The sequence below is a fragment of the Artibeus jamaicensis genome, unplaced genomic scaffold (assembly GCF_021234435.1).
Source record: "Artibeus jamaicensis isolate MK-2021 breed Jamaican fruit bat unplaced genomic scaffold, CSHL_Jam_final contig_548, whole genome shotgun sequence".
NCBI lineage: Eukaryota > Metazoa > Chordata > Mammalia > Chiroptera > Phyllostomidae > Artibeus > Artibeus jamaicensis.
Genome location: NW_026521883.1, coordinates 7373525 through 7515777, shown reverse-complemented (window position 1 = coordinate 7515777; position 142253 = coordinate 7373525). Strand labels below are relative to the sequence as shown.

The window sequence follows — 142253 nt, the reverse complement described above, 5'->3', positions numbered from 1 at the left end:
ATCAATTGTTCATTCCTTTTTATTGCTGGGTAGTATTCCATTGAATGAATGTTACACAATTTTTTTTATACATCTATCTGTTAATGGGCATTTGGGATGCTTCCAATTTTTTTTATTATTATAAATAAAGTTGCTATGAATCTTTGCATACAAATCTTATATTACTTTTGGGTAAATACCTAGAAATGGGAGGCTGGGTTACATAGTAGATAAATGTTTAAATTTTTAAAGAAACTGTTAAACTCTTTTCCAATGTGGTTCTCCCATTTTCATTCCAACCAGCAATGTAAGAGAATTGCAGTTATTCCATATCCTTGCCAACACTTGGTATGATCAGACTCTGGTTTTAGACATTCTCATAAGCATGCATCTATGTATTTTCTTTGGTGAAGTGTTCAAATCATTTGTCCATTTTTTAATTGGGTGATTTCTTTTCTCATCACTGAGTTTTGAGTTCTATAAACATTCTGGTACAAGTCCTTTATCATATCTGATCTGCAAGATCCTTTGCAAGTATCTATGACTTACCTTCTTGTTCTCTTTGTAGTTCATTTCAAGAAGACAAGTTATTATATTAATGAAGTCCAATTTATCATTTTTTTCTTGGATCAATTGTATTTTTTGTGTGTAGTTAGGAAATTTTTGCCTAATTCAAGGTCACAAAGATTTTCTCCTGATTTCTTCTATAGCTTCATAGTATTAAGTTTTACATTTAGGTCTATGATCCATTTTGAGTTAATTTATATGTATGATAGAAGGTATGAATTAAAGTTTTTTCTCTTTCTTTCTTTCTTTTTTCTTTTTGCATATAGATATCTAATTGTCCCTGTACCATCTGTTAAGAAGACTTTTGTTTTCCATTGAATTATCTTGAAACATTTGCAAAAAATCAAAATCAACCATTTACTTTTGGGTCCATTTCTATACTCTCCCTTCTGTTTCATTGATCTCTTTGCCTATGGTGAGGACAATGCCACACTGTCTTGATTATTGTAGCTTTATGATAAGCATTGAAGGCAGGTAGTGTGAGTCTTCCAACTCTGATTTTCATTTTGGCTATTTTAGGTTCTTTTCATTCCCATAAGGATTTTAGAATCAGTCTGTCAATTTCAACAAAAAACACCTGCTAGGATGTTGACTGGGATTGTGCTGAATTTACATGTCAATTTGGGCAGGATTGATTTTTCTGATAGATGAAGATGGCATATCTATCTCTTCATTTATGTGTGCTTTAATTTCCACTTAGTACTGTTTTATAGTTTTCACTGTACAGATCTTGCACATCTTTTGTCAGATATATATATATACACACACACACACACACAAATATATATATGTATTTAAATTTTTTTACTGCTGTTTTAAATAGTACTGTTTTTGTTTTAAATTTTAAATTCTGGTTATTGATACTTTCAGGCAGCAGGAACTAGATTTTCCCTGCCACCTAAAAACAACTGAAAAACCAGACAAAATGTAAGAAGCAATGACTCTCAAGACATTGGAGCAATGGAAATAGCCAGAGTAAAGACTGTGAGGTGGGAAAGGGCTTGGAGAAAAAAACAGGGAGATCAGGAGTAAAGGTGGGGGGTGTGGAAAGGGGCGGAGCTAGGAAGGCAAGGATATAAGAATATGGGTAGGTGGAGGCAGCTTCCTGACCCCACTGCATGGCCAGTCCTCACCTAGGTTTATCAACTCCCTCTACTGCTCAGAAGCCTGCCATGGCTCCCCACTGCCTAGCCACACAACTCCCACCTCATGGTTTTCAAGGATCTCCATAGTCCAACCTCTTTCTCCTCCAACCTGATCTGCCTCCCTCCCACCCCACTGTCTCTGATCAGTTGAACCTTCTCTTCTTCTCCCAGAACTGCTTGGCATCTGCTCTTCCAGGGCCTTCCTTTCATGGGAATGCCCAGAGCCCAGAGACAGATGTGACTAAGCCAGGGCCACACAGCAGGTTATGGGCCAAGTCCAGAGCCCAAGTTTTCCTGGCTTTGTGTTCCAGGGCTTATAAATTTCTAGGTTGGCCATTTTGACCAATATTGCTTGTCTCACAGTGTAACTTGAGGAAAGGGGAAGAGGCAGGGAATATAAGGAAGGTGGAATCCACTACCTGGAAATGACTTCTGCAAAATCCTTGGTGTCTGTCTGGGTGCCTTTAATGCTAAGCACACTGTTCCTCAGGGAGAAACCATTTGCAAGACTGGGATGCAGAGGGAGCAGACAGTGCCCATCTGCCTTTGCTTGTGTCTCTTCATTCTTACTCTAGGGGAGCTGGGGATCCCCATCTGATAAATGGCTGTTGTTCAGGCCCCAGGGCCATGCAGAGGAGCGAGGGCAGAGATGCCGACAGTGGCCTGAGGAGGAGTGAGGGTTAGAAAGGGGAGGCAGAGACCTCAGGAAAAATACAATTACCCGTAGGAGATCTGCATTAGTCTACCAGGGCTACCATAACAAAATACCGCGGACTGGCTTAAACACATAAATTCATTTTCTCACAGTTCTGGAGGCAGGGAGTCCAAGATCAAGATGCCACAGGGTTGGTTTCCTCTGTGGCCTATCTTCTTGGTTTACAGACAACCTCCCTCTTGCTGCCTCTTTATATTTTCTTTTCTCTGTGGGCACACATTCCTTGTATCTCTTTGTGTGTCCAAACTCCCTCTTTTATAAGGATACCAAACAGAATGGATTAGGTCCCATACTAACAGCCTCATTTTAGATTAATCACCTCTTTTAAAGCCCTTTCTCTGAATAGAGTCACATTCTGAGGTACTGGGGTTGGGGCTTCAACAATGAATTTTGGGGAGAGACACAATTTAGCCCATAACAAAACCAAACCCCAATCAAAGCTTAGCCCTGGGCAGGAGTACAAAGACGGAGGACTCCCAAGAAAGAGGCATCAAGAGTTGGGCATTCTGGTACATACAAAGAAAAAAAAAAAATGAAACTAGACCTTTTCTTACAATATATAAAAGAATAAACTAAAAATTGATTAAAATGAATAAACTGAGCTAACCAAAACAGGGACAGACTCATAGATGGAGAACGGATAACAGCTACTGGGGGGAGGTTGAAGGGCGGAGGAATGGAGCAAAACAGAAAAAGGACTCATGGACATGGACAACAGGGTGGTGGCTGCTGAGGGGAGGGGTACAAGGGGGCAAAATGGTAATGGAAAAATATAGTAAAGATTATATATTTAAAAATTAAATTAAAAATGGATTAAAGACAAACGTGAGACTCAAAATCATAAAACTTCTAGAAGAAAACATAGGCAGTAAAACCTCTGACATTTCTGTTAGCAATATTTTTTTTGATATATCTCCTTAAGCAAGGGAAACAAAAGAAAAATAAACAGATGGGACTACATCAAACTAAAATGCTTGCACAGCAAATGAAAACATCAACAAAATGAAAAGACAACTCACTGACTGGAAGAAAACATTTGCCAGTAGTACATCAGATAAAGGATTAATAACCAAAATTTATAAAGAAGTCTTACAATCCAACACCAAAAAACACAAACCATCCAATTAAAAAAATGGGCAGAGGACCTGAATAGATGCTTCTCCAAAGAGAACATATGGATGGTAAATAGATATATGAAAAGGTGCTCCATGTTACTAATCATCAGAGAAATGCAAATTAAAACCACAATGAGATATTACTTCACATCTGTCAGAATGGCTATCATCCATAAGTCAACAAACAAGTGCTGGTGAGGTTGTGGAGAAAAGGGAGCTCTCATGCACTGTTGGTGGGAATGCAGACTGGCGCAGCCACTGTGGACAACAGTATGGAGTTTACTCAAAAAATTAAAAATGGAACAGCCTTATGACCCAGATTCTACTTCTGGGTATATACCTGAAGAAGCACAAAACACTAATTCAAAAGAATACATGCACCCCTATGTTCACTGTAGTATTATTTACAATAGTCAAGATATGGAAGCAACCCAAGTGCCCATCAATAGATAAGTGGATAAAAAATGGATATATATATATATATATATATATATATATATATAAATAATAGAAGAGTACTCAGCCATAAAAAGGAATGGAAGCTTACCATTTGTGACAGCATGGTTGGACCTAAGGGAATTATGTAAAGAGAAATAGACAGAGAGAGACAAATACCATACGATTTTACTTGTATGTGAGATCTAAAAAACAAAATAAGTGAACAAACAAAATAGAAAGAGATTCATACAGAGTTCAGACTGATATTTGCCAGAGGGAAGGAGGAATTGGGAGGCTGGGTAAAAAAAGGTGAAGAAATTAGGAAGTACAAATTTGTAGTCACAAAATAGTCATGGGGATGTAAAGTACAGCACAGAGAATATAGTCACTAACATTGTAATAATGATGTATGGTGTGAGGTGGGTACTTGAAATATTGGGGGGACTACTTTGTAAAGTCTAACCACTGTGCTATATACCTAAAACTAATGCAAAATAACATAGAATGTGAACTGTAATTGAAAAAAGTTTTTAAAAAGATTTTATTTATTTAGTGTTTAGAGAGAAGGGAAAGGAGGGAGAAAGAGAGGGAGAGAAACATTGATGTGAGAGAGAAAGCACATCGATCAGTTGCCTCTTGTATGCACCCTAACCAGGGACCAAACCTGCAACCCAGGTAGGTACCCTGACTGGGAATCCAACAGGTGACCTTTTGCTTTGTGGGATGATGCCCAACCAACTGAGCCACACCAGTCAGGGCTAAATTTTTTTTTTTAATCTAAAAAAGATGGGGTTTGTTTGAGCATTCTGGGAAGGTTTCCTGGAAGGGAGAAACTTGGTTTTGGTCAAAAGAAGGAAGGACATTCCAGGCACAGGGAACAGCATGACAAGAGCCTGGAAACACATGCACGATGTGTTTTGGGAAGACAAGTTATTTAGCTGTCTAATAGAGTCATAGAGGCTAGTTGTTCTTGAGGGTGGGGTGAAGTGTGAAGGGGAGTTTAGTTGTGAAAGGCCTTGGATGGCAGGAGAAGGGCTTGGGCTTGATTCTATGGCAGGAGGGATCCATTGATGATATTTTGAACATAAGAAAGATGATGGTTGTGCCGTGGGCTAGAATCAGGGAAATTGCAGATTACAGTAATGGTTTTCAAATTTGAGTGTATGTCAAAATCATTTGAAGGGCTGGTTAAACCAGATTGCTGGATGCTGCCTCCAGAGTTGCTAATTCAGTGGTCTGAGATGAGGCCCGAGAATCTGCAAAGTTCTCAGGGGATCCTGCTATGCTGGTCTGTGTATTGGAAAACTACTGGGAGCTTTGCTAGGGGACAAGAGTTGGGATGGGGTGGGCATCTTCCTAAGCCTCCCAGGCATTAGTATTGGAAAGTGCCCCCACCCCTGCCAACTGCCATATTTTATAGATGAGGAAACTGAGGCCTGGAAGGTGATAGCCACATCAGGCCACTACATTTCCAGGCCTTGAGCCCAGAATCTGGGGTCTGAGTCACCATGGCATCTGGTGTTCCCAAGAAGAAGGTTCCTTGGACCTCCTTCTGGGTCCACTGGCCAAGACCCTTCCGAGGGCACTACCATTTTGGGTTGGAAAACAGGCCTCCAGTAGCTGGGTCTCCCATAGTTTGTGACAGACAGGACAACGAGATCAAACACAGCTCAAGGACAGATGCCTCTGCTTGTGTCAACCCCACCCCAGCACAGGCCCCATCCAGCATAGCCCATCCCTGTGCTGGCCCATCTCCCCACACTGTGTTGTTTTCAGTAGGGTCACATGTGTGGCCACCAGCCTGGCTTCACTGGCCTGGTTGACTCAGGCTTCAGCTGCTGGCATAGTGACTGGGGACAGCTGGAAATAGAGACAGTGAGAGGAACAGGAGAGGGAGGAAGGGTGCAGCCAGGTTGGGGAAGGAGCACTGGACCAGGGGCCTGCCAACCAGGCATCCCTGGGAGTCTAAACTTGAAGGGCTGTTTATTATAAGAGACTTGCTAAACTTCCCTGGGCTTCACTCATTCAATGAATACTTTCTGTAGACTTGGCTGTGCCAAGTACTAGGGATGTGATAGTGAACAGGACCCATGTGGCAGGACGAGTCCTAGTTAAGTGCGTGATCCCTAAATCCCAGGTTTCCATCCTACTGACCTTGGGCAAGACTCTTAACCTCTCTGTACTTCATTGTCCTCAACTGTAATTTGGAAGTAAAACACCTACCTCATGGGGTTGTGAGGATTAAATGAATGTATACTTCTGAAGTCCTAGGAATAGTGCCTATTAAGCATGATTATTAAGTGCATACATAATAAGCTTCAGTGTTAGCTAGTGTTATTTTTATCTTCACCCTCTTGAAGCTTATATTCTTGGACATCTATTATTTAAAATTTCTTTTCCACTATGAACTGACATATAAGAAAGAACATAAACACTGTGTCCCCATCAGCCTATATAAGAACTAAGTATTATAAATATATTATCTCTGCTCCACTTTAGTCATATCTTGATATCCCATGGCCTGGAAGCCTCTAGACTCTCCTGCCTCCAGCGAGTTCTCCATTGTGCTCACAGTCTCTGAGAGATCCAATAAACACAGATCGAATCCTGCCATTACCCTGCTTGAATCTCCGCCTATAAGATAAACTCAAACACGTGACATCAGCCCCTTCACCTTTAACCCCCACTGACTCTTCCTGTTTGGTCCACCCTACCCAGGACCAAAGTACCCCTTAACATTTCTTAGCACCCTTGCTCTTTGCGTACGACATCCCCTCTGCCTAGGGTCCTGTGTATTTCTTCCTCTCTCTTCTTCACTCCCCCTGGGAGGAGAACCATCCTTTGGTTCCCCCAGGCTCCCTGAGTGGATCGTGTGCGTGTGTCTGTGCCTCCCCTGGGCTGTAAGCTCCTGACAGCAGCCCCGGGGCCAGCTCACTCTCATCTGCTCCCAGTAAAGGAAAGGAGGACAGCACCGCACAGTTGCAGTTGAGTGTTGGGTGTGGTGGGGTAGTCATCCAGTGACTCCAGCCGCATCCTTTCCCGGGGACTCACAGCTCATTAGCTGTAAAACCACTGGGGAGGGACACAAAGGTCATTAAATGGGGTTCTCATTTTAAAGACACTCCAGCAGAGTGTGATTTCCTCCACAGCCGCCCAGCTTCCCCCTGCTCAGGCCCCTTCCTGCTCTTTCCCAAGGCTCATTCCTTGTGAGGACTGGATCTTCCCCAGGGACTGTGATGTAGAAAATGCAGTGACCATGTCATGACTCCAAGAGGTTTGTGGTTTGGGGAAGCCAAGTGCATGCCAAGCCTGGCTCCAGACAGCCTAGGCTCTAGGAGCAAAGAGGAAGTGCCAGGTGCTTTCAGAGCCAGGGCTACCAGCCCGTTTTCATCCTCTCAGATGTATTTGCAAGGCAGATTCTTTTCATAGAGAGAGGGGGGCCTCAGTCTTCATTTAAGTAAGCTGGAAATAAACTGTGTGCTCAGATTCCAGGGAGATGGCTGGGGGCCTAGGGCAGGTGGGAGTGGGAAAAGAGGAACACTTACCTCTAGGGACATTTTGAATTTTGCACTATGTTCATGTCTGACCTATTTTCTTGAAACTATGAAAACATACATTAGATGGTAATCAGAAGAGCTGGGTTCCAGCATTGCAAACATCAATTACCAGCCTGCCCACCTTGGTCTCTCTGAACCTCACTGTAATGACCACCCAGTTCTCAAACTCAGAGAGTAGGCACAAGGGAGATCTTTGTAAACTAGACAGGCTGGGCGCACTTAATTATTATTTACTCTTCACTCAGTTCATCCCAGTAGACAATAACCAAGGCCTCTCTGTTGGCCACAGTGTGTGGGTCTCTGTGCAAATGTGGGTGTGTGTGTCTGGACACATAAGGGTGGGGTGTGGGGTGACTATGAAGTAACTCATTACAGGGTCCTTGTTCCAGGGAGCTCCTGCCATAGCAGGACATGTGGCCAAGGGAACAATTCCTCTGTCACTCTTGAATTCTGCTCAGGGACAAATAGAGGAATGGGAAGTATGGCTGCACAGAGGCAGGCACATGAACTCAAACTGACGCTGGTCCACTGACCCCTCTGCTCAGACTGCTGTTCCCCCAGGATCCTCAGGGCCCACCTCCTCACCCCTGCAATGCTCTGAACAAATGTCATCTTCTCAAGCCAGCCTACCTGACCACCCCATAATGATAAATAGCACCTCTATACCACAACCCCCCAAAGCCACCCCAGCTTTAATTTTAGCCAAAGCCTTTATGTTCAAGGATAGTCATTACCTATACTAAAGCTAATTTAAAATGCTATATATTTTGCTCATTTGTGTTAACAATTTCTTCCATTTCCTTCATTAGAATGAAAGCTCCATGAGGGAAGGGACCATGTCTATTGTGTTTACCATTATGTCCCTAGGTTAGTACCTGGCACAGAGCGTGCACTCACTAAACATTTGTAAATGTGGTGGTGACAGGGAGGGTGTTTGGGGGGTGTGGCAGCAAGGCCATAGCCATGCCTGGGGAGGTAGCCAGAGGCCCGAGGCTGCAGAAGTGGGCTGAAGGGGCCCCAGTGAGGTGGAGTCTGAAGGAGATGTGGAGGCAGGGGCACTGCAGCGGGCACTGGGAGGAAGGAGTGGCCAACAGAAAACCTGAGATACCGTGGGGCTGTTCTGTGTGACATTCCAGCTCAGTGCCCACTCCTTTCCACAGGGACTCTGAGAATCAGAGCCTGCTGGTACAGGGAGGGAGGTTCAGAGGTTGCTTTGTTGGAGTAAGTGATGGTGGACCCATTCATGAGAACCAAAGGCCACCAGGATGTCCCTTGTCTAGGACAATGTGTGTGTGCGTATGGATGTAGGAGGAGGCAGCAGAAGTCCCTGCCATGGTGGTGGCTGAGCAGAAATGTTCTGTGAGTCTTGGAGAACAAATAGCAAGGCCCAGGTAGAAGGCATTTTTAGGCCCAGGGACCAGAGAAGAGGCTGAGCAGGCACTGGGGCCTCTCTGGGAAGGGCCTCGAAGGCCAGGCCAAGGAGCCAGCGTAGAATCCTCAGGGCCCTAGGGAGCACATGAGGATCTGGAGCTGAGAACAGGAAGTGACAAAGCAAGGAAGCTATATTCAGAAAGAATTGCCACTCAGAGGTCTTTACTGGTATGAGCTGCCCGAAGGGGAGGAGGAGACATGGTCTCTGAGTGTTACAGACAGAGGAGGGGGACAGAATGGTCGTTTCACTCTGGTAATTCATTCATTTACTCTTTCACTTCATTAAGTATTCAGTATGTCTTGTACTATGTGCTGGGATCTGGGGATGCAATGAGGAATCAGTCCTGAACTTTGACCCCATTTAAGGGACAGTGCACCCTAGGAGAAAGGTGACAGCTTCAGAGAGGCTGCAGCTGTGCCCAGCTGAGAGACCAGAGAGGGCTCCCTGAAAGAGGAGGCATATGAGCTGGGTGCTGAATGATGGCCAGGGTTTTGAAAGTCAGCTAATCAGGAGGAGAGGGAGCTCTACTCAGGAGCTCCAAACCAGGGGGCTTTCATTCACCCAGCGAGTCTCAGAGAAGGTGGCCAAGGCAGAGGAGGCGACATTTTACAGGTAGAAAATAAAGATCTTGGGACTAAGCCCAGAGAGAGTTAAGTGCCCAGCCCCAGGTCACTGGCTTAAAAACAGCAGAATAGGAACAGGAGCCCAAGGCTGTCCGACTCCCAGCCAAGTGCTCACCCAGCAGGCTCACAGCTGCCACTGGTTATTTGGGGGTTCCACTCCTGCTGTTTACTAGGGTGCTGTGGAGGAGCATCAGCCAGTCCCTAACCCCCAGGATCTTGATCTGCCCCTGCCTGACCCCTGAGAGGATCCAGGATGTGCCCAGTGACCCAGCCAGGCTCCTCCGTGGTTGACTTGAAGGCAGGCTGTGGCCAAGGTGAACAGGGTGCATTAGCCTTCGAGCCCAAGGGCAGGGGGCTGGTCTGGGCTGTGCTGTGTTTGGCTGTGCAGCCTTGGGTGGAGCACTTCATCTCTGTGTGCTTTCAGTCTCCTCCTCCGTCAAATGCGGACCCTGTGCACTCCAGGACCCCTGCCTCCAGTCCGTTGAGACACTGAGGCCGTAACGGGCTTGACCCTCTTACACAGAAAGGTTGCTGTTTTTATTATAAGGGATTGGGGTCACTTGCACCACTAAAATGGTGACAAGGATGCCACCACACTTCACCTACTGCAAGCTAAGCTTCATGGAGCCCTTAGCAGGCCCAGTGCTAAGTGGTTTATGTGCATTAATTCATTGAATGAAGTACAGATTGGAAAACACTGGAGAGAAAATGGTCATCAATAAGTATTTTCTGTAAAGATGCTGATGATAAGATAACTTGCAAAGCAGTGTAACTAAATGATTCACAAGTCTTTGAGAGCAACTGGGAGCTTTGCAGACTGTGTCCTAGCCCCTTGGCACAACTCTGGGCCTTTGCTTCTTTCAGTGGAGTGGCTATCACCCGAGAGCACAGGCAGCCGACCCCACCCTCAGCCTCCCAACCCCTGGATGAGGTGTTTAGGCTCCAAGCCAGGTCAGCCCCAAGATTCCTATTCCGGAGCAGCAGCCCCAGGAGGGCAGCCAACAAGGGGCCCAGCAGCTTATCGCTCCACAGAGACTCTCCAGCGGGCAGACTGTCTCCGCCGCTGCTGAGCCAAGCTGATAAAGAGGACAGACCCTTGTGTTTACTGTGGCTGGGAGAGTGGGGCCTCCTGGGGGTGGCCCCGGCTCCTCTGGGAACAAACTGTCTGTTTGCTGAGATACCATCACATTCCTGCAGCCATGGCCACCCCAGGATGGATGGGGTGGGGGTGGGGTGTGGCGATGGGAGGGGAGGAGGAAACACGACAGCTGCCAGCCCTCTGTTTCCCTGGGGCTGCACTGAGAAGGCCTGCACTGGATCCTCCAAGGAGTTCATGGTTTTCAGGCCTGACGGTTAAGCACATCTTAAAGGTCATTGCTAACCAACATGAGCACTTCACTCTAGAGTTTACAAAGCCTTTATCTTTTTTGCTCTTCCAGAAAACCTTCCATTTAGATAGTGTGGGGTAGTGAAGTTTCACAGAAGGGAGATGCCTAGCAAGGCTTGAGCAGAGGCCAATGACATGGCCAGACATTGAGGCAGGGACTCTGCATGACCCTTAGCTGACCAGCCCTACCTATAGTAATAGTAAACACTTACAGAGTGCTTGCTGTGTGGCGATCACTGTCAAAAGTGTGTTAGATGTATCATTTAATCTTCACAACAGCCCTTCTGAGGTAGGTGCTATCATTTATACCCATTGCACAGATGAAGAAATAGAGGCAGAGACAGGTTAAGTAACTTGCCTAAAAATCACACAGGCAGAAAATGAGAGAGCTGGGATTTGAATCTCAGCAATAAGACTCCAGAAGGTCCAATTGAACCACTGTGCTACGTTGCTAGCTTAAAATTAGGTAATGGTGTGTATATTTCTATCCTGCTCACAACTGCAGAGACAGCTTAGCAAAGGGGAAGAACAGGCTTTGGAATTTGGCTCTGGTTCAACTCCCAGCACTGATGCTAATGAACCCTGAGGCCGAACTTCACCTTTCTGGGCCTCAGCTTCTTCCTCTGGATAGTAGAGTGGCATCTGCCCTGGCAGTGGGTACGAGAGATGTTGTAAGCGAAGAGTCTGGCACAGGTTAGATGTTCATTAATACTTTGCCTGCTGAGTCAGGGGGGTAGCCTGCACAAAACTGAGACTTCAGAAAAGTATTTCTTAAAAGAGAGGCCCAATCACTCAGTTCTGGGAGCACAGAGAAGGGGTGACATCCAGTTGAAGGGACCAGATGGCTTCATAGGAGTCAGCATGAGCAAGTGGTTGGGACTTTGGCTTCAGAGTTGGGCAGACTTGAGTTCAAATTCTAAACCCAGCACTTCTTTGCTGGGTGGCCTTGGGGAATTGCTTAACCACTTAGAGCCTGCAAAATCAGAGCACGAATATAACTTCCTCATAGGGTTGTGAAGAATGGAGGAGATAGTTTTCGGAAAGGAACACCGGGCACACTGATGGGCACACAGTAAGTGCTCAGCAAAGGCTGCTGCTGTTTTTATTCATGGGGGTGGGAGTGGGGTGTCATAGTCCATGGAACCTGTAATTATGTTAGGTTACCTGGCAAGGGTGAATTCGGGTTGCTGATCAGTTGACCCAGAGATGGGAGATTAACCTGGCTTATGTGGGTGGCCCAAAGTAATCAGAAGGATCCTAATAAGTGGAAGAAGGAGCCTGAGAGTTAGTGTCAGAGTGATGTGAGTGAGAAGGACTCTACTCTAGCAGCCATTCCTGACTTTGAAGTTGGATGAAGGGGCCATGAGTTGAGGAATGCAGGCTGCCTCTAGAAGCTGCAAAAGGCAAGGAAGTGGATTCTCCCTAGAGCCTCCAGAAAGGTGTGCAGCCCTGCCAACGCTCTCATTTTAGCCCAGTGACACCCATTTGGGACTTCAGACTTCCAGAACTGTAAGGTAATACAATTTGAATTGTTTTGAGCCACTAAATTTGTGGTAATTTGTTATAGCAGCAAAAAAGGGTATGTGTTGGTCTTTGAGGACTGGCAGGATGACCACAGGCAGAGGTGGGGCCAGGATACACAGGAAGAGGAAACTGTACACCCGAAGGCCCTGAGGCTAGAAAGCAAAAGGTGTTCTAAGGGACCAGTGGGAAACCCTGTGTGGTTCTTTGCAAAAATGGACGTGATTCCCCACCCTTGCCAGTATCCCCTTTACAATGTAACTGGGCAGATCTTCTGATTAAGAGATGGATTCTATTTCCCTATGCCTTGCATATGCCTGTGGCCCTACACTCACTGTTCTTAGGACCCTGCCGCCAGTGTATACCCAAGCCCCGGTGTGACGGGAAGCCTCTAAACACTGCTCCAGTGACCCCTCCTCCCCGGGTTAACATCCCATGGAGTGCCGGCTCAGACCTTGCTTCTAATGAACAGAATGCAACAATAGACATGGGCTGGCAATTCATGACGTTAGGTTATGAAAAGACTTTGTGACTTCTGTCTCTTTCTCTTGCTGGTGATCTTTGAGGGACTTTGACTGCCATGTTGTGAGTGTCCTATGGGAAGTCCACATGGCATGGAAATGATGTCTCTAGTCAACAGCCAGTGAGGACCTGAGACCTGCCAAAGTCACATGAGTCAGCTTTAGAAGCCAGTTGTCCCCCATTGGAGCCTTGAGATGACTGAAGCCCTAGTTAACTGATTCCTTGCTTGTACTCTTGTGAGGGTCCTGGCCCAAAGATACCCAGCTAAATGGCACTTGGGTTCCTGACCTGCAGAAACTGTGAGAAAATAAGTTTGTTGTTTTTAGCTCTCTGATTTGTTACACAGCAATAGATAACTAGTACATGAGCTGACTAGTGTGCTGAATGATTAGTGACATGCGACTCAGTCACTTTCTTTCACCCAGACAACAGCCAGACAACCACCAGACATGTGAGTGAGGCCATCCTAGACCACCCAACCGTAGTTAACCTGTTAGCTGCTTGCAGACATGTGAGCCAAGCCAGGATCTGCTGAGCCCGGTTCAGATCAGCAGAACTTCTGGCTGAACTTAGAATTATCAGAAATAATATAGGTTGCTGTTTTAAGCTACTGAGACTTGGGGTGATTTTTTTTTACCCAGAAATAGCTGATAAAACCTGCATAGCCAGAGGGTTTTATGTGCAGTAGGAACTGAGTCTGGATAGCCGGGTAGGGGCCTGAACATGGAGGGCTTTGATGTCAGATTAAGGCATTAATTTGCTGGCAAGAGGAAGAGGTATCGGAGCTGGAGAATAAGATTATGATCAGAGCTGTGGGTAAGAGTTTTCCTGTGACAGCAGGGAGTGGCGTGAATCAGAGACAGAAGGACCATTTAGGAGCTTGTGGCCATGAGGCAGGTAAGCAGTGATGGAGCCCTAAAATTAGGTAGGAGGTGAAGAAAGGGATAGAGGGAGTAAAGATGGAATCAATGGAACTTGCTCTGGATTGGGTTGGGGGCAGGGCATGGGAGAGTGGAAGCTGACACCTGAGTTTTGATTCTGGGAGGCTAAATGGTTGGTGGTGCTATTTCACAGAGATGAGGAAGTCACAGTGGGTAGAGAGATGCATGGTGTTTGGGACAGACTGAGGGTTAAGTGCTAAAGGGACCTTCTGGGAAGAGGCCCAGGAGACAGTGATTTGAGACTGCAAAGGGAGCTTTATCCCCAGCCTGGAATATCAGTCAGGTCTGGGGAAGGGTAGAGAATAGCACATTCAGACTGGGCATTTGAGAGGGGTGGATACAGGACTACTTACAAAGATGTGCAAAGAGTTTGGACATTACAGGAGGGGTGGTGGACTAGCTTGGGGCTAGCAGTGGTGGGGAACTATCACTCCATAGGCCTGAGGAGCCGCCAGGGGAGGGAGCAGGAACTAGAACCAAGACAGGGTATGGGATGGAGAGGGCTACCTTACAGGTACTGTGGCCTTCAGTAGAAGATGCAGGCATCGGCGGCAATCCAGCAAGGTGAACCCAAGGGAATACATTTCCTGACTGCTCCCTTCCCCTGTTCTGGGAGCACCTTCTGGTGTTTCCCATTGGCCGAATCCAACCTGAAGTCAGAGAGCAAGGTTATCTGTTGATGCAGCCCATACACAGCAGCCTCACAGGACAGAAAGAGGGGTGGAGAAAGGAAGGGACAAATGGACACTGTCTAGCCCCCTAACAGATGACATTTCTCTAGCTTCAGTGACCCTATTCTGGTATATAAGATTTGAGGAGACATCTGCCGGGGAAAGGTTCTTTATTCTTTGGAAGGAGACAGCAGGAAAGATGACTTCATTGTGTATGACTTGATGCCTGGCACTGAAGCAGCCATTTTGCAGCTGTGAGGGAAGCCAGCCTAAGGCAAAACAGATCCATTGAGGAGGATAATCAAAGAGATGAAAAGAACTGGGTCCTTGATGGCTTTGTGGAGCTTCTCTGAGAACCTACCTACCTCTAAGTTATTTTTTTCATGAAGTAATGAAAGTACTTGTTGTTTGAGCCACTTTTGAGTTGGATTACTTGCAGCCCAAAGCCTCCTAATGGACACAGCTGCAATCCACCATCTCCAAGCCCATGTGCAAGCTTTTTGGCTTCCGTAGACTGCCACAGACCAAGCCCTCCTGTTTTCCTCTGCTGACCATGGGCTTGCACTGACTGCATCAAATTCGGTGCAGAGTTTCAGATGCTTTTTCAGTATGTGATGAAAGAATCAGAAGTGGGAGATGGACCCTCAGCTAGGCTGCCCTGTCACTACAGGTAGCTTCTGGTGGTGGCATTGACCAGAGTAAAGACACTCCCATGGAGGCAGGTGACATAAAGTAGTTGTAGGGCACAGGCCTGGTCAGAACTAGCCTCAAGACTAGGTCTACTGCTTCCCAACTGTGTGACTTTGGGCCAGTTAGTTAATCTCTCTGAGCCTTGGGGTTTTATACTGGAGGTGATAAGGTTTAAATTAGATAAAAGAAAGAAGCAAACACACCTTGACACAAATCCCAGCCCTGAGAGGCTGCCCTCTAAGGACGTCATTCCTCTGCGCTGATTCCTTTCCACTGCTGGGACGGATGTGAGGGAGGTTAGGAAGGGCCCACAGGGATATCAGAAAGAGAAACAACCCAGCCAAAGGAAGGATGCGAGCTCCCAGATAGCAGTGATTTGACTCGACACATAGAAGGACCCTCCATGTGTTTGATGTATGAATGTATGGATGAATGAAAGAATATAAAAAAAAAAAAAAGAATGACTAAGAGGGCTAGAGAGATGGAGAAATTTCACTCCAGAGAACAGGCTAGAGAAGGGCTTCATAAAATTCCAATGGTCAATATCCAGGGTGCAGGTGGCAGATTGGTCAGGACTGGCCAATGTGGTAACGAACACCCTCAAGTTCAAGCAGCTTTATAATCATCTTTATTTCTTGTTTATACACTACTTGGTGGGTTATTCAGGGTGCCCTGTCCTCCAAAGTGACTCAAAGATCCAGCTGAAGGAAGCTCCATGGTAACATGCTTCCACAGTAAAGTGGCAGGGAAAAGAGAATGCGGCAAGCCCAACACTGGCTCTTAAATAACCTGTTCAGAAATGATTCACATCACTTCTGTTCATATTTCAGTGGCCAAAGCAAGTCATATGGTCACAGTTGAGTTCAGGGGGGTAGACAGGTACGTAGAATCCTACTATGTTCCCAGAAAAGAGAGGACTGGCCATTTGTCAACAATTCTAGTAACTACCATCAATGGTATAGGCTGGGGGATGGGGGATGGGGTGGAGGGGGAGGCTTGGGTTTAATGCAAGCTTGGGCTTAGCTTATATGTGGTGTGTTTGGCCTATTCAGTATTTTAACTATTTTTTAAATGTTTCCAACATTTATAACATTCAGATATGTCACCTGCAAATCTATCCAAAAAGTTGGATAGCCCAGTTGCCTCATAGGGCTGCCTATTAATCAGGAACAAGTTGGGCAGATAACAGAAAAATGCAAAATAACAGGAGCTTAAATAAGATAGATGCTTCTTCTGTATATAAAAAGTTAGGAGATAAATAGGCAGCCCAGGCCTGAGGTGGTGGATTAAAAAAGTCATCAGGGGTTTAGGCTCCTCACTCTTTCTCCTCTGTTGTCTTCAGTGTATAGCTCCCATTTGCAAAGTTTGCTTCACAGTCCATGATGGCTTCCAGGGCTCCAGCCATCACAGTCATACTCTAGCCCGGGAAGGAAAAGTTGAGGGCATAAAATGCAACCTCCCAGCTGAGTCAACTCTCTTCATGTAGCCTTCCCAGAATTCCTGCACAACTTCTTATATCTTATTGGCCAGAAATAGTCACATGGCTATACAAAGTACGAGGGAGTTTAGGATAGTCATGTGTCTATGCTCGGGCCACACTAGTCCTTTTCCCCAGGATAAAATTTTCCCTTCTAAAAATAATTCACCATACTGTTATTAAAGAGAAAGAGGGAGAACAGAGGTTGCCATAGCCACTAACAGTCTCTGCTAGGAGCTGCAGGCCTGATTTTCTGGAGTGAAGTAGCAGATGCTTTGCTCTGAGTTTACCAATTGGGCCTGAGTTCACCGATTTGCCACAGACCCCACCACTCCCTAATGCTCTCCAGCACTCAGTGTCAGTTACTATTTATCATTGGGCTTGTGTTGCCTTTTTTTTGCCCCTTGGTAGAATTAAGAAGAAAAAAATATATATTTCTATGCCTATGTCTCTATTAAAAATCAAAAAAGTAAAAGATACCAGGAGAGTCATGCATTTCAAGAAAAATTAGTTCTAGCCAAGATGGAGGCATAGGAAGAAACACTTTGCCTCTTTGCACAACCAAAAGAATGATAACAACAAATTTAAAAACAACCAGAACTGCCAGAAAATGAAACTGGGTGGAAGTCCAACAACCAAGGAGTTAAAGAAGAAATATTTACCCAGATTGGTAGGAGGGGCAGAGAAGGGAAGCCGGGACAGAGAGGATGTGCGGCAAGGGTGGGGGGTTGGCAAAGTGGGTGGGCAAGGCAGTGGCTGGAGGATGAGATTTCCCACATTCTTGTGTTTATAGGACAAGAGGAACAACTGGGGAGCAAAACAAACTGCACAACCCAGGGTCCCAGCATGGGGAACTAAAGCCTCGAACACTCTGGCTGCAAAAACCTGTGGGTATTGTGGCAGTGGGAAAAACTCCCAGTCTCACAGGAGAGTCTGTTGAAGAGGCCCAAGGGATCCTAGAACAAGCCTGCCATCTAGGAATCAGCAACTGAAAGGGTACAATCTGCTTGTGAGAAGCAAGTGAAGTGTTTCTAAGTGGGGTGAGAGCCAAGCAAGCTAGCAAGGGGCATTGCTCCCTCTCTGACCCTCCCCCACACACAGCACCACAAAGTAGTGAAGTGGGTTGCCTTCTCCTGGTGACTACCTAAGGCTCTGCTCCTTACAATGTAACTGGTATGCGGAGACAAAGAAATATGGCCCAAATGAAAGAACAGGTCAAAACTCCAGAAAAAACAACTAAGCAACAAGGAGATAGACAATCTATCAGATGCAGAGTTTAAAACACTGGTAATTGGGATGTTAGCAGAAATGACTGAGTACAAATGCAAAATAAAGGAAGAAGTGAAGGCTATGCAAGTGAAATAAAGAAACATACACAGGGAACCAACAGTGAAGGGAAAGAAACAGGGACTCAAATTAATGATTCAGAACAGAAGGAAGAAATAAACATTCACCCAGAATAGAATGAAGAAAAAAGAATTCGAAAAGATGAGGAGAGGCTGAGGAACCTCTGGGACAACATCTGAATCATAGGGGTGCCAGCAGGAGAAGAGAAAGAGCAAGAAATCAAAAACTTATTTGAATAAATAATGAAAGAAAACTTCTCCAGTCTGGCAAAGGAACCTGACATGCAAGTCCAGGAAGCTCAGAGAGTCCCAAAGAAGCTGTATCAGAGAAGAAACACATTAAGACACATCATAATTACATTAGCCAAGATTAAAGAGAAGGAGAGAATCTTAAAAGCAGCAAGAGAAAAGGGGAGAGTTACCTACAAAGGAGTTCCCATAAGACTGTCAGCTGATTTCTCGGAAAAAATCTTATGGGCAAGAAGGGGCTGGAAAGTATTCAAAGTCATGAAAGGCAAGGACCTACATCCAAGATTACTCTATCCAGCAAACCTATAATTTAGAATGGAAGGGCAGATAAAGTGCTCCCCAGATAAGGTCAAGTTAAAGGAGTTCATCATCACCAGTCCCTTATTACATAAAATGTTCAAGGGACTTATCTAAGAAAAAGAAGAAGATCAAAACTATGAACAGTAAAATGACAACAAACTCACAACTATCAACAACTGAACCTAAAAAACAAAAACAAAAACTAAGGAAACTAGAACAGGAACAGAATTACAGGCACAGGGAGGGTTATCAGTGTGGGGAGAGGGAGGAGGGAGAATAGGGGGAAAAGGTACAGGAAATAAAAAACATAATTGGTAGGTACAAAATAGACCGGGGTAGTGGTGGTTAAGAATAGTATGGGAAATGGAGAAGCCAAAGAACTTATATGTACAACCCATGGACATGAACTAAGTGGGTGGGGGGAATGCTGGATGGTGGGAAAGTGCAGGGCAGCGGTGGATAAAGGGAAGAAAAAAATCGGGAAAACTGCAATAGCATAATGAACAAGATATTCTTAAAGAAAGAAAAATGAGAGTAGAAGTATATTTCTTTGGGGAAGAGAAAAATATTCCTAGGTGTGTATCATGCAAACAAGGTGTGTTGAGAAAAAATGCAACTTAACACACCATTATAAAATATCTTTACTCACCACTCTGGTCTGGCAGGCATTTTGCTGGTTGTGCAGCTTCCTGGGAAGACAGTGGGCCTCACATTTCCCTGGTTCTGCATGGCTCTCCCCTCTTCCTGGGAGAACAGTCTCATTTTGTCCAACCTCTCCTATCCCTCATTTGCAATGATCTTGCCCTTCTTTGTATTCAGGGCTTATTTTGAGCAAGTTGAAAACTGCCTTACAAAGTTCAAGATCATTATAACAGGCAAAAATGCAGTGAAATAGCACACCACTGTCAGTTAATTACTAAAAATCCTTTAATAGCTGACATTATTATAAATTATATACCCATTATGACAGGGACAATTGGGCTTTCTGTTTTTCTTGCCCTGCATTGGAACCCCAAACAATGCCGTCTTGTTGGGGAGAGTGCCCTGGATGCACTTGGAGGCAAGAGTGGAGTTTACATAGGCTACCTATGCTGACCACAGCAGCCTGTGGGCCTCTGAGGCCACCCTGTTCCTGGTAGGAGTTGGGTAGTGGCCTGAGGAGACTTCAGAACCAATCCTCTCTCCATTCTGCCCTGACTCCCCACTGCTATGTCTACAGGAGTCTCTCTCCCCTGGACCTCCCAACTCCCTTGCCCCTGTTCCCTGCTCCTATCTCTGATTAGGCCCAGCTCAAAGAGCCCCTCTTTCAGGCAGCCTTCATTGATTCTCCTTCAAGTTCTAGACACAAAGAAGGTTGTTTCTCTTTTGTTTTGTTTTCATTTGTTTTTGAATCAGATGCATAAAGTGTACACATTAAGTGTAAACCTTGATGACTAGTTGACATATGTATATACAAAGTCTTTCCAGAAAAAGTCCAGCCATTGTTAATAAAATGAGACTGTTTTTGAGTGACATCGATGTAACCTGGCAGCCAAGGAGAGTGGACTAGAATACATATGCATGAACAATGATGACTTCACTGTACTAGTCAGTGGGGGTCATAGACACTGTTGAGTGAGCATGTGTACTGTGCGGCCCATCACATTCAAAATGACTGATCAAGTAGAGCAATGAATCTGCATCAGATTTTGCGTTTAGCCTTAATATTCCTCCACAGAAACTATTCAGATGATTCAGAAGGCTACAGCTCCAGGCAACTGGTGACAGTTGGCAGCTTTATCATGACAGTGTGCCGCTCATGCATCACATCTTGTGCAGTTTTTCCGCAAAACATCAAATCACCCAGGTGACTCAGCCCCTCTGCAACCCAGATTGGGCAGCCTGAGACTTCTGGCTTTTCCTGAAACTAAATTCACTTTCAAAAGGGAAGAGATTTCAGACCATCGATGAGATTCAGGAAAATATGATGGGGCAGCTGGTGGCAACTGGCAGAACTGTGTGAGGTCTCAAGGTGCCTACTTTGAAGGGGACTGAGATGTCATTGTCCTGTGTACAACATTTCTTTTATGTTGTATCTTCTTCAATAAATGTCTCTATTTTTCATGGCTGGATACCTTCTGGACAGACTTCGTATTGTGTAATCCTCCCTTCCTAACCAAGATGTAGAACATAGGTCCTCTCTTAACTCAAAAATGTTCCTGTGCGTGAGACTCCCCTTAGAAGTATGTGAAAAATGCAGCCTCTGGCCTAACCCAGAGATGCTGGTTCAGTGGGTCTGGGATGACCCCGGCTGGCAAGCTAACTGCACCCAGATCTTCGGGTTATAGGGCCTGCAGCCTGCTCTTGCTGGGGTAGGTCCTGTGTCTTCTTCATTATTTTCCCCTTAGGTGGGGGCATAACCTTTAGAGGGCATTTGGTCTTTTTTTTTTAAATCCTCACCAAAGGATTTTTTAAAAATTGCTTTTAGAGAGAGAGGAAGGAAGATAAGCATTGATGAGAGAGAGAAGCATCGATTGGTCGCCTTCTGTATGTGCCTAGACTGGGGGTTGGGGATCAGGGACTGGACTGCAACCTAGCCATGTGCTCTGACTGGGACTCAAACCCACAACCTCTCTGATATGGACGATGCGCTAACCAACTGAGCCATACTGGCCAGGGTGCATCTGGTCCCTTTATCTAAAGGTCCAGCAAGATTCTGGGCTGAGTGGCACTCACAGGGGTGGATCCAAGCTGGGTGCAGCCTGAAGCTATGCAATTTGCAAAGCTGTCTTTAAGAAAAGGAATGCTCTTTTGGGTGCAGGGCCTTGGAAGGACTCCCTCCACCCCCACAAATGACCTTTGCCCTACTTTCAATCCACCCCTGGCAGCCCCTGAAAGTTTGTGGTCTCAGCTGTTGTCAGGGTGTGAAGTAGTCTGCTGGACAAGACAGATGATTCCCCACTCACCCCTTCCATCCACAGGAATAGCCCTGGGGATGCTTAGCCTTGCCCCATATTAGAATCACCTGGGGCAGCTTTGAAACGCAATATACCAGGCCCTCAACAGATATTTTGATTAATAATTGGTTTGGAGTAAGAACTGAATTTTAGTATTTTTTAACCTCCCAAGTGATTCTAACACAGTCCAGGCCGAGAACCCCTGAGCAGTCGCCTGACTGAATTTAATCTTTATCTGCTCCAGACTTACCCTGAGAGAAGGCTGGTGAGTGTCCCTTCCACCACCACCTTCCTTCCACTTCTTCTGAAGAGGCAGGACTCCAGGCTGTATGTAGTCAATGTCATTGGCGTCAGTCACATCCCTGCCCACCCCCCAGAGCACTCCCTCTAACCTAGGGACAAATCAATCAATACTATTAGGCTAACTAAGCACCTTACATTATTTCTAATCCTCATTGCAACATTGCATTTTAGCAAGGAGGAAACTGAGCTCAGGAAGCCTTGGCAATTGCTTTCAGAGCCCTTGCGGGTATTGCTGGAGCTGAGATAAAACCCCTAGGTATTACCCTGGCCAGGCTGCTCCTAGAGGCTGTCCCTGTTTATTGAAAGCCAGCCAGGACCGGGGCACAGCCCCAGGGCAAACGTCCATTAGACATGGCAGACATAGTGCCTAAGGCCCACGATAATTTTAGGGGGCCTATGAAATGTTTCAATTTTGTTTGAACCCAAAGAAAAAAATGAATAGTAATGAATGTGTAACAATGCACTCAGCCTGGGTGACATTTATCTTTATGCCAATACACTTGTAAAAAATACTTTTCAATATATGTATATTTTTTAATGGAATAAGGGGCCCATGTAGACAAAAGTGTCTGAGACCATGGAAGTCATGACACAGCCCTACAGACAGTCCCAGGCCCTGGACGGCCATTCCCAGAGGCCGGCTAGTGCCAGTGGGGGTTAGGACCAGAAATGTTTATCACACACCTTCTGTGTGCCTAGCTCTGGCAAGTAAACCAGAGCATGAAGCCTGCCCTAGTCTGGCTTGGAAGAGAAGACCCACGCACAGGAAACCAAGAACAAGACGAGACAGGATGTGCTCTGAAACCGTTGTTGCTTTTACTTACATCTCTTCTTGTTTTTGTCACTTCACTTCTCACTTAGTTGGTTATTGCTCGCAGGTGATTGTACAGTTGCATGTATTTAATTCTTCAGTCAACTAGTCTTTTGTTGGTTTATTCCCTTCTTCAATAAATGTTTACTGTTTTAAGAATACATTTTTATTTTTAAATACTTGATTTAATTTCTTTTGAGTGGGTAATTCAGCCCCTGGTGCAAAACTTCAGAATGTACGGAAGAGTAAATATGAAGAAGGCTGGAGGCAGAAGAGCCATGGCAGAGTCTTTTTACTAACCCTTTGGTCCTATTTAGACTCTGTACCAGGTGTAAGCATTACCTATTAAATAGAATGAATTAAAACAAGCATGCAAGCAAACAAAAAATTCGAACAAAGTGTGGGCTGAATGGCTAATCTCCCTCTCACCTGGCTTCCAGCCTCCTGGTCCCCTCCTCGAGGGAGGGTCATCTCTACCATTTTCCACTGTAGCTTCATAGAGGCATTTTACACAAGCATGTATGCTTTGTAAAAAATGTACACAAATTGGGGCATAATGTACACATTGTTAGCCACATAGTATTTTCATCTCTTGACACTGAGGGCTGCCTCATTTTTTTCCATAGCTGGATGACCTATCATAATTTATTGAACTGGATTCTCTATTGATAAAGGTGGTTTCTAGTTTCTTTCCTTTTATTATAAAGTAACGTTCTGGAGCATAACTCCCACTCTTTAAGTTGTGCATTTCTTAGTGGTATGAAGACACTATTTTCACTCCTGCGCAAACACATCTGTATGGTGTGTGTGTTAAGTAGACCTGCAGCGTTGGCAGGCGTAAGCATTGCTGTAGGGACAAGAAGTTGGTGTGACTTCTAGGGGGAGGCCAGTTTGCTCCTCCTTATCAAATATTTAACCCCCTCTGCCCAAACAATTTCTGGAGCCCCTCCAGGGTCTGGGCTAGGGGTACAGACAGAAGGAGCACGCAAGCTGTGGGCTCTCCAACGCTGATGCGTCATTTCCAGCCCTGGGAAGCAGGGGTGTACAAATGCCAGGACAGTGCAAGGAAGTTGGCCTTGGGCCTGTTCTCAGGGAAAGAGAAACAAAAGTTTGCTCAGGGGAAGAGAAGGAAGGGCATTCCAAGTGGGTGGACCAGCACACGGGAAGGCTGAAGAGCAGGGCTCCCTGCACAAATGACTTTGGCCTGCAGCAGGTGCCCAGTAGAAACATTAGCCCAGCATCAAAATAAGCCACATCCTGGGCATCATCTTTTCAATGAGGGCTCCTGTATCACCCTGAAAGTGGAGGGGAATGAGCTTCTGGGGGGCAGTGGTTGGCGCTGGGGTCAGGTCAGGTCTGGGACTGTGGGCTGATGCTACTCACAGCAACTGTGACATTCTTTAGAAGTCTTTCATCTCTGTTCAAAACTCTTGGAAATTTTGCATTCTATTCTCTGATATAGCTGGGTTAGCTTTAATATTGAAAATGAAATACAGTATAAATATAATATACAAATAAATTTCCCCAACATTTTTGAGTGAAATTAGTTCTCCTGAACAATCTTTTGACTTCAAGAGAACCACCCCCAACCCCCAGTTGCCCCATTTGGGAAGGGTGCAGGTAATCCAGTTTCACGGGAGCGAATCCACCAGCCCTCACCCTGACCTTTGTGCTTATAGCCTCCAGCCCTTCCAACAACCAGCAGACTCCTTGTTCATTCAATCAGTGGATGAATCTGAAAGCTGATAAAGCACAGGGTGTTGCTCTCTCCTGTGGTATTCGCAGGAGCAGAATGACAGCAGCACCTCTAAATGCTTTACATTTTATCTCAGTCAGTACTCACAATGACCCTATGAGGTAGGTACTGTTATTATTAAGCCCGTTTTACAGATAGGGAAACAAACTCAGAAAGGATAGGTAAAGTGACCAAGACCACTGTGTAAGGGGCAGAGCCAGGATTAGGACCCAGGCAGTCTGACACCAGAGCCTGTCTTCTTACCTCCTGCACTGCATGCACTGCTCAGCTGGGCACAAGAAGCCTTAAGTACTGGGATAAGGGGCAAGGAGCCCTGGGAGTCAGCAATCTCTGCTCAATTCGCTGCTACTCCCAAATGACCCTGTGATCTTGGACAAGTCATTCTCCTTTCCTGGACTGAAAATCTACCCAGGCCCCTCTCCCTGACCCATTCTGTCCTGCACTCATGAAAGGCTATATAGATAGTAGAGGGTTAAGTGCAGCCCAGGGGGTGTGACCAGTAGCAATTGGGAGGGAAGTTTCTCTTGGTTTCCTTACACAGCACACCTTCCTTCTTTAGGTCACCTCCCCCGTGAGTTGATGAATCCTACAGTGTGACAGAACTCAACTCATTGAGCTCCCACTTTAGTCAAACAGGTCCATTTTATCACTGAGGAAACTGAGTCTCCTAGAGATTAAGTAGTTTCTAGGGTTAGATTACGGGTTTAGCCTGGTAATGATTGGCTCTGTTTCACTGAACTAATAATAGCTACCATTTCCTCAGCACTTATTAGATGCTAGACGCTGTGCTAAGCATTTTAATCTTCAAAAAACCTTCCAATATTATTATTACCAGTTAAGTCTCAGGCTTCCCCTCTGTAATCTACAACATGGGAATAATAACAGTGCACTATTGGGGGTTATTGTAGGAGGTGAAGGAAGCTGCCCGAGGCCATATAGCTAAGAGATGACGAAGCAGGAGTTGGACCCAGGTCTGTTGGGTTCCACAGAGTAATGGGTAAGAACCCAAGCATAGGCTGCCTGGGGTGGCAATAATAAAACCAGCAGTTGGTAATACATAACAAAACCAGCAGAGAGATTATGGTAATGGGCCCCATAGTTATAGACAGGAACAGGAAAATAATTCTGAGGGAAAGTGTAAAAAGCCAAAAATAAACAAACAGCCTAAAAGTAAGTGAGACTAGAAATTGTTTAAACCAGTATTCTCAACATTGCATGTACTCTGGAGGTTCCCAGAATGATTTCAGGCAATGCAAAGGTAAATATATCCTATTTTATATATTTATTTTAAAGTGATAAATATAACTAGTCCATTTGTGACTTCAGGGATATCACTACTTATGGTAAGGCTAAATAAATACATGTGGTGAGTTGATTTGAAAAATTAAGTACATAAGCATCAATAGCATGTGTATTGTGTATATATTCTCTCACACTCTTGGATATGTAACGGCAGATTAAGCTGGTTCTATCTCCAAATATGTCCAAGATCCGACCACTTCTCCCCAACCCACCATGGCCTTTCCTGGACCACAGCAACAGCCTCAGACCAGGCTCCTGCTCCACCCAGCCCCCAGCAGCCTATTCTTCACAGAGCCGCTAGAGGGAGCCAGTTAAAACAAGGAGGCTCCTGCCCTGCACCAGAACCCAGGGGCTCCTAGCCCGCTCAGAGGACAAGCCCAAGAGCCAAGAATGTCCTGTAAGAACCTAACCTGCCCTTCAGTATGTCTTCCATATCATCACCTCTTTGTTGGTTTTGGAACATGCTAAGCATGCTTCCACCTCAGGACTCTTGCTGTTCTCTGTGACTGGCACATTCTTCCTCCAGATAGTGTCACAGTGGTTCGTTTGCCCACCACCATCAAGACCTTGCTCAAATGTCACCTTCTTGGGGAAGTGTTGCCTGACTCCGTCCTCTGAAGGGCACCTACCCTCTCCTAACATTTCTGTCTCCCCTTCTCTGCTTTATTTTCAGTTTTGGTGCCTTTACCTTCCAAAACACTTTATACCTGATTATTTGGGTTATGGTCTGTCTGTCCTCCCAGCTGTCTTCCTACTGCAGGGTTCCTAACACCCAGAGCACAGCCTACCACCAATAAGAGCTAAATAAGTATGTGTTGAATGAGTGAGTACAAAGTTCTATTTATGCACATGTACATTTTATGAGAGAGAGAGGGTCCATAGCATTCACCAAAGCCTTAGAACGGTTGTCTACCACCCAAGGGGTTCCCAACTCCCCCATTTTGGGTCATCTTGGCCAAGTAGATTTACCTTCCATAGGGGCAGACACTATCGCTTTGGCCAGCTGGGGATTTAGTTATTCTCCATGAGAATTAATGAGTGGGGTCTTGCTTTATTCATCAGTCTCTTATAAAGTGGGTTAGGATGAGTCAGTCTCCCTGCCAGTCCATCTGACTGCAGTGAGAGGAGACCCAGACTCCCTCTATTCATAAGCTGTGGCCCTGGAGCCCACCCATTCCCAACACCAAGAAGCAAGTTCTGCCTCGTATAATTTCTGTTTTGTGCCCTTTATCTTCCCAGCTACTGTGGGAACTTCCCAAGGACAAAGAAGCATGTTTTCTTCTCTAGGACCAGGGGTTAAGAAGATGAATACTTACTTTAAGCAGCCCTGGGTTCAAGTCCCAACTCTGTTGCCTATTGGCTGTGTCACCAGAGATAAATTACTTAACTTTCCTGTTTCCTTCTCTAAAAAATCAAGTCTAGTAAGAATAACTTTTTCATTGGATGGTTGGGGGTATTTGATAAGCTAGTGTGTGTAAGTGTTTGGTACAGGATGATAATGAGTATAGAGCTTGGTGAAGTGGGAGTTTTCAACTTACATACATGACAAATATTTAGAGTGCCCACTATATGACAGGCATAATGCTAGGGACTGGGGAAAAAAAGAATGGGGCAGGTGCTGTCTTGTGTGAATTAGCTTCTTTGAGGGCACAGACGGAAAGCATCAAATGGTCTACTTCTGACTACGCCCTCAGTGCTGCTGTGGGTGCCTGTGCCTGTGAGTTTCAGCATCTCTATCCGCATGGGCTTCCCTTCCAGAGACAGAGTAGAATGACAAGGAATTGTATGGTTGTAAATTATGAGAAGCACTGTAAAGGGGAAGGAAGCACAGGGTGCTTTGGGGGAAAAACTAGAATAAGGGAGTGGGGCAGATTTGAATCTGAGGGGTTGGAGGTACTTCTTTGTGATTTACTTTGTTAGTGATTCGGCTACATACCCCTGGGGAGCAGCAGCTGGAACCCCAGCTTCCACCTCTCCTATACCCCCAGGAACTGGAGCTCCTTTTGTAGTAGGGTGCCCTTAGGCTGTAACTCCCAGGCCCTGCCTTGCTGGGCCCCTGCTGCACACACCCTCTAGTGGTCATAATGCAAGTGGGTGCTAGGCTGGATGGTTCCTGGGAAGCCAAGGACTGTGGACACAATCACCCTAAGGAGCAGTCTTCGCATAAGGCGGATGACTCTGGGTCCTCATGTCCTAATTTTGGTAACCACCTCAAGTATGATTCCCATGCCCATTTCACAGATGAGAACCCCAAGGCTTACAGAACCGAGAAAGGTTAAGTAGGGTTAGTACTAAACTCAGGCCTAGCAGACTCTGGGTTAGGTGCTCTTCAGGCTCATCCAGCTGGTACCTAATGGCACCCTACCCCCGATATTACAGGTAAACAAGGGCCAAAGCCATACTGGGTCCAGGAACAAGGTAGCCTTCCCAGGAAGGTCCCTGCTTGAGTCTCTCCTAGGCTTGAGGCCCTCACACAGGCCAGACGGCCCTCAGAGCAGTTCCCCAGGAACACTGCAGAAAGGGATGCTGTAGTACCTCCAGGAGGTATGGGGGATGGGGGAGAGGAGCCACCGGCTCACATATTTGCCCTGAAGTGTAGGTGATGGACATTTGTGGAAGCTGATCACCCATTTCCTCTCTGCTGTCCTTTTCCCTTTGCTTTCTGTTACTCACACACATCCCTCCCCTGGTCAAACTGGCTTGGTTCAAATTTCACCTCAGCCACTAATTACAAGCTTGTGCAAGTTCCTGAATGTCTTGTGCCTCAGTGTCCTAATCTGTAAACTGTCCTAATCTGTAAACTGCTGATAATAACCATACCTACTCCCGAAGTTGTGTTATATGGAGTCCCAGCCCTTACCCCAAAACACTTTGATTCAGCAGGCCCAAAGGACAAACATTTTGAAAATTACTGCCCTGAAGGGTGGGCTCTGACCCAAACTCCACTTTTCTTTTTCCCCTCCCCTCCCCTCCCCTCCCTCCCCTCCCCTCCCCTCCCCTCCCCTCCCCTCCCCCCTCCCCTCCCCTCCCCTTTTCTCTTAGTGAGAAACATGGATTGGTTGCCTCTCATAGCATCCCAACTGGGGACTGTGCCTGCGACCCAAGCATGTGCCTTGACTGGGAATCCAACCCATGTCCTTTTATTCTGTGTGGCAATGGCCAACCAATTGAGCCACACAGGTCAGGGTTCCACACACCACTTTTTAGCCGTTGGGGTTGAGCACCCATACTGGTTTTAGCATTTAGCACTCTCAACACTATTTTCATTTCAATGGCAAATTGAAAGGATAAGTTCCTGTGACCCAGTTTCTTCATCTGTGAAATAGAGATAATAGTACCTCATCAGGGTTGTTGTGAGAATTAAATGACTAAAATCTTTGTAATGCTCTGAACATTGCCTTGCCCATAGTAGTCACTCAATACTATGAGCTATTATTGTAATCCATGGCCAAACCAGCAAATACCCTGATAAAAAAAATACATTGAGTTTCTCCTTGTATTTTAAGACACAGTAATTCCCCTGAGGGCAAGAAGTGACTGAAAGGGACTTATGGGGTGCCAGTCACATTGTCTTCTGGGTACTGGTTACTCAGGTGTAGTGTTCATTTTGTAAAATTAATCCTGCTGCTCATTTGTGATTTGTGCACAGTACAGATCTCCTAGGATCTGTACAGTTCTGTGGAGAACTCAAGGCAGGCTTCATCCCCATTTTTTAAAGTAATTTTTAAAAAATTATTGATTACAGAGAGAGAGAGAGAGAGAAACATTGACCTGCCGCTCCAACCCACTGATGCATTTATTGTTAGATTCTTGCGTGTGCCCTGATCCCGGTTCTAACCCAACCTTGGCACATCAGGATGAAGCTCTAACCAACTGAGCTACCAGGCCAGGGCATCCTCATTTTCAAACAAGAAACTCAAGCCAAGACAACTATTTTCATTCGGCCAAAGCAGTAGGGGATGAAGGTGGGGAAGCCTCTTAGCCCGGTGCTCCATACTGGAGAGCAGCTGCCTCTCTAGGGAACGCAGCGTGAACAGTACCTGGCTGCAGGTAAAGCTCACCAAAGGGTTCTGAGCCCTTCCTGCAAACACCGCCCTTGCTCCAGCGTACACACAGACGCCCCGCCGAGGACTCGCTGCACAGGACACTCACAAGGCCAGCCCTAAACGTGGGCACACGGAAGGAAGACCCCTAAGCTAGAGCCCCGCGGGAGAAAGGCGCCCAGCCTCGAACCAATGGGAGTAGCGGAATTTCTTTCATTCAATGTGGGGCTGGGCTTCGCTTGCTGCCCGGAAAGGGGCGGGGCGCCGTGCCGGGGGCGGTGCCGCCGCGCGACAGAGAGAGGGCGGTGCCCGCCCCGCGGCTGGGCCAATCGGCGCCGCGCCCGGGGGGGGAGGGGGGACCAGGCCTTTTTTCCCTCCGCGCGGGACCAATCCGTACTTTACAAGCTTGAACTTTTGCCACCCACGGACGAGCGAGCGCGCCCGAGGAGGTACCCCGCCGCGCCGGCTCCAGGGCCTGGAGCGGCCTTAACCCTTCCTGCGCCGGCCGTCCCGCTTCTGTCGCCGCGCGCGTTAGTTCGTCCCTTGACCCTGCGGAATCCCATCCCCATTTCAGTGGTGAAACGTCTCCAGAGAAAGCACGAGCTTTACCCACATCCCTCTCCTTGAAGAAGAGAGTGAATGGAGAAGGGGGAGGAGGAAGCGTCAGCCTTGAGGGGGCCCAGGACCGCTGGCGGCCCGCCTGGCTCCAAGGCTAGGCTGCGGCATGCGAAAGCTCCAGGGTAGGAAACAGTTCCGCCTCTACTCCACCCTCAGCTACTCCCCACCTCGGGCGAACGTGGAGCCCCTGTGTGCGAAGTGTCCCACAGTCCCCCATTGGCCCCAGTAGAGCGACCCCTGACTTTGCACAGAGGATGTGGAGACCTCGGGCCATCACCGAGATCTCGCTGCCCCAACAAACCAGCCCCCCCCCCCCGTTCCCAAGAGACGCAAGCCAGGAAAGCTCACACGCACACCCATTTTTATTAGCCTTTCCTGGGATGGGGGTTTGCATCAAGTTTAAAGTGCAATGTGTATTTGTAAGTTTGTGCTCAGGCCAGAGAGGGGCTAAGCGCCCCGTTTGCATTCTAGTCTCAGTAGGTTCGTGGAGCCCTCGCGCCACCCGCCCATGGTTTTTGTAACCGTGTTTGTTGTGTGTGCGCGCGTGTGTGCTCTCTCCCGTCCCTGCTCGCCGCGCGTCTCGGGGTGTGGGCGCAGTCAGGGTTGGGGCGGGGGCCAGGGCTCGGCCCGCCCCAGGAGCCGGCCCCTCGTAGCCGCGGGCCCTGCAATGGGACGTGTTCTCCTTTAAGAGTTAAGAAACTTGAAACCTTGTTTGCGCAACAATCAGCGCCGCGGAGCCGCCAAAGTGTCTAGACTGGCATATGATGGGAGGCAGCCAATGACTCCGCGGCGCTCCTCCGGGGGCCCTCAGTGTGCGTTTGAGGAGAACAAAAAAGAGAGAGAGCGCCGAGCGGGGGAGCGAGCGAGGGAGCCGAGCCGAGAGAAAGAGCTGCCCGGCGCTGCCTCGCCAGACTTCGCCGGGACCGCGGGGCCACCGGGAGGCACTTTTTGTGGAGGGGGGAGGGGGGCGACCTCTGCAGCACGGCGCCCCGGGCGTCCGAGCGCAGTGTGGGGAGGGCTGCGACCTCTGCTTCGGTGGATTGCATTTTTAATTAAGGATTCCCAAGCAGCTCTTTGGGATTTTTACAGTTTCCACTCATGTGTTGACACCCGCGTTCGGGAGAAACTCGCTCCAAGTGCATCTAGCGCCTAGGACCTGAGACGGAGTTGGCGTTTCTTGCATGCAATTCCAGGGATTTTGGTTTTGTTTGGGGTTTCTTTTTCTTCCTTTTTTTTTTTCTTTTCTCTTTTTGCAGGGAATAAGAAGGAAGCTGAGGGTATCAACAAGCCTGCCATTTGGATCCTGCAGGAAAAGCCCATGTAGTTAGGAGCTTGGGTTTTACAGGCAGGGCTTTCCAGACACATTTGGGGGGGGGGGGTTTCGACGCGAGCGCTTTGTGCTCATGGACCAGCCGCGCAACTTTTGAAGGCTCTCTAGCCCATGCTGGGACTTTCTGGTGGCGCACTGCCCGCGGTTCCCCTCAAGCGCCGGGGCTGGAGTTGCTGAGCAGCCCGGCCGCCGGGTCCATGTAGCCGCTGGCCGGGCTCAGACTGGGGCTCGGCGTGCGCGTGTTCCCCTCCGGCCCACCTCCGCGAGCTCCCTCATGTTGCAGCCCTGTGACGCCCCTTCGACGACAGGCTGTGCGCGGTCTGCACGGCGCCCGGCAGCGGAGCTTCATGTGGGGCTGCGGCCCGCGCAGCCGGCGCCTCGCTGAGGGAACGGACCCCCGGTAACCGGAGACCGCCTCCCCCCCACCCCCGGCGCCAAAGGATATCGTATGTTCAGGTCCAAACGCTCGGGTCTGGTGCGGCGACTTTGGCGAAGTCGTGTGGTCCCCGACCGGGAGGAAGGCGGCGGCAGCGGTGGCGGCGACGAGGATGGGAGCTTGGGCAACCCAGCTGAGCCAGCCCCGCGGGCACGAGAAGGCGGAGGCTGCGGCCGCTCGGAAGTCCGCCCGGTAGCCCCGCGGCGGCCCCGGGACGCGGCGGGACAGCGAGGCGCCCAGGGAGCAGGGAGGCGCCGACGCGCAGGGGGCCCCCCGAGGCCCAAGTCGGAGCTGGAGGCCGGCGCTGGAGGTCCCCCGCTGGACGCGGCGGAGCCGGGAGGCCCGGGCTGGTTGCCCGAAAGTGACTGCGAGACGGTGACTTGTTGTCTGTTCTCGGAGCGGGACGTTGCGGGTGCGCCCCGGGACGCCGGCGACCCCCTGGCCGGGGCGGCCCTGGAGCCGGCGGGTGGAGGGCGGAGTCGCGAAGCCCGTTCGCGGCTGCTGCAGCTGGAGCAGGAACTCAAGACGGTCACGTACTCGCTCCTGAAGCGGCTCAAGGAGCGCTCGCTGGACACGCTGCTGGAAGCAGTGGAGTCCCGCGGCGGCGTGCCGGGAGGGTGCGTGTTGGTGCCGCGCGCAGACCTCTGCCTTGGCGGCCAGCCCGCGCCACCGCAGCTGCTGCTCGGCCGCCTCTTCCGCTGGCCTGACCTGCAGCACGCCGTGGAGCTGAAGCCCCTGTGCGGCTGCCACAGCTTCGCCGCTGCCGCCGACGGCCCCACTGTGTGTTGTAACCCCTACCACTTCAGCCGGCTCTGCGGGCCAGGTGAGCGCGCCGCGCGGGACTTATAGGGCGGGCTCGGGGCCCCCTTCCAGTTTCCTAGCGTGGCCTTTTTACCCCGGACACCTTGGGCTGGCAGAGGTGTGGTGCTCCTTCGGGTACCCCTGATGGGAGCTCCAGTGGAGGCGCCTCACCCTAGTCTTGCCAGGGAGTGGGGATCTGGGCGCACACATCAAATGGCAACTTCATCAAGGCACTGGCAAACTTAAAAGGGTACACCGTGGAGTTTTTCTCTGTGCAGCTTCAGGGGCGGAATGTAGGCTCCAACTACATGGGGGTGCTCAGGCCTGTAGCATTTTCCAGTATGTGCCTATACTTATGCTGTAGTTTGCTATATCCAAGTGCAGATGTAAGTTGTGAAATCGGGTGTAGACAGTTGGTGGTTAGAGTCAAAGTGTGTAAATTGCCCCACTTGTTCTTTTGTGTACTTTGGAGCAAAGCTTTTGCAGGGCAACTCCTCTCAAAGTGGGTACCCCCCTCTTGACCTGATTGCTCCCACCATCTCTTGGGTGTCAAATGCCAGGGTTTTCACTATCATTTTCAGTTCTGTGTCCAGCTTTTGTGTCCAGTTGAGTGGTCCTGGGGGCATCTATGAATAGGTGAGGAAGCCAGGTATTTTATTACATCTGAGAACTACTCCCTGTCTTTGTTTTCTACCTGGGACTTCATGCACCCCCACCCCCCCAGCCCAGTTTACCTGAGGATGTCCTGGGTGCGGGAGCAGAAGTGAGGACAGATGGGGCCAATAACTTGCAAGAACACACATTTTAACCTGTAGTGTCTTAGGTGGCATCGGGGGTTCTCTCAGGGTGTGTGGGTCAGAGAGCTATAGGCTATTGGATGTCGGAGGGCTCTGAGTTTCTCCTTTCTGGTCCCTCTGGAGACAGTAGTTAGTCCCCAACCTAAGTGTCCATAGAGGGTCAGATCACAGGTTTCCTGACTCCCAGTGTGAAGGGGGTGAGGAGGAAGTGGCTGTAGGGGGAAGAAAAAAGTAGGTGCTTCCGTGGTGGTTCGCTGATGGGGCTTGGTGGGGAAAGGTGGTTCTCATCTGGCTGCCCTCTCTGTTGGTCGGTCCAAGCCTGATTCAGGAGCTTTTGGCAGTCTCTGATCTCTGGCCTGCGGCTTTCTGTGGCTTACAGCATCCCCTGGAAGTGGCTTCTTCCCTTCCGATACCTGGTCTCCTCTCCGTCTCTGGGGAACAGGACCTCTCTGTGGTTGCCCTATCAACTGGTCGTTATTGTTTAGTGGGAGATCCTTGGTGGGGCCCACTCTGCTATTTTAGAAAGCCCTGGCAGGTATTTTTTCTCTCATGTCTGCCTGCCAGCATATATTTGTTGAGCACTTACTCTATGCCAGCCACCATGCTGGATGCAGTAGCAGAGAGAATGGAAATATGAGTAGGATCCCTGTCCTCAAGAAATATAATCTTCCAGGGGAGATGGGGTAGAGATGGGGGAAGAGGAGCCAGGTCCGGGGTGTGAACTATCACAGTGCTACGGGGTTAGGTATGTAACAGGGTCACTTCCAGGAGCTCCATAGGTCTAACCTGAAGCAGCCTTGAAGGGTGGGTAAGTGGTGGTGGGTGTTGAGGAGGAGGAAAGACCCAGCTGAGAGTCAAAGAGCCAGGCAAGCTCAGGTATGTGGGTGGGAAGTGGGGGAGTGAAAACGTTGGAGACCACAGACAGGACACACCCTTGCTAAGCATGGATGGGTTGTCCCTCTTCCTTGGATGAGAAGTCATCTTGGATGTTGATTTGAGTTTGGTGGACCTGGGCAGGTATAAGTTGAGGACAAACTGCAGTGGGATGATGCTTAACCACAGACTTGGTCCTAGGCTCTGTTTGGCCAGTAATACAACTTGACTTTGGATGAGTAACCTGCCCTCTTAGTCTCTCTACTGGTCAGCGGCGGTGGCTCTAGGAACATTCTCCACATCTAATTCTAGAGTAAGCATTGTCACTTGACTCCCTTCCTGCTCCCAGAAGGAGGGATTGTTGCAGGGGTTGTATCTATTCTCCTTCCTCTTCTCCAGTCCAAGGGGCTCCTCTTTCTAGCCATCTTGGGGCTGTGGAGAGGACTGATGGCCTGAGAAGAGTTTCCAGTATGAATCAGGTAGACCCTCTTGCTTCATTCCGCTGCCTAATGGCATGGGCTGAGGAGACTGGGACTGAGAACGGGGGAGCCCTTTTCTGCTTACCCCACCCCCACCAGCTGGCCGCCAGTCTGGCTCCCAGAGCTGGGCGGGTGCATAGCTGGAGCTCAGTCGTGCGCGTCCTGATAAGGAGACTGCTCCTTCCAGGGCTCTAGGGGAGAGGGCTGGGGCAGACTGGCAGGCAGACAGACAGCTAGAGAGTAGACTGGAACACCCAGCAGGCCACTGAGGGACAGCCACCTGGCATCAGTCATTTTAGTGCCCCTGAGCCTCACAGGGATCCCCAGTGACTGACTGGAGGCCCTTTCTGAGCACTGAAGACCCTTGCTGCTCAGAGCAAATACCCTGCTGTACCCATACCATGTTTCAGGGCAGTGGGGCCAGCTCCCTCTTTGAGCCTCTTTCCCCATCTGTAAAGTGGTGAGAGCATACAGAGTCCCTGAGGTCTGACGGGCAGATGTCAGGTGACACAGGCCTACCTCCCTAGCTCTGCCTTCTCCCCCACTCTTACCTCAGAAAGTGGGTTTCTCCCTTTGCCCAGTCTGTCTCCACCTCCACACACCCTCACCCCCACCCCGTGGGAGTCAGGCCCCTAGCATCCCTCCCTTTTGTGTGTCTCTCTCAGTCCCAGGAAAAGCCAGTTCACTGAGCTTGGTGCCTATGTGGACGGAAATGTGGAGAAATACTTTAATCACAGTTCTAACCTGTGTTTATAGAGCTCCTTTCTCCTGAAAGTATCCATTAACTTTGGAATAAATCTGCTCTTTGCTTCACCGCTTTTTTTTTCTGTAATTATATTCAGTAAATTACTATTATCCAAATTGCGCCAGGGAAAGAGAGACAGAGTGAGAGAGAGAACTTTTAAATGACTGTAGGAGGCCGCCTAGGAAAACACAGGGTTCCCAGGCCAGGACTATAGGAATTAGAATGGGCTAGAAAGTTTTCCTTTTATTTGGCCTGGCATTATCCCTTTGAAATCAGATCAATTTCAAGTTGGGCTTCCAAGCCCCCGCCCCGCCCCTCTGGCCTGCCTGCTCTGCTCCTCCAAGCTCCTCTGAGCTCCTCCTTGGAGGTGAGGAAGGGGTGATAATGTGCAGTTTGCCTCTTGCTGGCGCCAGCCGGCTGCGCTGTTTATCTGGCTGCCTGGGGAATCTGGGCAATTAGGCTCCGCTGGCCTTAAAGTGCCAGGAGCTCCTTTTTTGTGTTTCTCACCCTGGGGGTTGGGGTTCAGCCTAAAGCTTCTGGGGTTGGAGGGGACAGACACTGGGAGGCCACCTCCCCCCACAGCCACTCCTTGGTAGGGAGGAAACTGGTTGGCCCTGAGGGAAGCCAATGGAGCCTTTCCTAAGCAAGATGCTGGGCTGCAAGGATGGGGTGGAAGGTAGTGTCCCAAACTGATACTTTACCAGCCACTGAGATAGGCTGTGAAGTCTTCTGGTTTGAGAATTAGATACCAAAAGGCCAGGTACCCTCTGGGGCCTAACCAGCGGCAGTCTGGGCCTAGCTGAGCTGAGCATTAGCCTTCTGGTACACGGGGCCCTTGGCTGACGGCTCTCTCACTGCTGGAGGAAGTTGGAGGAGATTCCTAAAGTTGATGCCTGAGGCTGGGTGTCTGAAAGGACTCGGGTTTCTTCTGCTCCCTCTTCCTCTTTTTCTCTCTTCTTTTACCTCTTTCCCATTCTCTCTTTCCCTCCCCCATGCAAATTTCTTTTGTAGGGGCCTGCAGGACTCTGAAAGTTACTATTTTTAAATCAACACAACTTTTGTAAGCACTGAGAGCTTTTAAGAAGGGAATGAACAGAGGACCTGGAAGCAGCTCATACCTTCCTATCAGACCTTTTATCTGCCATACCATGTGTCCCACCTGAGTGCCCACCTTACTCACCTGATTTAATGTCCTGGAACTCCATCCTCCTGGGTCCACTCCCTGGACATGTGGGAGTGGAGTGGAGGTACCAGTTTAAGGTCACTCAGTATTGTTTAGAGCAGCATTATTCCTACTAGCGCAAAAGTGGAAACGACCCAAATGTCCATTAGCTGATGAATGGATAAACAAAATGTGATAGATCCATACAGTGGAATATCATTCAGCCATAAAAAAGAGTGCCATTCTAATTCGTGTTACCACGTAGGTGAACCTTGAAAACATTACACTAAATGGAAGAAGTCAGACATGATATATAAGCCAGAAGGCCATAGAGTATATGGATCCATTTGTGTGAAGTGTCTGGAGTAGGCAGATCCATAGAGAGAAAGGAGATTTGTGGTTGTCTGGGGTTTGGGGTTTGGGGGAGTAAGGGGCTGACTGCTAATGGGGACAGGGTATATTTTGAGGTGATGAAAATGTTCTGTAATTAGATGTTGGTCTCACAACTCTGAATATACTGAAAACCACTAACTTGTATACCTCAGAAGAGTAAATCTTAAAGAGTATGTGAATGATAATTCAATTCTTTAAGCAAAGGTACAGTAACTTGCTATTGGTCCCCAACTGGCCGCCTACTTTGTTTAGTTGAAATAAAGTAACTTCTCTTTCCTACTTTTCTGTGTGGCTTTGGGATGGTCCTATATCTCGCTGGGTCTTAGTTGCCTGATCAGTTACAAGAAGAAATTGGGTTGGGTGAACTCCAAGAAGTTGAGTTAGGCAAACCTCTGACATTCTAAATCCCCCCATTGGGGATGAAGTCTATAGGCCTTTTTACTGTTTTACTTGCCTCGTATGGAAGTTACTGATCAGCTTCCAGTGCCCACAGTTGTTAAACTGTTCTGTGCACAGTTTTGCTGGAGCAAATGGGGGTCTCTCCGGAGAGCTTTGTAGTCCCCTGCTCGCTGGTGTGCCTGGCATTTCAAGTTAGTACATTTGCTTTCTGTGTCATTCATGTCATGAGAGAACCCTGCTGGCTCAGGGGTGGCCATGGGTGGTAGGTGTCACAATTCAAGGCCCAGGTGGTCCCCAGTGTTGATGACAGTGGCTTGACTTCAACTGCTGCTCATTGCTGTTAAGTTTCACTTTGGGGGACAGATTTGTCGGGGAGGGGCAGGTGTTCAGAGCCTCCCTCTTTGGGTGGCCTGGGCCTCAGCCAATCAGGTTTTTGCCAGAGGAACCCTAACGCAGTAATTGTGGTCCTTCTGATAAGTTAGTGGGGCGGTAGAAGGAAGGGAATGAAGCTGGGGGTCAGTAGACCTGGCTTCTGGCTCTGGCTCTGTAACCAGCTCCCTGTCTGGTCCTGGAGGAGTCTCTCACTGCCCATGCCTCAGTCTTCTCTGTACAGTGGGAGCACTGGCCTCCGTTCTCCTTCCCTGTGGAACTTTAGGCCTACCTGTGTTTTGATTCTTGTCCTGAGGAGCTGGTCCTCACTCAAGTCTGATCTCCAGTCCCCTCCAAGTGAGTACTGAGGACCTGTGGATGAGGTGACTCTTACTGAAGGCAAACAGCTCCCCTCTCTGAGTCCTGTTTAAGGTCTCCCATGGATCACCCCTTTGGCCCCTTGGGTCCTCTTTATCCACCCCTGTGCCCACTGCTGCCCCCAACTTTCCCATTGTCCTCATCACTGTTGTCTTTGTCCACAGATACTTACTGAGCACTTTCTGTGCAGATGAGGTGATTCATCTGGGACGAAGGGGTGGGAATGGGGTTGATTACCTGTCTCATTTGGGGGTAGAGCAGAGTCAGGCCTGGACTCACATCCTAGTTCTCTCATCACTGGCTGGGTAAGTCAGCTGGGCAAGTCAGTTTTCTCATCTGCAAAATTGGAACTATGTTGACCATTTTGTCTTTGAGAAAGGTTGAAATAAGATGAAGTGCCCAATGAGCATAATTAACCACTCTGTACCTAAGGTTCAGTGGGGTAAAACACAGTAAATAAAATTGAAAATGCCTGGCATGGAGAGAGGCACAGCATAGGCTTTCTGCAAATGTTTGCTTCTCTCCCAGTAGCTACTCCATTATTAACTTTTCCTTCTCCCTAAATTCTGTCCACAAAAGGTTCCCTGTTTCTAGACCGCAGCGCCTTCACTTTGTCGAAATAATTTCTGGCTGGAAGAGCTGAAGCTGCATAGGGTGTGCGGAGCAAAACAAATGCTCCTGCAGCTAATTGCGCCTTATTATAATTGCAAAAAACACTTATTACCCCTTGTGTCATTACTGATACCTGCCTAATAATAGTTATTACCACTTTACTACCACTGAGGGTTTGTTTTATTTTGTGATTCGATGGTGTTTAGTTTCATTTAGGGAAAATGAAGGGTCATTTCATTCATGCAAATTGTTACTTAGTTTAGCAAATTGTTACTTCCCCTAAAGCAAGAGGCTAAGGAATTCTTCTGAAGACAAAGTATATGTTTTTAAGGAGGAGTATTTTAGGCAAATGAAAGGAAACCAAAAGAAAAATACCGTAGACAATGCGGAGTCACGGAGGGTCTGAGCTGGAAGCGGTAGGGAGCTCACGTCCCACCCTCTCTGCGGAGTGGGGCACTGAAGCCGAGGGCTCACGCTGGCAGGTATGAGGTCTCCTGTGTAGGCACCCGGGTTTGGCTCCTCTGGTCCCAGCCAGTCTTGCGTGCCTGCTCTGCCCAAAGAGTGCTAGTTCTAATGCAGCTTGTTTGGAAGCGAGCTTCTGTGTCTGAGCCTCTGCATTCATACTTAGTTCTGATGAGAGTTGCCAGCTTTAGCAAATAAAAATACGAAATGCCCAGGAAGTTGGAATTTCAGGTAAACTACACATACCTTTCTCGTATAATTATGTTCTTACGATTGCAAGGGACATATACCAAAAGCTTACGCCATATGTGAGTATTTCCAAAAATCAGATTTACCTGAGCATCTGCGATTCTTTTTGTTCATTTGTTTGTTTGTAAGACATTATTTACTTATTTTTAGAGAGAGGGGACGGGAAGGAGGGAGGGAGAGAAACATCGTTGTGAGGGAAATACATCATCGGTTGCCTCCTGCACACCCATAGCAGGGACCCTGCAACCCAGGTATGTGCCCTGACTGGGAACAAATCCGCAGCCCTTGGGTGCTCAGTCCACTGAGCCACATCAGCCAAGGCCTGAGTGTCTGTTATTCCGTCAAGCAACCCTGACTCTGATTTTGCCCTGCACCTACGTTTCTCTTGTTACAATAATAATAGTTATTGTTTGTGGAGATATTTTTCCACAGTACCAAAAACTCTACTAGGCATTTTGTATACATTTATCTTCTTTCACCCTCCTTGAAAACCTGAGGGGTTTATATGATTGTTGTCACCATTCTGGAGCTGAGGAAACAGCTCCAAGAATTGAAGTAACTTGCCCAAGATCACACAGCCAAAGGTGGCAGAGCAGGGACTGACCCCAGGTCTGGACCCCATGCCTGTGGCCTGACTGTTGGGCAGTGATGTTCTAGTGGATTTGGGTAGCAGAGGTGATGGGAGAACAGGAGGGTTTCCTGTGAGCTGGGTTTATTATTGGAGGAAATCAATAATTGAAAGCATGTAGAAGAACCCCCAGGTGTGAACTCTCCCACCCTGATAGTGACGTGCTGTCTCTGTCTTCCAGAATCACCGCCACCCCCCTACTCTCGGCTGTCTCCTTGTGAAGAGTACAAGCCACTGGGTAAGTGTGTCCTCCTTCCGACCCCTGGGAAGGTGTGTCCATCCTGGGCTCCCTTTCAGCCTCACTGCTGAAGGGCTGGAGGGGAGAGAGAAAGCTGGTCTGGTTGCCTTTGAAATGGGGTGAAGTTTTACAAATATACCCTCAGTTGGGCCAAAGCAGACTCAGCTTCTCCAGAGGGCTATTTACATCTTGGAATTCCTCAGCTCATCATTAACCTCTCTGTGACCTTTAAACATGGGCCCGTGGGAGATGAATGGGTTTCAACCTAAGCATGTCATTGGAGGTGGGTTGGTATTTGTCTCTTCTCCTTTCTCTCCCTCCCCCAGTCTTAGGTTGTTCTCCTTTCATGTGTACTAATTGTTATGACAGATATGTTGAGCAAGAAGTCACTATTGAGAGGAGCAGTAGGTATTTTCCCTGGTTAAGCCAAGAAATTTACCTGGGCAGAAACAGCAGCAATTGAAACATTTAGAAAGCATGTGTATTGCTACAGAAAGCCCCTGGCATGGTGTTTAGTCGAGGTGGTTATGTCATTGCAGACAGTTCCCATTCAGAGGTAGAGTATGTTTTCTGTAAACCTTGAGGCTAGGTGAGCAGCTTGTATTCTGTAGTCAGTGTGTATGGCATTAGACACAGAGAAGGCTTGGTTTCCTGGCCGTCTTGTTTCCTCCAGCAGAGAATCCTGGTGGTGGGGCAAGGTAGTTTGGCTTTGATAGAACCAGGAGAGAGAGTGGCTTTGTGACCCATGCAGTTCCCGTGGGACTTAAGCTTTAAAAGTCAGATAGCATGGCAGTGATGCTAACACATTCCATCAAGTGACCACAAGAAGTGGGTTTTGTTTTGTTTTGGTAAAGTTCTCTTCCCAGTACTGTGTGTCAGCATCGTCTGGGAGGTCCCTCCTAAGTGTTGTCAACTCTCAGGCATCCGATCTAGCTTTCCTTCCAGGCCCTCCTCTGGAGTCAGAAGAGCCCACCAGGCCCCTCTAGGAGTTTGACCTCCTCAGTTTAGGAGGACAGGGGCTGTCCCAGGCTGTCCCAGGACAGGATGGTGTGTGAGTCAGTGGCTTAACAATAGCAACGTCCTCATTATTTTTCTGGACATATGGTCATCCCATGGATGCAGGGTCTTTATTTAGTTCCCTGGAGAACTGGAGCGGTCATTTGGTTGGACCCTGTCACTTCATAGAGGGGGACCAGACTGAAGGATGGGGTGGCTGCCCAGCTAATGAACAGCAGGGCTGAGGTGGAAACCCAGAGCAAGCCCCCTGTTCAGCCCGCTGGTTCCCCATCCTTCCCTCACAGGATTGTCTCAGCATTTCCTAAGTCAGCATAATTGTACGAGTCACTTAGACAATCCCTCGTTCCATTAGAGCGGGGGAAATAATCCTCAAATGTTTTTAGCAAAGTAGTACCTCAGTTTGAAAGTCAAGGATCATTGCCCTAAGGAATTGTGGGTCAGCCTGTGATAAAGCAGCAAAAATCTGGACACCTCTTAGCCCTGCAGAGTGACCATTTGGAAGTCAACAGGTGTCCTGGTTATTTTATGAATGGGACAAGTGAGGCCTAGAGAGAGGAAGTGACACTTGCTGGTAGTCACAAAGCTCAGGGGTCTGCAAACAACAGCCTGCCATCTGTTTTTGTGTCATCTGGGAGCTAGGAATGGTTTTTACTTTAGATGGTTTTTACAAAGTCGAAAGAAGAATACTATTTCATGACATGTGAAAATTATATGAAATTCAAATTTCAGTGTTCGTAATAAAGTTCTGCTGGAACATAGCCACTCTCACCTGTTTCTGTATTGTCTGTGGCCGCTTCCACACTATAGTGGCAAAGCTGGATAGTTGCAGCAGAGATTGTATGGCCTGCAAGGCTGAAAATGCTTAATATTGGGCCCTTTGTAGAAAAAGGTGATGACCCCTGGTCTCGCTGGCTAGGGACTTGAATCTGGGGCTCCAACTTCCAGCTGGGATCTGTCCTTAGGGCTTGAGCAGCATGATCAAGGTGCGGGGTATTCTTTTTCTACAACAATGAGAAGATGCTTCAGACTTCAAGGGCCTCCCTAGAAGCACCAGACATGAGGGTTTGGAGAGTGCACTGTAGGGACTTACTGCAATAGCTGAGAAAGGCAGAAGCTGCCCGCTGTTCCCACTCCTGGGAACCTCAAAAAGCTATCTGTGTTGGCTCCACAGTGGTTCACCAAGAAGTAGGTTCAGCCTGTGATGGTGCTTCTTCAAACAAGAAGTGGCAGCAAAACATGGGGTGCTGAACACTTTGGGAACATTTGGTATTAAAAGCAATGATCTTCAGAAGGTCCCCCTGAGGCATTGAGATTTTTTTAAAAGAGATTTTCCGTCTGTCCTTATTTTCCTCCCAACACATTTTACCAGCAGATAACTTTTTCGTGTCCTGAAAAATAGTCCGAGTTATTTTTTGGGTATTATTTTCTTTTCCTTGCATTGTTGCTTTTTCATAAACAAAAAGTCAGTTCACTTCTAAGCCTCTGTGATCACATGAGACCAAAAAACAAAATAAAACCCAGGACACCCAGTCAGCATCTGGCAAGTGGGAAACGAAAAGAAAAAAGAGGCCAAACTGGTTAATGTCTCATCTTCCCACTCTCCAAGCCATGTGGTAAAAGGAAAAAAATAACCCTGCAGGATCGAGTGGAATCCTGGCCAGTGAGGGCCTAGGCTGATGGCTAACAGTTTTTGCCCTAGGAATCCCCAGCTCGGGGTGCCTCTCCTGAGCCTGGTGGGACCAGCTGAGCCAGACCAGGGTTGTGCTGGGTGAGACGATGATGAAGGTGCTGCAGACCTTACAGAACATGCCTCCCAACTCCTGGACAGGCCTGTCCCTTAACAGGGACAGCACCCCATTGCTGGTAGCAGGAGGCACAGGCCCAGGAAAAATTTTCCAAGTCTGCCTGCCCCAGAAGGCATCGGCTTGTCAAGCTAGTAACTCAGTGTCCAAGAAAAAACGTGCAAAAGATTTTCCTTTCCCCATCTAACTGCACTGCAGACAGGGGAAAACAAATAATGCACGCCATATGAAGTACTTAAAACTACTTAAAAAGACTGCCTTAAAAAAAAAAACAGTCCAGGCATTGAAAATTGCTCTGTGAGCAGGTTTGGATGTTAAGGAGTGGAGGAGGGGAGAGAGAGAGAAAAAAGTTAATCTTCCAGCAAATGCTTGAGCCCTTAATTAGAGGGGTGTAGCGGGACAGAGTGAGGATGGCTGGTGACTTGTTAAAACAGAGTTTCCTCAGCTCCAGTGAGAGGAAGGAAGGAAGGAAGGAAGGAAGGAAGCAAGAAGGAACAACTTCAAGAATTTTAATGGTTGTAATTAAGTACAGCAGCCAGCTATGAATTGTTTAGGGGCTTAATTTAACCTTAACCAAGGAGGCTCCAAGTTGCTACTTGCTCAGTCCCCTGAACTTGGGTTATTTCTGTGGTCAAAGCGATTGAAACTTTCAGGTGCCAGGGCTGCAGCAGTCAGCATTTTCCAGAAGAGTTCCAGGGCCGGCTGGCCTCGTCTCATATAATCATGGGACAGGGTTACAGAGTGGCATCAGAAAGTTGGGAGGGACCCGCTGTCCTTTGCAGGCTCTTGCATGCACACACGTGCACGCAGATGCGTGAGAAAGCAGAAGAGGGAGGTGTGCCCCACAGCCGGCTAAGTTCTCTTTCCCTTTCCTCCCACAGATCTGTCTGATTCCACATTGTCTTACACTGAAACAGAGGCCACCAACTCCCTCATCACTGCTCCGGGTGAATTCTCAGGTTGGCATTTGTTTTCTTTGCATGTTGCTGTTGTGTTGAACTTTACAGACGGGGACAGGTGGGAGTGGTGCTTGATGGAAGCCTTTTTTGATATTCCCACTTTTCTTCCCCTTTTCCTCCCACATTTTGGATGTGAAGACTGCTCATGTCTTCATCTCCGGTGTTCCAGGGTTTAAGAACAGAACACTCTCTATGAATCGGACCTGAAGATAACAACTTAAAGTGCCTGTCAATCCATGTTTTAACGAGTTGTCTCTACCTTGTCTCATGGAAATGAGGAAGCCCAGCACAGCTCTTCATTTCTCATTTTAGCAAGGGATCCTCTTCCCCCAGCTGCTGAGAAGCAGCAGATGGATGTGTTAATGTACAGTTCTCTTCATGGGTTTCTTCTTCTGTCCCCACTCTGAGGAAGGACCTATGCAGAGGGTCAGAAGAGAGGGAAATGGAGCAGGTGCAAGAAGTTTTGGGGAGGGTTTGGTAAGCAGGGAGTTTATGAGAGGCCAGTGGTTTCCCTGACTGTCTTTGTGCAGCGGGTGCTGGGCTAGCTTGCAGAGAGAATGCTGGTTTGGAGCTCCCACCCCTTGCAATTGAGTTCGCTGTGGGGACATTCAAGAAATACCTAAATTGAGCTTTCCTTAAGAAATAAGAAGTTGGTGGTGAGGGGGGGGGCATGGAGGGCCAGGAGGGCCAGGGATGCCAAGGCCTGTGGGACCCTTTGGGAACATGGCAGTGGTACCCTGTGAGGGTAGCTGGGCCTCGTGGCCGGGCCCTGTGCTGCATGGTGTGGCAGACAGCCCCTCGGGCTGGAGCTGCTTCCCAAGTGGGCATGGCCGGGTCTCGGCCTGATGACCTCTGTCTGCATCTGAACTGTCTTTCCTGTGCCCTGCGCCCTCACAGTGATAGCAACAACAGTGACCAGAGCTGTGGAGTGTTTACATTGGGCCATGGCCTGTGCTTGGGCCCCTTTGCTTCAGTACGGCAGTAAAGGAACTTGGCCAGCGGCACGTAGTAGCAGAGCCATCTGTCACTGTGCTCCACTGTTCTGCCTCCCATTTGTCTGCAAGGCCTGAGTGTCTCTCTGATAAACTCATCCTGTACAAAGTCCTGGCTGTCATTCCTGCCGTGTTCTCCCTGTGGCTACACAAACCTGGCTTCTCAGGGCTGCCTGGTTATTCCCCATCTGCAGAGCCCTTCCCTCCGCTCTCTGTTCTGTCACAGCCTTGGGAGGTCACACGACCACTGTATTTTGCTATGGATAATGTGCACTTCTTTTTCCCAAAATTTTGAGGGAAAAATAAGTATATAATTATACATAGGTAGCACTAATTTCCATATCTATATGTGTCTTTGATTCTTTTATTTATCCTTATATGTTTTATTTTATATTTTTAAATATTTTATTTATTTATTTTTAGAGAGAGGGGAAGGGAAGGAGAAAGAATGGGAGAGAAACATCACTGTGTGGTTGCCTCTCATGTGTCTCCTGCTGGAGTCCTGGCCCACAACCCAGGCATGTGCCCTGACTGGAAATCGAACCGGCGACCCCCTGCTTCACAGGCCTGTGCTCAATCCACTGAGCTACACCAGCCAGGGCTATCCTTGTATGTTTTAAATTCTTTTATTTATGCTTATACATTAAAAGTATAACTCTAGAAGGCCATAATGATATCTGTATGCAAAATAATACCCTGGAATATGATCATTGGTTTTGTTTCTAAATATAAATAAGTAAAAATTTAATTAAGAAATTAAAATGAAAAATCTTTTTCCTGAAAGTTTGGGCCAAAAAACGTGGGCGCGCACTATACATGGGAGTGCATTATACATGGCAAAAGGTGGTACATCTGTTTCAAAGCTAGAGAAACTAGCCTTGGCTGGCGTGGCTCAGTTGGTTGAGCATCATCCTGCAAAGTGAAAGGTTGCTGGTTCGATTCCGGGTCAGGGCAACCCAGTTGCTGTTTCTTTCCCCCCCTTTTCTCCTTCTCTTAACTTCTAAAAATAAACAAATAATAACTTTTAAAAAGAGTAGAAAATGCTCTAAAACAAAAAGAAATTTGAAAGGTAGATAAACTGGAAGCTGGAGCAGGAAGTGACTTGGCAGGGTCGTGTTAGTGTGGCTTACGGCACAGCTGGTCCTGGGACCTAGGTCTTCTGGAGCCTGCTTGCCTTCTGGTTTCTGGGGGCCCCTCTCATTGGGCCACTTTGTTTTCTTTGCCTTTTGGCCCTACTTGGTTATAGTGCCTTCCCCTGAAAGACTTAACTAGATAAACACAAGGAGTTAACATTTTAATCCTTTCTTTTTCCCCTGTGACTGTAGGGCTGGAAGCCACATATGATTTTGAAGAGGATTAAAAGTATGTCTGAATGCATGATTCTGTGTCCCTGCCAACGCTCAGAGTGTGTTTAATTTAGATGGATCGCATTGGCAGTTGGGTAGATAGGTAATTTTTTTGACATCCCCTTTTCCCCATTGTTAGTGATGGAAACTCCAGTGTGCGGACGTGCCTTATAGTTTCACACTGTGTTTACAAGCATAGTCTTTTGATCTCTGTCATCCCAGAATGGGCCAGGTGTGTGGGTCAGGCAAGAAGGAGCAGACTCCAGACCATCTGCTGGAGGCCCCTCCCTTACCTGGTTCCCAAGAGAGAGCGCCCCCTGGAGGCTAGGAGGTCTCTGAAGACCCTGGGGCCTTTGGGTTTGGCTGCCTTTGGGTTGCCTGCTGTTTGGGATTCCCGCAGTTATCCCAGAGCAATCTTTGGTTCTGGCCACTGAGAAGGACCTTGCTGCTCTCTACTGTGGACTAGTACTGTGTGGTTCTCATGAGAAAATTTGGCATCCAGTGGCTTTGGAATTCTAAGGGGCTGAAGAAACTGGGGGAGAAGTTTGGGATTTCCTGTGGAGAAGAGATTGAATGGGGTGCGCTGGGCTTTTGTCTGAGTTCTAGTGGTCCTAGTAGGCCAGTGAAGTTCCCCACTGTGGTTGTTCAGTCGCTTTCCAGGACAACACGCGTCTCCTCCTGCTCTAGGCTCTTCCAGTTTACTTGTGCTGTGAGAGTCTGACAGCGGACTGGGCGGCACTGCCCCCCCCCCCCCCTCCGGGAGCTCACAGACTTGAGGCTGCAGTGGCTGTCACCCTGGAGAACAGGCTCAGGGAGGCAGGCCCTGTAGGGTGGGGGAAAGGCCCAGAAGGGCGACTGTTTCTGTGGATGATGTAGGCAGTAGTCATCCTGCAAAGACGGAATGTAGGGTGGTGCCCCAGGGCAGGAAGGTGAGGGGCAGAATGTGTTGCACCAGGGCAGGGCATCTTATGTTCAAGGACAGATAATAATGCTGCTGGCAGATAATAACAGTTGGCAGGTATTGACGCTCACTACTTAGTACTTTGCTAAGCGCTGTTCATTCTCCATCTCATTGATTCTGTCACAACCCAGGGACGTAGATGTGATTCTCCTATTTTATAGGTGAGTAAACTGAGGCTCATTGCTGCGCCAGTGCCCAAAGTCACAAATTGCAAGTGGCAGGCAGGCTATGGGAGCCTGAGCAGTGTGACTGCCCAGCTCTCCACCCTGAGGGCCCTGCCTGTCATTCCACAGCAAGGGCTCCCACCCCCTACTGGGAGGCACACCCTGGGGGCAGTGTACAGTGATGGAAAGGAGTCTTGGGCCCTGGCTGGTGTGGCTCAGCTGGTTGGTAAATAGGTAATTCAGTAGACCAAAAGGTCAAGGTTCAATTCCTGGTCAGGGCACATACCCAGGTTGCAGGTTTGATCCCCAGTCAGGGTGAGGACAAGAAGGCAACCAGTCAATGTTTCTCTCTCTCCCTTTCTCCCTCTCTCCTTTTCTCTTTCTCTAAAACCATTTAAAAAAATGTCCTTGGATGAGGATTGAAAAATAAGAAAGGAGCCTGGAGGCAGCCAGTCCCAATTTAAGTACCAAGGATAGGGGTGAGGGGCTGGCTAGTGGCCCTGGGCCACGTGCTCATCCCTGTGACCACCCAGCAAACTCTGTAGACCACCCAGAAACCATTCCAGCCAGCTGTCGGCACTGCCCCAGCCCCCTTGTCTCCCTCTGTCCTGAGAGCCTGCGCCTTCCCACTGTGTTGTGCAGCCCCAGGATGGAGACCACCCTTATTTGTCTTGCACAATGACAGTCCCAGCACCCGGTCTGGGGCTATTTTTATCCAGTCCAAGGTCTCCCCTTCACTTTGCTATCCACTTTAGAAGGAATGGTGGGAATTTTGAAGCTTAGTCACAGCCAGGCAGTCAAAAACGCATCAGTTGGAGGTGGGCAGGTCAGGGCAAGGGGCGGGCACATGGGACTCTCCTGCTTCAGCTTTCTGCTGAGTGGTTGACAGCACTTTCGTCTGATCGCTACATTGCCACCAGATCTAGATCCTGGAGCCTTGACCCTCTGGGGCCTCACTCAGACCCTTGGGTGATTCCTCTGTGACTGTCTAAAGCCCCCTTAGGCCATCCTCTTCCTCTCTGCAACATCTTCACCCCTTTCCTGTTGCCTGGATTTCTGCTCAGTTCCAGGAGGAGAGGAAGGTTAGCTAGTTAAATTCGCACTAAGGTGTAAGTGGTCGGTAAACAGCCCTTCTTGGCAATTTAAAGGCAGAATATGCCATAATTCAAAGAATTACAGGGTGAAAGACCACATGGGAATATCCATCCTGGGGAGGGCTCAGGGAGGAAGGCAGAGTTCTCAAAGCTCTCCGATACTCTAGACTAGAAGAACAGAATGAGCAGGACATAAGGAGCTCTGGGCTCTGTGAAACCAGGAGCAGCCAGGCCAGGCTTGGTGCTGGGTGCCGAGTGAGTTCTGGGTCCTTTAATGAGAACTTGAAGGGGTGGAGCTGCCTTTGAAGCCAGGCCTGCCCGAGTCCGTCCTGGGGGGTGTGGTGCAGTCAGGAACAGGCTTCTTTAGGAACCAGTGACTTCTCTCGGTTTCCTGTTCTAGTGCCTATTGGACGACAGTTCATGTGCTTTATTGTTTTTATTTTTTTTTAATTTTTATTTATTGAATTTACAGAGGAAGGAAGAGAGAGAGAGAAAGAAACATTAATTTTGTTTTCCCACTTATTTATGCATTCATTGGTTGCTTCTTGTATGTGCCCTGACCAGAGGTTGAACCCACAACTTTGGTATATTGGGATGATGCCATAACCCACTGAGCTACCTGGTCAGGGCTCAAGTGCTTTATTAATCACCTACTGTATGCAAGCCATGTTACAAGCTGCTTGTCATGGGGATTGGACTGTCCCCTTTGCTGACCTTGGGTGTGTGTATCAGTTTCTCAGTCCTTGAAACATGCTAGTTTCTTGAGAGCTGTGTCAGAGATGGCGAGCCCCTCGTTTTAAAGAGGAAGGAAGGGAGCTACACAGGATTATGTGGAGAGTTGAGGTCTCAGCTGGATTTCCTCTACCAATCAGACTAAGTTCCTCGAGGGCACAGACCCTTCTCTAGGATTCTTGCATTTTGTAGATCGACTGCTTTGGGAACAGAGGCTCAGAGAGGTTAGAACAGTGGCCAGGGGCCACACAGCAAGCATAAGCAAGTAGAGCCAGTTCATGACCTAGATGACTTCATGCTGCCCACTCACCTGCCACTTTTCAGTGGTCCCTGAACAGGTACGTTTTGGGATTGGTGCTGTGTGATGTTCATCTTCGGTGCCTACAGAAGCTGGGAGAGGAGCATGTTGAGGCAGTATTGCTTCCTGCTGTTCCCTGATTCTATAAGGCCCCAGCATGTCCTCCTCAGATGTGGACATCTAGCAACGTGGGCTGAAGAGCATGAACTACGTACCAGTGGGCCTTGGGTTCAAGTTCCAGCTGTTCCATTTCCTAGTTGTAGGCCTGGAAACATAGATAAAAATTATATCATTTCTGTCCTCAGGGTGCTCACAGACAGGCAAAGACACAAATCATAGTAATGGGAAGTAGTGTAAGAGGCAGTCAGAGGAAGAAGGAATTAGTGATCTACTTTTAGCGTGGTGGGGAGATGTTCCAGGAAGACTCCCTGGAAGAGGTGATATCCAAATTGGATTTTACAGGATGGATAGGAGTCTACCAAAGACACATTCTAGGTCCAAAAAATAGCAGGTGTAAGGCCCAGAGGTGGGAAAATAGCCTGATGTTGAGAAGCCAAAGGAGGTCAGAGGGGTTGGGAAGCAAAGCACCAGGTCTTGGTGGGAGATAAGGCAGGGGGAGGCCAGGGCCTGGTAATACTTATTAAAATTTTTTTGCTATAAGACACAGAGTATACAAATAAGTGTCCAGCTCAGTGCAGCTTCACAAACTGGCCATCCCCCAGACCACATTGCTGCGCGTGCCAGTGCTCCACCCTGACACTTGATAGAGCTCATTGCCCACAGGTCCAGCGCAGCTGCGTGTCTAGTGAGTGGGCACGGGGCTACGGTTTTAGCTAAAAAGAGGGTTTTGCTTGGTTTTGGAGGGCAAGAAGGACATTTTACCTGGAGTTTGGGGCACCTGGTGTCCTGACATAATCAAATGTGAACCTTGACTGGCCCCCATGGGTTCAGAGTTGCCCCTTGGGTGTGGCACACACCTGTCTCCCAAGTCAGGCTCCGGCCTAGGAGTGGTGGACAGGTGTCTGGACTGACTGAGCTCTCAGACCAGGACCGGCTTGCCGTTCCCAGTCCAGAAGTGGCCTCAGACTTTTGCCTCCTCTGGAGATACTGGTGGAGGAGAAGAAGCACTCACCTCTGGTTCCAAAATCAGCAGTATTTGGAACTTATATCAAGACTCTGCCTTGCATTTCTTAGCTTTGACCAACCAAAGGGAAAAAAGAGCCTTCCTCCCTCCATAAAACCTGCCAGGTATTTCACAGAGGGACCCACCCATTCTTCCTGGGCTGGCTGTTTGAAGTGGGAACAGAGGAGTGGTGAAGGCAACTTCAGTAGTCTTGGGAGGAACAGGCAGTGGTGGAGGGCTTCTGGGCAGCCTGGTTGGTCATGAAGCAGTGACCACTCTGGGGTTTACCACAAAGCCAGAGTGGGTTCCAGGCTTGGCTTTGCCCTTTACCCTGCTGTGACCTCAGGTAAACTCCTCACTCTCTAGTCTCAGTTTGCTCAGCTGTATGTTGGGGCCAAAGGAGGGGCCATTGGGTCACTGATTTCAGGGGTCTCTTGATGCTGATGTGTTCCTAGGCAGAGGGTGCCAGCTCTTGAGCCTTGAGGGGTTGTGTGGAGAGCTGATGTCTCCAGCCTGCAGCATCTTAGCTTCTCATCATTGTCCCAAGTAAAACTAAGGCCTGGGATAAGACCATGTGGAGGGAGGGGAATGGTGTCCTGGATTCTCCTGACCCCCTATTTCAGAACACTAAAGCATGAGGGACGAAGTGAGGGTACCCTTGACCGATGATGAGTCCAAGGCCCAGAGGGGGGACAGACTCACCAGAGATCACCAACTTTTACATTCTCTGGGGTATCCGACATAGGACCTCAGGGCCAGTATGTTTCCTGACTGTAGGCTTTGGGGTGACAAGTCAGTGTATTGAACATTTGTCAAGAACCTACTCTGCGCCAGTGTCAGGTGATACAAAGTGGAAGCCTGGACCTTTCCCCGGAGGAGCTAATGGTCTAGAACAGCAAGCAGAACATGGGGAGTGACTCTGTTACCTGCCGCGGACCTGTGGACACAGTTCAGCACCAGCGCAGAAGTAGAAGTAGGGGACTCTGTTGGGTGTGGGATGGCATGTTCAGGGAAAGCTTCAAGAAGAAAGTGATTCCGAGTTGGGTTTTGTGGGTGACTAAGAGTTTGCTGAGAAGACAGTAGGGTGCAGACAGAGGTAGGACAGAAGGAACAGCTCGTGCAGAAGCAGGGAGGTGTGCAGCTGCACCATGCACTCTCCGTTCGCGGCTAGAAGGTTAATATATGAGAGATGGGGCAATAGGGAAAGATGAAGCCAGAGGGGGTATCTTGAATTTGGAGGAATGGGCTGGAACAGAAGGACTGAGGTTACTGGGGCCAAGAGAATTTTGGGATGGACTGGGTTCTGAAGGGGCTCTGGACCTTGTCTGGCATTCAATACAGGGCCTATCCCATGGCCAGAGGTCATTGTGGAATAAGTAGATGACTCCTTGCCTGAGACAAAGAGATCCACAGAGAGAGAACATATAAAGGTAAAGATAGAAAGATCATAACACATATTAGAGACTCATAGCTAACACAGCTCTGTGCCGGGCACTCTGTAAGTGCCGTGCACGTATTTATTCATGGGATCCACCACACAACTCTTAGGAAGTAGCCACTCTAATTAGCCATGTTAAAGGAGAAGTAACTGAAATTCAGAGGAGTTAGTAACTTGCCCAAGCTCACCCACCTAGAATTGGTAGAACTGGGATCAGAAGCCAGTCAGTCCGATCCCTCTTGGATTCGTTCCCCAGTGTCTGGCATGGTGCCCACTCTGTCCCCTGGAAGATACAGGACTCAAATAGTTCTGGCTCCTTGGGGTCTTCTGTGTTCCTGGGTACCCCAGATTCTGTATGAACAATTGCCACCAGGCCACAGCACCTCTGCTCATTGGATGGTTGCTGGATAAATAAATGAATGACTGGTGAGGTGACCTTCTGAGAAAAGGCTGTTGGGCTGAAGGGGGTCCTGTGCCTGTCCTGGGCTGTTTGACTCTGACCTGGAGGCGGACAGCCCCTACACTTCGGGCAGCCTACATCACAGGGTGGTGGGACGATTGGGAGGGGGTGCGGCGGACCCCAGGTTTCCTCAGGAGACCTGAAATTCTAGAAAATGCGCTTGGTTGCATCCAGCCTAATCACAACCATCTGTCTGCCAGGCACCATGGCTCGCCCTCCCCCTGTCCCTGCTGGCTTGCTTTCCCCGGGCGGCGTCTGTAATGATCGGGAGCTGCGCTCGAAAGTTTCCTCGTCAGGGTAAAGCGGCTGTTGCCAAGAGCTCCCTTTTTGATGCAAAAAATATATCCTGAAGGTACTTTGTCAGATGTTGTTATATTAAACATTCTCCCTCCGTGGCCCTTGCCACCAAGGGAAGTGGAGATGCATGGCTTTTCCAGTTGCCCTTGTGGAAAGAATTCCTGGTGTTCACAGGCCTCTCACCACATCCACCCCCCCCTCCAGTCAAGCCTGGCACCCCCAGGTAGAGCGACTCAGGCCTTGGGGGCTGGCACTTCTGCAAAGCAGTGGCCATCCTGGCTTGAGGGAGGGATGCTACCCTTACCCTGGGGTAGAACTTTCTGAGTTTGGAAAAGCAGAGGTCTCAGGTCTGGTGCAGACATCCAAGCCACTGTCCTAAACTGCAAGGTGAATCATTGCTGAGATTTTAATTGATATTTAAAAGCAGATGTGGTAGCTCAGAGATAGAAGCCTGGGGCCCTTTTGACCTCTCAGAGTCTCCAGGGTGGTGCCAGCACTGGACAGAGCTGGGAGAAGGTGGAGAGGCAGGCTCAGCACACAGCCATGGCCTGAGATCAGGAGGGGTTGGGCAGGGCTGGGTTGGTGCCTGTGTGGCTTTGCAGCCTTGGGAAGCAGCTAAGGGGATGGGCTTTGCTGGGCAGATGTGGTCACTGGGGAGTGTTGGGAGAGGGATGGGGCAGAGTATAGCTGTTCTGGCTCATGCTCTGGTTCTTGACTCTTGGGCTGAGTGGGGTGAAATGGGGCATCCAGCAGGCACTTCTGTGCACAGACTGTGCATCAGCCGATCAGAGAGTGTGCCCCAGGAAGGCCCAGTCCATCTCCTCACCAGTCCCCCGATCTCCACTTAACCTCCTCAGCCCTCCTGTCCACTGCTCTGCATCCATCCGCTGCTTTATGTCTGGCTCTGGGAACCCACACTCCGGAGCCCCCATGTTGGGGCCCAGCCTTCCACTCAGTGGCCGTGTGGTCTTCCACCAACCACAGGTCTGCTCTGGGCCTTAGATTTTATGTTCAGGGTCCCTCCTCCACCTGCCCCCAGGGTGGCAGGAGAAGAGGTGACATTATTTCCAAAAAAAAGGACTCTAGCCTGCTCTCAGAGGGCAGATGTTGGGAATGGGGCTTGGGATGCTTGACTCTGAGAGTACTGCTTGGGTCTTCCTCTGCTAGCACCCGTGTAGGGCCTGGTGTGCAGTGGCTGTTGGGTTTGCATTTGTGATCCTTCTTGACCCTCAGCTCTCATCGTCTGTCTCAGTCTCAAGGAGACCCTTATTTGGGGTGGAGGAACCTGCCTCTGGAGCCTCTGCTGCTGTTTGACCTGAGAGCCGAGCTGAGGAGGGCAGAGAGGGCCCAGGCATTTCGGGACACTGACGTACTCTCCTCCTGCCTGCTGTTCTGCTGTGTCTTAGCCGCCAGCCCTCTTCCTCACCAGGCAAAGGCTGGAGACAGCCCCAGGAGCTTCCTCTGGGTCTAAAGGAATGCCACTCCTGGGCCAGGGGACCCAGGTCCCAGTCCCAACTCTCTCTCATCTGCTGGTGATGTTAGATTCTTTCCACTCAGCTGCTCCATCTGTAAAATGGGCCAATTGGTCTAACTTAATTTGTTCATAGCCTTCCTTGCACAGAGTCCCGTGAAGACTTATTTTTATTTATTTATTTTTGAGAGGGAAGGGAGGGAGAAACAAAGAGAGAGAGAAACATCGATGTGAAAAATACTGATTCATTGCCCTTTGTATCCACCCAGAGGGGGAACCAAACCTGTAACCTAGTCATGTGCTCTGGAAATCGAACCTGTGATCTTTCACTTTGCAGAACAACAACCAACCAACTGAGCCACACTGGCCAGGGCTCGTGAAGACTTTTTAAATAGCTAGACCCCGTTCCAGAAGTGGCTGGGGAGGACTGGGCATCAGGATTTTTAAAAATTGCCTAGGTGGCCCTGGCTGGTGTGGCTCAGTGGTTTGAGTACCAGCCTGAGAACCAAAAGGTTGCTGGTTCGATTCCCAGTCAGGGCACATGCCTGGGTTGCGGGCCAGGTCTCTGGTTGGGGGCATGTGAGAAGTAAACGATTCATGTTCTCTCACACATCTTTGTTTCTCTCCCTCTCTTTCTCCCTCCCTTCCCCTCTCTCTAAAAATGAACAAATAAAATCTTTTAAAATTTTCCCAGGTGATTCTAATATGCAGCCAGGCCTAAAAACCTAGGTCTGGATGGACCTAAACGAGACCTAGAGAATCCAACCACCTTTCCCTCAAGGTAGGAGCCTTTCCTATATCCGGGCCTTCAGCCTGTACTCAGTCACTCCTGGGGACAGGCACATAATGGCATCTTAAAGCAGCTTTTTTTGTTGGTGAGCTGCCCCAGCTCCAGTCTCTTTGGCTGCGGTCTGTGTTCTGGGCACTAGCAGTACCGGAGCCAGAGCCCCAGTGAGGTCATGTCAGACCGACCCTCCAAGGGTCATGAAGCACCTACATGTTTGATTCTCAGCACAACCTGGTGAAGTAGGTGTTGTAACTTCCAGGTTTCGGTTGAGAAAACTGAGTCTGGGAAGTGGTTAAAGTGATTTGCTGAAGGACATTCAGCAGCCCTGGCTGGTGTGGCTCAGTGGATTGAGTGCCAGCCTTCAAACCAAAAGGTCACTGCTCAATCCTTGTTCAGGCCACATGCCTGGGTTGCAGGCCAGAGTCCCAGTGGGGGTGAGTGAGAGGCACCTGATCGATGTTTCTCTCCCTCTCTTTCTTCCCCCTTCCCCTCTCTCGCCTTCCGCTGAAGGCCAATGTCTGACTAGCCCAGGTTGTCGTTTTCATCTTCTCAGGAAGGCATGCTCTCAGCCCTCATTCCTTCTCCTCCTGCCCTCCTTGTTTTCCTGCGTCTGAACAGCTTTATTACAAATCGAGCCACTCAGCTCTGCCTCTAGACCTTGGAGTAGTAGGGTATGTATGAAGGGGTTTAGATGACAGGGGATGCTGGGGACTCCAGAGGTCAGGGGTGGCCCTGGCCAGGTAGCTCAGCTGGTGAGAGTGTTGTCCTGATACGCCAAGGTTGCAGGTTCCCCAGCCAGGGCACATACAAGAAGCAACCAATGAACGTTTGAAATAAGTGGAATAACAAATTGATGTTTCTCTCTCTCCCTTCTTCTTTCTCTCTCTCTAAAATAAATAAATAAATAAATAAATAAATAAATAAATAAATAAATAAAGTCGGGGTGAAAAGGCCAGGCTTTTGGGGGCCAGACAAATCTGTGGTCTAAATCACGAAGCCTCCCTTTTGTAGCCTTACTTCACTTTACTTCTGACAAGTGGTATGGCCAGTGAGTACCTCATGGATGCCTTGGAAATCCCATATGCACAGTGCCCAGCATGCATTTAATTTTCAGTGAATGGTAATTAAGTGAATCTGTAACCAAGTTCTTAGCATGAGGGATAGAAAAGGCATGAAGGAGAAGATGCTGAATATCTTCTAAAAGAACTTGGAATCTAGTATAACCCTAGAGAGAGGCAGGGTGCATGCCATTTCCTGGGTGAACAGTGTGGGCTGGCAGCTGAGCTGGGCTGGAAGGAGGAAGAGGGTTTCAGTGGGCTAAGGGGCATCCAGGGGCCCAGGCCCAGGGAACTGCTGGGCAAAAGCAGGGTGATGGGAAGTGGGTTGTGCTAGGAAGGGGAGAAGCCCCAGCAGGGCAATAAGCAGCGAGGCCCATAGGGAGGGCCTGGAAGGCCACCTCGGGGAGAGTTGGACTCCCCTCTGTGTTGGGCCATGGCTGCATGACCAGGAGCACTTCTGATGGAGAGATGGACTGACTGCAGCCTTAGAGAACAGGTTTGTATGGCCCAACAGTGTAGAGTTTTGTTTGTTTAATGTAACGTTTTTATTGATATACAATATGTGTACCGAAAAGCAAAAACATCCCTCAGTGAACATTGTTTCCAAACCAAATGTATTTGTGTAACTACTATCCTGATCAAGAAGCAGATCACCATGTCCAAAGCCCCTCTCAGTTCCCGGTTCCCTTCCCTTACTCCCCGGCACCCACGGGCAGCTAAGCTCTATCTCCACTTGGAATACCAGAGGCTAGTTTTCCTGTTTTTGAACCTGGCACCAATGAAGTAGACACTGTGGCTCTTCTTTTTTTTCTTTTACTTGAGATGTAATTGATATAAAGAACGTCATATTAGTTTCAGGTATGCAACATCACCATTTGACACTGGTATGTATTGCAGAAGGATTACCATGGTGAGTCTAGGTGATTGCCACCACCACACAGAGTTGCAATTTTCGTTTCTTGTGAGGACTCTCAGGATGTACTCCTAATAGCTTTCCCACATACCATACCTCAGTGTTAGCTGTAGGCCCCGTGCTGTGCCCGGCACTCCCAGCACTTACAAGTGCGAGTGTGCAACTTCTGACCACCTCACACACACACCGTCCCCAACCCCACCTCTGGCTCTCCCGTGACTCAGTGTCTGCAGAGCCCGTCCACCTTGTGACGCCTGTGACTGCTCGCTCATTGCTGGGTGATACTCTGGGCACAGCCCGCGTTCCTCCCCCTCTAACGTGTGCAGCCCACTGCTAATGAGCCCTTGGGTGGTCCCCATGTTCTGGCTCCTGCCTGTAAATACTGCAGTACATACTCCTGGGCAAGCCTTTTTGTCAACATAAGGACACCCTTCTTCAGGGTGTATCCCCGGGAGTGGAATTGCTGGGCTCCACGTTAATCGCGTGGTCAGCTTTCTTCCGCACTCTGCCGGACTGTTGTCCACGGCCACGGCGTCCAGTCAGAAACGTTTCTGTGGGCATTTCAGTTCATTCCACCCGTTTTACCGAGACCTTGAGAGGGACTGCGTGTCTGTGGCCCCACATCTCCCCAGTGGCAGAGCTCAGTCCCCACCTGGGGTCTGCGTGCTCGGTCCCCAGAGCCTCCGCCCACGTGGAGGGGGCGCCCTTCCTGCCGCTCAGAGGAATCCAGGCCTTGTACTGCCTCTGCCCTTCACCCCTGAGGCAGGATTTGAGCTCCATATCCTTTTGGAAGGCCCTGGGCAGTGCACTCTGGGAAAAAGAAAAAGGAGAAAAGAGTGAAAGGAAACCAAACATTAGAAAAGAAGTGTGTTTCCAATAAACTGGGCCTTTCACCGGTAGCCAAAACATTGCATTCCTGGGCCCCGGAGCAGCTGGTCGGTTCGCCTCTCTGGGCTGTAAATCTTTCTGGGTGTTGGGTTGGGACTCTCCTCTCACATGGTCCCTGGGACACACAGGCAGCCAGTGTCCTTCGGGGCTCGGGAATCCTGGGCTTGGGGTGGAGTGTCATTTCTTCAGCGGCCTGGCTCAGCCCCAGCAGGGCCTCTGACAACAAGCCACCTCGGCCCCTATGAGGGAGCAGTGTGTGAGTTACCGTAAGAGATTTTCTTCGCTTGCCCACCCCCTCCCTTTCTTGGGTGCTTTGATGGGTTTGAGGTGTTTATGGGCTTGATTCACAACGGAGTTACCAGGGTTTTCCACGGAAATAACTTATTAAAGGGGCCGTGCATACGGCGACATTGAAGTCTGGGGAGGGGTGTGCATCAAAGGCGGCCGGCGGCCCAGCCGGGCAGCGGTCCCCTGGCCTGGCACTCCAGACGAGGCCAGGAGGGGCAGGGAGGGGGCGGCCTGGGCTGCAGGAAAAACACTTGGGCTTAAGAAAATAGTCCCCAGACAAACCCAAATTCAGGTCCATGAGAGAAAAGAGGGGAAAGTGAGAGCCCAGCCTCCCAGGCCAGCCCTCCATCAGAGCCTCCCGCCCAGATGTGGGGATACATGTGGGTGCCTGGCTGACGCACGGTGCCCGGCTTTCTGCTGTCATGCCCAGCCCTCCCTTGGCCCAGGGCTGTTCCTTGGAAGGAAGTGCTAAGTCTGTGGGCTGCCTACTACTTTTTGCAGGGATTGGTTGGGAAGAAGTTAGGGGTAGAGCGATTTTCTGGTGCCCTGCCTTCCTGGTAGCTCCTTTCCTTTGATTTAATCACATCTGGTTTGTCCTTTGGGCTCCCTAAAAGCTTTCCTTGTCCAGGAAGCCAGCAAGGATTGCATAGCCCACAGCGGCTTCTCTCTTCTGACCTTCCAGTACTTTGCATCTCTATACCTCTCCCTTGCAGTAAGCTGACCGCATTGAGTTTTTGTGCTTTCTCCAGCCAGAACGAGTACATGCCTTCTGATCAGGGCCTGGGTCCGCCTCTGCCCCGCAGGGAAACTGGTGGCCCTGGTGCCTGGCATTGCCCACTTCATGCAGGAAGGCATGGATTGGAGCCTGCAACTCAGTTCGGGTTCCTTCACAGTAATCATGACAGCAGCAGTAGAAGTAGTAACAACAACGGCTAAAACTTGAGAGCAAAACATGTAGCAGACACTGTGTTTCTTATTCCTTAAGCTCATTTAGTCCCAATAAGGTAGCTTTTGTTAATTACTTACCCCATTTTTCAGGTGAGAAAACAGGCTCACGGAAAAGTAATATGCCCGGGGTAGCAAGCTAGTGAGTGGCAAAGGTGGTGTTTGAACCCAGATCCTCCTGACTCCAGAACTGATATCATTGGATAGTCCCTTGACCTTTGTGGGTGGGCAGCACCCTCACTTTCTGTCAGTGAGTGCACAGACTGGTTGGAGAACCCAGACAAGTCCTCATGAGGCTGCATAAGGTTTGCTGTTTGTTTTGATTTAAGATACACTCGAGGTACAGCAACACTGTTTTGGAAGTGTAGTCTATGGATTTTGACAGCTGTTTAACCATGATCAACATACAGAACATTTCCATTGCCCCCCACAGTTCTTGGCGCCCATCTGTGGTCAGCCCTCACCCAGCCTTCAGTGGCTCGTAAGCCACTCATCTGATTTCCATCTTTATGGTTTTGCCTTTTCTAGAATATCCTCCAAACGTCATCATACAGCAAGTCACCTTCTTCCTTAACTCTGAATAATGATTTGAGACTTATCTATATTGTTGCGTGGATGGGTGTTTGGGTTTTTTCCAGTGTTTTCGGTTATAAACATTCTGTGCTCAGGTTTTTGTGTGAGCATAAGTTTTGAATCATGTGGATGAATACCTAGGACTAGGATCGCTGGGTGTATGCGTAAGGGAACCCTCACCTTTACAAAGAAGCCTGGCGGGTGGTTTCCCAGGGCGGCCGGACCGTTTTGCTGTCTCACTAGCAGCGGTGTGGGAGTGGTTCCCCACCCTCACCTCGTTGGCTGTGGCCAGTGTGTTTTTGTTTGGGTCACTCGGATAGATCCGTGGTGGTGTTTCATTGTGGTTTTAATTCACATGGTCCTGGTGACTAATGAGGTCAAGCATCTTTTCATGTGTTCTCTGCCAGCTGTACTGTGTATCGTCGGCGAAGTGTCCGTTCAGATCTTCGCACGTTGTTCATGTGGGGGTGAGTTGCTTTCTTGTTGAATTCTGCAAGTTCTTTATATATTTTGGCTCTCAATCCTTTGAAACTGTGTATTTTGTAATTGTTTCCTCCCAGTCTGTTTTTTGTCTTTTCACTTTCATAATGGAGACCTTTGAAAAACAGAACTTTTTCACTTTTCTGAAGTCCAGTTTATCAGTTGTTTCTTTTCATGCTTTTTGTGTTGTATGAAGGATGTTGCCAAACTCAGAGTCACAAAGATTTTCTAGAAATTTTATAGTTTTGGTTTTGTTGAGTTAATTTTTGTGTATGAGATAAGGGTCTGGGGTCTATTTTTTTCTTTTTGTATATGGAGTTACCCTTATTCCATTACCATGTGTTGAAAAGACTACCCTTTGGGGTTATGTTGGCCCCTTTGTCAAAAATTAATCTGTCATATTTGTGTGTTTCTCTTTCTGTGTCATATTCTTGTTTCATGGTCTACGTATCCATTTTTTTTACTAATACTGCACTATCTTGATTTTTTAAAAAGATTTAATTTATATTTAGAGAGAAGGGACAGGAGGGAGGAAGAGTGGGAGAGAAACATCAGTGTGCAGTGGCCTCTCACGCGCCCCCAACTGGGGACCTGGCCGGCAACCCAGGCATGTGCCCCAGGTGGGAATCAACCCAGTGACCTTTCGGTTCCCGGGACGGCACTCCACCCACTGAGCTACACCAGCCGGGCCTGCACTGACTTGATGACTGCAGCTTCACTCTGTTAGCATGAGTTCTCTTTTTCAGAGTTGTTTTGGTTATTCTAGGCATTTTCATTTCCATATTAATTTTGAAATCAGCTGTTCATTTCTAAGAAAAGGTCTGCTGGGATTATTGATTGGGTTTGCATCAAATCTATAGATCAGTTTGGGCAGAATCGACATCTTGACAATATTTTTTCCAATCATTGAATATGGTATAGCTCTGTGCATTTAGGTTTTTTATTTCTCTCATCAGAGAATACAGATCTTGCCCATTATTGAATTTATTCTGATGTAGTACATGCTTCTTGGTACTGTTTTAAGTTGTAAAATATACTGCAATTATTTATTACTAGTATATATAAATGCAATTAATTTTTATATATTGTGGATACATAGGATTTTAATAGTTTTTGTGCTCGGCATTGGGAGCCATATTCCAAAGAAAGAGTTGCAGGGTAGAGAATTGTTTTCTCTGCACTCTCAGAAACATCACCTCTGCCTCATGCCGTTCCCTAAGACAGTCAAGCGTGAATGTATCCTCCTGCCGAGGCAGATGTGACGTTTTGGGTGAGGTGCCTGAGGCTTCAGGTGTCAGTCTCCTGCCTGCACAGTGGAAGGCAGTACAGGGAAGTGGACTTGATGATCTGGGGAGATCCCTTCCGGCCCCGAGTCTGGCATTCGAGGGAACCGCAGGAGTGGAGGGTTACAAGAGAGTGAGTCTTTACCCTAGGGAACGCTCTCCTTATTTCACAGAACTGAGAGGGCACGACACCTGCCTGGGCTTGCCCAGCCCTTGATGAGAGGACAGGACCCCTGATGTGGACTGGGAAAGACAGCACAGCATGGCGACTGGGAGGTGACACCACTGCCACAGCCAGGAGGGAGGGAGGGTGAGGGGTAGGGAGAGAGGGGCCGGAGAGGTGGCCATCAGCCATTGGCGCCGACGGCCAGAAGGCAGCCAGGAGCTGTGACCCTCAGGAGTGGCCAGTTCATATTTGGCCGTTTTCAGAGTATGAAAGCACTGTGCTCAGGCTTTGGCTGACCTTGCCCCTAGTGTGGAGTTTAAAGGCCTTTGTAATAACTCTTTGGTTTGGAACAGGGTCTGGGGCAGGGCTAGGGGAAAACACTGGAACCCATTGGTGCCCATTCCTGCTGCTCTGTCTCTGGGAGGGGAGAGCAGTCTTCTCTCCCTCTAGTCACTGCAGATGGCCCAGGAACCTCTGAAGGGCGTGAGCAAGGAGCAGAGAAGGAAAGGGAAGAGCCTTCTTGGCCAGAATGGCTCCCAGAGCAGGGCTAAAAGCAGGTCTTAGTATTTAGTGCCCTTTAGCTTTGATATTTTATGGCACCTCTGCACCTCCGTGACTTGTTGCCCCATTATACAGATGAAGAAACTGAGACTCAGAGAGGTTTCACATACCTGCCACAGTCACACAGGTAGCAAGTGAAGGAGCTGTGATTCAGACTCGTTTCCTCTCAACTCAAAAGCTGGTGTGATAGGTTGCTGATGAGCACGGGGTTTCCACTGGGGTGACGGGAAAGTTCTGGAACCGGACAGTGGGGATGGCTGCACAACGTTGTGAGTGTACTAATGCCCCTGAGCTGCACACCTAAAAGTGGCTATTTTTATATTATGTGTATTTCACTGTCATTCCAAAGTTGGGGTGCCCTTTATTCCATCTGTGGTACTTCCTGTTGTAGCGGCTCCCTGGCATGGAGAGTGTGGGCGCTTGCAGCTGTGCCTCCTGGTTGGTGGGACTGCCCAGGATCCTGGCAAAAGGGCAGGCAGGGCCTTTGGCCAGTGGATAGCCAGGGCTAGGTTGGCCTTTTGACGTCATCCTCCTCTTTAAGGATAGAGAGAAACTTAGACCCTGGCAGCGTCCCCAAGAGGATGCTGGAACATTGTCCCCGAGCTCTTGATCCACACAAAAGAGGTAGGACCTGGGTGACCAGGGCCTGCTGGCCACCAAAGCCATGCCATAGTCCAGGGCTGGGCTAGAGCCAGAGTGGATGGCCTGGTGCCGCCTGGTTAGCCTCTGGTCTCTGTCCCTCAGCACTGCTGGGAGTTATGACTCTTTCCCCCACAAGAGCCTTCCCCTTTGGGAGGGAAATCAGGGAAGGAAGTCAAAACTAACTGCCCATATTTTTTTCAGAGATGCATAATGAAGGATGTAGGGGGAAATGAAATGAGGTTCTGCAGCCAAAACAAGCAAGCAAATAACTAAATGCATGGGGCAATGAGGCAATCTTGATCATTGTTGAATGAGTGAGAGCTGAGTTCTTAAAAGTAGAGCCTGAGATGCAGATGCGGATTTGGACTTGGATGCTGGACTTGGATGCACGTGGTTTTTTGGGGGGCATGTTCTCAGGAGAAGCAGGACGGGGCAGCAAGGGTGTGGTCTCAGCTGGAGCCCAGCCTCAGCTGGAGCCCCAGGGAGCTCTGGGGAGGGAACTGCACCGCAGACTGGGTCACACCTTGAGGCAAGGGTCAGCCTTTTGTTCCCATGTCAGTTAGTCATTGGCTGTTGGCACACACACAAGCACACACACACACCCCCCATGTGGGAGGGGCTGTAATCACCTGACCCAGGACAAGTCTCCCAATAAAGGGCATCTGTGAACCAGTGGCAGCCAAACCTCTTAGCGGTTGGAGATAGAGGGGACCTGGGTGGGGCATATAACAGCATCCACTACATGGGTCTGTAGTCTTTCATTGTTAAAACTGTGCTTTTTACTTTTAGTGTATGCTTGAAATTTTTCACAATGGGGAAAAAAATCTCCACTGACACAAGGTTCTGTGGAGGAAGGAAGGAAAAGGTAACTTCCACCCCCTGAGTGTTGGCTTTATGCCAAGCAGCACACTGCTGCCTTTCACCCGGGTTATTTCCCCGCCACCGATGGGGAGGTTGAGACTCCGCAAAGTTAGGTGACTGGCCCAGGTCTAGGCTCGCCAGATTCAGCAAATAAAACCGCAGTATGTCCAGTTACATTTGAATTTCAGGTAGACAGCAACAAATTTAAGTATCTCCCATGCAGCATTTGGGAAAGACTTATACTAAGAAGTTCTTCACTGTTTATCTGAAATTCAGATTTTAACTGGGAATCTGGTATTTTACCTGACTGTCCTGCCTACTTAATTGTGAGAGGTGGAGAGCTCATGTTTATACCCAGTGGGGGCTGACACCAAAGCTATGGTTTTCGGCTCTAGAGGGAACAGCACCAGCAGGGATTTTGGAGGCAGTACTTGCCAGGGCCTCCTTAGGGTGCTGCGTGAAAGCAAACTTCACTCGAATTGTCTGCACAGCTTTGAAACCTGCTGCTGCCTAGCCCCACCCCAGACTAGTGAAATTAGAATCTCTACTGGACAACCTCCTTCAGCCCGCAGGGGTTTTCAAAGCTCTGCGGGTGAGTTTAACATGCAGCTGGGGCTCAGGGTCACCGGCCAGGACCCTCAGTTCTCACCGTTCATGGATGTGGGAAGGAGTCCACCAGGGACCAGGAGGGAACCCTTCGGTACCTGGAAAGTACCCAGAGCCTCCGCCCTGGCTTGGGCCCAGGAATGTGCAAGGGAGAAGCAGGGAGCCTTTTTTGTCACTCTCCCCAATGCAGCATCCTCCCGTGGCAGGAGAAAGTTCGGCCTGGCACCAGGCCCTGTCCCAAACTGCCAGCACGCTAGGCTCTTTCATAGCTCCTAAACCTTTGCTGTCCCCTCTACTTGGAATGCCTCCCAGGCTGTTTTGTCCACCTGGCCAACTCCTACCCCTTCTGAAGGTCCAGCTCATGTCACTTCCTCTCAGGAGCCTGCTCAGACCCTCACAGTGGAGCTGGCTGCCCCGTTCTGAAGGACCCGTGGCTTTGAGTCAGCAGTGGCAGTTCACTTCCCAGCAGGAATGAGTGAGGGGTCTGCTGGCTGCCTGCATCGCTACCTTGGTGCTTCTCCATGGCTAAAGGTGGTGCCTGGCATGGTGACGCACCTGGAAAATGGGGATTGAATTGGAGGAAAGGAAGCATTTGTGTATGTGTGTGAGAAGGTGGGGTCCCATCTCTCCTCACACTCTTGTCTCCAGGAATCCCCCATTCCCACTGCTGCTCTTCTGGGCTGGCATCTAAGTTCGTTTGCCTGGAGCTTAGGCCCTGTTCAGCCCAAAGGTAAACAGATTTATGATGACTTGAGGGAAGAAGAAAGCAAGTGAGCCAGGAAGTCTTGCAGTGCCAGCTCCCAGCCTGGGTAGGTGGAAAGAGGCCCCTGTGGCAAACCCGGAGTCTTGGAGCCAGGCCCCAGCCAGCCTGGGCTGATTCGTCTCTTCCCAGAACTCCGCTGCATAAACACGGAAGTGAGGAGGGAAGCCGCCTGCCTTTTGAAAGGGGCCGTGGCCCAGAAGGAGGCCGAGGGGCTGGGGATGAGAAAGAGGGGTGTGGGGTACTTACTCTTTGGGTATTAAAAGGATAGCTTTTTTAAAAATTGTGGTAAAATACATACAACATATTGTTTACCACTTTAACCCTTTTAAAAAATGTTTTATTTATTCATTTTTAGAGAGAGGAGAAGGGAGAAAGGGAGAGAAACATCAATATGCGGTTGTCTCTCGTGTGCCCCATACTGGAGACCTGGCCCGTAACCCAGGCCTGCAACCCAGGCATGTGTCCTGACTGGGAACTGGACCAGTGGCCCTTTGGTTCACAGGCTGGCAGCGAACCCACTGAGCCACACCAGCCAGGGCTGCTTTAACTTTTTTTAAGTGTACAGCTCAGTGGCATCAAGTACATTCACATGGCTGTGCTGCCGCCACCAGCATCCATCCATAGAACTGTCTTCATCTTGCAAAAGGAGACTGGCTTTTCAAATCTCACATTATGCTATTTTATACCAGCTGAGGGGACATACAAATAAAACAGCCCCCTACCCTTAGGGAGCTCTCATCTTGTGGAGTAGATAGGACTGATGAGCCAAGGAAAGTTGGACACAAGTGAATGGGCGGAGCGCAGCTGGGTGTGTGCAGCGGGGGGACACCATGGGGCGAGGCTCTGAAGGGGGTACGGGCGATGGTGCCGGGGCCCCTTTTACACCGATAGGTCGTTCCCTTCGTGCATCCCCAGGAAGACAGTGCGTGGAGCGAGTGTCACAGGGATGCGGGAAGTTCAGAAAATGGAATGAAGTTGCTCCTTCCACACAGATGGCTGTGCTCCGTTTTCTCCCTGTCCCTCAGTGTCGTGTCTCGTTTGTGTTTTCACACTGTCACAATGCAGTGCACAGAAGATAACGTTTTCCTTTCTGCCTCCTAACATCACACTGGAACGGCTTTTCCGTGTCCCACCCCCAGGCTTCCCAGTGTTCACAAAGAACTCTGCTTTGTCTGGGGGCATTTCTACCATTCGTCCCCTCCTGGTGGTGGGGTAGGTGTGGGGGTGCTGGCTACACTGGGGGCCAGAGAACAGGTTCGGATGGATGGGCCGAAGCATAGGAGTAGGCTAGACACTGCAGCAGCTTGCGGGGCACCTCCTTTTTTGAGCAAGGTCATGGATGGTGGATGCTGGGAATATTTATGTGTTACATTTTTGTCCATGCATTCTGCTCACAGGCATCCCCTCTTGGTCCTGTGTCACCTGTGGGGGGCTGTGGCTCTCACCTGGCTGCAAGTAGAACTCAGGTGTGAGTGCTCCACCCAGCAGCCTTTCAGACAGTGGAGGTGGCCAGTAAACGTCTGGCATATGTGTCCATCTTCCCAGGGCGTCCTGGAGAGAGAGCCTCACCTAGGCCGGCTGTCTCCCAATGCGGCCCCTTGTCCTCCGCACAGGAGGTGGGGCAGGCCCGAGGGGAGCTGTTTGGGCTGCAGGGGTGCAGTGCTGAGGGCCGTTGGAGAGAGACAGGGTGCCAGCGGTGGCATCATTTTCATTAGCGCGAAACACACCTATTTGCTTTCGTTTCTCGAATAAGCATATGGCTCATTATGGGAAATTTGAAAATCACAGAATAGTGTGGAGACATGCAAGAAGGAAACCCCCATAATCCTACCCTCCAGAGAGAACTGCTTTAACATTTTGGTTTATTATGTTTAAAATTATTTTTCTGTTAAAAAATACAATTTTGTGTCGTGCCTTTAGCATTACATAAATATTTTTCCATGTCACTAACATTCTTCATAAACATTGTTTTTGATGGCTGCGTTCTATGCTGGCCTATGGATTGACCCGGGCTGGCTTAACTAGCTTGTGAGTCAGACACCTGGCCTCCCAGGTGGGGAGATGAACTCCATCCGTGAGGAGGGCTCTGCTGTGGAGCAGGCAGTGACTTTGACGCCTTCTGTCCTCCCTGGCCACTTCTCCGGGCCTCTGTTGCTTCCTGCCTGGGCCTGGGCCTGGGCCTGGCCCAGGGAGGCAGACACCCACCGTGAGTGGTTATCCGTGGCGTTAACCACTCCCTCCTTTGAGCTTTGGCAGCCCTGGGCATGAATGGAACGGCTCTTCCAGGAAGCCTTCTCCGGACGCCCCAGCTTGGGGTGGCAAGTGGGTACTTTCCCTCCTCTCTGAACTCCCACGAAGGTGGAGCCTTCACACGTGCCTAGATTGTGTGTGCTTACGAGGTGGGTGTTGTCCCTGCTCCATTTAGCCTCTGTTTCTTGCCTGCTTCGTGGAGTACTGACTTTAGAGGGAGGCCTTTCTATTCACTAGCTGTGTGACTTTGGGCACGTTCCCTGACCTTTCTGTGTCTTGGTTTCTGTAAAATGAGAGTGATAAAAATGTCTCGTTTGCTGGTTTATTGTGTACACGAAAAGAGATAATAATATAGGCCAAGTGTCTAGTGCTGCCCAGGCACAGGGTGGGCGCTTGCTAAGTGTTGGGGGTTACTCTGAGTGAGACTGCACTGTCCTGTCGCCTCCCCTTTTACCCACAGGAAGCAGCAGCCCAGTGGGGAATGGTGGACCCAAACTCAGTACAGTTGAATGAACTACCTTTGCTCCTTTTTCTTCTGCCCACACCTTGGTTAGGGAAACTGAGGCCACCCTGACGTTCCGCCTGCACTCCATGACTCTTGGCAGATCCCTTGAGGTGGTGTAGGAAACGTCTTTGGAGATTCAGGGACACACTGGATATACCAGTTGAAGAGCCAAGGAAATTAGCAGTAACGAGCTCATTTCGATAGCAATGAGCTGAGTCTTCCTCCAGCTGCCAGACATTTATGAGGCTGGCTGGGTGCCGGTGGCCGGAGGCCTCCAATGGCCCTCATCCCTCTCTCTGCTTTCCGGCTGGAAATAATTCGTATTAAAAAAATAATAAAAACCTCCATCTCCTCTGGCCTTCTGGTTCCTTTGGGTCCAGTTGGGGAGGTGGTGGACGTCTTTGCTCTGTGAACCCTGTGCAGGGCAGTCATAGAGGAAGGGCCCTGCTGCCCCATCTGCCAGAAGGTCAGCCCACCCCACCCCACCTGCAGGACGGCCGAGGGGCTTTGCCTCGCAGGGACCGTCCATAGCAGATTCTGCAGTTAGGGAAGGATTATTGGAATTTCAGTAGAATCCTACAAGAGTTTTGGGTCCTTTCCCTGCTCTGGGCCTCAGTTTTCCCATCTGCAAAATGGGGGAGGGATTGATGGGCAGATGTATAACTTTCAGACCCAGCACCGTGTGGAGACTAGGATCCAGGCCTGTGGGACAGTGGGGACAGAGGTTCTAGTCCTGGCTGGAACCACGTGTTAAGTGCAGAGGCCCAGGACTTGACTCAATCTCCAGGGCAGGACCAAGCAGTGTGCATTTTGGGGGCAGTTTTTGAAACTGAGGTTAAATTCACATAGCACAGAATTCACCATTTCAAAGTGTATAGTGAAGTGGTGTTTGGTGTATTCTCAGTGGTAGGCACCCATCACCACTGTGGAATTCCAGAAGGAATGTACATTTTTAGTAAGTGCCCCCAAAAGATTCCATCCCTCTGGGGACCACTGTAAGAGAGTGTCCTCAGGCGTTGATTGGGGTGGACCTCCTGGTGGGTACCAGGCAGTGAGGCCGCTCCTTGCTTGAGTTTTCTGCTCAAAGAATGAGGTGCTCTGGACCTCCGTGAAGGGAATTGAGGTGGGGGCGCCTTTGGGAGAGGAGCTCCTATTTCCCCACCACTTTCCAGGGGAGCGGAGCCTCTCTCCCTTCCTTGTTCAGTGCATGCCACACCCTGCCAGCTGGTTGGCAGTCACTTGTTCAGATCTGGTGACCATTTAGCCTTCAGCCTGGGACTGTGGGGGCAGCTTGAGCAGCCTTGGGGTCACGGCTAGGACATGCCCCCAGGGATGCTCCTCCCTGCTTTCTCAGCCTGGAGGGTGTCAGTGTCCCCTTGCTGCCCTGGTCAGGCACCCTGCTGTGGACCCTGGGGCTAATGTCCTTGTCATACCCTTTGAGAATTTCCCTCTGGGCCACTTGGGGCACGTGCAAACTTTACCCCTTTCCAGAAAGGCCTTTGTGAGGGCTGAAGAGCCACCTTGTCAATAAAGGGACAAGATCTTGCCAGGGGCTTCCTCAGCTCCTTGCAGATGGCACAAGAGGCTCTACCCTGCAGGGAGGGTGGGTCTGACAGTCTTGGGCAGGCCACTCTCCCTTGCCCCCCATCCCTGTCCCCAGCAGTGAGACCCTGCACACGTTTCTGCAGCTCTGACGTTTGTGGTGTTGGGGCCCCACGGGCTGTGCAGCAGGCTCCCTGGACAGTAGTTGGTAGTCACAGGAATGGGACCCAGCTCTAGTGCTCTTGCTGGTTGACCCTTCCCCACGGGAAGGGGATGCTGCTTGGCTTTCTGCCCCTTCCCGATTTGGCCCTTGCTTCTCAGGGTCACCACTGGCATTTTTGATCCTAGTCAGAGTCAGTATCCCTTATTTATGAAGCCCAGTGGGTCAGTGGACATGGCCTTTCCTTTGCAATGCCCCCTGGGGTCTTCGGCCCAAGACCTGACTTTGCTTCTGGGTTTGGGTGCTTTTACTGAGTTCTTGCCTGGATCCTTGGTTCTGGACTTCTTTTCCTTGGATTCCCCCACCTGGAGGTCTCACATTTCAGAGTGACTGCCCTCCACAGGGGTGAGCCACGCCCTGACTGTGTGACCTTTCCCTCTGTGGGCCTCGGTTTCCACATCAGGTCATAGCTGGTTCTTTCTAGCCCTGTACTTCCATGAGCCACCCTTGCCCTGAATGTGGCGGCTGCCCAGGGAAGACTGAGTGAATGGGTGGGTGCGCCTACTAGCCAGAGACCCCGCAGTGCCTTCCTTCGAGATTTTGAGCCCCCTGCAGTTTGCAGTGAGAATTTAGCAGGTGAGAGTTTGCTTTTTTAGCAGGGTTGGCAGCTCTGTGGTGGGGCAGTTTTCTCCCAGGGTCCCACTCAGCCCCCACTTCCAACCAGTCCCACAGGTGGTCTTGAGCTCCATTCCCTTGGGGTGGCTGGTGGTGGAACTTGGCTGCAGAGCAGAGACCTCTGGGCTGGCATGGAGTCAGTTTCTGAATCTGTAACATGGGTATGAACCCGAAGGGGCTTTTGTGACTGTGAAATGAGATGATGAACACTAATGCCTGTGCCAGGTACTATCATTGTAACTGTCAGTATCACTGATGTGCTCCTCACACAGGTGAGGCCTTAGCTCCCGAAGATGTTGATTGGCTTGTCAATAGCGGTGACGGAGCAAAGCTCCGCCCCAATAGCATTTCCCTCTTTCTTTCTTTTTAAAGTAATACACGACTAATGCAGAACATTGAGAAAACAAGAAAAGCACAAAAGAAAAACAAATTGCCCTGAAAGGAAATCATTTTTATTTTTTAGTTTGCTTAGAATATTAATTTTCTTGTCATCCTCTTTCCTTAATTAAAAATGGGAGCAGATAATCTGCTGTAAACGTATGAATTGCCAAATGAAAAGAAGGGCACTATTAAAAATTACATACAGCTGTTTGTAGCTCCCTTCCTTTCTCTTGGGCGACATTGAGAGCGTTTCCTCGATCCATCAGACACTCAGTGTGGTTTCTGACGGCTTCTGAGTTAGGCCCTGTCATGGGTGCCCCAGATTTACTTACCGACCTTGGCAGACTCCCGTGCTCCCTGGGTGAGCATCCTAATGCACACATTTTTGCGCACATCCCGGGGTACTTCCTTAGGAAAAATGTCTAGAAGTGGAACTGCCAGGTCAAAGGCCATGCACACTCTAGATGAGGGGCCCTCTGGCAAGGCTCTATCCGCCTTCTCTCTTAGCAGCCGTGCAGGAGAGGGCCCGGATCTTGTAACTCACAACCCTTGGCTGTTTCCAAACCACGAGCCCAGAAAGAGTTGAAAAAAATAATAATAAAAACCACCGTGCTGGGAGCGACTTCCTGCCAGAGGAAGGGAGGCATTTGGTAAATAGTCCACTCCCAGTTTCTGAGTGGATGCTCTTGGGCCTGCCTCGGGCCAGGCCATGTGGGAACATGCAGGAGAGCCGAGACCCGATCTGTGTCGCTGGCTTCCCACCACCTTGCAGGACACCTGAAAGGCAACAGGAGTGTGAGCCCAGGAGCTGCAAGGAGTTCATTCCAAGGGCAGAGCCACGCGGCTTTAGCCACCTCAGCCACCTCCGTCCCTGGCATCTGGTTCAGTGCTCCAGGGACTAGAAGTGTGGTGAATATTTGTCGAATAACAAAGAGCAGCTTGTTACCAAAAGAAGCCTACGTGAGCTCTTTGAAGTAGGGGCCGAGTCCTGTTCACAGCTAGCTGCACCCCGAGCCTAGAACAGTGTCCTTTCTCCGTAAATACTGGCTGGGAGTATGAATGCTTTATGGGACAGATGAATCCAAGGAAGTGAAGAAGGAGTGGTCCAGATCATTCAAGAAAATGGTGTGAGCCTTCTTGCTGCTTGTATGTGACCCATCCCTCATGTATGTGCGGGCCAGAGTGCACCGGACGGAATGTGGAAGCCAGTTTCATGCCCCTGCTCCTGTTCGACCAGGGCTCATTATCTGAGCCTCAGTTTTCTTAAGGGATTAGATCTTGTTCTCAGGGCGCCCTTCTGGCTCTCAGGCCAAGAATCTGGGTGCCTGTGGTTAGGATGGGGTCATGGAGGGTATCAGTTGGTAAAGCTCTGGCCCCACATATCCAGCAAGATGCTCCTCCTCAGGAGGCTCCGCCACAGGTGACATATGGACCATGGGCAGCTGCTGCCCAGCCCTGGTTCCTGCTATTGCCTCTCTCTCCACCCCTCAGCAGGGCCCTCAGAGGTGACTGGCAGCACTTCCCCGGGGAGGGGAATGTGGAAATAAGATGATCTAGCTCCCCCAACCCCTGCAGTGACCCTGTTTTGAATAAGGTTGTAGATTGTTTATTTGAGAGGAGAGGCACCAGGCAAACATCCTACTTTTAAAATCAGAGCTCCAGCCTCTGTTCCCTGTCCCCCCCTCCCCCACTCCCCAACCCCAACCTGGGAGACCCTTCTTTTGCAGACCCTGGGCTGTCATGCCCCTGCCCCTCAGCTTGATTCCCGCCCCCCCCCCTCAACACACACACTTCCTGGGCCTGACAGTGAAACAGCTCCTGACTGCTCCATCTCCCTTGTGTCCTGTCCCCTCCCCTCATTTCCCTAAACTTCCCTTCTGTTTAGGCTAAGAGGAGAAAGGTTCCTACTCTAGGAAGGCACTCTTACTTTGTCAGAACACTTTCCTATCCTAGGCTTGTATCCTCAAGATCTAAGTGCTGAATCCATTTGATTGGTGAGGATACTTTCTCAAGGGTGCATGGTGCGGCAGGCCTACTGTGTGAAAACTGGGGCTCCAGCACACCCTCTGCCTCCATCTGGCTGTGTGACCATGGACAGGTCCCATTCCCTCTCTGGGCCTCAGCTTGCTCATCCACAGAGTGAGTGGGTGGGTGATGGATGATCTCTCAAGTTCCTTCCCACCTCTGTGTGTCTCTCTAGGTGAGGATCATGTGGCATCAGGTGAGGAGGCCCCTTGGAGTGCCTCCCAGGCCGTGTGGCACCCCCACCCCTCCCTTGTGCCCCACTTCCCGTAGCCAGTTTGGAGCCAGAGACAAAGGCCTGCCCTGGGAGGAAGGTGCGGCCAGTGGGGATGTGTGCTGGTGCCTGGCTGGCGGGCCCTGATAAGAGGCTGAGGCTCTCATGAATCAGCTGGAGGTGCTGGGGGTAGGGGGAGATAGGGCGGGCTGGCACCGGTCTTTCCAGCCTCAGCCCGCCCCCTCTGGGGCCTCCCCAAGCTCTCTTGTACAGGTGGGAGAAGGTTTCATGACAGATGCTGGACTTGTGGAGAGAAAGGGAGGCAGCAGCTGTGTAGCTTTGGTGACTCCTGCACTATTAAGTGTTTGCAAGCCTGGGATTTTCCAGCCCCCCAAAACCTGGGACCTTCGAAAAGGCCATGTGGCACTGGGGCTCTCTCCTGGCATTGGGGACAGCATGTGGTGTGGGACCTGTGTAGTTTCTGGAAGGTAAAAGTCTCCCTTTCTGGTGCACCAGCTCTTCGTTGCACATCCTCAAGGACCCTGACTTCAACTTATTGTTCCTGCTGCTGACAAAGAGACTTCCAGTTCCTCTCTGGATTTGCACGGGGGTGGGGGGTTTCTGGTGCTGGTAGTGGGGGGAAGGGGATGGGATCTTTGCATACCTGCTTGTAAAATGTCATTTTGGGACATGGTCTCGGCTATGTGGGAGGCTGAGACAGTGACTGCCACTTCTGGCTGTTGCTGATTTTGTGCCCTTTTAAACTGCTCAGGTGGCCACTCAAGGATGAGGTTCCATTCGCCAGTAGCTGATAGAGATAATGTAGAAAGGGCTCGATTCTGGCTTCGGATGTGAGTGATTACGATGGCCCCCAGTGAATCCAGGAAGCTCCCCCAACCCACCCCTCATTGTGAATTCACAGGATGCTCCAATCAGAGTCAGATGTGAAGAACTGAGTTCCCCAGAGTTCGGGGGATGATCCTGGAAGGGGAAGACACTGGCTCTGGGGGTTAATCTTGTTCTAAAGCATAAATGAGGGAAGGGTATATTTAGGCCACTTTCCAAGAGATGTCATGCATTTGGACATTAGTATGTCAGTTATTGGTATAACAGTACTGACACACAGAATTCCTTCTGGCCTGATTTTCACTGTACAAAAAATAGCCCAGCTGCCCTGACCTGTGTGGTTCAGTTGGTTGGGTGTCCTCCTGCAAAGCAAAAGGTCACGGGTTCAATTCTTGGTCAGGGCACATGCCTGGATTATGGGTTTGGTCCCCAGTGGGGGTGCATACTTGAGGCGACTAATTGATGTTTCTCTCCCCCTCCTTCAGTGCCTCCTAAGATGGGGCCCTGGGGTGTGGGTGGGCCTTGGGGCTCTGGCTGCCATACCTGCCATTCATTGAGAGCCTCATCCGTCCCTGCTCACAAGCCTGTCCTTGACCTGGGTCCCTTGGTCAGCTCCTCAGCACCCACAGGGGGAACCCAGCCAGCGAGTCCCAGTCGGTCTTTGAGGGTTTATGGTCCGGTCCTCTCGGGTGTTCCCTGGGGAATTGAGGGACTTCATGGAGGTGCTGTTTACAGAGCCCACCAGGCCATCAGTGCCTCCCTGCCTGCCCCCCAGCATTGCTTCCTCACAGGAAGAATGTTCATGGGTAGTTCTTAGTTCCAGCTTAGCCACCATGGTTTCTCCCTTAGTCACTTATGCTTATGAAAAGTTGAAAAGTGAGCAGTGTAAATTCCACAGAGGCTGAACAAAACACCCCACCGTAGAATGCAAGGCAAATCCAGGTGACCTGGGGATCATTGGATATTGGGGGTCATCTGGAGTGGTCACTTTTGCTCTGGCCACCGTTGCCTCAGAAGGCTGACGGCAGCCATCTGTCCTGTGTGGGAGCCACTAACTCACCCTTCTTCACCCTGCAGAGATGGCCTGAAGTTTTCCCCGAGAGTCATTTGGGTCTCCTCCCCCTTGCCTTAGCATGAAGCAGTGTTTGGGGGGCACACACGGCCACCCCCATACCCTAACTCGCTCCACTGCAGCCAGACCCCTCCCTGAGTGATGAATCCTGCCCAGACTCCATAAATCACCCTAACAGCACATTCCTTGGGGGATTTGTAAAATAATCAAAATATTTGGGGAAAAGACCTTAAGATTACTTATGGCTATTAGTGGGATCCATATATTTTGGCACCAAACATGGCTTAATTGAAAAAATATGTGTGCTTGGTGATTTCTTTCTTTCCATTTTTAAAAAAAAAAAACAAGGAGTAGGCCTAGAGAGAAGCATGGTTAGGGAAAAAAATGGGGAGGAATTAAATATCAAAAGGGTTTGTGTGGAGGAGCTGTTTACAGAATTGTGGAAAATATAATGCTAAATGGAAAGTAAGTCCTGCCTATATAGTCCGGGATTATTAATAGAACAGAGTTAACCACGTACATAATGAGGCTTTTAAGAGACTGGGACAACTTTCCCCGTTGCAAAACAAGTTTCCTTCGAATAGCACCATTCACGCTGCTGAGGGCATTAGGTTACAACAATAAATAAAAATGAACAGTGCCCTTAGAAATTCAAGGAATGCACAAATGTTTCAGTGATTTAGTATGAGAAAACACTACTTAAACATTTAATTGAATCGCATACTTTCATCTTTAAAACGTGAGCGTTTGAACTGCCACCTGAAGCGTTCTCTTCGCTTCATTAGATGGCCAGGCTCCTTGGGGGAGGTGTCCGCTCCTGCCCCTCCCCAGGTTTTTCCCCTTCCCTGCTGCACCCTAACTCACCGCTGCCCGAGATGTCAGGAAAAGGCAGCTGGACTGCAGTTTCCTTGTAAAGCTCTCCGGAGAGGCCTGCCTGCCATGTGCTTTTCCACCTGCAGTGTCTGTGCTGGATTGGCTGGGATATGGGGTTAGCGTTGGAACCCTGGAACAGCCACTGCCCCTCCCCGAGCCTCAGTTTCTCCTCTGGTAAACAAGGGGTTTGGATGAGAGCCTCAGGAGGACTTTGTCACAATACACGTGCCTGGTGCGCAGTCTGACTCGGCAGGTCCCCTGGGTGCCAGTATTGTGCCTTCCTGCTTCAAGATGACCAGAGTAGGTGCTCCCGAGGGCTCTTCCAGGTTTAGGGATTCAGAGCGTAGGGACACGGTGACCACTGAGCCCTCCCGGGGCTGTGCCATGCGCTCAGGGCTTGCTGCTGGCTGCCTCGTGGAACCCCCTAGGATCTGGGGACTTGGTGGCTGTAATCCCAGGAGGTGGACTGGGCGATACCTGCTGAAGGGGGCTGGCTCCACGCTGTGTCCTGGAGTTGAGTCTGTGTGTGTGGATACTGTCATTCCAGGTTGCTGGGTTGGGTTTGGCATCTGAGCGGGAGGAAAGATCATGGGTTGCAGCACAGTCCCCATGCTCGGCCAGGTGCTGTTTTTCGACGTTAATGTGTACGCACGGGAAGCACACACAGGCACTCCCTCAGAGGCTCACCATGGCCAGGGCTCCAGGTCTTTCCTCAAAGATTGGTCGGCGGCCCTTTTTTGATTGCCTGCTGGGAGCTGCTGCGGGGGACACAGAGGGACTCCTCTCAACCCTACCTTTGAGGGGCTTGCAATCTGTTTTCACACGTAAGACGGAAGAGCTGTGTGACCCTGGGTACGTCATCTCCCAGTTAGACTCGTGGCCTTTTTGTCTAGGTGCCTAGGAAAACCCCCTGGTGCCATACACCTCTTTTTTTGTGAGTATATTCATAAACTATTTTATCTCCCAGCTAGACTGGGGGCTTCTCAGGACAGGATGAATATTCCATGTGGCCAGGGAGCACTCAGTAAATGAGGCATCTTAAGTTTATTTTGCTCCATTTATGGGCACCTCTTGGGAGCCCGCCTGTGCCTGGTGTGGGGGTGCTGGCAGTGAAGACCCAGCCCCTGCTCCTGTGGGATCTTCTGTCACTCTAGGGGCCTGGACTTGGGATTTGTTTGGTGGAAGGCAAGATGTTCCCAAGAAGCAGACCTAGAGACAAAAATTCGGGTGCACGGTTCATTGGGACAGGGGTTGACCCAGGAAACAGCAGGGGGAGAATAGGGAAGGGAAGGGGCCAGCGCCAGGAGCATGAAGAAGCCAGTTGCCTCTGGGAGCACTGGAGCTGGATTCTGCGGCTAGCTCTGGGAAACAACATAAAGCTCACCTCAGAGCTGTCTCATCTGAGGGGTGAGGGAGCTGGGGGATTGATCTGCCACTCTGGGGGCATTTATTCCTAGCCCTTCTGGACTTCCAGGGCATGCCCTTGGACAAAAGCAGGCATTGATACACGGAAGCTGGGCCGAGCCTGCGTTGGTGTGAGCCGAGGGGTGTGAGCAGGGCACCAACAGAGGTGTTCATTCAGTTCGTTCAGCCAGTGTCAATGGAGCACCCTGCGTTGTGCCAGCCCTGGTGGCCCAGAGACCCCGCCACTGGCCTCCCAGGGCAGCGGTTTCTTCTAAGCAGAGGAGAGCCTGACAAGCCCCTGCCCTCTGCAGATCCAGCGTGAGGCAGGCCCTGTGCCTGCAGTTCTGTGGGCGAAAGCGCTCTGCCAGTTGTCGAGGTCTGTTCTGTGGGTGGTCGGAGGATAATGGCGGTGACCACAGCTCTGCACAGAGGGCTCAGACCTGGAGGCTTTTACTGTAGGTACTGTAGAATCAGAAGTCAGGGCCAGTGGGTAGTCTGTGGTCTTGGGGAAGCCACTGAGCCTACCTGGCTAACTTAGTGTGGCCCATAAATTAAATGATGGTTCAAGTACAAGTCTTAGCCTGGTACCTGGCACATCAGTGCTCAAGAAGTGGGCTCTCCCACTGCCAATCTTTACAAGCTGGTCACACATACGTGGACCCTTTCCATAGAGCTCCCAACATGCTATATGGTGGCAGGTGGGGCGTGGTCTGTCATTGCCTCTTTCACAATAGGAAACTGAGTCCCAGAGGAACGAAGACCAAAACCAGGGTCTCCTGAGCCCCTGGGCAACCTTGCTTTTCTGACAGGACAGGTGTGTGCCAAAAATCAAAGCAAACTACAAAGCCTGCCTGGGGCAGGAGGAGGGGAAGCCCTACCAAGGTGGGGTAGACCAGCCATGCTCTTTGGCTGTGACTTTCACCCGCCTCTTTCATCCGCCTTTAAGCAGGTTGATGCATGAAGACGTTTAGACTCGGAACTCGAGCTCCAGATTTGTGCCCTCTGTACCCTCAGAGCCTGGACAGTGCAGGCATGGAGCAGGATATCAGTGCTAGTAGGGCTTTGGCGGTCAGCCAGCCCAACCTTTGTTCTGTGGCGGAGAGGAACCGCTCCGGAGACACCAGTAAGTCACTTACTGGCAACCAGAAATTCAGCAGGGCCCTGGATGGCCGGCCTGCTTTTCTTCCTACTCCTTCCGGAGGAGGCTGCTAAATAGAGTGTGTTTTATTATAGTTGCTTATAAACATGATAAACATCCCTTACATTTCAGTTCCTTTAAAAAAAAAAGCAACTTACAACCCAGCTTTTCTCTTGCTCCTTAGGAAAGCCCCAAGAGGAGCAGGGGTGTTGCCCACTTTTAAGCTGGAGTAACTGAGGCCCAGGAAGCTTGCCTGGGTCTTGGGACTGGCAGAACAGTGATCTTTCTGCCATTCTGGGTACTCTAGTGGGTCGTTTAAGGCTACCTCTGGCCTGCTGTCACTATAGGAAGTCACATTACCTCTGTGCTTTTGAGTTCTTTCACTAGGGTAGATGGTCTCACGTCACCCCACCAGCTTGAGCCTCTTCTCTCAGAATGCTTTCACTTAATGGAAGCAGACACTTAATAAAAAATTACATGTGCAAATCTATAATAAAGACCTGAACAGATTGCTGTGGGGATTGCAGCAGGGGATGCCTCGCTGCATGTGGGAAGGCTACATGGAGGAGGTGATGTGTAGTGCTGAATGGGGACAGTAAAGGACCAAAGAAAAGATACAGGGGGTGTCAGTAGCATTCGCCAAACACTGTGCTGTAGGTATGTTGTCTTACTGAGTTCTTATAACATACAGCTCTAGGAAGATTGTTTCATTATTGCCATTTTGCAGATGAGGTCATTGGACCCTAGAGAAGGAAGATGGCTTATTTGGGTTGGGTCCTAAAGCCCCCGTTTTCCTTCCCTGCTCTGTGTTCTCTGCAGCCTCCCCTGCCACTGCCATAAAGGCTCAGAGGCCTGAGCAGATCTTCCCAGCACTTTTAGGATCTGAGATCTCCAGAGGGTGATGATGCTGAGCAGTCCTGTAAGAGGGTGTGCCCCGGGTAAGAGTGGGTGGTCCCAGGGCCTACTTCATCTGTGCCTTCAGCCTTGTCCCTCAGCCTGCCCTTGAGTCATCCCAGCTGTGGGATTTGGGTAGACTTAGGCTTTCTGGGAGCTGGACATCTTGCAGGATTCCTAGAGGCTCCTTGCTTCCAGAACCTCAGCACTGCCCCTTGGGTACTGTCTCCCTACTTCTCCCTTCCTCCTGCCTCGGCTCCCTTGGGAGGCTTCTAACATTCACTAAGGGCAAGTGGGTGTGGCCAGGGTCACCTAGGCATGCCTGCCTCTCCCTGATCTCCTGGTGGCCTTTTCTAAGGATTCTGCTTTGTGGACCTGAGATACCAGGGGTCACTTGGCTCAAGATTTCATCCTACAAATGGGATAAGTGAGGCTCTGAGAAGGGAAGCGACTTGCTCAAAGTCACACTATGGTAGGGGCTGGGCCAGAACTGCTGGTGATCTCAGGCTATGGGGGACCATGTGGACCCTCTAGCCCTCTGCCATGATAGGATCCAGTACTTCCTTCCCGCCCTATACAACTCTGTCCCTCCACCCCAAAGATCCTCATAAACTTGAGGAATTTACAAAAACATTTTTTCTCTTCCTGCAGGGGCTTCATCACTCTTGTGGAGATTGTGAGGTAGGGTCTTGCTGAGGGAAGGAATCCCAGGTGGCTGGCGCTCCATTTCCTGGCCCAGCTCCCTGACACTGCCTGCCTTCACCAGCAGGGGTCCTAAAAGGTAGCATGGAGTGGGCTGGCTGGGAGCTCAAGCTCTGGGGTCAAATGTCAGCTCCACCACACTCACCACTGGTGGCCATGGTCTCTTGTGTCCTCCTCTGTAAATGACGGCAGGCCTATCTCAGGAGGACGAGTTAACAGTGTACATGCAGTAAATGCCCCACAAATGAGTGATGTCTTCTGGCCTGCAGAGACAAGGGGGCTCTCGTCCCTGCTTTCTCTCTGGGCTCTGTGTTCTCTGGGCGCCCTCAGCCACCACTGTTCTTACTAAGTGGACTGGCTGCTGGTTTGTGCTCTCCTTAAATTAAAAGTAGGGGTTGACCTCAGACTCTACTAACAGAAAGGTCAGACAGCTTGGATCTGTGTTTTTCAAGGTCAGAGTGTGCCAGGCTACAGGTGGGCTCTCACTGGGCTGCAGAAAGACTCAGCTGCAGTCTGTAGTTTGCAGGGGTCATGCCCCTGTCTTCCTGACCACCGTCCACTTGTCCACGAGCACACTCAGCTCACCCGCATCCCTCTTGTGCAGAGCAATGGGTGGTACTTGCGGGGAGCTCAGCGGTGCCCGGGTGCTGCTGCAGTGATGTGAACTGGTGGTGCTTCTGTGCTGGGCACTGGAGGGTGGTTTGGCGCAGAGTTGGGCATTGCACAGTGTCTTTCATCATCCTTACAATCACAGGGAGTATCAGGGAGTACAGTTAATTATAATCCCCATTTTATGGGTGGGTTCACTGAGGCTCAGGAAATGCACATCAACTTAAGGTAACAGTGACAGGCTTAAAAGTTCACTTAAGACAATGGTGCCAGGGACAAGGTGAGGCCTTATGGCTCCCTGCAGAGGCAGCAAGGGAACTGGGGGGCCAAGGGAGGCTCTTTGGTTTGGGGGGATGTGTCTTAACTTATCAAGGAGGTATGACTTCATTTGGGTCTAAGGATAGGCTGGTTTATTCTTGTCCCTAGTCCTTGCTCCACCGCTTGCTTGCTGTGTGACCTTAGGCAAGCCCCTTTCCCTCTCTGGGCCTGTAATGACTGCACATTCAGGTCATCTTTGGATTTTCTGGAAACTCCAGCAGCAGATCACTTGTGTGCAGAAAGGAGCTCTCTTTATTAATTCTGGCACTGCCCTTAGTCTTCAAAAGCCTCTTAGGGGCTGGGGGGTCCTGGCCCAACTCTAAGGGGTCACCTTCCTGTTGAGCAGTCACCACCAGGCTGGGGGTCTGGCAGAAATCTCAGCTTGCTCGCTTGAAGGCACCAAATAGACCCTATTAGCATGAGAGCAGGGCCACACTTCCCAGACCCCATCTGCCCTGAAACCAGCAAGCCATGATCACTCCCTGTTCCTGGGCCTCAGTTTCCCCTTTGTAGCATGAGAGGAGAGGAGACAGCTTGGATCTGTGTTTTTCAAACTCTGAGGTGTTGCCATAAAGCATGAGGGACTTGTCCCCATTTTAGATCCTGAGACTCATGATAAGATTCTGTGTGGGGAGTATATGGGGTGGGAGAGGGTATTCCACCTGCTCACTGAGAGAGCAGGTTTCGAAAACCAAGTAGATGATCTATCTCATCCACTCAACATTATGATGCTAAGGTCATCCTTGGATGACCCGCAGGGAACCCCAGAGGGGGAGGATGGGGTGATGGGTAGGGGATGTAGGGCAGGATTCCAAGTATTGAAGCTGTGTCTGCAATTGCTACCAGCCTGTGAAGTCGCCACTGCAGCCGTCTGCTCACTTGTAGCCATGGCCCCACCTGGGCTCCAGATGGCAGTGCCCACAGGTCATCCCTGTGCTTGGTGGGTGCTCGGCGTGTTACCAGGTGCTCACCACTAATCTCCCAGCACTGCCTGGGCAGGGAAGCTGCTGTTACCACCCCATTTTAAGGATAAGGAACTGAGGTTTAGGGAAGGAGGAGCCCTGCCTAGGTGAGAGACTGGGGGAGTGGCCATCCAGTGTGGGTGAAGAAGCTGGGAGGTTGGGGACAATACCGCCAGCCCCTGGCAGGGCTGGGCTTCGCTCCCATCTCCAAATGGGCCTTCAGGCCAAGGGAACCCATAGTGGGGTTAAACAGAAAGGCCTCCTGGAGGAAGGAAAAGATTCCCAGAGTTCTGTGCTTCAAGCCATTTTGGTAAAAAAAATCCTAATTAGAGGTGACAATGGTGACTTTGTCTGTGGGCTCACTTTTTCCTCCCTCTTCCCCCACCTCCCCCTTCTTTTTGTCCCTCATTTGTTATATCCATGGGAAAACTAGGTAACGTTATAATTACCGAAAATATTGTGGGTCTGTGGAAGCTAGGGGGAGGGGCGTGCCCGAGAGTGCAGGCGGCCCTTTTTTTAAAAAAAAATTTTTTTTTAGGTTTTATTTTTTTCCTTTCGTTTGGAAACGGAGCTCTTTGCAGTCATGCTGTCACAGTTAAAATAAGGTTTAAATTACAGGCCAGCCCGTGGCTTTTCCCCTTTCTTTCAGAATTTTTGCCAACTTGCAATTTACTTAATGAAATCCTGCTATTCCGTTTAACGGGGATATTTTTTGCAGATGTTGATTTAACTTAGCTTTGCAAAATATGTGAACTGTACCGTTTCTTTTCCTATTTTTAACGGTTTCAGGATTCTGGTTCAGCAACTCCACTGGCTCTGCCATGCCAACAGCCATGTTTACTCCCATCCCTTGAAAATATTTGTTTTCCATTGCTCGGTCTACCCTCCCCTCCATCCCACATGCCCGCAAGGGGGAGAGGTCCAGAATCTTCCAGTGGAAGTCTTAATTAGGTTTAGTAATGGGTAGAATTGGGCTGATGGAACTAGAAGGCACACCACAGTGTCTTATAGTCTAATGCCCTTGTCTTGGAAATGGGGGATCAGAGAGGGGAAGTGACTTGCCTGAAGTCACACAGCAAATTAGGAACAGAGTGAATGACTTAAGTATGTAAGCTGGGTCCTCTGGATCGAGGTGAGAGTGGGTGGTTTTGGCCTTGTGGCTATTTTGGCTGTTTCTTCTCCCTAGGAAGAGAGGCTTTTCTCCTCCTCCCTGGGAGCTTTGGGCTCGACCCCAGGTTAGGAGGGAAGTTCTGCTTCACGTCTACCTGAGGCCTCTGTGGCATAGTGGAAAAACTGAGAGTTCTGAGTCCCGGGGCTGTAGGGAAGGGCTTCTGCTACTGACTAGCTTCTGTGACCTGGGTCAAAGGTGTGACCTCCCTGAGCCTCAGTTTCCCCACCTGTGCAGTGTAAGTGATAGTACCATCCTTGTCTGTGAGAAGGGCAGGCATGACACGGCAGGCGTCCAGGGGAGGCTTTTACAAAATCCCCACAAACCGCCAACTCTGACACCAGGGTGGGACACAAGAGGAGAGCAAATCTGGTGTCTGTGGGTGCTCTAGACCCCTGTCAGACATAGAACAAAACACCCCTTCCCTTCTGGTCAGGGACCTGCTTCCTCTGGCCACCCTTTTCTTAACAAGCAGTCATCCAGAGTGACAGGGACTAGAGTCAGGAAAGAGTGGACAAAATTGTTTAGCTTACTGGGGCGGAGACCCAGAGATGGCAGGGGCTTGCCAGGGGCAGAGCCTGACCCCAGGCATCACTCCTCAAAGCTCCTGAGGCGAGTCTAGCCCCTCAGATGCTTCTTTCCTGAGCTCCCCAGACTGGGGACTGGTCCATCCTAATTCCAGCCCCTTCAGGGCCTCGCCCCCAGTCTCTTGGAGGTCTTGTCCGGCTCCGACACACGGGAAGAGGCTAAAGGAAATTCTGGCAGTGGGGCCAACAGGGAGAGCTGGGGCAGCAGCTTGGTGCTGGAGGGGGTGCCGGGCTAGGCCTGCCCTGAGTGCTGCGTTCCGCACACAGGCCCCGGGTGCCAGAGCGTCCCCAAGCTTCGAAGGAAGTGGTGGCAGGACAGCAGAGCCACAGGCAGAATGCAGTGGGCCTGGGCACCAGGGACGAGGCCCTCTGTACACATGGAGCTGGCCTGGCTGGGGCCAGGGGTTGGCGGGGCGGGCGGCTGCCTGGGTGCACTGGGTGACCTCAGGGAGCAGCGTCCTGAGGCCAGAGGGGCGGGTTTCCCGTTAGTCTGACAGAGAGGGCTGGGGGCACTTCTTGAAGCAAACCCCACGTTATATAAAGTCTATTTGTATGAAGTTGTTGTCTTTGTGTGTGTCTGCGGGTGGAGGTGGTGGGTAGGAAAGTGTGACTGGGACTTCTGTTGACTGAAGAATTCATCATACGGATCCTCATATATTCATGACTCATGGTTCTTAAAAACTCCCCTTTTTATAATTCAATATAAAGTAATATGTCTTTGTACAAAAAAATATAGTTATATTCTTTTTCTGTAAAATTCAAAATGTACTGATAAAGCAGATGTCTCTTTTTCTTAGCCATCCCACTTTTCTCCTGACAGTTAACTACTCTAAAAGTCAATGATATGGAAAAGCAGCACAGCACGGTACATTTAAAATAAATGTGTGGCAAGTGCAAACACTAGTGACAATAAATGGGACAAGCTCTCAGACCGTGTTTCTATAAATCCAGTTACATGTAGATTTCCAGAAGAGAGACACTAAACAAAATTATGTAGGAAGGTTGAAACTAAAGAGAATGGGGAAGAAAGATATACTCATCAATGCTAAGCAAAACAAAGCAAGTACAGTAATTTTGATAGGAGGTAAAATAATTCTAGGCAGCAGAGCATTGCAAGAAACAAACAGGGAAATTTTACATAGATCAGGGTTTCGTGCTTTTCTGTAAAGGGTCAGATAGTAAACATTTTCAGCTTTGCAGGCTGTGCAGAGTTTGTGCCAGCTGCTCAGTGCTGCTGTTGCAGCATCCACAGACCACACGTGAAACAATAAGCATGACTGTTCCAATAAAACTTTATTTGTAAGAATAAATGGTGGGCCGTATTTGACTGTTGCTGACCCCTGACACAGATCAAAGCTAAAAGGATCAGCAAGATATAATAATTATTTTAATATACCTAACAACATAGCTTTGATATATCTGAATCAAAGACAAGCAGATATAAGAAGAGAACTTGAGAAGCCCCCCGAAGAATGGGACTTAATAACACAGTTCTTTCAGAAGTTGACCGATTCAGAAGATAGAGAAACGGAGACTCAGGAGCAACTCTGTAGACCTGTTGGTAGGGGTGTGTTTACAGATGCTCATTCACTGTACTCTCTGAGGTCTCTGGTCACCCCTTGAGTTGTTTGTTTGTTTGTTTGTTTGTTTGTTTGTTTGTTTTTAAACTAGAGTCGCCTTTCTCTAAATAGGCTTGACAAATAAAGATCGGACCAAAACAAAACAAAATTCTATATTTTTATCATTGGGTGCTTTGTGCTGTCCTAAATTTCCTACTTCTAAGACCCACCTGTCTTTTAGTTTTAATCACACCCAGTTGTAAGCAGGGAGCCATGCTTATTGAGCTAACGGCCAGTTGGGATACATACCCGTGAAACTGTGGAGAGCTGGTTGGGCGCTGACCCTCCTTGCCCACCAGTGGCTCCCTGTGCCTATGACGTGGCACAAGTGCTCAGCCCCAGTTGGATAGTCAAGGTCTTGCGTGGTCTGGCCCCCGCCAAGCTGTGTGGACTCCTCTTTCTGCATGAGCACTCCCGTCTTCTGCAGTCTGGCCACAGCATGCTGTATCCTCCTCCTCTTCTCTTGCCCCTGCGCCTTTGCCTGGTGTTCTTGGAGCACCGCCTTCCCTCCCCACCCCTCCCACCCTCTCCGTGATGGCACTCCGCTGTCTGCCTCCCCAGACAGACTTGACAGCCACCTTTCTTTGTCTCGCTGCCCTTTATTGATAAGGCTCTTTTGGGCTGTGGGCGCTTTCTTCCCCTGGACTTGGAGCTCTGAGCGCCGAGGTGTGGCTGGTCTTCTGGGAACAGTGTCGTTCGCAGTATAGGCTCTGGGTAGCACCCGTGAAAAGAAGGCAGCATCTTTGGGGGGCCTCCCTCCCTCCTGCAGAGAGGTTGGACTGAATGAATGTTTGAGAACTCCAGCATCACCCCCGGCACCAGTGTGTGACCTTGGATTGGTCAGGAGGCCTCAGTTTTTCTCCTCGTCTGTAAAGTGGGGCAGTCAGTGATGCCTGTGTCCTAGGGTCGTTGTAGGAACTAGATGTGCCTCATAAGTGGTGAGCTTGCAGGGCATGTCAGCTATGAGCACATCAGTCCCTGGTCCAGCGATTCTTTGTCATGGCTGCTTTTGGTCCCATTCCACAGATGGAGAACCTGAGGCCCAGAGGAGCTACAGCCTTTGTCCCAGGCGCACAGCTAGAAAGTGGCAGAGGTGGGATTTGAACTCAAGTCCTTGGTTCCAAATCCCACGCAGAGGTGCGCACTGTCCTCAAACACACCCTGATGTTTTGAGTCAGGACCATCCGTGGTGGCTCCAGAGTGTCGCCTTCCCTGCCGGTCCCCCAGCCTGGTGCTGGGGCCGCCACATCCGTCTCATTCTAGAAAGTCGATTTGGTTTGGTCTCCTTCCTGTCCCTGTCATTTCTCCCTCAAGGAAGCCAGCTCTCTCGCTAACGTGCCAGGCTGCTGAACCCTCCACTCCTGGGATAGTGACATATCAGAGCCAGAAAACGGGCCTCTTAAATCTTGTTAAAAACAGAGATTCCTGGGCTCCACCCAGGACCCATGAATCAGAATCTCCAGGGGCGGGGCCTGGGAATCTGGACTCAAGGGCCTAAAGTAGGGCAATCACTAGCTCTTTTAACCCTTTTATCCTTCTGTTGAAGAGGCCCAGCCTCAGGGAGGCCCAGGGAGCCTGGGGGCCTGACAGGCCCTCTCTGGACTCTCACCTGAGCTGTGGCTGCTGCCCCTTCCCAGCACTGTCCCCACCTCTCCCTCCCCATCCCCCAGCCTCAAATCTCTAGAAACCCTGTACAATGGAAGAGGTTGCGAATGGGTGTGCAGAGACCTTCTGGAAATGCAGGCTCTGCTTGCAGACTTCCTGTGTCTTACAATGTTATCTTCAGAATAGGAAACTTTGCCCCATTTTTGCAACGCACATCCTTTGCCTGAGAGTCTACGGTGGTGCCGGCCAGCCGGGGCGGGTCACTTCTCAGGCAGAGGCGGGGAGCTGTTCTGACAGCGATGGAGGAAGGACTCTCTCCCTGCTACCCGCAAGAACAAACAAACATACCCTTTTGCAAAAATATTTCACGTCGTTGGATAATCCTCATCAGGATTATTTGCTCCTTGGGCCCAGTGGTGTTAGGGACCAAGTCTTCCCTCAGGGATGGGAGCCCCAGCCGGGAGGCCTGGCCCTGCTGCCCGCGCTCTGGCAGGTGACTTCTGCACTCTGAGCCTTGGCTTCCTTTTCTCTAAAGGCAGGAGGCTGGGCTGAATGGTCTCTGGCCCTGACATTTAGCAACTCCCCAAGAATCCTTTCGATTGCCCTCAGTTTCTCTTGGAAATAAACATGATGTTGCTGTTTGTATGTACCACAACACCCTGTAATTTTCAGAGTTTCCACCAATGCAAGAGTGGCATGCCCCTTTCACCCTCAGCTCCAGGACATTCACATGACAGTCCGTTTTGAAATGGGAGTAGAGAAATGACCCTCAGCACTCCTAAGGAGTGAGGCTTCCCACAAGCTTGAAGTCTGCTACAGGCCCCGGCTAGTGCTCACCTTCTGTGGGCCAGCTGCAAAGAGTATTTATGCCGTTTCCTTTATTCCCCTCAGACTGGAAATCTCAGGGAGGATGATTTTGGTTTGAGGGAGAAAATATGTGTGTATAGCCCACTAAATAATTTGGAACTGACCAGAAGGAATGATGTTTATAAAAACAAGAGTCTCTCTGATTTCCTTTGACATCTCCCTCCGTTAGTTTCTTCTGACTTCAGCCTCCAGCATTTCCCTCGCCACAGGATTAAATTCCTCCAGGAAGCCTGTGGGCACAAGGGGGCTGGAGCTGTGCCGGGGAGACCCAGAGCCGCCAGTCTCCCCGGGGTGCCTCTGTCCTGGCACTACCCCGATGCCCACCAGCCTAAGGGCCCCTGAGGAAGGCAGAGCCCGTTCAAGTGGCACTGACCTTGGGCAGGGAGTCAGGCCCGGCCTCCAGGCCACCTTCTTCCTCTACCTTGCATTTCCTCGTTTCCGAGCTGCTCGGCACACAGTAGGCATTTAGTGAGCACAAGAGAGGTGCTTCCTAAGCAAATGTTCTTCTCGCATGTCAGTGGCTCTTCTGTTGGCCGGACCCCAAACCCACAATGAGTGGTTCTTGAAAACATCCTACCCACTCTTTCCCTTCAGGGAATTTGCTTCTAGGGTTTGAGGGTGGAGCTCCAGTGTGTTCGAGGCCTGGGCGGGGCGGCTGCTGTGGCTGGGTCGGAGTGGTCAGGAGCGGGTGCCCCAGGAAGGTAGAGGTGGTCAGACTCTGACGTGAATGACCTGCTAGGATGTGGCTCTTGGTGGGTCTTCATAAATAAGTGCGTTGGTGTGCCTATTTTACGGTAAAGGCCATGAGGAGGGAGGGGGTTGAACCAAGCGGATGCTCAGATTCCATGTGCCTGGCGAAGGTCCTTTGGATCAAACCGTGGGTCAGCCACAAAACCCATGGTGTCTATGGCAGAACGTCTGTCTGGTGGCAGGATACGTGTTGGAGGCCAGCCCCAGAGCTTTTGTGGGGCTTACCTGACAGCACTCTTTGGGGCCCACGTGAGTTGGCAGGGGAGGGAGAAAACGCATCTGCCTCGGGCACCTGGCTTCCCTGTATCACAAGATGAGTCTCCCCCAGGGACACAGCAGAGAGGCCCCTGCTAGCCTGGGGAGCCCTTCTGTGGCTGGTTCCATCACACAGTGGGCATGGTGATCCAGAAGGTGCCCGAAATTCCCACAAAGGCAGGAACAGCAGGCCTGGAGTGGGCAGCAGTCTTGGGGGGCTCTGCTGAGCACCTCTAAAACTAGGAGATGGAAGGTGGAGAGAGATTAATCTGGTCCGGAGGCTGGGCCTGACTTCCTGCCCAAGGTCAGTGCCACTTGGAGGGACTCTGCCTTCCTTAGGGTCTCTTAGGCTGGCGGGCTTTAGGGTAGCACCAGGACAAAGGCACCCCGGGGAGACTGGCGGCTCTGGGTCTCCCTGGCACGGCTCCAGCCCCCACGTGCCCATAGACACAGGCGGTTGCTCCTGACTCAGTGGCCTTGGGGACCTGCCCAGCCGGAACCTGCCATTCCCCCATCAGTGTCGCCTCCCCGACTTGGCAGGCCTTCTGGTCGAGCTGGAGCGGCCCTCGGTATTTCCAGCTTGGCCCACTGCCCACCTCTCTGGGGCCTTGCAGTCTGTCCCTCGCAGGCCAGGACCAACACGCCCTCTTTGCTCGACAGTTGGCTTCCCAACTCGCCCGGGGCCCCTTCCTGCCATCCCACACTGGGCAAGCTTATCTGCGGGCCTCTCACCTTGCCTGCTCCTCCCTGGAGTTGTAAGCGTGACTTTCTTTCTGGGAGAAAAGAGGAGGCCTGGCTAATTTGTAAATTACCAGGGAGGCCATAAATGTCCTTGTTTCATCTACTGCAGTTGACACCTGAGGGGGCCGTCACATGAATACGCCCCAGTTGGCTGGGTGTCTGGGCCAAATGCCCCAGGAAATGCTGCTGCTTTAAGGTGGGTATGGAGATAAATGGGTGGCATGTTGGTATGCTGGAGCCACTCTTTCCTGGGTGGCCACTGAAGGGCCTGGAGGCCCTGGGGACACTGGAGGCTCAGCCATCCAGGTGGCGTCCTTTCCAGTCCCTTCCCACTGAAAGGGAACACTGACACTCCCCAGTTCTGGCGAATTGGGTGGGTGATTGGGAAGAATCCTGTCTAAGAAACCAAGCTTTGTGATTCCCACATACCACAGACTGATGCCAACTGGATAGCGTTTCCTGTTAGAGGTCATGTGGAGATCTGCTCTAGGGAACAGATAAGAGCAACTTGGAACTGGTGTGCCATTTGTTTACACAGTGCTAGTAGGGTAAACAGTTCTCCTGAGCCTTATTTATATTTTGCATTTGTTTATCAAAACTTTTTTTTAACTTCAGCCCAGCTGCTTTTGGAATTATTACAAACTCTGGATTTATGAGTCCTAATTAATAGGACTTTATTGAATGTGTATAATAATTTATCTTGGCAGTGTGTGTGCTTTACCCAAAAGCCTCAGTGCTTAGGGTGAGGGAGCCAGAAGTGTCCCTTCCTCCCCAGAGTGTCAGTGTTATGTGAAGATTTGGGGAGCAAGTCATTGGTCTTATCGGATCGGAAGCAGACATTCTGTGGGCTAGATAAAAACATGCGATTTCGAAGATTTTTCCCTCGGGGTCTGAGTCCCCTGGGCTTGGCTGGCTGGCTCCATGGACACTCTAGGTAAGGTCTGCACATGGTGGGCTGTGTGTGGACCCAGCGGAAGAAAGAGGAGATGTGGAGGATCCTTGATGGCAATTTTCAGCACCAGCAAATGTTCATCCTTTTTTGTGATCCGATACATTCTTTCTATCACTTTGGCTCTACACAGGGGTTATGTCTCGCCTTTGATGTTCGTCCAGCTAGCACTGGCATCCACCAGTCAGCATTACTTCTCATTAGGAATTAAGATTCTACTTTGCCCAGGGACTCAGCACTGATGTCAGGAAAATTGTGCTCTGATTTCACACTTGGATCTCACTGTCAAGGGGGCTACATGCCACTCAGGGTTGGTTTCTTTGGGGCTGCTTGTCCATGTAAAGGCCTTCCAAAGGCCTGGGCCAGGCAGAGAGGGGCTCACACTGCCATCCTTTTCCTTACCACCCTGTAAGACGCCTGAAAGACTTTCATAAACCCGAACTCAGCCCTTGCCTCTCCTGCCCTCCGCTCACCCAGCTGCCTGTCATTTTCTCCATCCAGTGAGGATAAAGTGAGCGTGAAGTTGGAGGCGGCAGTTTCCCCAGCCCAGCCTCCGGATTGCCTCTTGGCGTTGTTGTGAGTGTCTCCCTGTCTGGCTAGTGAGAAGTATCAGAGGACAGGGTGTGCCGGGTACCCCCTTTCTCTACACACCACGCACACCGCGGCCTTCAGGTCAGGGGAGCGTATCCCCATTCCACCCACTTCCAGAAATCAGAGCATGTCGTGGTTTTAGGATGATACTGGGCTGCCAGTTGGATCAGTGCTGTAGGGTGGAGTTGGGAAAGGAGGCTTCTGGGTGTTTGGGTTTTTCTGCTGTTATTTTAAACTGGTTTTAAGTACCCTTTCTCGCAGCTAGGGCTGCAAGATAGGGCTGGGGTGTTGTGAGATGCTTGATGTAACTGAAAGGGCCGCTCCCCCACAACCCCTCCACTGAGGAGGAAGTGGTTAGGTGGCCAGGAATGCAACCTGTGCCTCCCAGATTAATTAATAATTGAGAGCTGGCCCCCAGCCAGGAGAGCTGTGAGAGATACAGTGAACAAAGTGGTTAACTACAGCGGGGGAAGGAAAGTTTGACTTTGCCCCTGGCTAAAAGGGAAATTCACAATGGCTGTAATTTATGGGCTGAATTACTTGGGATCCTCCTTAGTGGGCCCAACTTGAGCATGTGCTCCAGGAATGCAGACAGGCGGCCTGCAGTGCCCACAGGGAAGGGAGGAGGAAGGAGTGGGGGGCACATGGCAGGCGCCAGCTTCCATGGAGGAGGTGCAAGTCACACCCATGGGAGAGTGGCTGCACTGACTGCCTGCTGGGACTGCAGACAGCCTACCCGGGTACACTCTGCAAGGAGGAATGGAAGGAACAGTGGCTGTGGAGTCTGGCTGCCCTGGGTTCAAATTCTGCCCAATTGGCTGTGTGACTTTGGATAAGGAGCTTAATCTCTCTGAACCTTCATTTCCTCCTCTATAAAATCATACCTGTCTCCTAGGATTGTCCTCAGGGTTAAATGACATGGGGTGTGTGGATAGTTGGGGCTCAATAGCAGCTGGGTTTCCATGGGATGACTGGCAAGGGCAGCTGCAGCAGCTGTAAACAGGGTCATTACTTAGCTGACCTCTGCTAATGTTTGCTAGGCCCACACATGCCAGGTGTATGTTGCTTTCTAGGTAGACTTAACCCACGATTCTTCAGCTCCCATCCCCAAGGGCCCTTTGAGTCGGAAAAGGGCCCTTCCTAGTGAGTCGTAAAAGACACCCCTGTCCCCCTATCACACAGGGAGGGCCCTGTGGCTGCAAAGCTCTGCAGTGGGGAAGGCCATCCTGGCAGGCACTTGGGCTTCGCTATCAGTTGGGTTCTCCCTGGGTCCGTGTCTTTCCTAGAAGAAATCAAGGATTATGAACCAGATCATGCAAAATAAGCCATGTGCCCCTCTTGGCCGGAAAGTTGGCCTGGGGGATAGAAGACCAATGAGAAGCACCACTGGCCGTTGTGACCATCGCTCTCACGTTATTGCTGCATGGACTTGAGTCGTGCAGTGTCCCACTGTGCCCAGACGCAGGCTGAAAAATTACTTTGAGGGATGTGAGACTCTTCCTGAGGTGACGGCTCCTCTTTCCAAGATGCTTGGGGAGAGACAGTGCGGGTGCAAGGGGCAGGCACCTTCTACCTCAGAAGAGCTGAGTGAGCCCTGCTCTTGCTTTCTCATTAACCCTGTGGACCTCAGCGCAGTCAGCCAAGCTCTCTGAGCTTTATGTGCCATAGCCTAAAGTAGGGTCATTTATGAATGGACTTGGGGGATTAGAAAATTCTATACCATTAAAAACGGCATCCTGCCATCACCACTGATGGGGCTTGGGCCATCTTCTTGGCTTGGGCTACAGGGGCTGTGGGAATGCAGCTTGGCCTCCTTTTGCTTTGGAAACCAGTCCTGGACTTGGCGTTGAGGCATGGGGCCTGGGTCTCTCAGGCTGTGTCCACCTGTTAGCCTGGTAGAAGTGATGGACTGACTGGCTCCCTCCTCTGCACCTTCCTCCCCAGAGCAAACCAGCCACCCCTTTTCAGGCATCCTGGAACCTGGGCAAGGACGGCGCTGAGCAGCTTTAGCCGCTCCCACCGGGCACAGTAGCACAGCCACAGACAGTAGACCGGGTCACAGGGGTGAACCTCTGCCAAGCCCATGGGTCATTTTGCAACAGTTTTGCAGGGAACATTTAAATCTCATGTTACTACATTCTTTACAGCAAATATTAGTATTTATTTGTGGCTCAATGATCTCTCCAGTCAATATTAGCTTTTCGGTCATTATAAAGCACTCCTGGGTGTTCAAGAAATATACGAGAACGACCTACACAACCCTCCCTGTAAAAGAATCCAGTGTGGAGGACTCCGCAGTCACCAGAGAGGCATGGATTTATGTACCTTTGTGTTATAGAAGGATATTTTAAAGGAAATGGTTTAATGCAAGGATTATTTTAAAATTAAATGCCCTGACCTCTGGGACTTTAATTTGGGGGTGTTTATCCCAAAGTGCATCTTTAATGTAGAAGAGGCAGGAGTATTTGGCTCGCAAAGGTCACATGATACTGTCTCTTCAGTAAATAACAGGCTGCTGTGTGACGAGGAGGCTGTCTCTGAGAGCCTCGTGAACGAGAAAGCCGCTGTCACAGCAGCCTTTGGCTTTTCTGTTCAGGGCCACGCTTCCTGTTCCTTTCACCCTCGTAGACCTAGCACTCCAGAGAAATTCAGTCCACCCCCATTGCCCACTGAGATGACTGGGCTTTAGGTAACTGATTAATTGATTGATTGATTGATCGATTGGTTTTTGAGCCACTGAAACAAGCCTTGCACACAGTGAGCTCACGTGGTAGTATACCATAGGCCAGGCTGCATCACGAGGCTCAGCAAGGAGGGGCGTTGCTTCGCCATCCCTGCCTCAGTGGTGTCATCTGCTGAGTGGCAGTGGTGCTGCTGCTGTGCCTTTTTCAGACACAGGGAGAACCTGATGGTTTCTCAGCTGCCCTGCCAGCTCTTGAATGTCACACTCCCTCAGCACCCTACTGTTGAGAGCACTCTTGTCAGGCCGCGCAGCTCCAGGTCCTGGGGAGCAGGGGCAGAGAAGAGTGCAGCCCAGTCTCAGGCCAGCCTGGTCACAGGTGGGCGGGGCGGAGCACTCCCCGTCCTGATGGCAGCATTCCTGAGGGTATCACGGAGGGGATTCAGACCCCGGGACTGGGTGGGGAAGGCTTTTCATAGGAGGTGAATCGGGGTCTTTCCAGTTGAGCAAGACTCTGGAAACATTGGAGCACAGGGGAGGACCCTCATATTCCTTGAGTGCAAGTTCCTGTTTGAGGCCCTTTCCTGATCCCTCCCTCTGCTCTGAGTGAAGTAGGAAGCCCGAGGAAACCAGAGCAGGGCTGGCTCCACGGGCGTCCTCTCGGACCCGTGCTCGGATGGGCCTCTGCTTGGTTCAGGGCTCTGCTTTCACCATTGGAGTTCTGGTAATTTTTGGAGAAGGAGTCCTGTTGCCCTGGTTAGTAGCTGGTCCTGGCACTCAAAGGAGCAGTGGCTTGGCTGTAGTAACAGAGCTGCTGGGGTTTGCACCAGTTCACCTCTCTGCTGCCTGTGGCCTCAGGGAGCTTTCCAGATCACGAAAGCGTGGGATGGGCAAAGTACGAACAGAGTGGGGTATTAAAGGCACGGATAGCCAGGGGACTCCAAGAGCAGGAGATGGTGAGGCCGGGGATTCGAGGGGTCTGGGCTGTGCCCCGCCCCTGGCCCTGTCATCCCCTGGTCCTGGGATGTTTGTGCACTAGGGTGGTGAGTTCTTGCCCTTCAGAGCTGAGACAGGTTGATGGAGGCCATTTGGAAGTACTCTGCTTTTATGGCTTTCTCGTGGGTCCAAAGTGAAACTCTGAGGCAGGAGGTTTGCTAATAAAACTCAAATTATATTTGGAAAATAAAAGAAAAATGGAGGAGCCTGAATTCTCCTAATTCTGGGAGGGCAGGAATGTTCCCTGAAGCACAACACTGCCATCTGCCACAGACCCGCATCCCTGTCCCTCGGACATGTGCCCAGGCCGTCCCCATCTGAACCCCCAAAGGGCTGATTTTGTTCTCTGTGGTCTCAGAGTCAACGGGGAAGTCAGAGTTGGGTTGGATCAGTGAACTTTGGCACTGAAAGCCTGAGATGAAAACCCAGACTCAGCTAAGAACCCAGAACAAGCGAGGGAGGAATTCGGGGCCGAGCCCTGCACACCCTGCAGGCAGGAAAGATCTGGGGCCTCTCCCTCCCTCCTCACGATTGACACCGCTCTGCTGGGGACCCAAGTACCCAGCTGTATTACCTCGCACCGATAGTGTTATTTCAAGTCTTTCCAGGGCCCACAGGACCAGCCAGGCTTTCCCACTGCTGGGGCGGGGTTCAGGGGTGGTTCTCCGGGTAAGAAAACAAACAAACATACTGAATCTGACTTTGTGATAAAACAAAAGAGGACTTGGAATGGGAGCAAAGTTCAGAGCTTTCTGTTGCTGAAACTGGTTCCTTGTCAAAAACAGGGGCTGATTTTATATTCTGCTTATCACGGTCTCTTCCCTCAGAGACACTCATCACCTTGCTTCCCTCCCAGGGCACTGGAACCAGAATCTCCCCTGACTCTGCTCTCTGCCAGGGGTTTGCCTGCCCCCAGGAGAGCTCCTGGTGTGGGGTCTCACCCATCAGCTCTGCTGGGGGGCAGCAGCCTGACAGCAGCCTCAGGGTGGTTCTCAGTAGCCAGCGCTGCCTACAGTGTTAAGCTGGAAGCACCAAGGCCTGGGGAGAAAAGCCACTGCTCCCCAAGCCCAGAGAACCTGGAACGGTCCTGTCAGGGCTCCAGGACAGGTGGAAGCAGGACCCCAGACCTCTTCCTCTGGTGGGTCCCCTGTCCCCCAGAGCAGTAGGTCCCGAGGAAACTGTGGAAGAGATGCTGAAAGGTCTTCGTATTGTGACCTGGGCCAAAGCTTGTTTTCTGTCAGGCTGCAAGAGGAGTTCATCTTTTCTGAATTTGTTTGAATACTGCACATGATAAAAGAAGGGAAACCTTACCCGCCTCGGCCCAGGCTGCCACTTTGTTCCCCTGGAGACATGGGGCTGAGCAGGTCTGGGTCAGGGTGTCAAGGCTCAGAGAAAGGCCTGAGGGGGCCAGCCACTGCCCCTCTGGGTGCCCACCAACTACCCCCATACCCGTATCCCTCCTAAAGCCCTCTGGGCCGGGGGCTCTGAATACTCCCCAGGATAGCAGAGGGAGCACGAAGGGCCTGGTGGGGAGAGGGTGGACTCAGAATCAGGCCAGCCTGTGCGGGTCTCTGCACTGCACTGCTGCTGGCCTCAGAATGGGGATGACTCCACCTCTGGGCTTGGAGAGTTCCGAAGGGAGAACAATGAAGAACACAGAGCACCCGGCACCTCCCACCCTCCAGCGACTTGGCCGGGATTGGCAGCGCTGACCCAAGATCGCAGCATTGCCACAGTCGAGGACCGCTTTTAATGCCGATGCTTTTATAGAGCCTCTGTGTGCCGGCCTGGAGTGGGCACAGCTGGGTGATGGTCTTTGTGCCCTTACCCTGCAGCCCTGTGGGGCTTTGCGCCCACAGGTTGCATCCACAGGAGTGATGCAAAGCCCCTGGTCTCTAAGCCTGTAGAGACGTGAGTTCAAATTTCAGCTTTGCAACGTCCTAGGTTAGGACTGTGGATGTGCTATGTGACTTTCAGGCCTCAGCTCCTTCACCTTAAAGTGGGAAGGACAGAGGATTAATGGCCTGTTGAGATGATGCATTTAAAGTACTTGATACTCTGCCTGGTATTTGGTGAAAGTTCATTATGTGAGCTGGTTTATTATTATGACTATTAATGTTACTGTTTTTACTATTGACTATTTTGTATTATTATCACTCCTACCACTACTACTATTATGATTCCCCCTGGTTCTCAACTCCTTTGGCACATCTTATGTTTGCAGGTATCATTACCTAATATGAATGAATACCCTCATGAAACTGTAGAGGCTGAATTAATCTAGTAAATTATACAAACAATATATAGAGGTAAGACTGTATGATGGTTTCAGTATTAGTAAAAATAATAGTAGGGGTTACCTTTCGAGTGCTTATTTTGAACCAGACATTGTTAGACACATTTGAAATTAATCCCAGCAGCCCTTTGAAGGAAGCACTGATTGCATCCCCATTTCACAGATTAGGAAACGAGGCCCAGGGAGCAGTTGAAGACAGTTGAGGAAGATTTCACAGCGGGTGGGTGGCAGAGCTGAAGTTCACATGCAGGCAGTTTTGCTCCTGGACCCATGTTCTTAATCCAGACCCGCACAGGAGACAACTGATCCATCCTAGCTGTATGGCTAATTCTACTGTGACCTTGGGAAGTCACTTTACCTCTTTGAGCCTCAGTTTTTGTATGGCAAAGTGGGGGATGTTGGTCACAAGTGCTATCTTTCCTGGCCTCCCCTCTCTTCCTGTTGTCATTCTCCTTTTGCACTTGTTTACTCTCTGGCTTGGGATAAGCCCCACTGCCAGCAGGTCTGTGGCTGGTCGTCTGTCTGGTAAGGACAGTCCTTAGGCCCAGGTGACCAGCAGCCGAAAGAGTCCCCAAGATGGACCTTGTGAAGGCGGCAAGGGTGGCCAGACTGCCCATGATGTAATGACCGATTAGGAACTTCCTCTTGGAAGCTTGGCTTCCTCTAGGAGCCAAAGGTGCTGGCACTGAGGTCGGGGTAGGGGTGGGGAGGGGTGGGTGGGAGCAAATAAGAGGAAACTCCTGTCAGCTGGGCCCTCCTTTTGGAACGCGTTCAGCAGAGAGGCTTGGTCTAAGCCGTTGACCATTAACGTGGCCCGTGCACATTCCTTCTCTGCTTTTACTGCCTGATCCCGGTGGGTAAAGGCTGGCTGCTCCCTCCCTTAACAAAGGAAAAAAAAGAGCCTTTAATTAATGCTGCATCTCTGGACTTGCTGCAAAACCTAAAGCCATTTCTGCAGCTTAAAATGACAAAGGAAGGTTAAGTGGAAACTCTTTTTTTTCCCCTTAAGTTTGATAACAAAAACTACTTATCTAATGGGCAAACGAGGCTTTTAAGGGGGTGTTAGGTTAACCAGATGCAGGGCCATGTAATTATTCCCAGGCCTGGGAGCCACAGATGAAAAAGCCGCCGGTTGGACTGGAACTTGAAGCCACAGGCATGACATGGGATAGAAGAAAGGTGTTTTCCAGGAGGCCCGGAGGCCCCAGTGTGGCTTATGCAAAGGGGATTGGAAAAGCCAACCCTGGGCTCATCCAGCCCTGGGAGAGGCAGGGAGCCTGCCGTGGCCCAAGCTGTATGTGAAGTAGCAGCAAAGGCTTTGAACACAGAGGACTCTCGGGTAGGGGAGGGCGGCCAGGTCCCTGGGGACCGAGAGGACTCTGACTGGCCTCCTGCAAATGCTCTGGGCCTTTTTGTCTGGCTCCCTGAGAGTCTGAGGGATTCAGAGACTTTTGGTCTGGGCACATCCTAGGTTCCCTTCACAGCGAGGCCGAGTCCAGGGTGGCGTGGCCACGTGGAAAAGGGCAAAGCACAAGGAACACGAGAACACGAGCTGCACGGCGTGTGCCTGGGCTTTCGGAGCGTGCAGCCCACGGGGGAGCACACGGGAATGCTGCTGCCCTTTGTTTTGACAGAAAACTGCTGATTCGAAGAAGCTAAAGGATTTCTTGGGATTTCTCTCCCCGCCTTCCCCAGACTGTGGTTGGGCCCTTGGTACCCTGCACCCCTCCCCCTCAAGAAATTACATGTTGGGCTCGAAGCACCCTCCCTGGGTGGAGGGGCCAAGAGGAAGGACTGCCAACCACTGGGGGGGGGGGGGCTGCTCCAGTTTAGGGGAGAGGGGAGGGCCTATTGTGGGCCCGTCTACTCCAGCCCACCCCAGGCATCCACCTCCCTCTGGTGGCAGGAATGTGGGCACTACCAGGAAGCCGGGCCACCCCTACCCGGCCTGGAAACACAGGGGCTGTCCCCTGGCCACCACAGAGCCCTGCTGAGGCCACTTCAGGACTGGAGCTGGCCTGGCAGCACAGTCCTGCTTTTTTTAATTTTAATTCTTTCAGGGCCTCATATTTACAGTGAAATACACAGCTGTTAAGTACATAGAGGTCACAATTTTTGACAGTGCGTACACCTGAGTTCCCATTGTACCAGTCCAAACGTTGAACACTTCCACTCCTTCCCTGTCCTCCCCACTCCACGGAGGAAATTCCTGTTCTGATTTCTGTCGTAGATCAGTGTTATCTATTTGAGAATTTCATATACATGTAAACAAACGGCACCTTTCTTGGGTGCATGTTGTATGTTTCAGTACTTTGTCCCTTTTTATTGGTGAGTAGTGTGCCACTGCATCCTTTAAAAAGGATGTTCCTTTTTTAAAAAAATTTTTGTTGGTTTTTAAAAGTTATTTTCGGCTTTTAAAATTTTATTTTTTAATTACTACAGTTTACATTCAATATTATTTTGTATTAGTTTCAAGTGTACAGCACAGTGGTTGGACAATCATATACTTTAAAAAGTGGTCCCTTGATATTTCAATTGCCCACCACCATACGTAGTTAGTACAGTATTATTAACTGTATTCTCTGGGCTGTACTTTACATGCCTGTGACTGTTTTGTCACTACCCATTTGTACTAAATCCCTTCACCTTTTTCACCCATCCTCCCAACCCCTCTACCCTCTGACACCCATCAATCTGATCTCTGTATCTGTATGTCTGTTTCTATTTAGTTTGTTTATTTTGTTCTTTAGATTCCACATATAAGTGAAATCATACAGTGTTTGTCTTTGTCTGACTCATTTCACTTAGCATAATACCCTCTGGGTCCATTCATGCTGTTGCAAATGGTAAGATTTCATTCTTTTGGAAGAGCAATGTTACATTGTATATATGTGCCACAACTTTGTATCCACCCTTCTATTGGGCTGCTTCCATATCTTGGCATTGTAGATAATGCTGCAATTAACCTAGGGGTGGATATATTCTTTTGAATTAGTATTTCAGGTTTTTTCTGGTATATACCCAGAAGTGGAGTTACTGGGTCATAACTGCAGTTCCAATTTTAAGTTTTTGAGGGAACTCCATACTGTTTTCCACAGTGGCTGCACCAGTCTGGATTCCCGCCAAGAGTGCACAGGGGTTCCCATTTCTCCACATCCCTGCCAACACTTGTTTGTTGGTTTATGGATGATGGCCATTCTGACAGGTGTGAGGCGATACCTCGTGGTGGTTTTAATTTGCATCTCTCTGATGGCTGGTGATGTTGAGCATCTTTTCACATGTCTATTGGCTTTCTGTATGTCCTCTTTGGAGAAGCATCTATTGGGTCCTCTGCCCATTTTAACTGCATCATTTGGGTTTTTTGGGTGTTGAGTTATATGAATTCTTTGTAAATTTTGGATATTAACCCCATATCTGATATATTATTGGAATATCTTCTTCCATTCAGTAGGTTGTCTTTTCATGTTGTTGATGGTTTCCTTTACTGTGCAAACTTTTTAGTTTATTGTAGTCCCTTTTTCTTTTGTTTCCCTTACCTAAGGAGCTATATCAGAAAAATATTGCTAAGAGAAATGTCAGAGATTTTACTGCTTATGTTTTCTTCTAGGAGTTTTATGCTTTTGAGTTGTATATTTAATTTAAGTCTTTAATCCATTTGGAGTGTTTGTTTGCATGTATCTGTTCAATTTTCCCAGCATCACTTATTGAGGAGACTGTCTTTACCCCATTGTCTGTCCTTGCCTCCCTGTCGTATATTAATTGACCATATATATAGGTGTGGGTTTATTTCTCTTCTGTTGCATTGATCTGTGTGTCTTGTTTTATGCCAGAGATATACCTTATTTTTGTTTATTTCATTACCTTGGGCCATTTGGGCTACTATAACGAAATACCGTAGGCTGGGTGGCTTAAGCAATACATTTATTTCTCATAGTTCTGGAGGCTAGAAAAGCCAAGATCAAGGTGCCAGCAGATTTGGTGTCTAATGAGAGCCCATTCTGGTTCATAGATGGTGTCTCCTTGCTGTTCCTCCGTGCTGGAAGGATTAGAGAGCTCTCGGCATCTCTTCCATAAGGGCACTAATCCCATTCATGACGGCTCTGCCTCAGGACCTCCCAAAGGCCCACCTCTCCAAATGCCACCCCATTAGGGCTCAGGATCCTTACATGAATTTGAAGGGGACACACACATTCAGTCTATGACAGCCAGTCCCCTGTCAGACATCTGGGCAGCTTTCCAAGATCAGGTGGTGCTGAGTAGAGGTGCTGTGAGTGTTCATCAAATCACAGGAATTTAGGGCTCAGTGTTTTGATCGGGAGACTGAGGCCGGGAGAAGGGAGGTGAGCTGCTTGATTAGAGCCAGGAGGCAGGACACCTGCCTCCAGGACTCCTGCCAGATCAGCGCCAGACTGCGCCTCTGCTCTTCTCCTCCCCCTCCTCCTCTCCGCAGAGCCGTCCCAGTGAGACCCAGAGTCTGGCTGGGAACTAGGCCAAGCCCCGGGCAGGGGGTAGTAAGCAGGAGTTTCGGTCAGAGCACGGTCATCTTTGATGTTGTTCACTCGGGTCTGACTCCCCGGCATTTATTTGTAATTAAGGAGCTGGTTCCTAATTAGGCTGATGGCGGGACCACAGCCTTGAAACCATGAGAAGAGAAAGATCTTCTGCAAGACACTGCCCCTGCTCCCAGAGTGGCAACTCAGACCGGAGATGAGCGGTGTGGTGGGTGGCATGGGCTCTGCAACTGTGGGAAGTGCAGCGGGCCCTGGGCTTGGGGGCACCCGCCCTCTCACTCACAGATGGCGTGTCCTCTAGTGTGGGGTGTGGGGTGAAATAGTGCTGCAGCAGTGCTTGTCCTTGTTGTAGACATTCAGTTAGTTGTTTGTGGCTTCATTCTCTCACTCACTGAATGCCTTTTTCCTCAGGTACCAGGCCAGCAGCTAAACATATGTAAAGTCCTTTACAGTTTGCCGAGGGCCTTGCCATCCACTGTCCTATTGTAACTTCTCATGGCAGTGACCCTGGGGCATGACCCCCAACACGCCTAGGGAGTCCTGGTCTCTGAAGGGTCCGGCCAACCCTGGGGCCAGTGAACAGGCAGCTGCTTCTTTCTGCACGTAATTGATCTGCTGCAGGGAGTTTCCAGAAAACCCAGAGATAAACTATGTGAGTGAGGCACTCAACTATGAATAAGCCTGTTTTCCAAATGGGGAGACTGAGGCCTGGGGACATTCATCGACGTGTCCACAGCCACACATTTAGTCAGTGGTGACAGCCTTAGATCTGTGTCAATTCTGAAACCTTTATTTAGATCATGAGATGAGCATTAGGTTAGAAATCTGGGTTCTCAGGTTCTGGCCCCTGTTCTGCCACACGCTGTGGTCTGTCCTCAGGTGAGTCGCCCTGTGCCCCTGGGCTGCATCTGTAGGGCACAGGGACATTGGGCCCAATCAGCGGTTCACACAGGCCAGTCTCAGGACTAAGTTTTCATTGGTCCATGATGAAAGAAATAAGAAAATTTCTTATAACCCAGCCCTGGCTGGTGTGGCCCAGTGGTTGAGTCTGGCCTTCAAATCAAACGGTCACTGGTTTGATTCCCAGTCAGGGCCCATTTCTGGGTTACTGGCCAGGTCCCCAGTGGGGCATGTGAGAAGCAGCCACACACTGGTGTTTCTCTCCATCTCTTTCTCCCTCCCCTTCTCTAAAAAATAAAGAAAATTTCTTATAATCTAAGTGTAGCGATTTTCAACCTTTTTCATCTTGTAGCACACATAAACTCATTACTAAAATTCTGCGGCACACCAAAAAAAAATATTTTGCCAATCTGAAAAAAACATATGTATAATTTTGAATGATTTACCAAAAAAAAAAAAAAAAAGTAATTATCTACCCATTTTGCTCCAAAGTGACTTTAAAAAAAATCAGGTGCCTATACTGGTGTATAATGATTTCTGTTACCAGGAGTTGAGAACTCAGACGCAACCTTATTATGTGACGTGACTGCTAAGATGCAACTCTATTGTCTGACCTATATACAGGGCCCGGCAGGAGTAACGCCATCGAGTGGGGTTGGTAGGGTGCGTGAATGTCTCACACGAGATGGACAGCAGTTTGAACACTTCACCTAAAATGCCATGTGGCGTGCTGGAGTGTGATGTTGTGTTACAGAATTACATGTTCGTGATTTTGTAATAAAAGATTTGTACGTAATAAAAGGGGGGTGTTATTTGTGCTGGATCCTGTATTTATGCTTCAAGACAGGGCACTCCCCCCAGACAGTTGTGTCGGCTGCTTTGACACTTCTGTTTGACCGTCTCAGAGAAGCAAGCTCAGCGCCCTGGACCGGATGGTCAAGTCCTGCACGTTCTAAAAATGCTTGTGGCACGCTAGTTGACAATTGCTGATCTAAATGTGTTAACTTTAAATCCGATTTCTTTTATTATCACATTATACCTTTTGTAATTTTGTTAGTATTAATTTGCACTTCCTTTTGTGCCAGCGATAGTGGCAGTCTTGGGGATTTTAATGTCATGACAAAATAAAGCAGTGGTAACCCTGTGACGCTCCCAGCCCCTCGGTCGAACAGTGTCGGTTTGTGAAAGCCCCAAGTGTTGGGGCTCCCTGAGATGCTGTCAGGGGGCCCCTCAAGCTCTGGAGCCCTGAGACCCGGAGATCACCATGTTCTGGGGGTGGGGGGGCTCGCCTGCTGGCTTATTCTTGGATCAGACCTGAGGTCTGAGTCCTGGCCCACCATCCTCTTGGACCTGAGGTTGTCAGCCCCGCCTGCTGGGCAAGATTCCGGTGGGGGTGGGGTGAGGACAGTGTTTCAGCACTGGAGATATATTTTCTTTCCTCCTTCCCTTTTAGTGCCTATCTAGAGCACCCTAGGGATACAGTCAGCCTTGGGAGAGAGAAAGAGAAGACTGAGACCCACTCCTTCCTATTTGAGGGTCTAGCCTACTCAGGGACACTGACCAACAGCATAGGCACCTGCTCAGGTCAAGGGGGGACTGCATTTAAGCCTGTAACTGCTACAGGAGGGAGTGGTCAGCGAGGGCTTTTCCGAGGCTGCAGTCCATCTCCTGGAGTTTGGAGACTTGGCCAGGAGCCCAGGCCTGATGAGGTGTTGCCGAGGCTGCAGGAGGTGAAGCCTGGCCCAGGCCATGTCCTCGAGCCAGATAGCTGGGCAGGCTGAGTCCTAGGGCAGCTCTGTGTCTCCAAATACAGGCCACTGTTCCTGCGAGGGGCACTAGGGGAAGGCCAGGGACACAGATCTTGAATGGGGTGGTGGTGTAGATGATGAGGGGGCATTTGGCTCAGCTGGTGGGAGGAGAGGGACAGGAAGTTTCACCTGGTCTTGGATTGAAAGGCTTATGGGAGCTGAGAGAGGAAGTAACCCCTCCCCGCCTCCAGTCCCATTACCCTAACCACCCCACCTCCCACACACACACTCTGACTATGAAACTGCTTCTTTCCCTTTTACTACTAGGTGGCTGACTCTGAGCCCTATCTGTGAAAGGCAGACAGCAGTAACCAACCCCTCACTTGGTGACACTGTGCAGGGAGCCCTATGTTTGTGGGGTGGGGGGTGATGCACAGGCTCATGGGTAAACACCTTTAGGATCTATGGACCATGAAAGCAGTTGTGGTTACAGAAGGGGAAACTGTCGGGGATGGGGAGGGCCTAGCTCAGTGCGTGGGTTTAAGGGGGGGACCTGCACTCCCCTCTAGAGGAAGCCCGGCACTGATGCTGGCTACAGCACTCACCGGTGTGTACCCTTGAACAGTCAGGGCACATCCCTGGGTCTCAGTCTCTGCACCTGTGAAATGCGCTGGTAGCAGAGGTGGACCACCGCTGTTGTGAAGAAGGCACCTGGCTCGTGGAAAGCACTCAGGGATGCCTCTTGCCTGGCCTGTTGCCCATTATTCTCCAGGCATAGCTTCTTTTGCTTGGTGAGAAGGTTCACGCTAGACATTTATGGCCAAGCTGGGGTGCTGCTTGGGAACGCCCAGCCAGTGCCAGATGGATGGATGGCTTGGGTATTCCTAGCTGCCCACCTGCTGGGATTGGCCTAGTGTGTGCAGCTTGGTCACCCACCACAGGATAGAGTTGTCTCTCTGTCCACTGGCTAAGGGGCAGGTCAGAGAGGGCAGGAGTAGGGCCAGTCAGCTAGAGCCATGGGGGCCCTGGGTGGAGACTGAGGCAAAACGATAGCTCTGCAGGAGCTGGCCCGGGGACCTGTGGCTGGGACCTGAAGCCAGACGCAGGGTGAGGAGCACACCCTTTGGAGCTGTGCCCAGTCCAAGGCCACAACAGAGCTGGCGGCCTGCAGGAGGCCCCTCAGGCAGACAGTTTTCTGCTAGGTAGCTAGGTGCCTCCTAGCACAGAAGAGGGCGCTGTCAGGGGGCTCTCACCCTTCTGCTCTGGGACTTCTAGGTGGGGCTGAGCCGACAGGTGGAACTGACCTCACTCAGGCTCTGAATGATGTTGGTGGTGTTTTCCCCCTCAGCTTTAGTTGGACTTTGATCAGTGTCTTTTGGAGAATAGGAGCCATCGAGTGCCTTGCTATGTCCTCATCGGGCCTCCAGCAGGATTCTCCCTCTGTGCAAAAGCTCCAGCCAGGGCCTGTGTGGGAACTTGTCACCTGGCCAGGCAGTCATGGGTGTCCACCTGCTTCTCAGAGCTGTGTGCTCAAGGGAAAGAGCAGCTGTTACAGGGCTTTAGAATCTGGGAAGTTGCCCACACAGGAGAGCAGTGGGCAGGGGCCACCACCCGACTCCCCACCCTAAGTAACACCATGTGCCCTGTGCTTGCCCCACAGACGCCAGCATGTCTCCGGATGCAACCAAGCCGAGCCACTGGTGCAGCGTGGCATACTGGGAGCACCGGACGCGAGTGGGCCGCCTCTACGCGGTGTACGACCAGGCCGTCAGCATCTTCTACGACCTACCTCAGGGCAGCGGCTTCTGCCTGGGCCAGCTCAACCTGGAGCAGCGCAGCGAGTCGGTGCGGCGGACGCGCAGCAAGATCGGCTTCGGCATCCTGCTCAGCAAGGAGCCCGACGGCGTGTGGGCCTACAATCGTGGCGAGCACCCCATCTTCGTCAACTCCCCGACGCTGGATGCGCCCGGCGGCCGCGCCCTCGTCGTGCGCAAGGTGCCACCTGGCTACTCCATCAAGGTGTTCGACTTTGAGCGCTCTGGCCTGCTCCAGCAGGGGCCGGAGCCCGACGCCGCCGATGGCCCCTATGATCCCAACAGTGTCCGTATCAGCTTCGCTAAGGGCTGGGGTCCCTGCTACTCCCGGCAGTTCATCACCTCCTGCCCCTGCTGGCTGGAGATCCTGCTCAACAACCACAGATAGCGGCAGCCACCCAGGCGGCAGCCGCCATCTGCCCCTGCCCCACCCGCCCCCACCCCCAACCCCCCGGCCAGGGTGGCAGTGCCCAGAGACACAGCCCCCACGGACAAACCCCCCAAATATCATCTACCTAGATTTAATATAAAGTTTTATATATTATATGGAAATATATATTATACTTGTAATTATGGAGTCATTTTTACAATGTAATTATTTATGTATGGTGCAATGTGTGTATATGGACAAAACAAGAAAGACGCACTTTGGCTTATAATTCTTTCAATACAGATATATTTTCTTTCTTTTCCTCCCTCTTTCTTTCTTTTTTAAAGAAAATGATACAGCAGAGCTAGGTGGAAAAGCCTGGGTTTGGTGTATGGTTTTTGAAATATTAATGCCCAGACAAAAAGCTAATACCAGTCACTCGTTGATAATAAAGTATTCGCATTATAGTTTCTTTCTTAAAACTGTCTTCTTTTTAACAAAGAGGGATATGCAGGGCTTTGCTGGGTTTCTGGCCCATCAGACATCCTGAAACCTGACGAAGGCCTTTCCCAGACAGAGAGTGGAGAGAGTAGATCAGAATGGGAGGAAAGACACACGTTTACTCTGAAGGCCACAGGAGGTTCTGCTGTTCCTTCTTGCCCATGGCTGTAGTGTGTCCACAGGAAAAGCGGACAGTGCGTGGGCCGTCCATCTCAGTCTGGGGGGGGGAGGCTCGCTCTCTGGCCTGGAGGAACACTGAGTCTGATGGTGGAGACTCAGGTCCATGCCTTCCATTTCTGAGCTGGGCACAAGCTAGAAGATGCCGTACCTCACCACTGGGGAAGTGGCCTGAGGGAGAAAACCCGAGACAGTGGGCGTTAGGCTCGCTTACCACCAGGGAGAACCCACTGGAGCCTTGGGGGGAAGCTCCTCCAGGACCTCACCAAGCTGCCCTCCCCCCGATCTCTAGGTCAGAATCTGCCCATCAGGGGCTGCATTCATGAATGATGCGAAGGCAGGTGGTTTGTTTTTACTGCGTGCAAGGGAAAAGTCGAGGTTCTGGAAGGGTGCACGGCTAGCTCACGAGACAGATCTGGGTTAGAAGTTACATCTAATCGTAGGGCCAGAGCCACATTAAGTCAGTGTTCTCTCTTGAAGAACAACTCAAAGAAGAAAGCCTCCTTGGCCAAATAATGAAAGGGAATGTTACATTATATATCTTTCTTGGAGATTTACATCAGCATAGTAAATGTCCTGAGAAGTCTGCGGATTATCTCTTGCTGCATAATAAATTTTCCTAAAGTTTAGCAGCTTGAAGCCACCAGCATTTATCTCACAGTTTCCGCATTCAGGAATGCTGGAGCAGCTTGGCTGGGTGGTTCTGGTTCAGGGTTTCACGAGTCTGCAGTCAAGCTGTCGGCCAGGGCTGCCGTCCTCTGAGCGTATCGGAGGCTGCAGGACCCACGTCCAGCTCGCTCCTGGGCTCTTGGCCTGAGGCCCCAGTTTCTGCCATGGAGGTCTCTCCATGTGGCCACTCGTGAAATGGTTTCCCCTGGAGCACCTGACCCAGAAGAGACCCAGAGTGAAGCTCACCTCCTACAACCTCACCCTGGAACTGACGTGCCATCACTTCTGCCAGGTAGAACCCACTCGATCACATAAACCATTCTTGCTGCAACACGTGAGGGACTCCACCAGAGTGCGAATGCCAGGGGGTGTGGATCACAGCCGCTGAGTCCAAGAAATATATCGTTTCACTTTGGTTCCCAAAGTTATTTGCCAACAGACTCCCCATCCCCCCATACTACGGCACATGGGTACCCCTGGGCTGTGCGTCACCGTGCCCTGCAGATGTGTGTCCGGGGTGCCTGCCTCACTGGTGTGTTCTGGGTGTGGGGTCAGTGTGGAGGTTCCATCAGCAGGGCGCTCGGGCCAGACCGACCAAGGAGCTGGTTCTGTGGCAGTGCTGAGGAGAGGAATCAGAGTGACTCCCCAGAAGACTTAGCACTTCGACTGTGATCCTCACTGCACAGAGGAGTGGCCAGTCGACAGGCTAGGAGCAGCAGCAGATGGGCAGGAGCCAAGGGCAATGCCACAGGGGTGCCAGGAGCTGGGAGGCATCCCCGCTGCGTGGAGGCGACAGGAGAGGGGAGTCTGTTCAAGCCCCAGCTCTGCCACTCGCATTGGTGCCCAACCTTTTGGCCTCTCTGGGCCACACTGGGAGAAGAGCTGCCTTGGGCCACACATTAAATACACTGCGACACATGATCACAAAAAAGTCTCAAATGTTTTAAGTGTATTCATGATTTTTGTGCTGGGCCGCATGCGGCCCGTGGGCTGCAGGTTGGACACCCCTGATGGAATGACTTCAGAGACTTCTTTCAGGTGCCTCCGTGTTAAGAGAATAAAATTATTTCCACCTGAAAAGTAGGTGTGACTTCAAGAATGAAGCACACCACACACCACCTAGCACCTGGTTCATCATCAGTGCCCATCAGCTGTTACTCATACAGGGCTGGGGCTGGAAAGGGAGGTCAGGGACCCTCCAAGGCTAAGATGAGGAGCTGGCCTGGCATAGGAGGCAGTGGGGAAGGTGGGCTGTCTCCTGAGTGGACCAGGGAGGTGGTCAGTGCTAAACTTTAAGAAACTCGAAGGGGCTTCCCAGCTGAGGGCCAGGCTCCTGGCAGAGAGGGACTCCTTGCCGTTAGAGGAAGTAACCAGTCACACCGATGCCTGGGTATGGAAGTGAGGATCAATATCCCCCTTCATCAGGTAGCAAGATAGAGGTTGACACCCCATTTTACAGATGGGCAAAACAAGGCCTAGACCAGGGAAGTGCCTGCCTTTCTCAAGGATGTGAGCGTGGAGGCTGGGATAGGACCAGGCTTCCTGCCTCCCATCACAGTCTACTCCATGCAGACTGACGGTAACATCCTTTCCCCAACCCCATCTCCTAGATTCTCAGGGGGTACCTGCCTGGGAAGATGACATCAATTCTCTCTAGAGTTAAGCCTCATGGACCACACTGCTTTTCATGGAAAACTTCTTCTTGGTGTCCCTGTCAGCCCAGACTCCTCCCTTCACTCCTTTGTTCTGCCACCCTTGGGCCTGACCCTCGTGGGAGGCACAACTCTCAGACCTGGGTCTTTTGAGCAGGGGTCCCCGAGCTCCGGGCTGTGGAACAGTACCAGTCTGAGCCTGTTAGGAACCAGGCTGCACAGCAGGAGGTGAGCTCAAATGTAATGAGCTTGAATCATCCAGAAACCATCCCCCTCCGCACCCCCGCCTCGGTCCGTGGAAAAACTGTTTTCCACGAAACGTTTTGGGACTGTGGTCGTGAGCACTGAGTGAAGCTGGGCTGTGCTGCATGAGGATGGGCTGGGAGTCTGTGCAGGGTTCTCAGCCACCCCCCTTTCTCGGATGGAGAAGGGGATGCTCACATGAATGCTGTCGTTTGCGGAACTCCCTGTCTCAGATGCCGCTCAGGGCCCCTCCCGTGTGCTAGCTGTGATTGGCTCCATAGGAGTGGCTTATCTCTTCGGGACAGTCTGAGCCTATAGTGCTGAACTCTGGGGACCCAGGGCCATTAACCTCACAGCTGTCTTGACTCCCAGACCTGCCCTGTTTGGAGGTTGAAGACCTCCCTGAGGTCCTTGGGTGACCTTAAGTGTCAGAGAAAGACCCTGTGGCTGCCTTTCTTCATGGGGTCTGGGAATCCAATCCCAGCCCCTCAGTTTATAGATGGGGAAACCAAGCCCCATACAGGAGAAGCTGAGCTGCTGTCACAAGTGGTGGCTAGACCTGCTGTCCTTCCCCCTTTCCCAATCATGGGGCCCCTAGTAACTGTGGTTTCCCACAGGCCACCCAGGGATCTGGTGACTCAGGCTCCAAAGGAAACACTTTCTAAGCAAGGCCTGGTCTCTGGAGAGCATTGTGGGAGCCTGGTCGCTGCAGGCCCTGGGAAGCAAGGTAGGTGGGGCGTATAGCCCCCAAACCCAAGCTCAGGCTTAGAGCAAGGACGGGGTGGGGAGGCAGGATTTTCTGCAATTGACTAGGCTTTTGGAGAAATGTCAGTCCCTCTATTGCCTCCTCCACCCCATTCCACAGCCCAACCCCCTCTCGAGCCCCTCCCTCCTGCCTTAGTCTCCCAGAGCATCTGGGGGTATGAGGGTGGAGGGGTTAATCTAGGAGTAGGAGAAGCAGAGCTGGGAGAGAAAGGGGACTCTGCAGATCTTGTGTTGGCGCTTCAGGTGAGAAAACCCTAGGCCCCAGCTCACACAGCAAGTTTAGGGCAGAGCTGAACCTAAAACTTAGGTCTCAGGATTTCTGGTCTGCCTGCCTCCTCTGTTTGCAGGCGCAGCTCCCATCAGTGCTCCGAAGGGCATGCACAGGTCTCCGCCTCTGAAGACTCCCCCATTCCCCTTCTCTCTGTGTTGGAAGCTCCCATCCCCCCCCCCACACACACACATCACGGGGCTTAAGGGTTGTAGCCACGTCTGCTGCAGCCGCCTTATAATCCCGACTCTGCCATTCACCAGCTATGTGATCTTGGGCAAGTTACTTAAGCTTTCTGTGCCTCAGTTTCCTCATCTGAATAAGAGTATCTACTTCCTACATTTGTTGGGAAGATTAAGTGAATTAAAGCACGTGACACACTCAGAACTGAAACAAAGCATCCAGCAGGTGCTCACAGGGGTGTCAAACTTTTTCACCGGGGGCCACATCAGCCTCACGGTTGCCTGCAAAGGGCTGAATGTAATTTTAGGACTGTATACGTGTAACTACTCCTTAACAGTGAAGCAAGAGCTCACACTGCCGCCAGGTAGAAACAAGGTGCCGGGCCGGATAAAACAAGGTGGAGGGCCGGATTCGGCCTGTGGGCCTTGTGTTTGCCACCTGTGCTCTAGCACCATTTTGGGGCCTGGAAGGTGGCTCAGGGAAGTGGAAAAGGCTCCGGTTGGAGACTCAGCGAGTATGAGGACTCAAATCTAGATCCCTCAACCCTCAGATGACTTTGGGCAGTCACCTGACCTGTGTAAACCTCAGTTTCCCTGGGGAAAGCAGAGTCATGACTCACCGGGCTGTTCCTGGGACGCCAGGGCCACCCTGACAGCTGCTGTGGCTTCCGCACTGGGCCTCCTGCCCCTCTGCTGCCTCCTCCGAGCACTCTCTCCCAAAGGGGCGTGCAGTCCAATCTGACAGCGTGCCTCTTCCGCAGGACCACGACCTCTGACCACTCCCTGTCCCCTCAGGATCCAGACCTGCTTCTCCGAGTGGCCCGTGAGGCCCTAGGGGAATCTGGCTCTGCCCCGCCCTTACCCAACAGACCCCCCTGAAACACCGCACTCCAGACCTCTCTGTCTTCAGTCTCCCCATCTGTCTGTTCGTCTCTCTCTCTCTCCTGGGTCTTTGTCCAAGCTGCCCAGACTCCAGACCATGCCCCAGCCTGCCTGAGCCACACGCTGACCAGACCGCTGACCCTTTCTCCTCCCAGGGAGTCTCCTGGAAGCCAGAGCTGTCTCATGTCCCATTTGTCCCAGAGGTCCTGGGACAAATTCCACCCTGCAAGTTTCTGGAATGAAAGGGTCATGGAGGTAATGGATGTGGGTATTTATTATAAACACCGAAGGCCTAAACAGGCATCCAGAGGGGGTGTGTGTTTATTAGCATCCTGTGTCTCCATGACGACCCCCAGCTGGCTTCTCCTTACAAGCCCCCAAGAACCCGCCCCCTCCCCCCTCCCCTATCCTCAGGCCCTGGGCTATGGGGGCTCAGGTCCTGCAGCCTTATTCTACCCTCTCGAGTGAGTGGTAGCAAGACTCTCTGGTTTGGGGGTGGTGTCCCTTCGATAATTTAGAATGTAGACTCAGAGAACAACCAAAGGGAAAGGCCCTTAGAGTGCACCTAGTTCCATCAGTCACAGAACTGAGGCCCAGGGAGGGCGGGGTACCCACGGGGGTCACACAGTGAGGCAGCGGCAGATGGGAGCCAAACCCATGGCCTGGGGCTCCCTCCGGAGCTGGGCTCCCAGCGATGCTGCAAAGGTTTCTGCGGAGCCAGCAGTGACCTGAGTGAAGCAGTTGAGAGGCCGTTTTTTTAGTATAAAGTTCAATGGCATTAAGTACATTCACAGAGATGTAAAACCATCGGCACCATCCATCTGTAGAATCTTTTCATCTATTTCCATATGCTTTGTTATATTATTGTGATAAAATATGCTCAACATAAAATTGGCCATTTTAACCACTTTAAGTGTACAGTTCTGTGGCATTAAGAACATCTTCATTGTTGTGTTCTCCATGTTTTTTAAATAAAAGGCCAATGAAGAGAACTCTTAAAACCCTTCACTGTGGGATTTTGAGGCTTTGGCTGACTTCCGGCTGCTCTGAGAGCCCAGAGGAAGCTGTGTGTCCTCTTGGCCCTGCTGGGGGTTGGCACAGGGTGCTGGGGAAGGGGGTGTCCAGTCTAGGCTGACCATCACGAGGGATACAGGCTGAACAGCCTTGCAGCCCTGCTGTCTCTAAAGCAGGTCACAGCAAGGCTGGTGGCGTGTGGATACGATGCCCAGAGACTGGGAGGGAGCCCATGGGCTGAGTGCAGAGATGGTTTTCAGTGTGACTTCCCTGGACTCCCTGGAGCACGTGGGAGACCTGAGTGAGCTGGGGGAGCCCCGCACCCCAGGCCTCTAATTCCCCTCAAAAATAAAAGATCTAAACCAGATGACTATAGATGGTGCCTTCCGGGGGAGCCTAGGGTCTCTTTGTCCTTCACGAAACATCGATGTCCCAAGAGTGGCAGCTAGAGTGGACGTTAATATTACACCTGCTGAGAGAACCTGGGACAATCATAGGGCTCTAACTCTTCATCTGTTTAGCACAAATAATAACAGCTATTCACTGAGGGACATGCTGTACACAGTGGTACCCCTTACCCACAGTTTCACTTCGGTTTCAGTCACCTGTGGTCAGCCACGGTCGGAAAGTATTACAGAGAAAATTCCAGAATAAACGATTTACATGTTTCAGTGCGAGCTGTTTTGAGTCGTGCTGAAATCTCGCGAGCCCCGCCCCGCCCCGCGCCGACCACGTGGCTGGCCCAGGGTCTCCCGCGCTGCAGACCCTGCCGGCTGGGCGCCTTGGTTCTCGGATGGGCTGGTGCAGTGTCCCAGTGCTTGGATTTGAGTAATGGCCGCGAAGTACAAAACAGTGACGTTGGCAATTCGGACACGGCAGAGAGAAGTTGTGAGGTGCTTGTTTCGTGTTGCCAGAAGGTCAGTGTCATTCTCACGTTAGGTCACAATGCGGCGTCCCTCACCTCACTTCAGCTGTCGGCATTGTGCCCTCTCATGGCGTCACAAGGAAGGTGAGTACAGAATAGTAAGTGCTCTTGAGAGAGACTATGTTCACATAACTCCTATTATAATATATCATAATTGTTCTACTTTTGTCATTAGTTATTGTTTTAATCTCATTTATAAACTAAACTTTCTGATAGCTGTGTCTGTGTAGGTCAAAATGTAGTATATATACGGTTCCAAACTATCTGTGGATTCGGGCATCCACTGAGGGTCTTGGAGCGTATTCCTTATGGATAAGGGGGGACTGCTACACTAGGCACTTCCTATCATCTCATTTAATCCCTACCATTTGCTAGCTGAGGCTCAGAGGTGTTAAGCAAGCTGCCCAAGGTCACGGAGCCATCCAGATTCCTCTGGTTCCAGAGCTGGTGCTCCCGCCCGCCACCCTGCTGGTGGCAGCACTTCGGGATTTGACTTCGCATGGCTGCTGAGCACACAGGCTCTGGAGGCGACTCCAGGTGCTCCAGGCCCAGCTCTGCCTTCAGCCAAGTGACCTTGGGCAAGTTACTTAAGGTGTCTGAGCCTCAGTTTCCTCATTTGTTAGAATGGGCGTAAGAATAGAGTGGTTAGGAAGATTAAATTAAATGACATTGTGTTTGTGAAGGGGTTTGAACAGGGCCTGGCTAGTAGTGAGTAACATTTAGCATTTGTTGAATTTTAAAAATATTTTGTTGTCAACAGCTTTTATTTTATTTTATTTTATTTTGGTCAATTTTGTCTGAAACAGCAAATTGGAAATTTAGAAAAAGTTTCGCTTTCCATACCTTATCATTGAGCAATGAACAAAATAGACCGTTAGAATTGCCTAGAAAACACACACACAAACAACACATGCAGGCAGTGCAAATGCACTTACCGTGGCATTTAACAAAACATACGTGTTCATGAGTTTTTGTACAGGAGAGAAAAAAATCTCTCCCATAGGCCATTCGGTGTTGGACCATTTCCTTCAGTCGTATTAAGTGGGTGGCATTTTGAAGCTTCCCAAGTACATGTATTATTGGGTTGGCCAAAGAGTTCATTTAGTGTTTTCCATATGATGGCACTAGTAGTACTTAGCTGTCTTTAACTTCATTAGAAGTTAGATTGATATGACAGCTGTCATATCAGCGTGCATTTAAAAAAACTTACCAAAATTGGTGAATTTTTGTGCAGCCATTTAATATTGAAGGCAGAAGAGAATGCACATTATTTTTGGTGTATTATCTTTATTACTTCAAGAAAAATAAAAACGCAACTGAAACACACACAAAAAAATTTGTGCAGTGTATGGAGAAGGTGCCGTGACTGATTGAATGTGTCAAAAATGTTTCACAAAGCTTCTTGGTACTATTGATATTTTGACCAAATAATTCTTTGCTGTGGGGCTGTCTTATGCACTGGAAGATGTTTAGCAGCACCCCTGGTCTCTGCCCACTAGAAGTCAACAGTGGGAGATAGCCGACATACTCCAAGTATCCAAATCAATAAAGTTATTGCTGAAAATGAAAAATATGTCTTTTCTATTATGGAAAAAATGTAATGAACTTTTTGGCCAACCCAATAGAAGCAGTCGCTTTGGAAATGGCTACACCACTCCCACCCCGCTCCTCCTTTCCTTTCCTGCTCTACTCACAGAGCTAAAGCAGTTGTGGTTATTGGCCCTGATGACAACTATTTTGACTCTTTATGATTCCCTTGCTTTGCGCTGCCCAAAATATAGTATCACTGAACATGGAAAAACACATTAAATCCCCAGAAAGCCAAGTGACACCCGGTCCGCCTTGGTGACAGGCCTTGGCTGGCTCCTGGGCTCTCCTCACTCTGGGGCTCGGGGGGCTGAAGTCTCTGGACCCCTAGGACCCACAGCCGGGGTCCCTGCCACGAGCAACCGGCCCGACTTGAACCACACAGGGTTTTAAAGTGAGAAATTATCACTCGGGATCCTGTTCTGAGTCAGCATCTGGAGATTCCCAGGGTGCTCCTCAAGGGTGGAGGGCTCTGGCTGATCTGGCCCTAGCCCAAGTGGGTGATGTCATCAGAGTGTTCTGTGACAATGTCTAGGCCTTAGGGGTGAGCCTAGAGATGACCATGAGATGCCAAAGCCCTTTGAGGTGAGTCTGTTCTTGAATTTGCCATGGTTGGGGAGAGAGGATATACAGGGGAACTGAAGTCCATAGAGCCACTGAAAACCATATTTGAACACAGAGATTTCCCCACCTTTCCCATCAGACCTGCCTGAACTGCTGCTGATGAGGGCGAAGGGGTCAGCTCTGGAGAGAAATGAATGCCTGTGGGCAGGTTGGAATCCTGGCTCCACCACTTTCCCCGTTGTGTGAACTGGTACATTTTATCTGTTTCCTCTGCACCTTATTCTCATATGTAAAATGGGGATGGTGTCCTCTCCCGTGGAGAGGGCAAATGAGAAAGCATGTAGCGTTGGAAGACAATTCTCTGTGGGCCTCTCTGTGAGTCTTGCAAACAGAAATGCTTACTTCCTGTTCTGGGCCATCTCTTCAAGGATTTATGACAGCCAACAGCCTCAGAGGGCAGAGACGGTGTCTCCGTCTGGTGCAAAGGGCAGACATGTTTACTGCCTGTTATAAAAGACTTAGGTTTTCTAAGCTCAGGGTTCCCCTCCTGTAAAGCACCCCACTGAGTATACAGGTGTCACCTGTCTTTCTTTGCACTGTGAGGACACCAGTGCAGACATGACCCTCATGCTGCTGGCTGTGCCCCGAATGACAGAAGTCTGCTCTCTCCCACCCAGGAGTCTGGAGTGTTCTGCCAGCATCCAGGAGACAAGGGTGAGCTGACTCGTGATCTTGCAATGGGGTGAAGTCTCAGGTCCTTCGCAGTTTTTGACAGATTTGATGATGAAAGAGGAACAGTGAGGACCTCACAGGCCAAATAGTTCCATATTGAGGGATGTCCATGGCAATCAGTAGCAAATATGTTGGCCAAATCGCGTGGCCAAGTGGGCAATAAATGGCTCTCCATTTTATCGTCTTTTCATAAGGAGGAACAGGGGAGGCGGTGCAGGCTGAGCACTGGGAAGTAGGTTCAGACGGCTGTCCGTGTCTTTGGTACCCTGGTTGTGGCTGGCTCACCTCTGGGTGGGAGGACCTCCTCGCCAACGAAGTGGCCAGCTGCAGTTCCTCACCAATGAAACAAGCTAGTGCTAGGCTTAGCTAGGGGGGTGGGCCAAGAGGCCGCTGTTTTTCGGACAGCAGTTTGGAAGACGGACATGTACCCTGAGAGTGAAAGGAGGGAAATGGGTGCCTGCTGTGGGCAGAAAGCTGAGGGGTCACTGGAATTCCGGCCAGTTCACCTAGAGACCAGAGGACGGGGCACGCTGTTACGGAAGAATGATGACTCCGCCCCCCCTATGGCCTGTCCTGCCAGCTTCAAGTCCATTTGGGGAAGATAGGAAGAGGACTGGAAGTGAGTCCTGGCTGCTGTGAGGGATTCTGGCTTCTTGGGGATGCTTCCCCGAGACAAACCCCCAGAGGAAACCACAGGTGAAGAAGTGACAGGCACCGGGGCACTCGCTGCTCTCCGGGTCGTGTCTGTCCAGATGGTGTCCGCTGGGCTGCGGCAGCTGGGCCACCGGAGCATCAGTTCCGAGGAACTGGAAATGGTCAGTTTTCTGAGTGGACAGAAATCAAGACTTCTCACAACTCTATCCAACCGTCCTCTTGACGCAGCTTTTTATGTTTTTGCTGTCTCTTGGGTATGGCCAGTGATCTTGCTGTTGCACCTGCCACTTGGAAAACAGGCTGGCAGATTGAAGACGCACCTCTGTAGGGTCTCGAACTGTGGGAATGAGTTGAGGCAGCCGATAGGACAGTGTGAGTCACTCCTGTGGATGCCCATGGCAGGGCTTCACTCTGTGATGAGACTCCCTGCCGTGCCTGGCCTGCCCAGGCGGCCCCAGCCCATTGCTGCCCGGACCTATCACCCTAGCAGACAGGGCTGTGCCCCTACCTTCAGAGACCTGTACAAGTAAAGGGCTCTATTTCTCCACTGCTTGTGACTCCTGCAGAAAGTCGACCTGGCTGTCTTGTGGTGAGCGTGGTCCCTGTCTGCTTAAAGCAGACTGGCCGCCTCAGAGCTGGGACCTGCCCTGTGGCTGTGGGTGGGTGTCGCTCTGCTGCTGACACATTATCAGGTTATGGTGCCGTTGTTCCAGTCTGTTCAGCCAATTCCGGCCACAGCCTCGTGACCCTCGAAACTAATCTGGGTCATGTTTTCAGCTTTCTGGGTCATTTATAGTTTGATCGTGGTGTGCCTTTTATTGCAGAAGGCACTCCACGATGGGCTGGCAGTCAAGGTGTCCAGTGACCGTCCTCACTCCCTGCCGCCTATAGGGATGGTCTTGTCGAGTCAAAGCTCTCACCTCCATCCCTGTCACCTCCTCAGTTCATATACCCGAGTAAGGCAGTTTGGTCACTGATGGTGGCTGACTTCAGAAAGAGATCGTCCACTCTGGCCACCTCCTGATGGATGTAATGACCAGGAGGAAGCGGGTGGGGGTTTATGAGACCCGTGTTGAAAATCTGAGATTCCTCCCTAACCATTCTGGGGCATTCCCTGAATTGGCAGCCTGGTTCATGCAAACTGTGTTTGGTGGTCTGACCAAAGAGGGTTCAAACTGCATTCTGGTTAAATTTTATAAAAGTGTCCTACGGCTGTGGTACCAAACTCTCTGGGAGAAAGTTCTGGGTATAAGTGAGGGTCAAATGGGAAAAGGTGAAGTTACAGCCACTGGAACAGAGCACATTGCTTTTGTGGCAGTTCAGGGAGAGCAACAACCCGGCACCTGGGAAGGGACCTGGGAAGAGACCTTTCCAGTCCCTTCCGCACAAGGCACCGTGCCCTGTGCAGCCCTCCCACAGTGCTGTGAGCGCCTTAAATTTAGCCGAATGCTGGCTCAGTCTCCCCTGCCAGGCAGTTCTGAACATGATTTGGTCGCCTTCTCCCTTTACCTTTCCCCAAACCAAGTGGTTATGAGAAATGGCATGAGATGACCTCACCTCCTGCCTTCCATGCAAAATGCGCATCAGAGGCCCCTTTGGATGTCCACCCCACCCCACCCCACCCCGCTCCCGCTGCTCAGGCATCTGTGTGGCCGATGAATTGGCAGGCCCTCCGAAAGCAAGGCGATTTGTTACACAACAGCAGGTAACTAATGCACTGCCAGTTCTCTTGTTTCATGCTCACAGCAATGCTTCACCATTAGTGGGATGATCCCTGCTTTACAAATGAGAAGCAAAAGTTCAGAGAAGTCAAGCATTTGTCCAGGGTCACACAGGCAAGTGGTGGTGCTGAGTTGCCATCAGGCGTGCCTGACTCTTGCTCCAGCGCTAAGTTGCACCTCACTAGCTTTGCCACATCCAAGGTGCGAGGTTCTTCCATGTGCCTCACAGACCCTGGCCCATAACATATTACGCCTTTCAGCCTGTGCCCTGGCTCTGGACTTGTGGTTGGGAGGCTTAGAAGGCTGGGACAGCAGAAAGCAGCCAGCAGGCTCCCTACCATCTTCTCCCCACATGTGGGGTCTTGATTTCTTCATGTGTGAAATGAGTCTAAGACCTGCTTCCACAGGGTGGTTGCAAGGAACAGTGAACTCAGGGGCTGGAAGGTGCTTTAGAAAACTACAGGTTTTCTAAAACTACTGCTGTGGACAGCGATGTGGTCTGAGACACGGCCCAGGAGGAGAGAATGACGGGGCGGATGGAGGGCCTGGGATGGATAGAAAGCAGAGTGGAAAGGGCCAGTCAGACACAAGAGCCCTGGCCAGGGCTCCCTCATAATTTGTCTGTCAGCTGCAATGTTACCTGCTTTCCTGTGCCCCAGACCCTGGGCATTAGTTACTTTGGGTTAAGCAGAGCCTTTCCTAGGCTCTCCTAAAACACTCACCTCTTCAGCGCAGTGGGAGCACTGTGCCTTTACTGCACCCCTCTTGCGTGCCAGGAACGTTGCCCACAGGGTCCAATGGAGTACTCGCTCTGGACACGTACACTTTTGATCCGTTTTACAGATATGGGAACCTAAGGCTCAGAGAAGCTCAGTTGTTTGCTTGAGGTCTCGAGAGTTAAGGGGCAGGACTAGGATTTGGACTGAGACTGCTCTTGCTTCAGGATCTGGTTGCCTTTGGGCTGCTTGGTTTTCTCATACCTTTGGCTTTCACCCCCAGAAAAGCCAAGCCTGCCGAAGCTGGGGCCTGCACAGAATCCCCTCCATGGGTGGGGTCCCAAAGTGACCGAAGGCTGAGCTTCTTTAAGACTAGGCGACGGCCCCAGACAACTGTGACTCTGGGTACATCACTATTTTTCTGTGACACTACCACAGCCCCTTGTCATGGCCCCTCCACCTGCCGCCAGGAGCTCCGTTTGTTGTCTGTGCTGCAGCCAGATGGAGCTGCCTACATGCGCCCCGGCCGAGCCTTCCCCGGTGGGAGCCGAGCCGCTGGCTGGCTGCCCGTTGAAGCCCAGGCCCCTCACAGAGCCCATGGGACTTCCTCAGTCTGCTGCCCTCACCCTGCCGAGGCTCCACCGGCGACATTCTCTCATGGGCACAGCTGGCGGGTGACTTCACCAAGCACTTATTTATGCTGTTTCCTCTTCCTAGATGCCCTTCACCCTCCATTGCTTAATTGTCAAATTCCTTTTTGTTCATTTAAAGTGGTGATTCTTGTGGGTCTTTACTTATTAGGAGGCACATGTGTGTGGCACAGAATAGCAGGTCATGAACTGTCTCCTCCCATCCAGCCCCAGCCTCCCAGACTCCCTTGGGTTCCCTGTGTGCTGGGTGTTTCGTATCTTTTATTAAGTTCAGTTCTCAGTGCTCCAGCTCACCTGTCCTCTTCTCTGGGACCCATCCCCCAGCATCTGTCCCCTCCCCTGCCCCAGATAAGCCCCGCCTACTAAGTCTCAGGCAGCACCCAGATGTCCCTCGGTGTTCAAGCCTTGGGAACATTTATTGTGATTGTTGACGGGCCTGTTTTCCATCTAGCTTGGTGGTCACTGTTGTGTTGATGTCTGTGTCCCCAGTGGGAGACAGAGGGTCCTGGCATCTGGTGAAGATAAGTTAAAGGTGTGGCTGGAGGAGTGGGCGTGTCTTGAGGTGGTGATGATGCAGTCCCTGGAGCTGCTGCCTGTTTCAAAGCCTGCAAGAAGGGAAGATTTGCTTAATGAGTGGTGGGGAAAGGGAGGAGACTGGGGGGGACGGGGGGGGGGACTGGGGGGACGGGGGATGGGGAGAGAATACCTGTGGCTCCATTTCACACTGAGGAGTAGGATAAGTTCCAGATGGATGAGACTAGAAATGTGAAAACAATGAAACGGAAATAACTAGAATAAAATGTTCACGATTTTGATTTCTGGATGGGAAGGCACTCCTAAGAACAGCAGTGATGAAAAAAATTACGAAGGAAAAGATGTACATATTTGTATGCTTATAAGTGGAAACTTCTGTACATCAAAACATACCAGAAATAGAATTAAATAAAAACAAATATGTAAAGAGCATTTACAAATCAAAAAGAAAGAAATCTAAAGACCTTAACAGAAAAAAAAAAAAAAAACGGGCAGTGGACACAAAAAGAAAATTAATAGAAGGAAAATGTGTGTAAGTGTATGAAAATAGGTTTAACTTTATTAGGACACAAAAGATTCAGTTAAAATAATGCAGTGTTATTTCTCACATTACTTTGTCCAAACTTTTTAAAAACTCGTGGGTGGGGCTGAGACTTGGTGAGGCGAGCAGACTGGGTCCCCCTCCTGTGCCGCTGGCCCCGTACCTGAGGGTGCTCAGCCTTTAGGAGGTCGGCTTCTCAGCCGGGGTCAGGTGCCTTAGGAACGCTCACTTGTGCCCTTTGTTCCAGCAGGTCTGCCTCTGGGGATCTTCCCTGAGAAACAGTCGTGTTTTTAAGAGCAGCCAAATTCTGAGCAGCCTAGTCATCGGATACTGGGGAATTAGAAATGATGGCACCCCTGTGTGGCAAAATATTATGCGGCCTTTAAGCATTTTAACTGCTAGAGAGACGTGTACTTTGGAGAAGGAAAGAAGACATCAAGGTGCAACTGGGTTTCTTTTTTCTTTCCACTTTCTATTTTTATGGGCTATTTACTTTACCATAAGCGTGTATTATTTTCATTGAAAAATATCATATTTTTAAATATTTTAAATTGCAGGGTTCTCCCACTATCCAAAAATAGAGTGTTCCTATGAAACCTTTCATAAGCCAAAATGGCGTAAAGCGAAGACGCCATGACCATGAATGTATATGGACACTTTTCTGAGTGTTCCCAAGCCCCAAATTCAAGGCACGCACAATATTGTCTTTATTTTCTTCACCATGATCAGAACACTTAGTTACATCCAGTTTTATGTCAAGTGTAATACCCTTAGAAGGTCTCCCAGGCTTCTCGGATGCCCCGGACACGCATCTTGCTGGTGGGAGCACAAATCGATTGACATAAAGCACAGGTGCTCGCAGACCCAGTTCGAAGCCGTCGGCTTGATGCTAAGATGCTGAGTGTGGTTCCCAGGGAAGGAGCTTGGCGGGGCCACTCTTGCTGCCCGGGATGCCACGGCTTCTATAATGCTTGCTGCCGAACAAATGCTATCACTGTTTTTGCCCTTTGGCCCCCCCCTTTTTTTTTTTGTAAAAGTGAAAATCCTCTTCGACTTCTTTTGGTTACACAAACACATAATGATGTCTTTTGTAGAAGTGAAGTGGAGGAAAGCAAACTTGGGAAGCAGGGGGACACCTGCGTGTGGAAGAGTTATCATGCTGCAGTGCCGCTGGGTGGGGAAAAGCAGGTCCTAAACCCACACGCACAGGTGACAGTGCTTCATTTACATGTGTGTGTGATGAGTAAGCACTATGTTCAGTCCTTGGCACACAGAAAGTGCTGAACATATACAAACATACTGATATCAGGACAGTAATGCATACACAAGGTCTGTCTGGAAATAGTCCAGACATTGTTAATAATATGAGAATGTTTTGCACGACATCAACATCAGTGTAACCTGGCAGCCAAGGAGAGTGGACTGGAATGCATATGTGTGAACAGGGACAATATCACCGTACTAGTCAGTGGGGTGGTAGATGCTGCTGAGTGAGCATGTGTACTGTGGGGTCATCACGTTCAAAATGACCGAGTGAGTAGAGCAATGAATCTGCATCAGGTTTTGCATTAAGCTTGAACATTCCTCTGTGGGAACTCTTCAGGTGATCCAGAAGGCCAAAGCTGGGGGCACCTGGTGATTGGCAGCTTCATCAGGACAACACATCTGCTCATGCATCACATCCGGTGCAGTTTTTGGGGGGAACATGAAATCACCCAGGTGACTGGGCCCCTCTACAGCCCAGATTTGGTGCCCTGTGACTTCTGGCTTTTCCCAAAACTAAAATCACCCGTGGAAGGGAAGAGATTTCAGGCTGTCAATGAGATTCAGGAAAATATGATGGGGTGGCTAGTGCTGATTGGGAGAACCATGTGAGGTCCCAAGGTACCTACCTTGAAGGGGACCGAGGCATCATTGTCCTGTGTACAATGTTTCTTGTGTCTTGTATCTTCTTCAATAAAGGCCTCTATTTTTCATAGTGCAGGGCTGGATACCTTCTGGACAGACCTTGTATATGTATGTGATATATAACCAATGAATATATCTGGGTTGCAGAGTTAGAGGGGATTTTCACTCTTTTTTTAAAAAAGATTTTATTTATTTAGTTTTAGACAGAGGAGAAGGGAGGGAGAAAGAGAGGGAGAGGAACATCAGTGTGTGGTTGTCTCTCGTGCTCCCCACACCAGGGAGCCTGACCCGCAATGGAGGCATGTGCCCTGACTGGGAATCGAACCAGCAATCCTCTGTTTCATAGTCTGGTGCTCAATCCACTGAGCCACACCAGTCAGGGTGATTTTCACACTTTTTAAAAACTTTTCTACATTTTTCAAATTTTCTACAATGAGTATGTCATATTGTTATTATATTAACTTTATTATAAATTATAGTTAAAAACAACAGATTCTCCACAATAATGTTGAACCAGAAAGGATCTGGCGTTAAAGCTCAATTAGACATTTATACCTGCCAGTGTTCCAGTTAACTGAAGTTTGCCTGTTTTGAATGACAGTAAATGAGTCGTTTTTCATGACACATTTGTGTCATTTAACAGTGCACTTCCACACTCGGCTGCCTCCCCGGAGCCCTGGAGCGCCCTGGGAGGTATTGAGATAAGGGCCCTCAACGAGTCATAATGGAAAAAGCACACACACAGGCACCCCCAGAGCACACACCTGCTGTGACCTTGGGCAAGTCACAGTCCTCGAGGCCTTCAGGCTCACATTTAGATGACCGGGACACAGCACAGCTTGGTATCTGGGCCTCCTGGCTTCTTCAGCATCTGGTAGGCACAGGGGGCATCGACGGGGCAGGAGGAGAGGAGCACACCCGCAGTCCCCAGGAGGGGACGGGGTGCATTAGAAGGCCTCCTGGCGGCTGTCCCTGGAAGACCCCACACTGACCACTGAGGCTCCTGCCGCTGCTAATGCCCACAGACCTGCCCTCTTCATCCCGACAGTGGGTCTGGCAAAGAGCAACCTTTTGTTGGAAGGACAAAAGAGAAAACCATGTTCTGCCCGTGCTTCCAGGCTAACTGTTCTTTCAGTCACTGGATTTCTGTGTGATTTGTTTCTGGGGCGCTCGGGATACAGAGGGTCCCCTGAGCCTCAGTGCGGAAACTCCAGTTCACAGATAGACTGAGAAATCCTTGGGGGAGCAGGGAGACAACACAAGCAAGATTACGGGGCAGCACATGCTGGACACGTTGATCGTAAATACTGGGAGAGAGTTTAGAACGAGAATAATACTAGTAACAAACAACAATAATGAAATAACAACCATCATTTACTGGGCACCTGTTATATGCCATCTGTTATCTCATCTTGATGGGACAATTAAATTTGTCCCATCATCCCTGTGAAGTAGGTAATGTCGTGGTCACTTTGCAGATTTTGAAACTGAGACTCAGAAAGGTGAACTACCCCATCCAGGGACTCGGCAAGTAAATGGGAGGGACGCTCCTTTCTCCCAAACTAATATCCAGAACTTACCCGTATATGATGTTCTCAGTGGGAGGTGTTTGAAGTGGGTGGGTTTAATGAGTACCTACCGAATGCCAAATCCTGGCTTTGGTGATCTTTATATGGTATGCCATTTAACTTCAGAATAGCCTTTGTGGGGCATCTGTAATTATTCTCATTAACAAATGAGAAAGTGGAGGCTCAGAGGTTTACCCAAGGTCGCACTGAACCAGATAAAGGCCTTTTTAGGGAAGCACTAATGGGGCGAATGAATCTGGAGTAACCTGGACCCGGGATCAGAACCCCAGAGCCAGAAAAGACTAGGAAAGGCATGGGGTGACTGGCTGGAGGCAGCAGACGGTCTAGGGGTAACTGCGATTTTGGACAAGCCACCATCCTGACCTCACTTTCCTCATCGGAGAAATGGGACTACCATACCTTCTGTGTATGGTTGTCAGGAGGATTAAATAGGGATCTTCGGGGGGATTAAGCTCACAGGATGTGCTTAACAAATGCAGAGTCCCTCTCCTCCTACCCGTTTTTTCTTTCCTCTGGTCTGTTAGTCAGTCCGCACTCGGGTGGGGGAAGGGGGTTGTAGAACCAGCCTGGCGTTCTATCCTTGCCTGCCCTGGCCCAGCACCAGTATTTCATAAAGGTTTATGGAAGGGGAGCCAGCTGAGCTGCCCCCTGGCCCTACGACCTTGCCTTCTCTGGGCCTCAGCCTGGCCTGCCTGAGTGGGCCGCAGGAAGGGGATGCCAGCCGGACCGTCTCTGGGGGCCTCCCCACCCCCGGTGAGCTTCCTACCCCAGCTCGCTCTCTCTTTTAGCCTGTGCCACCTGCCTGCTGAGCCTGCCCACAGAGACTCCGGGGGCTGAGGCTGCTGCCCACTGTCCCAGGGACTGTCCCTGAAGGCGTCTCCAGTGGATCCCTCCCCAACACATTTCAGGTGACAGACCCATCCTTCTTTCTCCTACAGCCATGGTAGGGGCCCTCCCACTCCAGCAGGGGACAAGGAAGTGACTCAGCCCCACAACCCCCTCCTCGGACTCACTCTTGCACAGTTTTGCTTTGGAAAAAGAGTGGTTTTCATTTCTTTCCTTTTTTTCCTTCAAGCACTCTTACTTGTCTGCCCCTGGGCTGTCTCTCCCACAGGCCTCTGTGGTCTGGGCCAGGAGTCTGTGGCCAGCCCTTCTCTGTCCTTTCCTGGTGGAGGGTCCCGTCATCAGGGCAGGCTGTGTGGCCCTACTGTGCGTGGTGGGAAAGAGGCCAGCCTCTGGAGGCCCCAGCTGGCCCCCTATTATATTGGCTTCTATTAAATTGAAACACATAGCACATCTATTACACAATAAACCACAGCTATTTCATGGATCAAATTAAGTTTTATTTGGGCAAATTACAACCTTTCCTACAGTCGGGCCTTTGTGAGGCCATTCCTTTTTAATAAAAGCAGCATTTCTGGAGCTGGCCCGCCTGGACCAAAGCTCCATGGTGGGTTGGGGGCTCAGGCCGAGGCTGGCAAGAGGTTGAAAGTATGTGTACAAATTGTGTGTGTGTGTGTGTGTGTGTGAGAGAGAGAGAGAGAGAGAGAGAGAGATGGGAATTCTTGGGGCCCCTCTTGAGAATGGATTTGTCCACCTTCTCCTCCTGCCTCCCCATCCTGAGGTTGCCATGGAAGTCTGCAGAGAACTTCTCATCAAACAAGAAAAAAGCTGCAGCAACAGCGGCAGGAAAGCATTTCCCGGAATCCGGGAGGAAGTGTGAGTCACCAGCCTGCTAAGTGAGCTCTGCGTGGCCACTGTGGCCCCAAGCCCAGGAGGCCTGGAGCGCAGGGCCCGCCAGCAGGACTGCGCCAGGCCTGCCCGCATAGACATGCCTGCTGCCCAGGCTGACGCAGGCTCCAGGAATGCAAACAAAGCTGGGCGGAGGGGCCTTCTGACAGCTGGGGCACTGGGCCAGGCAGGAGGGAGCAAGCCTGGAGGAGAGGCCTGCAGAGGGGCTTCGGGTCCAACAGGCCTCTCTTTGGTGTCCTTGGAGCCCGAGCTGCTGGGAAGGCTCCAGCCTCTCAGTGTGACCTGGCCTAGCACTGCCAGCTCTGGCACAGCCCCGGGGCTCCTCCTCGTGGGATGGGGCTGGAGTTCTCAGAATCGGTACTTGGACCAGCAGCATCAACATCAGCATCAGCTGGGACTGGCCGAAAATGCAGATTCTCAGGCCCCAACCCCAGACCTACTAAACCGGTAGAGTCCAGAGACCTGTGTCTTCACAAGCCCTCTAGGCCATTTTGTTGCACGCTCAAGTTGGAGGGCCACTGTGCTTTAAAGATCCGTATGTCAGCTTCAAACTCATACTTGCTGGCTATCCATTCAGAAAATTAGGAGGGTATGCGTACCGTGTGCTGGGGGCTGGGCTAACTGCTTTATGCATGCTAAGCCACTTAATCCTCATATCCACCCTGAGGTCAGGGTCTGTGATCATTTCTCCACTTTACGGGTGACATAAGTGCTGTTTTTTAACCAGAAGCCAGCATTCTGGGATCTTGGAGACGATGGGACATGCTGGGCCCAACTCATAGATTTGGCCCACGCAGGTTAACTGGTTTTGTAGTGGAACTTTCCCTCCGTAGCTTTTCTTAAATGCTCTTCAGTGGCTGCCCTGTCCCCTGAGAGGTGGCAGTGAAGAGAACTCTCACTCCAGAAGTGGGGAGTACAGAGGCGATCAGGCAGGTGGAGTCAGAGAAGAAAAGAGAACAAAAGAAGCCTGGCCCGAGCAACGCAGGGCCCTGTAGAATCTTGTTTTCTACACGGTCCCTGGACCAGCAGCATCCACATTTCCCAGGAGCCTATTAAAAATTTAAGCTCTTGGGCTCCACCCAGGCCAACTGAGCTCGAATCTGCATTTTAACAAGATCACATGCACTTTCAAGTTTGAGAAGCACAGGGTGGGGCACACAAGCGCATATATCCCTGAACCTCTTCTTGCATCAGAGGGGGAAGGGTCATGGGATCTGGGGTCTGCACCAGCCTCCGCCCAGCTTCCTCTGGGCTCTAGCTCACATGGCATCCCCTCAGCAAACCTTGGAGCCCTAGGCACAGGAGGGAGCCTCCAGCCCTTAAAAACTCACAGACAAACTATATAATGGGAGGGACTTTCCCTTTGCCAGGTCCCTTCTCCCCAAAGTCAAGGACCTTTACTTCCTATACTCTTTTCCTAGAATGTGGGCTCTGGGTTCGAACTCAGGCTCTGCCATTTATTGACTAATTCTTGTTATAAACTTCTTGGTGCCTCATTTTTTTGTTGTTTTTTTTCTGTTAAATACAGTAATGATATTTTTCTAGATCATACATTTGGGGGTTGGTTAAATCAGCAAATACACATAGAAGTATTTAGAGCAGTGTCGTGTAACTCCATTACATTAGCTACCTGCTTTCAGCCTTCCTTCTTTCTCTCCTCTTGGTGGCCCTTGGGCTGGGGCAGGTAGTCCTGACCTGTGAAGGGTTAGCACCAAGGGCTACTGAACTGGACTCCAAAGGTAACAGGGGCTCCTGTGGGAGAAAGAAAAAATGAAACCTGTATTTCACCTGCAATAAGCCAGGCTCAGTACCAGGCGTTTCTCTCCTCTCCGCAGTTGTACCAGGAAAGTACTGGTACTTTCTGAGCTTACCTATGAGGCTTGAGATTCCAGAAGTACAGCGACCACCCCAAGAACGCAATTGTTTGGTGGGTCTGCCTGGCCAGCCTGACCTCAGTCCCACACTCAAGTCCCATGGCCTCATGCTTTTGCCTCCTCTGCAGCCCAGCCCTGTGCCTAAGGACAGAGCAGGATCTAGAAGGCCAGAGCTGGTGGAGGAGTGGGGAGGACATCATTCCATTCTAAGGACATCGTTCATGGCTCCTTCCCTAGGGCCTCAGTTTCCCTTGGGTAATGCTTCCTTCTCTCAGGTTGCAGGGCAGGTCTGCTGAGTGGACCTGTGGCGGTTTTAGCTGCTCCTGCCTTGCTCCTCCAACAAAGTTTGCCTGTCTCTCTGTCCCCATGACTGGCAGGCACACCTTTAGCATCTGCGTTAAAATCCCAGCAAGGGGAGACTCTGGTTTCGGCTCTGCTGCATAAAGATTTTGGAAGCTGTCACTCCACACTATCAAGAAAAAACTGAACAAACTGAAAGTCAACATTTTTTTTATATCCATCAGAGACTTAAGGCTCCAACAGGGCCAAGTTCCACACTGAGACTCAGAGAAATGGGTGAATCCAGAGAATCATAGCCAAGATCAGTACCCAAAGCAGAAGCCCACAGAATGGTGATTTCTAAAACTGTGTTGCTGAAGTATGGTTGACACACACAAAGGCTGTACATATTGAATGTTTACAACTTGATGAGGTTGCATGTAAGTGTGAAACCATCATTACAATCTATGCCATAAACCTATGGAACTTCTGGAAGCTGAGTGTGGACTAGCTTGAAAATTATAATCTTGTGGGGGGCCCAGTCTCAAGTCCCACCCCCATACTTTCATGGGTTTTATCCCCAGGAACCCCACCAGGATTACATTGGAAAGATGAGACTAAAACACCCTCTGTTTGGGGTAGGAAGAGAGGAAAAGTAAACATTTGGAAATATGTCCAGAGTTTTCTCCATAACAAAGGCCTACCCTTTGTTACAAGAGCCTTGTGTGGCCTGGTGAAGGGCAGTGAGGCAACTCCAGCCCTCCCTAGCTTCCCTGTCTCATTTAAGGGGAGGAAAAGGGCCTAGATGTGCTTCTGAAAGTCACAGCCCAGGGACTCAGACCAGCTGAAACTCTGAGATTTAATGATGGGTATAGAACGCTTCCCCTCCCCACCATCTTTCCACCAATGGCAGGTCTTTGGTATAGCAACAGTGGGTTACACCTAGAAGAGCTGCAAGGCATAGACTCTTTTAAAGAAGGAGTTCTTAGGGAAACCCAAAGATAACAGGGGAGGAAAACAAACAAACAGGGAAATTCTAGGAAACCGAAGCCTCTGGCATCTCCAGCTACAGCAAACCTTAAACGCAGCCCAGCTCTTAGTCAAAATTAATATAAAACCTCACACTAAAAGCCTGATTATCTCAGTTCCCATAATCCAATATTCTATGTCTGCCTTTCAACAGAAAACTAACAGACATGCTAACAGGCAAGAAAACACAGTCTGAAGAGAAAAAGCAGTCATTAGAACCAGACTCAGATATCATAAAGATTTTTTGGAATTAAGAAAGCAATTTAAAATAACTATGATTCGAAACAGTGCTGGGTTGCCGCTGCCACTGCCACCGTCATGCCAGCCCCTCAGGTCTCGGTGAGGCAGGGTGGTGCTCCGGAATGGGAGACAAGCCGGTTTCAGAGCAGAATGGGTCCAGCTTCATTCAGCATTACTACCAGTTATTTGATAGTGACAGAACCCAACGAGGTGCAGTTTACATTGACATGTCATGCCTTCTGTGGGAAGGACAGCAATTCCAGGGCAAAGCTGCCATTGTGGAGTTGTTGACCAGCCTACCATTCCAGAAAATCCAGCAGAGCATCACAGCGCAGCATCATGGACCATCAGCCCATGCCAGACAGCTGCATCATCAGCATGGTTGTGGGCCAGCTTAAGGCCAACGGGGACCCCGTCACGGGGTGCCACCAAGTTCCTGTTAAAGAGCATCAGCAATGCTTAGGTTTGCACCAGTGACGTGTTCAGGCTTGCCCTGCATAACCTGGGCTGACCTCCTGGCCAGGCCCTCGTGCCGTTTCCTCTTCCCTCCTCTTCTGGAGACTAGTCACACTCCTCTGGATGCTCCAGATATCATACACAAACAAGCAGGGCTGCAGTGGAGTGGGCACAGTGCATTGCTGCTACCTGGGTATTGTGCATGGTGTTTGGACACTAGACTAGTTCATCTGACAGGAGAATTTTGTGTTGCACCAGTGTGTGCCCTGGAAAGACTCTTAAGTAATGCAAAAGGGTTTTTTTTGGTTTTGGTTTTTAAATCTGGCAAGTTACTGTAGTAACCCAAAGAAGTGAAGGAGAAAGCAGCTGCCTCACTGCCCAGATATAGATTTGTTCTGATGTTTCAATGCCTCATGATGCAATAAAACCACAAAAAAAAATTCTTAAAAAAATAAAATAACTACTATTAATAATCTAATGGGAAAAAGTAGATAACAGGTACAAACACGTGCATTATATAAGCAGAGAGATGAAAACTCTAAGAAAAAATCAAAAGGAATGTGAGAAATAAAAATCACTGGAACAAAAATAAAGAATCCTTTTGGCGGGCTCTTTAGTAGACTGGACATGGCCAAGGGGAAAATCAGTGAGCACAAAGATGTATCAATGGAACCTTTCCAAACCGAAATGCAAACAGAAAAAAGAATGGAAAAAAAAAAGAAGAAACAGAACATCCAAGGGGTGTGGGACAATTACAGAAGGTATAACATATGTGTAATGGGACTACCAGAGAATGAAGAGAAAGGAGCAGAAGAAATATGGCTGGGAGTTTTCCCAAATCAATAACAGACACCAAACCATTGGTCTAGGAAGCTCATGCAATAGTGAGTAGGATAAATACAAAAATATCTACACCTAAGCATACGATGTTTAAACTTCAGAAAAGCAAAGACAAAGAAAATTTTGAATGAAGACAGAGGAGCTCTAAGTGGCCTTGCTCTCTGCCTTTCTCTGTCGTGTCTGCTGACACTGCCCTGTCTCATCAGCCTCTGGCCTGCCGTTTCCTTGAGACTGAGTAGCATGCCTTCAACTAAGTTTCAAAGTCCCGTTGGAGAGATATTTGAAGTTGATGTTGAAACTCCCAATCTGTGACTGTCAAAACCACGTTAGAAGATTTGGGAATGGATGATGAAGGCGATGATGACCCAGTTCCTCTACCAAATGGTAACACAGCAATATTAATGTCCAGTGGTGCCCCCACTGCAAGGGTGACCCTCCTCCTCCTGAGGATGATGAGAAGAAAGAAAAACCAACAGATGATACCCCTCTGTGGGACCAAGAATTCCTGAAAGTTGACTGAGGAACACTTTTTGAACTTACTCTAGCTGCAAACTATTTAGACACCAAAAGTTTCCTTGATGTTACATGCAAGACTGTTGCCAATATGATAAAGGAGAAAACTGCTAAAGAGATTTGCAAAACCTTCAGCATAAAAAAAAATAACTTTACCAAAGAAGAGGAAACTCAGGTACGCAAAGAAAACTAGTAGTGCCAAGAGAAGAGAAATGTTGTGGTTGAGACTCTAACACTGTAAGGATCATTTTAAAACTAGTTGCACTGCTCTGCTTATAATTGTTAACATTAGACAAACAGTAGACCGATGCTGCGGTGAATCAACCGTATCAGCGGAGCACCGTCCTCACTGCATGGGTAGTCTGGGCACAGACTCCAACCCTATGGCTGAGTTTCTTTCAGTATGTTCAAAATGTTCCTTTTCTCTTTGTTCTGAATAAAACGAAAATATGGGTTTGCTAGTAAAAAAAAAAAAAAGAAAGAAACAAACAAACCAGAGGAAAAATACATTTTGCCCACAGAGCAAGAAGGATAAGAATTACATCAGACTTCCCATTGGAAACCATGCAAAGAAGAAAATGGAGTAAAATGTTTTAGGTATTGAAACTAAAGTGCCCACCAACCTGGAATTCCATGTCTTGCAAAATTATACTTGAAAGTGAAATAAAGACTTTCTCAGACAAAATTGAGAGAATTTGTCACCAGTAGGCCTGTCTTCCAAGAAATGTTAAAAGAAGTTTTTTGGAGGGAAAGGACATGATGTAAGACAGAAGTTTGGGTGTACATAAAAAAAAAAGGATGGGTATCAGAGAAAGAGTAATAAAGAAAAATAAAAATTTTTATCTTCTTAATTGAGCTAATAGATAACTTTATTCAAAGTAATGGCAAAAATATAACAAAAAAGTACTGAGTAATTATAGCATATAGATGAGTGAAATGAATACCAGCAATGTTATAAGGGATGGGAAGGAGGAGTTGGGAACGCTCTGCTGTAAGGTATGGCAGTATGATATGCTGTTATTGAAAGTGGACTTGGGCCCTGGCTGCGTGGCTCAGTTGGTTACAGCGTTGTCCTGATATGCCAAGGTTGCAAGTTGGATCCCTTGTCAGGGCACGTGCAAGAATCAACCAATGAATGCATACATAATTGAAACAACTAATCTTTTTCTCTCTTTCCATACCCTCTTTACTACCCCTTTCTTTCCCCTCTCTCTAAAATAAATAAATACAATTTTAAGTGGACTTAGATTAGTTGTAAATGTATATAGTGCAAACTCCAGGGCAACAACAAAATATTTTTTAGACATTTAACTGATACACTAGGAGAGGAGAGAAAATGAAATTATATAAAACCAGATAGGCAGGAAAAGTAAAACATATAAAAACAGTTACAAACATGGTAGATATTAATCAAGCTATATTAGTCAACACCTTCAATGTGAATGGTGTACATACAGCAATTAAAGGACAGACTATTAGATTAAAAAAATAAGACTTAACTGTCTGTTGTCTATAAGGAGTGCACTTGAAAAATAAAGACACAAATAGATTAAAGGGATGGAGAAAGATAAACCATGCTAATACTAACCAGAAAGCTGGAGTAGCTACACTAGTCTCAGAAAAAGCAGACTTCAAAACAAGGACAATGATCAGGGATGCAGTGGATGATTACATTATGATAAAGGGATTAAGTCTCCAAGAAGTTACAACAACCTAACAAGAGAGCAGCAGAGCACAGGAGGTCAGACACTGACAGAACTGCAGGGAGAAATGGACAAAGCGCCGCTTGGAGACTCCAACACCTTCTGTTAGTAACTGACAGACCCAGCAGGCAGAAAACTGGTAAGAGCAGAGCTGAACCAAGCAGCACCGTCAATCAACTGGATCTAACTGATAGGGTGCATCATCCAGCAACAGGAAAATGCACAGTTCTTTTCAAGTTCACATGGAATATTCACCAAGAGACCACATACTGGGCCATATAAACCACCTTAACAAATTGGAAAAATATAGAGTCATACAAAGTGGGCTCCCAGATCACAAAGAAATAAAACTGGAAGTCAGTAACAAAGATAGCAGGTCTGTCGGTCTGTTGCAAAGTGGAAGAAGAGATACACTGAATCATGTGTATATGTGTGTGTGGGCTCACACGTGTGTACCTGCGTGTGTGTTTAATTGAAATGTAATGGTGAGAGTATCGGCAATTTCCTTTCCTAATTTTTAAAAAATTTCTAACCTTGTTCAGAAGCATCTTGGGCAAAGAAAAAATATATAGCCAAAGGTTTAGAGAATTACTATTAGGGTGGGTCATCTCATCTGCCTTGAGAACTTTCTTGTGGTGGAGCAGGGGTCCCTCATCATTCCATGCTCCCCAAATGCTAACTGTGTAATGTCAAGTTTGCTGAGTCCCTTGGTCTCTGTTCTCTGCTTTCTGAGTTTGGGGGAGTTTTCCTTCCTTCCTTCCTCCCTCCCTCCCACACTCCCTCCCTATTCCTTACTTTCTTCCTTGTTCTTTCTTTTTTTCTCTTCTCCTTTTTCTTTTTGGGGTGTGCTTGGGAAAGTGAGAGAAGACTCATCTCTTAAAATATACCTCCCTACTTTCTTGTTTATATAATACTGTGCTGCGAAGGCTTCTAGGAGGCCGAAGAACAAGCACACAAGCAAAATCAGACTACAACCATTCTATCTGCCCCTTGCCAAGCTGGGCCCCAGGTGGAGCCCCCCCCCCCGACGGAGCTGTGGGGGGTGCACCAGGAAGCAGGACCAGCACACCCCAGGCGGGGGGCTCCACGTGCCTTGGATCAGGCTCAGAAGTGGAAGTAGCCAGATTCCCACCAACCCAGGGTCTGCGCTCAGAGAGGTGGAGGTCCAGCGCCCTCCTCTAAGAGATGGCACTGTTGTGTCACCGGCTGACACACAGGCCCCGTGGGAGGAGGACCAGGCTCCGGCCGGGAGCTCCCTCAGTATGGGCGGAACCCAATGTGCAAAAATGGGCCTCGGGTGGGAGAAATTTTTACAGGTCAAAACGCATGTGTTTTGAGAAACCCTCTTTCTGTTCTTGGCTTGGGAATTCATGTCTTCTGTGAATCATTTCTGCTTGCAGTGTTGGTGTTTTCCCTACCTCACCTCAAAGTCACGTGAGCCCCCAGTGCCAGTGTCTGTTCCCTCCTGGGTGGCCGCCAGCAGCTGCCAGTCTGTGCTGCCTTGAGGTATCACGAGGGACAGACAAGGAGGCTGCGCACAGTGTCCCCCCCACTCCCGGGAGAAGGCCCTGCCCTGGGCTGGCCAGGTTTTAAGCATTTGGCATGGGGCAGTGGAAAGAACTCTCGACTGGTATTAAAAGCCCTGAGTGCCTCGTGGTCCTGCCACGGAACTGCCTGCGCCACCTCACTCCAGCTTTCACCTAAGAAATCTGGCCTGAATATCTCGGAGGTCCTTCTCAGCCTTCTGGTCCGAAGGGAAGGTCCAGGACTGGTGGAGGAAGGCTATCGGGGAGCTGAGCCCACTCCTACAGGGTCCTCCCTTGAGGCCCCCTGATCCAACCCCACTCCCCAACATGGTTTGAAGCAGTGGCAGCTACTGGTTAACACAGACCAGATGCAGCCCTTTCACCAGACGTTCTCAGCGGCCTTCCTCCTCAGAGGCCTTGGAGATATTTGAAACTCCGTGGAGCTTGGCTTCAGAGGCCGAGTGGAAACCACAGCCCCATTACGTGAACACATATGATATCCCTGGGAGGAACAAGGCAACTAGCCTCAGAAAATAAGAGGCAAGTTGGAGGCCACTGCTCTGTGGGGAACCCTTTGCCTCCCTGTGTAGGACAGTGCCTGGCGCCCCAGGGAGGGCAAGTCCGATGTGCTCTGCCAGAATGGAGGGCTGACCTCAGAGGCAGTGGGCTCCCTAATACCAGAGGATGGGAGCAGAGGTCAGGGGCCTTTAGAAAGAAGTCTTGAACCCCCTATGTGAGCTGAACTTCCACCAAGGAGCCGTTCTGTCTTTCTCCCAATGTGATCACCTTTGAGGTCTGTCCAGAAGGTATCCAGCCATGAAAAATAGGGACATTTATTGAAGAAGATACCAGTACAACATATAAGAAACATTGTACACAGGACAATGATGCCTTAGTCACCACAGTAGGCACCTTGGGACCTCACACAGTTCTCCCAGTCACCATCAGCTGCTCTGTTGTATTTTACTGAATCTCATCAACAGTCTGAAATCTCTTTCTTTTCGAAGGTTATTTTAGTTTTAGGAAAAGCCAGGAGTTACAAGGCACCAAATCTGTGCTGTCGGGGGGCTCAGTCATCTGGGTGATTTGATGTTTCACCAAACAGCACCATGTATGTTGTTGCGTGAGTGGGTGCATTGTCATGATGACATTGCCAATCACCAGTGGCCGTAGCTGTGGCCTTCTGAATCATCTGCATAGTTTCTGCAGGGAAACGTTCAAGCTTTATGCAAAATTTCATACAAATTTGGTGCTCTACTTGCTCAGTCATTTTGAATGCAATGGCCACACAGCACACATGCTCACTCAACAGCATCTGCCGCCCCCACTGACTAGTACAGCGAAGTCACCCTTGTTCACACATGTGCATTCCAGTCCACTCTCCTTGGCTGCCAGGTTACATCGATGTTGTGCAAACTGTTCTCAGTATAATAACAATGGTTGGACTTTTTCCAGACAGACCTTGTATTTTTAAAGCTTTATGTCTTCCAGACAAATCCTTGAAGAATAATTCCAGTGAATAAGAATGACCTCCTGTCCTTCCCTCTCCCCTGGGCAGACAAAGCAATTAAGTTTGCACAAATAAGTGAGAAATGATCCAAAGCCTCTGCCAGTTAAGATACTCCAGTTTCTATCACTGCCTAGTTGGGTAACTTTAGGTCAATAATTTTGTATCTCCATCCTCAGATTCCCATTTGCTTCATGGAAATAACAGTTGCCTAGAAGGGGGGTGGGTGGGGGTGTATAAAAGGGTCAGGAGAAGGCTCAGGGGCAAGTCACTGTTACTCCCAAGTGGCATTGATTAAATCCTCAGTTCCCATTTCTAAGTAATCCAAGACCTAAAGAACAACTGCCCATCAGCACCGCTGTTGGCAAAAATAACCAAGACGACCCCTGTGGATGACTGGTCAGCCGGCTTCATGAGTACGGCACCTTCGGGCTTGAGTGATGGCCTAAGGTGGGCACTTTGAATTCTGCTGACGTGACTTAAAAAAAATTGTGGTAACATTGGTTTATAACGTTATATAAATTTCAGGCGAACAACATTATAATTTACATCTATCTACACTACATTGTGCTTAGTACCAGAAGTCTAGTTTCTCTTCATCACCATACAGTTGACCACCTTTACCCATTTCACCCTCTCTCCACTCCCTTCCCCTTCCCTCTGGTAACCACCAATCTGTTGTCTACATCTATGGATTTGTTTTTGTTTTATTTGGATTTTACATTCCATGTGTGAGTAAGATCATGTGGTGTTTGTCTTTTTCCATCCGACTTATTTCACTTAGCACAATACCCTCAAGGTCCATCCAAGTTGTCCCAAATGGCAAGATTTTATCCTTTTTTCATGTCTGAGTAGTATTCCATCATTTATGTATACCACATCCTCTTTGGCCATTCATCAATCAATGGCTACCTACATTGTTTCCACATCTTGCCTACTGTAAATAATGCTGCAATGAACAGAAGAGTGCATATATTTTTTCAGGTGTTAATTTTCTTGAAATAAATACCCAGAACTGAAATTACTGGATCATGGTAATTCAATTCTTAATTTTTTTGTGGGATCTCTATACTGTTTTCCATAATGACTGTACCAATTTACATTTCAACCAATGGGGCACAGAGTTTCCCTTTTCTCCACATCCTCTTCAACACTTGGTATTTCATATCTTTTTAATAGTAGCCACTCTAAGAGGTGTGAAGTGATAACTCATTGTGGCCTCAGTTTGCTTTTCCCTGATGATTGGTGATGTTGGGCATCCTTTCGTGTGCCTGCTGCCCATTTGTATGTCTTCTTTAGAAAAATGTCTGTCTGGCTTCTTTGCCTATTTTTTAAATCAGTAGTTTTTTGTTATCATTGTTGAGTTGCATAAGTTCTTTTTTTAAATATATTTTATTAATTATGCCATTACAGTTGTTCTATTTCCCCCTTAATTCCCTTCCACCCTGAACACCCCCTCCCCCACCCTTCCCCCCCATTAGTTTGTGACCATGTGTCTCAAGTTCTTTAGATTCTATTTTTTCCCATACTATTCTTGCCCTCCCCCAATCTATTTTCTACCTACCATCTATGCTACTTATTTTCTGTACCTTCTCCCCCCTTCTCCCTCTCACACTCCCCTGTTGCTAACCCTCCATGTGATCTTCATTTCTATGGTTCTGCTCCTGATCTAGCTGTCCTCTTAGTTTGCTTTTGTTTTAGGTGTGGCTGTTAATAACTGTGAGTTTGCTGTCCTTTCACTGTTCATATTTTTTATCTTTTTTTTCCTTAGGTAAGTCCCTTTAACATTTTATATAATAAGGGCTTGGTGATGATGAACTCCTTGAATTTGATCTTATTTGAGAAGCACTTTATCTGTCCTTCCATTCTAAATGAAAGTTTTGCTGGATAGAGCAATCTTGGTTGTAGGTCTTTGGATTTCATGACTTGGAATACCTCTTTCCAGCCCCTTCTTGCCTGTAGGGTCTCTTTTGAGAAATCTGCTGACAGTCTGATGGGAACTCCTTTGTAGGTGACTGTTCCCTTATCTTTTGCTGCTTCTAGGATTCTCTCCTTCATTTTAATCTTGGCTAATGTAATTATGATGTGCTTTGGTATGTTTCTTCTTGGGTCCAACTTCTTTGGGACTCTCTGAGCTTCCTGGATTTCCTGGAAGTCTATTTCCTTTGCCAGATTGGGGAAATTCTCCTTTATTATTTGTTCAAATAAGTTTTCCACTGGTGGCTTTTCCTCTTCCCCTTCTGGTACCCCTATAATTCGGATGTTGGAGCATTTAAAGATGTCCTGGAGGTTCCTAAGTCTCTTCTCATTTTTTTGAATTCTTGTTTCTTCATATTTTCCTGTTTGCCCATTATTTTCTTTCTTCTGGTTCACTCCCTTGATTTGAGTCCCAGTTTCCTCTTCATCACTATTGGTTTCCTGTGCAATTCCCTTCATTTCAATTAGTTTAGCCTTCATATTTTCTTCTAATTTGTGACCAAAATCAACCAGTTCTGTGAGCATCCTGATCACCAGTGTTTTGAACTGTGCATCTGATAGGTTGGCAATTTCTTGTTCGCTTAGATTTATAGGCTCTGGGGCTTTGAGATTTTGAGCCATTTTTGGTCTGTTCACGCCCATTAATTATGAGGGGCAGAGCCTTAGGTGTTTACCAGGGCGGGGCCACCCAGGTGGCTGGTTTGTGACGCTGTATGTGGGGGCAGGGTCAGAGTGGGGAAATGGCGGCCCCCTCTGCTGCCTCTCACCACTGGGGCCTGCTCGGTCCGGTCGTCTCACCGCCCACTCCCTCGCTGGTCTATGCCGGTCGCTCACTGGGTCGCTCACTGAGTTGCTCAGTAGGTCTGCCTGTTGCAACCCCACGCCTGGGATCCGCGCACCTGAGTCCGTCTGACCGAGTTTTCCTGTGCAACCCTGCTCCGCCAGCTGCTGGCTTCGCCACTCTGACTGGTCAGGCTGAAGAATTTGTTAACACACTTCCGAAAAGTTCAATTTTCTGTGTTCTGGCTGTGTTTTCTGTTGCTAATATTTTGTTGTCTCTCAACTTGGTTGTGGGATAAAGCATGACATCTCCACCTATGCCTCCACCTTGGCGGAAGTCTGCATAAGTTCTTTATATATGTTGGATATTAACCCCTGATTAGATGTATAATTTGCAAATATCTTTTTTCATTTGGTGGGTTGCCTTTTTGTTTTGTTGATGGCTTCCTTTACTGTATGGAAGCCCTTTAGTTTGATGTAGTCCATTTATTTATATTTGCTTTTGTTTCACTGCCATTGGAGTCAAATCCACAAAAATATTGTTAAGACCAATGTCAAGGAGCTTGTTGCCTATGTATTTCACAGTTTCTGGTATTCTGTTCATTCTTTAATCTATTTTTTGAGTGAATTTTTGTGCAGCTGACATGACTCTGAAGGGCAGAAACTGGCTGAGACCATCTCCGCTGGCCCTTCGAGCATGGAGTGAAGGCTCAGTAAGGGCAGTGGTTGCCCATGCTTTGGTTCTGCTCAGCGTCTGCTCACTTGGGTTGCTCTAGGCTGGTTACTTGGCTGTTGTTGTAGGATGTGGAACTGACTGACTTGCTTGGTCACTTAGCAACCTCAGCTTTTTCCTCTATGAAATGGGAATGGCAGCCATGTCAGCTCCTGGGGGAGTGTTGTGAGGGGTAAGAGGAATGTTCAGTGCATTTAATTGTGTGATTGCCTCCCACTGTGGGGAGGCCTCAGCTCCAGGGCTCCAAGGAATGGGAATGCAGAGCAGGCTGCTGCCCTCGGTGACTAACCCCAAGGAGAAGGCTGTATTTCCCTGGCACTGAGTCTGTGAGTGGCTAGAGCAGGTTCCCTATCCAGTTAAGATTTGTGAAAGGAAAGAAATAGAACTTGGTAGTGGACCTTGAAATAGGCCACTCTGGCTAAAGATAATGAAGCCTTTTTTACCTCTGCTAAAACTCCAGCTGGGTTTTTATCCATGCTCCCCCTCATCCTTCCTCTCACCCATCAGCGCATCTGCTGGGAACCGCCCTGCCTAGTTTCAGAAGCTGTAATCCCCCATGGCTAAAGCTCAGTAAAAGACCTTGGGACCATAAGCCATTAAGGAGACAAAACTTATCTTCCTTGTAGGGGTACTGTCTCTGCTTCCTTTTACTTCACTCTGCTTGGCTCCAGGCAGGTGATTGGTTAGCCAATGATGGGTAAGATTCCTCATAGGAGGGATGACCTAAGACAGGCATGGTCATAAAGGGGCCCTTAGGGAAGGACTTGGGAGGCTATAGAAAAAAGGGGTGATGGACCCTAGCCCCTTGGCTTTGACATAGCCTGAGTCCTTATTCTGTCTGCAAGAAGTCTCCTAATCTCTTGGCTGCCTTACTTCCCTTCCTTGACTTAAGCCTGAAACAATGCCAGAGGTGGGTGCAGCCCTGTATTGGGAAGGGCAGGTTCCATGGGATGATCAGGCCTAAGAGAGAATGTATAAAATCCTTGGACATCTGCTTTGCTAATACCCTTAATTTAAATGATAAGGGTCCAACCCCAGAATGAGTTTGTTTCCCCAAAGTTTTATGGCTCTTTAGCTATCTGACCCTGACTCAAAATAAGCCCTCAGAGTTCTCTGAATGTTATCTATTGTTTAATCATTTCTGCCTGACAATGATTGATGAGCTTTACATATACACCCTGTATTCCTATGCAAATTAAACCCAATAAAATCCCATTGATGAACAGGCTCCTGGTTGGTCTCATCTGAGAGATTGGCCACCTTTCCTCCCTAAGCAGATCAGGTCTTGGTAGACTTATTCTCATCTGCAGTGGACAGGGGGCTCTGTGGGTAAAGCTCCCCCCACACGCATGCATGCAGATGGTCGTTTCATAAATACCCCATGGCTCCCCTTTGTGCTTGGCATTGGGGAGGCAGTTCTGAGCATGGTGCCTGTGCTCTTGGAGCTTTCACTTCACATGGGGGAGAGACACCTTAGACTAATAGCCGCACAGGTCAGTACAAAGTTGCAGCATTTAACAAATGCTAAGAAGGAAAAGAATGAGGTATTGTGACAGCGCCTAACAAGGGCCACCTCCTCCTGAAAGCCAGTACTTGCTTTGTGTCTGGCAGTATCCTTAAGCCCTTGAACTTGGCTCACTGGATCCTTACCATGTCCCTATGAGACCTATAGGGTGAACCCATGTATCTCCACTTTACAGATCTGGAAACTGGGCAGAGCTTAAATCTCAGTTGTTCGCTCTAATTCTGTGTCATGGGAGGGCAGGCTTCCCTCTTCCTTTTTCTCCAAGTGA

General features: G+C 49.7%; 1 protein-coding gene and 2 pseudogenes across 1 annotated transcript; all 3 read left to right on the top strand.

Moving 5' to 3' along the window:
* The first annotated feature begins 31076 nt into the window (after positions 1-31076).
* On the top strand, positions 31077-107244 carry SMAD6 (SMAD family member 6). The gene is made up of 4 exons (XM_037155684.2): positions 31077-33033; positions 40739-40795; positions 44496-44573; positions 106254-107244. The coding sequence occupies exons 1-4, from the start codon at positions 32223-32225 to the stop codon at positions 106793-106795; spliced, it is 1488 nt and encodes a 495-aa protein (XP_037011579.1). The 5' UTR covers positions 31077-32222; the 3' UTR covers positions 106796-107244.
* A 23303-nt stretch (positions 107245-130547) lies between these two features.
* On the top strand, positions 130548-130936 carry LOC119056980 (nuclear transport factor 2-like; annotated as a pseudogene).
* A 1025-nt stretch (positions 130937-131961) lies between these two features.
* On the top strand, positions 131962-132427 carry LOC119057124 (S-phase kinase-associated protein 1-like; annotated as a pseudogene).
* The last annotated feature ends 9826 nt before the right edge of the window (positions 132428-142253 follow it).

Excerpts from the sequence above, each read along its gene's own strand:
- SMAD6 (XM_037155684.2), top strand. The coding sequence starts at position 32,223 with ATGTTCAGGTCCAAACGCTCGGGTCTGGTGCGGCGACTTTGGCGAAGT. Across the intron at positions 33,034-40,738 it reads CAGCCGGCTCTGCGGGCCAG|AATCACCGCCACCCCCCTAC; the intron begins GTGAGCGCGCCG and ends TCTGTCTTCCAG. Across the intron at positions 44,574-106,253 it reads TGCTCCGGGTGAATTCTCAG|ACGCCAGCATGTCTCCGGAT; the intron begins GTTGGCATTTGT and ends CTTGCCCCACAG.